Source organism: Tachypleus tridentatus, chromosome 6 (genome assembly GCF_004210375.1).
Source record: "Tachypleus tridentatus isolate NWPU-2018 chromosome 6, ASM421037v1, whole genome shotgun sequence".
Taxonomy (NCBI): domain Eukaryota; kingdom Metazoa; phylum Arthropoda; class Merostomata; order Xiphosura; family Limulidae; genus Tachypleus; species Tachypleus tridentatus.
Window position 1 is genome coordinate 58,667,926 of NC_134830.1, and position 110,912 is coordinate 58,778,837.

At 33.1% G+C, this 110,912-nt stretch overlaps 2 protein-coding genes across 7 annotated transcripts; both read right to left on the minus strand.

Annotated features, from left to right (window-relative positions):
* Positions 1-5,113: 5,113 nt before the first annotated feature.
* Positions 5,114-44,478, minus strand: LOC143252612 (aromatic-L-amino-acid decarboxylase-like). 3 transcript variants are annotated; one of them, XM_076505009.1, is made up of 13 exons: positions 43,657-43,904; positions 39,140-39,354; positions 34,379-34,492; positions 34,088-34,207; positions 31,755-31,889; positions 30,504-30,647; positions 27,771-27,837; positions 22,961-23,055; positions 15,468-15,535; positions 14,218-14,308; positions 12,328-12,426; positions 9,111-9,212; positions 5,116-6,891 (listed from the first exon to the last, which is right to left on the minus strand). In XM_076505009.1, the coding sequence occupies exons 1-13, from the start codon at positions 43,673-43,675 to the stop codon at positions 6,670-6,672; spliced, it is 1,491 nt and encodes a 496-aa protein (XP_076361124.1). In that variant the 5' UTR covers positions 43,676-43,904; the 3' UTR covers positions 5,116-6,669. The 3 variants fall into 3 exon arrangements, with proteins under 3 accessions (XP_076361126.1, XP_076361124.1, XP_076361125.1); XM_076505010.1 differs by lacking the exon at positions 43,657-43,904 and adding an exon at positions 44,052-44,473 and having other exon boundaries at positions 5,117-6,891; XM_076505011.1 differs by lacking the exons at positions 39,140-39,354; positions 43,657-43,904 and adding an exon at positions 44,052-44,478 and having other exon boundaries at positions 5,114-6,891.
* Positions 44,479-49,308: 4,830 nt separating this feature from the next.
* Positions 49,309-100,974, minus strand: LOC143252613 (integrin beta-PS-like). Of its 4 annotated transcripts, XM_076505015.1 has the most exons (22): positions 100,852-100,933; positions 95,940-96,046; positions 91,640-91,720; positions 90,508-90,602; positions 86,559-86,666; positions 84,889-84,973; positions 82,608-82,836; positions 81,339-81,510; positions 80,411-80,494; positions 78,681-78,944; positions 77,917-77,996; positions 76,113-76,164; positions 75,499-75,654; positions 74,107-74,249; positions 72,653-72,725; positions 72,259-72,340; positions 69,603-69,715; positions 67,935-68,033; positions 60,413-60,539; positions 58,842-58,958; positions 56,664-56,830; positions 49,309-52,246 (listed from the first exon to the last, which is right to left on the minus strand). In XM_076505015.1, exons 3-22 carry the CDS (start codon positions 91,701-91,703, stop codon positions 52,178-52,180), a joined length of 2,379 nt encoding a protein of 792 aa, XP_076361130.1. In that variant the 5' UTR covers positions 91,704-91,720; positions 95,940-96,046; positions 100,852-100,933; the 3' UTR covers positions 49,309-52,177. The 4 variants fall into 4 exon arrangements, with proteins under 4 accessions (XP_076361130.1, XP_076361128.1, XP_076361129.1 ...); XM_076505013.1 differs by lacking the exon at positions 95,940-96,046 and having other exon boundaries at positions 100,852-100,974; XM_076505014.1 differs by lacking the exon at positions 95,940-96,046 and having other exon boundaries at positions 100,819-100,873.
* Between the last annotated feature and the right edge of the window lie 9,938 nt (positions 100,975-110,912).

Sequence of the window (110,912 nt, forward strand, 5' to 3'; positions counted from 1 at the left end):
CTCTGTTCCCTTTGCTTTGAAACAGAGAGCACTGGCGGGCTTAGAAAATGGCTTTCTCTTCACCCCGCACTTGAATTGGGAATGTGATGGTGCAACTTGAAGAAAACAAACAAACAGAAAAAGCCGCGAAATAGCCGATGGCCGGCACCCGATAGCGGTTATGAATGACGTACACTAGATTACAAAATCAACGATTGATATTGGACTTAGGGTCCATCAGGGCGGATGTGATCTATAAATCCGATGCCACATTTTAATAATAATTCTATTTTTATATGATAGAATGTAATAACGAATATATTCCTACTTTCAATCATATTTAAGGTATCATCTGCCACATGATGATATTCAACGGGATTCTCTGCAGTTTACATCTGTTGCATGAGTAATTACGCCATCATTTGTTTACCTTCTGCAAAAATGGTTATAGAGTTGCATTTTATCTGACATATTCATCACTATTACCCATTAGAAAATCACAAACAATAGCGAAACATCTAAATCATTAATAGTTTATTTTAACAGCTTATTTTAAAAAGCAATATTCTCTAATGAAAAAGGCTTGTGGTCTTAACTCAGTCTCTCAACATTTATTTCTATTTGGAGGTTGACTAAAAAGTACGTACTTCCGCTTCGATAAATAGATAGATGACCTTTCTTAAAATAATCTCCGTGAAAAAAAATAAAAAAATCGTAGTTTAATTGATGGAAGACTTCTTGTGGTTTTACTTATATGACACACTGATTTACAATATAATAACATAAAGTTCAATGGTATAGGACATCGTTTTCAAACTATGCTCCCCGAGTCCTTGGACTCCGCCATAATTATCTTGGACTCCGCGAGGAAATTTTAGAATGTTAATATTTTTTTCCTAAAACTATAAAACTGAATCAGAGTACGCTGTACAAAAAAAGTAAAATACATCTTTAATGTAACACGTTTATCGCGTATTGGGCCTTTTAGTATTTTATTCTGCATAACGCCGGACGATTGTATTTAGCTTAGGGTAAGTTCTCGCGGTGAAAATGTTAATATAATCTCAATTAACTTCGACAGTGGAACCACTGGATGCTGGTAGATATGGCACCGTTTCAAGATCGCATGCGTCATTGGAGATGCAAGATGACGAAGTAATTTTCCTATGAAATTCGGTCAACCACGAGTAATGGTGCCAACTGTCTAAAAGCCAGATCTGGATTAGCGGCTAAATCTCGAAGAAAATGAAACAAAATGAAACATGATGTTATAGCTGAAACTTGTTCGAGTTTGAAACATTGGACATTTAGATGCAGTATCAATTTCAAAGTATAATTATATGAAGTATAATTATATTTATCACAATTATAATTGGTAATTGTTAGCTTAGGTTAGATTCTTTGTAGTTTAATTAGACAAACGTAGCACCAATGATATCTATGTTTTATTTCATTTCGTTCGAGATTTAGACGCACGTCAAATCTGGCTCAATATTTTGTTATTTGGCTTAAACATTTCTGTTCAAAAAAAAAAAAAAAATTGTAAAAATAATAGGGCACCCTTTTCCTTTAGAAAAATATATTATTCTAGCAGCCTAGCCTTTTTTCCACAAATCTTTATTTCTGACTTTGTTATGGCAACACTGATCTCAGGTTACATGTCATTGTATGATGTTAAGACTAAAGTGCCTGAACGAGTTTTCATTGAGAAGCTATTTTGTGTCCGTGAAAACACTTTTGAAGTGCCAAAGATATAAGAATGCGTTTTTAGACAAATTAATAATTAGTTGTCACCGTTATAATGAATAAGTGGCTGAATACCAGTAATAAATGTGAAACGAGTAAAAATTTTCTTAGGTCTAGCCCTAATACGAATTCATCAGTGTTGTCGTGTGCAATTACTTCAACTCAGGATAACACAAGAAGTACCGAAAGAAAGAAAATAAAGCATGATGAAAGTTTCATTGAATGTGGTTTTACGTGGACAGATAATGAAGATGGACCAAGTGGGTTCTGTGTTCAATGTAGAACAGTGTTGAGTAATTGTAGTTTGCATCCAGTAAAGTTAAAACGGCATCTAGAAACTAAACACTCCCAATTAAAAAATCCAACTTCCGAGTGGTTCAAAAGAAAGTGTTTGCAATTTAATGTAAGGAAAGAAACATTTCGTTCGTTTCTCCATCAGGAAAACAAAGGTGCTCTTATTGCTTCTTATTGAGTTACTTACCGTAATTCAGAAGATTTGATAAAACCATGCGCAAAAGATTTTATAGAGTGCACGAATGATGAGAAATTTCTTAAAAACATTAACTTTTCGCCCCTCTCTGACAACTCGGTTTCTCGAAGATTCAACATTATCGCTTCAGAGGGATGAATCAACAGATGTCGCAGGTTATGCGATGTTGCTTGTGTTTTTTTTGCTGTATTCATGAAGCTAGTTTTAAAGAAGGCATGCTAATTTTCAAACCTTTGCTTACTCAAACAATAGGCGAAGAAGTATTTAAACTGATCGATTTCTTTATAGAATAATATGTGATCCAATGACAACTTTGCTCAAGTATTTGCACTAATGGGGCTGCAGCTATGATTGGAAAGTTTTTAGGCTCAGTGGCATGCATAAAAAAGAAAAACCCGTACATCGGGAGTATCCACCACTATTTTCATCGTCATGCACTTGCAATGAAACGAATGCCAGAAGACTTAAAAGAGGTATTGGTTGATGTCAGAAAAATGGTTAATTTTATAAAATCAAGACCACTCAGTGTGAGGATTTTCAGTTTACTCTGTGAGGATATCGAAAGTTTGTATAAATATTTCTGCTTCATAATGAAGTCCGATGACTTTCTTGGGGAAAAGTGCTTGCTTGGTCTTACGAACTACGTGAGGAGATAGGTTTCTTTTTATCTGAATGCCATTTTGAACTTACATACAAATTAAGGAACAAATGCTGGATACAGAAAGTGCCTTACCTTTCGGACGTATTTGCCTATCTAAATGAAGTGAATGCTACAATACATTGTACCAGGGTAATGGACCTCAAAGCTCAGAGTAAAATCGAAGCGCTTCGATGTAAGCTCAAACTTTTGGGTGAATGTATATTCATGGAAGAACTTGATTGCTTCGAAAATCTCAGTGGCTTTTTTACTTATAAATGAAATTTCGTTTAGTGAAGGTTCAAAGTTTCATTCTTGTAGCAAATATTTGAGTTGTATACAACTACTATGGACTACTTCTCTCCTCATTTAGAAAAATAGTTGTGGATTCAAAGTCCTTTTAACTCTACAAATACCAACGATTTGCCTTTGAAAGAAAAAGAACAGCTAATAGAGATATCAGCTGATTACATCCTAAAAACAAAACTTCAGCAGGAAGAAATTACACAATTTTGGATTCAAATGACCACGGAATACTCTGAAATAAGTAACAGAGTTTTGAAACATTTTATGCGTTTTCCAACAACATATTTTTGTGAGCAAACATTTTCACTGTGTATAGCTACAAAGACCAACCTTAGAAACAGGCCAAATATTGAAGATGATTTGCGCTTACAGGTAACAACCATAACTCAAATATATTGAACTATCAGGTCATTCCTTAAGTAATGTTCGATTTTAGGTTCAGAAAAAGAGAAAGGATTTCAAGCGCTTTTAACGTTATTTAATCAATAATGTGTGTTCCATTATTATTAGTTACTCCATGCCAACGATTCACAAGCTTCTGAATGTCACTTCTATAAAATTCTTGAGGTTTGGAGGAAGAAAAGGAAGAGAGGGTAGTTTTGACATCTTCGTGTTCCAAGGTCTTTTCTATCAATATAGTTCGTAAACTTCGGAATAGATGATAACCAGAGGGGGCAAGATCTGGAGAATAAGGAGGACATGGAAGTTTTTCCCAGTCTAGCTTTTCAATCTTTGCAGATGTGATCCTTGCTGTATGGGACCATGCATTATAATGTCACCTTTACGATTGATCAAAGCAGACCTCTTTTCTTTCAGTGCAATATTCAAGTGCTCTAACTGTTGACAATAGAAGTCTGATGTAATCATTACATTGAGTGGCAGCAACTCAAAATTGATCACACCAACAATATCCCACTAAACACTTAACAAGACTTTCTTACGGTAGAGGTCCATTTTGGGCTGTGCTTTAGCCAGTTTACCTGCACTGAGCCATTGTCTGTGGCACTTAACATTTTTATAAAATATACATTTTTCATCTGCAGTTACTAACCTGTCAAAACGGCGAATTACATTCACGAGAGTGCAAATATCCACTCTTGCTTTAAGGTTGGCTTCTCTCAAATCATGGGGATCCATTTTCCAAGTTCTGACACCTTTCCAAGTTGTTTCAGATGACAGTGAACTGTTGAATGGGTTGAATTAAGCTTCTGTGCTAGTTTTTCAACTGTTACAGCACAATCTTCATCACGTAGAGCCAGTAGCAAGTCATCATTAAACTAAAAAGAACGACATTAACGTGGCACATCACTTTAGCTGTAGTCACCTGATATGAACTTTTCAAACCACCTTTAACATTTTCATTCATTTTGAGACTCCGTACCATAAACACTTTGAATGTTTCGTGTGGTTTCGGCTGCACTACTGCCTTTTTTTAAACTCATAAAGCATTACATACCTAATGTGCTCTTCAGACACATTCATCTTCATAAGTTTAATTGATTAATGATGTGAAAAAGTGGGGTTGGGTTAGTTTCTTTTATTTGTCTGAATATTTTTATACAAATCCTGCTACATATTTTAGCCATTAAAGCCTTTTACAAAGACAGAAATGATGATGCACTTTCTGTATTAAATTTTCGGACATTACTTATGGGATGACATGATACTTTGTGAACAAAAGCAAGCTCATCCGAGGAACTGATGGACAAATAACTACACTGGATTTATATCAGTATATTATTTTACTGATATAAATTTTCCAAGCAGAAATTTTTGAACAAGTAAGTAGAAGTAAAAAAATGTCTTTAAATGTATTAAAAATATCAATATTTAAAGACCCTGATTTAGGATAAGGATGACCTAAGAAATATTATTTGTTGTCTTGTTTTATCACAAGGTGACGCTACTGTAAGATAATTGTTCCTTTACTATGAATTCTTTACATCTGGTTTCTATCACACGGACTTTTTAATCGCGAGAATATTTTACTTCTGACAGAGTTACAATATATGAAATTGAAAATAACTAAATAAATGTACTGGCAACTTTATTATGACTGATTCCACCCTACACACCATTTGATTAGAAGTCCATATATTTTTATATCTACATATATATATAATGCTGGTGCATACTGTCTTTTCATGTAATTACTCCGTAGGGTGTGGATGGATCTTCACCAAAATTGATATGGAAGTTCTTTAGGCCCATGTGGGGGTACATACAAATATTTAATGTTGCATTTTGCTGTTTAAGGGGGGGGGGTTTGTGTTTTATACCACTATTTCGTCCTCTGTCACTGGACTTTCTCCAAATTTGACACGAATGTTTGTTTGGTCCATGCGGAGATACAAGCAAACTTGCGGTTTCACATTTTGTGTTTTGCAGTTTTTATTGGCGTGTTGTACAATTACATACAAGGAAAACGACTTTTCATGTCCCAAGATAAACATTTTATTAATCATAAATTTATTTAACTTCCGTCCAGGGTACTAGTATTTCCAGCTAGAATAAAATATTGTTCTTGAACTGTTGAGCACTACAAAAACCAGAAAGTTAATCATGTTACGGTTAGCTTGCAAGTAATTCATTTGCCATCAGTTGGTGACAGACGGGAAGAAAAAAACGCTTGGACAGGCTTGTAAATGCAAAAGGACGTGGCCAACTGATCAATTCCCTCAAGAGAAATCAGGATTGGATTGTCTATAATCGTAGAATGGCTACTTTTTGAATGAAACAAACTACACAACTTATCCAGATGTTCGTATGGCAGAAAGAAAGTCAAACTTTACAATATATTTTTAAATTTAATTCAGAAACATGATCGTGACTAACATTCTTCATGACTAGTTCACATCTGTGTTATATCTCTCAACAAACATTAGTGAAGTGTTTGTTTCTGAGTGCTTCCATAACAAATGGTTTTCACAGCATGTTAACAAAGAGCACAGATACTTACCTAGATTACTGATACACAAGTTCTCAAAATAGCCCGTGTATGTTCGGTGTCGAAAAAAAACGTGATATAAGCACCTAGGCTTTGACAACATACGAAAACAATCATGGACTGGAGATATATGTTTGAAGACGTATCGATACAGAACAACAAACTGAAAAAAACACTACAGTAACTTCTACGTCACACTCATACAATTCTACCAAACCCCACCAATACCATTCATCCAATTAAGATAGTTATTGAAACATTATAGTTACATTAGAATACTTTGAATTAGACGATCATATCGTACTCTTTTAATCAGATCTCAAAACACTGGCCCTATAGGAGGTTCATGATTGCGTACGTATTTGATCATTTTAGTTACAGAGGTTTTCGATTGGTTGATGATTAAAAGTGAATTCTACATTAACACAGGAAATAATTTTTTTCTATTACGAACCTTTTGAAATATTTACCAAAATTTAAATAAATCAGAGAATGCTTAATCTAAAAACTATAACAAAAAATGCTTAAGGGCACTTTTAAAAAAAGTTAGTTCTAAAAGTAATACTAAAATTGTTCGCGCATGTCTGTTTCATTTGTTGAATTTAGAATTTTGTTGGCAGCCAGACAGATTTCTCTCCAAGAAAACAGTATATCTTCACTTTCCGTATCTTTGCCACATACGACAAATCTGATAACGCACAGACCACGTATTCTTGAAGACTTCAGAGCTATCTTTCTTCTTTCTCTTATAATACGTAACATCTCTTCATTCTGTGTATCAGAACCCTGAAAAATAACCCAGACATTTGTAAGTCAGATTTGGTGATTGCAGGAAAACATATACAACTAACCGAGATTTAATTTCAGTCAATCCAACAATTTTTTGTGCATTATTGAACGACACCTCGTCCAAAAAACACTGACTTCGAATAAACTGTATTTAATGGAAAAGGTGAGTTATAATTCATACTTCATTTTATATTTTGAATACATTTAAACAGAGGAAACAGTTTATTAGAAACTAAACATTTGCATGTGATTTTTCTTGCGACAGTTCCCACTAACCAAGTTCGTGAATAACAATAATTAAACTTAATAAGAAAAATAGTTGTAGGATAGTTAGTTTAATTAATCTTCAAATTAGGAATAAAGTGATAAAACATTAGGATTTGTAAATTTTAAATAAAATCAGTTATGGTGGTTGACAATAGTTATCAAAACCATTTACTCATTTGTAACGCCATTCTTAAAAAAATTCAGCAAGCGTAACAGTGAGTTTAAAACGAAACTACTACCCATAGCAACAGCTACACAGCGCATTTTTATTACATAAAATATTATAAACACAGAATTTTGCTGGGTAAAGTTTAAGTATTTACAAAAGAATTGTAGAAATAGAGCAATTATGTGAGGTTATATCATCCCAAGAGATGGCATACTATGAGAAAACAAATAAGAGATTGCCTGTTATAAAACTCGTTTTTGTGCTCTTTATGGCAAGAGCATTTCAGGTGTATTTAAGAAATTGTAACATTTGATCAGAAAATAGATCGACTATTTTTATATAAATAAGTGATCACTTGTGAGTAATGACTAATGAGAGAGTTTGGTTTGATTTTTGCGCAAAGCTACTCGAGGGCTATCTGCGCTAGCCGTCCCTAATTTAGCAGTGTAAGACTAGACGGAAGGCAGCTAGTCATCACCACCAACATCCAACACTTGGGCTACTCTTTTACCAACGAATAGTGGGACTGACCGTCATATTATAATGCTCCCACGGTTGAAAGAGCGAGCATGTTTGGTGTGGCAGGGATTCGAACCAGCGACCCTCGGATTACGAGTCAAGTGCCTTAACCACCTGGCCGTGCCGGGTCTACTAAGAGACATATGGTCAATTATGAAAACTGAATATTTAATCAAAATAAAAAAACAAAAACAACACTTAGTCAGTTGTGAGTACATAAACAAATACATTATCACTTGTGATTTCTAACTGTACTTAGTAAAAGTTTCATGAAAAAGAGACTTAACCACTCGTAAATACTGAGGGAAATTTTTCGTCAAAAACACACGTATTCAGCTGTTTCCATTGTGTGGGTGTTTTATCAAAGAATGTCATACTGAACCGTACGAACATAACGAGTTTTATAAAAACTTCGTTATTACTTGTTAATTATGACTCCATTAAGTAAATGTTCATCTGAAAGAAAAACAGTCGATCAGCTGCCAGCGATGAGTGAGTGTTCTGCCAAAAATAAATGTATTCAGTTGTGAGTACTATTTAAGTGTTTAATCAAAAGAATAACTCGTCAGTTGAGAGTATTAACCAAGTATTTAATCAAGAGGATACTTGGCCAGTTGAGAGTACCAACTGAGTAAGTGTTTAATCAAAAGGATATTTGGTCATTTGAGAGTTGCAGTGGGATGTTAGGTTATTAATTAGTATAGGTATAAAGGTGTTCCTTTATATTGGTTTTAGTTGTTATGTAAGTAGGGTTTCTTTGATTTTGCGTTTGTTTATATTTTTTCTCTACTTAGTATATGGGTGTTTTCTATGGTTACTTTGTGTTTATTTGATTTGCAGTGTTCAAAAACGTGTGAAGGTGTTTTTTTGTGTTCTTTGAATCTTATTTCTATTTTTCTGCTTTTTTCTCCAATATAGAAGTCGTGGCAATTGCATTGTTATCTCATATTCGATTCTATAGTTGACGTTGTGAATAATCACTAAATGCAGTAAGTGCTTGAACCACTATCTATCTGTCTATTCACCGTCACATTTTATCGAATTCCGTACTATTTCAATATTTATTTTATGTATATGAGAAGAACCTGAAGTTAGATTAGTTTAAGCAGCTGCTAGAGAGATGAAATGGCAAGTAATGTCGTTTTTGAGCTTTTAATTTTCAAACATCAATTTACGTTTATCAGAAGATAAATATGCAGAAAAAAATATGTAAAAAAGTTACGATGATTACAATTTCAAGATAAAATGAACATTTTCTCACCTTCAGCCTGAAGCAAACAACTCCCAAAACCAGAGGAAGTACAATTTCAAACCTTTGGTCGTTTCTTATTAGGTTTTCAAACTCGTGAATAAGTCTAACATGCTGTTGAAGGATATATTATTTGGATTAGTTATCACACTGGTGGGCCAAGTTATTAAAATACACACACACATGAAAAATTACGATAAAATTAACGTAAGATAAATGATTCGATCTAGTATATCACAAATCAATAATATTATGATCGTTTACAATGATAGCATTACTATACTTTGTTTGTTTTGTACGGAATTGAACCCAGGATTTTTACATTGGGAGTCCGTAAATTTACCGCTGACTCACCGGAGGACAGTGATAGTGTTAGCAAAAGTTAAAACTATAGTCTGAATATTTTGGTATCGCACGTACTGTTATTAATAAGTTATTTGTTTTAATACTGAATTAAATAAAGGACTATGATTATGGTGGTATTCCAGTATTTGATTACCCGAATTTAACTTCCAGAAATCCATACAACTTACATATAAATGCAATTATATACGTACAGTTTTGGAAATAAAGGGTGTTCCAAATTGAATACGTCAAAAAGGAAGTACCGTTTGAGAGAACAACAATATTGAAAACTTCTAAGTTTCAGTTTTGTTTGTTTTGAATTTCGCGCAAAGTTACACAAAGTTAGAGAGAAGGCAACTAGTCATCACCACCCACCGCCAACTCTTGGGCTACTCTTTTATGAACGAATAATGGGATTGACTGTAACATTATAGCGCCACCACGGCTGAAAGGGCGAGCATGTTTGGTGTGACGGGGATTCGAACCCGCGGTCCTCACATTACGAGTCGAACGCCTTAACCCACCTGGCAATGCCGGGCATCATAAATAATAATGATAAACGATGTGAATAAAAATAGTAATAAATGACTTAATAAAACTTACTAGTCTTCAAAAGATTTTTGTTTTGAAATTGTATTGTTATCTATAATAAAAAACTTCAACTTTCTTTCCGGTATATTTATTTTGGGACACCATGCAAGTATGAAAACGTACCAGTGATACAAATATACAGGTCACAAATATTGAGTTTTTACAACTGAATGTTTGTTACGTTATTACATCAAATATAAAAACAAAATTAAGTTGTACATCCCACTAATATTCTATATTTTTTATGCAAACAATACATTGTTTTACGCTCTCGTTATTTTATAAATATATGATTTTTTATTATTATTCCAATTTGTCCTATGTTACTCCCTACAATCAACCAAGTTGCTTAGTTACCATTTGACCTTCTCAGTTCATATAAGCCCACATAACTTTAATAATATTCAAATTGGAAGCTTGTGCGAGCAAACTTTGGTTACGACTATTCCATTTAACCTTTTGTTTTCAGATATCATTTCAACACATCTGCCAAAGGCTCAAGATCACAGTTTTTCTGAATGATGAATCCCTGCCTAACATGTCTTGTACCTGAGAAGGTTATATGATGGATATAAATTAATTCGTACCCATCAGCAGCCAGGGTGCCATCAAATTTGTGCAAATATCTTCAACATTATTGGTTGAAATGCAGACCTTACATGGTTTATTGTAGATGCTGTACGTTGGCAGCTATACTTATTTTCCTCTCTACTATATAGCAAACTATCATGGATGGTGCTAAACAAACTGAATTCTGGAAAATCACAGTTCTTCAGGTTTACTTATTTTATCGTTTGAAGTTAGTACCCAATTCAGCCTTTTGGATTAGTTAAACATCTATCGAGATCACTTAATACTAATATTCTATCTTAGGGATAACATCCATGCCTGTACTTACAGCTATGTCATAGACAAGGTATCTACTGTATTGTTATGTTATGTTATAAATTGTGTTACTTAACACTGCTTTTATAGAGTTGGGTCGTTTCACTTCGTTAAGTTTTATTATCAATAGTACTAGTTTCATGTATTTCCTGATTACAGAATTCCCATGTAGTCCCTATTGAAACGTGAAGTATCTCTCAAGTCTACCGCATGTTATAACTCTTACCAGTACAAACTTTTGTATAAATACAAATTTGTCACGTGAAATGTTTTGATTTATGAGGGCAATCACCATACTACTTTTGGAAAGAGCATGATGTCTGTATTATTATATATATTATGCTGGTGTGTGTTTGTTTGATTGGTTAGATGACAACCAATCACATTGTAAAACACCAACAAATGACTGTACCCATTTTAGATCATTTTCATGCAATACAACAATAGCAATATCATAATATTTCCTTTTTATATGTATTTCATTACTTGTTTCCATGATGAAAAGTACACAGTGTATTATTTACAAACCCGTATAGCAACAGGGATACAAATAAGTTTCGTCGAAAAAAATTAACACGTATTACTAATGGGAGATAAATAGACACTTATCTCATGAGGTTAGCATTCCAGGCTCGATAGTGAGTGTAAGAGTTTAATTTAGTTAAAAAGTTGGAAAAGAACTATAGACGTAAAAGATTCAAAACGAACCCCATGAATGTTTAAATTTTATAATAATATCATGGATCTTTGAATGCTACTCGCGTGATAAAAGTTTCTAATTGCATTCCCCTGTAGCGTGTATCATTTTTATTCTAGAATAGCCGTGTTTCGCTACTAGCTGCATAAAGTGAAAGATGGCATGGATGTGGGACATTGCACGCTTGAAAATCCTCGTTTGTTTGCTGACCTTTATTGTTTTATTATTATTTTGCAGTTTGTGAGGAAAGCGAAGACACTTAAGTCTAGTATACTGTGCACACTCAGCGCAGTGCGAGTCCAACCCCTTCAGATACCTTCTAAACCAGGATACATTTTATAAATTCCTACCATACAGCTTGTGCACTGGCGTTCTTTTTTTTAAATATATATATTTTTGCTTCAATTTTCTATTCTGTCTACAAAGAGAGTCTTACTCATTAAATTAGTATTTGTTTATTTTCAAATGCTTAGTCAGTTTATTTCTAATGCTTTCATCACTTTTGATGCAAAATTGTAATGAAGTGTATCCCCTTTTACATACATTTATTATCTTATATACATACAATCTAAAACTCTCAGTATTATAACTGAGTAACTCAACATTCATGTAAATAAAATGTTACATCACACATGGTAATCCACTAGAATGTTATGAGTAACTGTATTTCTTTAATTTCATTATCAATAGTATTTCAGAAGCAACCCGTACCTTTCTTATATACGTTTGTAAGCCACGTACACCGAACATTCGAAACACAAACCACATCTTCAAGGACCGGAATCTTCTGCCACAGGCAATTCCCCAGTGCTGAATTTACCAGAAAAGATTGTTGTATAAAATTGTTACATTTACTGAAACAACAACAACATATATAAAAGTGTTGATTCAGTTGGGGCCAGTAATTTGTATCCACTCGCTTCGGGAAACAGTTACTTCTTTCACAAAGTGTGACAAACTGTAACATGAACATAGTGGACACCATGTATGTCAGACAGTCACAAACGGTAACAAGAAAATAGTGGAAACTACGTACATGAAACGTTGTGTGACAATTTTAAATGAATCTCTGAAAGTAATAAAAAAGTTTTGGATATCAAGTATTCTAGTGACCTAAACGTTTGTTGTTTTTTTCTTAATTTCGCGCAAAGCTACACGAGGGCTATCTGCGCTAGCCGCCCCTAATTTAGCAGTGTAAGACTAGAGGGAAGGCAGCTAGTCATTACCACCCACCGCCAACTCTTGGGCTACACTTTTACCATCGTATAGTGAGAATGACCGTCACATTATAACGCCCCCACGGCTGAAAGGGCGAGCATATTTGGTGTGACGGGGATTCGAACCCGCGACCCTCATGTTACGAGTGTCTTAACCACCTGGCCATGTTGGGCCGTTAAACGAAGTGACTAGGTTTTTATAGTGTTGAATAAAGAAACATCAAAACATTATTAGTTGAGACAATAGGTATTTGAAGGTGAAGGGGCGAGTATATCTTATGTAATGTCAATATACCTGTCACAGCAGTTTTCTGTATATTTAGAAGATGGTGCCTAAACTCGAGCTACTTTAATTATAAGAGTTCAGTTTCAGTCATGTATTGAAAGCAGAATTTGTCAGTTTAGTAATTACAAATTTGTACTTTCAAAGACGTTTTCTCATACCAGAATCTATTCTCTGTTTGGAATCTTTAAAAAATTTCCACAACAATTTCGTGGATGTGAGAAAAACGTAAAATCTTAATGTTTCACGTGAATAATCTATTTTTAACCATTCGCACCACAACACAAAGTCTTGTCTGTCAGATACTCAGTAGTCACCAAAATGAAGTCACATAAGGAACTCTTAACGTTGTATTTAGTACTCTCCTTACGTCATTAAAACGTGCGCATGTCATGAATCACGAGAAGAATTATGTAATATGTAAACTACAACATGACATATGAACTTCAAAAGCAAGAAATAAAAAAATATTTTTACTCTTAATTCTGGCTTTATTATATCTTGAAACTCTTTCAGGAACCCTGCAGAAGTACATCAAGCAATGGGACTGAGATAGCTTGAGTAAATTATTAACAATTAAGCAAATTAGTAACATCCTAATGTGATAGAGAATTCTAAAAACACTTTACTTTTCGATGAATAGAAAAAACAATGACATTTCCTAGTTCCAGAGATAATTTAAAGTTGAGAGCATTGTTAAACGCAGCTTCCAGTTTTAAAGTTATGAAGATTAATTGTGTTCATGACTGTAACAGATTGACTAGTGTTACATAACCACCTCACGTTATTTTCAACATTCTCGATTTATTTGCACTTTACAAGTCCGAACGAACAAAGTTAGGCCCCCATGTAACACCCCTGTAAAAATAAAAATTTTGGAAACGTTATACGAAACTACAGTAAAACCTTTCAATTTTAATGTTTCAGTAAAAAAGTAATAAACTTAAGAGTGAGACGTAAACATTACATGAATACAAGGAAATAACATTTACCCTCGTGATGGCGATACACCCATCACTTGAAATAAAAATATATTCTCAAGATGGCTGGTATGGGTATTAGAACTTTAATTAAAATTGAGAATACATTTTTAACACTTACCCTGTAATCGACTGTTTGTTCGTGCAAGTCTTCCTTTAAGTATACAGGCGTGACACAGAAAGGCTTAACAATATATTCACGATCTTTTACCCTAAAGTAAACCACAAAATATGCATTCTTTAGTCTTGTTGTGATTACAGAAAGAGAAATTGTAATAATAGTATTTTTTTCCCTATAAAATTTCTAAGACACCTCTTCAAGAATGTGGGTATCCTCCAGGCTAATAATAATAATAACACATCTTCAGAGTTACCGTTTTTGGGAACTCCGGTTCAAGTTTTAGGTTTCCCAAAACTGGTCTCCCGTTGTGAGAGCCGCAATTACGAACTTTCAATGCTAAAATCCGGGATTCAATTTCCTGCAGTCAACACAGAAAATTGTCCATTATGGCTTTTGTATAAAAAGCAAATTCCAAAACTGTTTAGCCTGAAGTTCCTAAGACCTTAAACACCCTGACTGAGAACATACGCTTAATGAGGTAAAAATAATAAATATTAGGCACTTTGAGACACCTTACTTTAAAAATAATTTCTTTGAAAAATAAAAATATAATCCAAAGCATAAAAAACATCGCATAATAATATTTGTTGCAACAACTAAAATCCTCGCAGAAAATTTTTTTGTGTGCTAGAAAAGTCCTGAAAGCTTTTGGTGACCCAATAGTATTGTTGCCTGGCTGATTACTCAATAGTAGAGTTGTAAACTTGCAAGGACTGAAATCAGTGATGGAACATCTCGTACATTCGCAAGATTTTAATATTTTTGAGCCAACTAGTGGCTCAATGGTAAGTTTGAGTGCTTATAACAAACAATCAGGTATTGATACACACAGATACTTTATTACGTATTTCTGCATTTAATAACAAACAAACAAAACTGAGGCCTTTCGTATCCGAATCTCACTAGCAACACATGCACGTTTAGATCATAAGATGCGCGTGCATATTTTCAGGACAAACAAACTGTTATTATAATAGCCTATGTGAGCGTGTTACAAAGAATATTACATCATGTTTTAGATTGAAAGACAAATATTGTAAAGAATGTAGCAACTTTCGTTCATTTAATTAAAACATTTTAACAACCAGATTTAAGAATTTTATTAATTATTCTAAAATAATTAACTTATAACATGGACTGATTGTTTACAATTGTTACAATGAGTTATAATACTTTAATTACCATTTTGAAAACGAATATTTACATTATTTTCTACGAGTGCATGAAATAGAAGAAGTGACTTAACTCACCACATAGTACAACAATCGTAGTTGATAAGCATCCATTTCGTAGGAGACAATATGAAAGAATCCGCATACTGAAGTTAGAAAAATCACAAACTTACACTCATTTCTGAACTGTGATGATTTTGTTGTTTACAAACACAATTTTTATCTTATTGTTCGAATGCAGAACATTTCATAAAACGGTTTTGCAATAAGATATATATTATATATCAATATAAATGTTTAGAGTACTGATAAAGACAATACCATAGTTTCAGTATATATGCATCGTTGTAATATTTGAAATAATTATGGAATACACATAGCCACGAATAATAAGTTATTGTAAATAAGTTACATAATACATTAATTTTTGTATTAGCAGAGGCCAGCCAAACATTTGCAGTCACATTAGTACCTTTATTGCAACAGCAGTTCTTTAAATACAGGATTTCCAGAATGATACGAAACAATTATAATCGCAGACACGGAAATTTATAAGTTCACTTGTCACAGGCCTAACATCATTCAAGCCTTTATTTATATATAAAGAGATAACACTAAGTTGTGTGCGACGTTTGGTTTAGTTAGGGCTAAACTTTACCGTACTTAATACCAACAATAAATAAACTTACATTTTTATCCTACAACCTAATGCTAGACCTTTTCATAAACTTCAATACGCTTTTATTAACTTGTTGTACAAATGTTTTGGCCTCGCATGGCCAGGTTGATAAGGCACTCGACTCGTAATTTGAGGGTCGCGGGTTCGAATCCCCGTTATACCAAATATGCTCGCCTTATCAGCCGTGGGGGTATTTTAAAGTTACGGTCAATCCCACTATTCGTTGGTAAAAGAGTAGCCCAAGAATTGACGGTGGGTGGTGATGACTACCTGCCTTCCCTCTAGTCTTACACTGCAACATTAGGGACGGCTAGCACAGATAGCCCTCGTGTAGCTTTGCGCGAAATTAAAAAACAAACAAACATAATGGTCACAACTGTGGCTAATGAAAACAACGTTGGCCACACTATTAAAAAAAAAGAAAGATGTTAGTTTAATCAAAATAATTGTATTTCAACTAACCTTCATTGTGAATATTGATGGAGGTTTTCATCAAGTTTTGTGAAATTTGATTTAATATCTACGCACAATGGGCATCTTAGCTCTGCCTCTAAATTTATGTCAGTAAGCCGAGATCTGTATCTGGACTTGAGAAAATCTAGCGTAGAAAATACTGACTTACACACCCATGTGGATTCAAACATGGAAAATAATTTTAAATTTGCTATATTTAAATTTGGAAGACTCTCAATTATCAAAACAGTGAGCCACATCTCTCTGATAGAACATTTTTGTTTACCTTTTATATGTTCTACACTTTGCAGGGTAAGCATTTCCACACTTATCCAAAGCAAAAAGATGTAATTTCCTCACTGAAATTTCCTAAGTCAAATTGAAATGGATCGTGCAAAAATTAAATATCAGTTTCAAATTTTTTAAATTCGAAGAAACGTGATTTAAATTTTGAGATAGATTTTTGAACCAGTTTACATAGAAATAATCTTTAGCATGAGAGAAATCATAGTCCTTATTAGTTTGTAGAAAACTATTCAACTTTGCAAAATGTGTCAAATCATTCTCTTGTAATTGCTCCGCAAGGAGGTTTAGTTTTAATTGAAATTCATGAATAGACTGTGATTGCTCTCTTATTATTTCACCTCTTCCCTGAAGCTTCGTATTCAAATTATTCAAGTGAGCCATCATATCGCACAGAGAGTGCAAATCACATTGTCATGACAAAAATTTCAATTTCAGGGAAATTTTTAATCTCACCTTTTTCACAAGATACTCTTTTTATTTGAAGAAATGAGGAAGTAAATCGTTCCAAGACTTTTTCTCTACTTAACCATCTTACATTTGCAAAACCAGTAAGATCATTAAAAGTACAGTCACTGCTTTTCTTCAAAGACTCAACAAACTGTTGAAGGATGAGAGAGCTTCCACTTCTAATATAATTCACAATTTTTACAACAATGTCCATTAAAAGTTTCAATTAATCACTTTTAGACATGTGAGCACATAAGATTTCCTGATGCAAAATGCAATGGAAAGATAGCAGTGTGAACTTCACATTATTTTCATTTAAGTGCTGCTTCAAAAGACATACAAATCCTAATTTCACCCCAGTCATGGCGGGAGCACCGTCTGTTGTGACAGAAACCAGTTTTTTAAAATCCAGATTGATTTTTTTTTTATTTCAAGAAATTTTTCGAAGATAGCGCAGATAGCCTTCGTGTAGCTTTGTGCGAAATTCAAAATAACCCAAACAAACCAACAAAATGTTTTCTCTCTCTCTCGGGTTTGGGTATGATATGTACGTACCCTGGAGGGTCAGGTGCTCTTTGACCTCTTCCTCCTTCCTTTACTTGTGTGGTCATTCAGTGTTTGATAGTGTTAGTTACTGCTTTTTGGGTCAGAGTGAGCTGAATTACTACGACCCTCTTCAGGGGAATGTGCATGTATTGAAAAACATGTATAGATATTGTTTTTCCCTATCAGTAATATATCTAGTTTGTTGGTGGCACTTTTTTTCTTTATTACTTCTTATTTATATTTTTATTATTTTACATTTTTTTCACATATTTATTTTTTATTTTTATGTTTAAAATATATATTGATCGGGAGAGGTGTTTAGGACTAATTTCTTCATGTATGAGGTACCTGTTTAGTTCGCATAGTAATTCGTTTTTCATCCAATTTTTTATCAAAGTACGTTATTATACTATGTAGGAGTCTATCTGGTACGGTTGGTATGTTTGAATATTTTTGTATAAATTGAGATGATGTTGTTCTGTGAGCTCTATATGCTGTTGTGAGGAGTTTGTTTTCTATTGTTTGTAGTTTGGTTTTCATTGTTTTGTCACTTACAGTAATCCAAGCTGGAGCTTCAGAGTCAATTACTGGTCTAATGTATGTTTTGTAAATTTTCAGTATATTGTCTGTTGATGCTCCACTGTACTTGCCAGTTAGACTTCTAGCATAGTTGGTTCTTCGCCAGACTTTACTTTTAATTTCGTTTACATGGTTAATTCAAGTTAATTTTGAATCATAGATTAGACCAAGAAATTTTGCCGATGTGGCAGTCTGAAGTAGTGTTCCATTCATATATATTTCAGGCTGTAGTTTTTTGTATTTTGTCAATTTTGTAAAGACGACAAGTTGTATTATTACTGTGTTTATTTTTATTATGTATTTTTAACAGTATTCGCTTATTCTATTTAGTTGCGGTTGTATGTTTGTGGCCGCTACTGTTAGTGTTGTGGCACTTTTCCAGACTTCCACATCATTAGCGAACTGTGAGGAGAATCCATGATTAGAATCCTTCAATGGCATATTGTTTACGTATATGATGAAGAGTATACGGCTAACCACCCTTCCCTGAGGGACGCCAGCTTCTGGAGTAATGTACTCAGAAAAGGCACCCTCGACATTTACTCTACATTTTCTATTTTCCAAAAAGTTTGATAACCAGCGAATAATTCCACGCGGTAGTTCCATTTCATTCATACGGAACCGTATACTATTGTGCCGTACAGTGTCAAATGTTTTCTCAATGTCAAGAAATCAGGCGACAGTATATTGTTGTTTGTTAAAGCTATCTATTATTTATTCGGTTAGATCGACTAGGTGGTCAGTTGTTTGTTTACATTTCCTGAATCCATTTTGTTCTTCTGGTAATTTTCATGTTATCTCCAAAAATGTGGAGAGTCTATTACTGATTATTCTTTCAAGAATTTTACCTACACAGCTGGTCAGGCTGATTGGTCGGTAGCTATTAAGTTTATTTGCTGGCTTTCCTTCCTTATGGAACATTAATATATTAGCAAGCTACCAAGAAACTGGCATGTATCCTGAGGATAGTGATAAGTTAAAAAGTGCTTTTAGGTGGTCAAACAATTTCGGAGTGCCCTTTTTTAGAAGGATGGCTTGTATCTCATCTTCATCCGGAGATTTATTTTTTGTGTTTTTTATTGCTTCAAGAAGTTCATGTATTTCTTTCGTTAGGATCTTGTCTTCGTAGTTTGTGATGTGTCTTGTATTTGTTTCAGATATACTTGTTGGGAAAATTGGTTCAAATTGTTCTTTATTGTTTAGTATATAGTTTGTGGCTTTGTTGTAGAAATATGTATTAATATCTGGATCAGTATGTGTTTTAAATGTATTCTGTAGTTGGTCTTTGAAAGTTTCGGCTTTTTCTCTATTTGTGTGTGCTATTGGATATTTCTTTGCTGCTGAATTGTCGTTGGTAAGTCATTTAAGATGTGTCCAGAATTTTTCGGGTCACTTTTATCGTTTAGTTTTGAGCAGAAATTATCCTATTTATCTTGTTCTTGTAGTTTCATTTGTGCTCTGATGTGACTTCTTATATTGTTTATTTGCGTTTTAGTTTCTCTGTCTCTTGTTGTCATGAACTGTCTTCTTAATTGTCTTCGTTTTTTTATTAGGGTAATTATTTGGGTATTTGACTTCCATGTGTTAATTTGGTACTGTTTTATTGGCCGCTTTTTGAAGGCACTCCGTTATTGTTTGGCATAGTTATCCAATTTAGTATGTTTTTTTTGCTACTTTTATAAAGTTATTAGGTAATTGATTGTATAATTCCTGTTTATAGTTTTGCCAATTTGTTTTACTATAATCACATTTTTCTTTTCTGTAGGTTGTATTTTTATGGGGAGGCGAGATCGAAGACGCAATATATTGGTAAATGGTCACTATCAACATGTTTTCCCACCTGGAATTTTATGCGTTTTTGGCTCATATTATATGTGCTAAGACACAAGTCTAGTATGTCATTGGTGTTAGTGGCATACACTGTGTGTGTCGGGGTGGTATCATTTAATAAGGCTATATTATTATCATCTATAAACTATAAGATACTTTTTTTCCATTGTTGTTTGTGTACTTGCATCTAATGTTAACGTTTTCACTGTTTAGCTCTCCAATAACTAGAGTTATGGTTGTGGGAAAAGATGTTGTTGAGTAATGCTATGTCTAGTTGCTTATGTGGTGAACAGTATATTCCTGCTATTGTCACTTTTGTTTCAATTATTTGCAGCATATCCGCAGTTATCATGTTCGTTGTTACTGCTCAAACTGATTTCTGTAGCTGATAGATCTGTTTTGTATAGCATCATAATGTCTCTATTTTCATCATTTTTGTTTATTCTGTCTTTCTTTATTCTAAAGTACATTTTCAGGACAAACAGAAACTATTATTATAATAGAAGATTTGAGCGGTTTACAAAAAAATTTACATCATGTTTTAGGCTGAAAAGGTCAAAGTTCAGTGGTTAGCGTGTCAGACTATAGAGCTACTGTTCTATTGTTCACGTTTCACTACAGCAAAAAATAAAAATAAATAAACATCTCGCTTTGATGATCACATTCCACAATTAGGGCAGACAAGAGTAGCCCAAGGCTTCGATGGCGGACGCCGTGCTGTTGAATAGCTATAGCTAGCTGTCTTCTGTTTAGTTTATCAGTCTAAATATGTAATAGCTACCGCAAATAGTCTTTGAGTAGTTTTGAGAAAATATCTGAAGAAAACAAACAATCATGCTGGTATACAGTTTATTAACGTACGAGTATGGAATATTGTTCCAAGTATTCTGTATTACGCCCCCTAAATTCAGTGAATTAATTTAACTGTCGTCAAACATTCTCAGTTTTTTTATTAACGTCATATAGCCTTACCAGTGGAGTGTTTATGTTGGGACATTTTGCTGAACAAGCCATGGTTATGAGAGTTCCATCTGCCTCTTTAATCGTTTGTTCGTTTGTATTGAATTTCACTCAAAGGGCTACCCATCCCTAATCTAGCAGTGTAAGACTAAAGGGAAGGCAGCTAGTCATTACCACCCACCGCCAACTCTTGGGCTACTCTTTTAACGAATAGTGGGATTGACCATAACGATATACTGCCCCCACGACTGAAAGGGCGAGCATGCATAGTGGGACGGTAATTCGAACCCGCGACCTTCAGATTACAAATTCGAGTGCCTTAACCACCTGGACGTGCGAGGCCACCTCTTTAATATCACATTTACTGTATGCTTTAAGTAACTGTTTTACTGGAAAATGAACCCGAATTTTCTTGTACTTTTACTTTTAAGGAAGCCATCAAACTTGTATAGATTATCGACACCGTTGATTTCACTGCAGACGTTATAAATTGACAATTATGTTGTTCACTGCTGGAAGACTGTCGCTGATATTCTCAACAAATCGAAGTTTTATTCTGTTTAAAATGACACACATCTCCAGTTTTGCTTATTCCACTCACTTTGGCCTCGTGTTCATTTCAATCTTTTGGTTCGTCTATTTCTTGGCGATGGATTTTGAGCAGTTACACATCTACTGATACCACTTTTCGTGGTAACATTCACGTTCGTTTCACAAAGCCATTGGGAACATATTTAATCAACTGTCGTTTAACTCGTAAAGAACATACCATGAAATACTTAACATAGTTTTTGTAAAGTTTCAGTTCCTCATTTCAACAGCTTATAAAACAGTTCCAGTTCCATGTATTCTCTTCAGAGTCTTGTATACAATTTCCTATAAAATATGGTTTTGCTGTAGCTTGTTCTAGTCATAATTACCACGTGATATATCAGTATTGGAAACCACGACTGCATTTAGACAGTTACTACTGGGCATAGTATGTCAGTACGTACTTTTACTGGCTCTTTTTTATTGGTTTGATTTTTGAATTTTTTTCTGCATAGCTACTGTAGTACTATCTCCACTATCTGTTCCTAATCTTAATGTAATAGACCAGAGAGAGGTCAATTATTAAATCACACTATATTAACGGATAGGGGATTGGTCATAACGTTATAATGCTCGCATGGTTGTGAGGATTAGTACGTTCAGGAATGGATTTCGGCCCCGTAATCCGGACATTCGAAGTCGAGCGTCAAGATATGCCAGACCTTAAGCCCTCTTATTTCGCGAAACAACCTGAATTAGTTATGTGATAATAGGCATTTGTTTGTATAACAAATAATTTAAAGTATCACAGGTGTTATCTAACACGCATTCGATACGATCACTTATATAATTATATCTATTGCTACTCTTTATTTCTTATGTGAGACTGGCGAATGAAGGTTAAGACTGGTAGACAGTGTATCCCCAACGCAATGTGGGCCCTACGTTTTCAGTCACCTCTGAAACCTAGGATACATTTTATAATCTCACATTGTAACTTGTACCCTAGGTTCTTTTCAGTTGTAGCGTTTTTTTATTTAATTTGGTTTTGTTTCGGCTTGTTTTTGAGTTATAACAAACTAATACACACACACACATATAGAGAGAACGTGTTTTGTATGATATTTAAAAAATGAGGACAGTTGAGTACTGATTAAGTAATACACTTACATACACATATGGTTTCCCCTAGATTTACTAAATTTTGTTTTACACAGATTGATAAGTTCTGAATACTTACTTCAACTCCATTTAAAAGATATCGAAATTCAGGACAAATGCAAGCGGCACCAGCATAAGCAGCATCTATATGAAACCAGAGGTTTTCTTTCTTACCTAGAACAAAAGAAATAAAATGTAAGGCAAAAATCACTCTTCCACATTTAGGCATTCATTTGAAATGATTTATTTAACAGTTTTCCTCTCAGTATTGTTTTAAAGGAGAATTAGTTGGCAGTTGAACAACTATGAATTCAATGAATCTACACAGTCCAACAGTAGGGTGTTTTTTATTTACAGGGTTCAGCATGGCCAGGTGATTAGAACTCTCGACTCGTAATCTGAGGGTCGCAGGTTCGAATCCCCCTCGCACCAAACACGCTCGCCCTTTCAGTCGTGGGGGCGTTATAATGTTACGGTCAATCCCATTATTCGTTGATAAAAGAGTAACTCAAGAGTTGGCAGAAAGTTTTGACGACTAGCTGTCTTCCTTCTAGCCTTACACTGCTAAATTAGGGACGGTTATCACGGATAGCCCTTGTGTAGCTTTATGCGAAATTAAAAAAAACAATTTATTTACAGGTAAAACTTCAGGTTAAAATTGTAAAGGTCTTATCCCTGATTTAGTTCCAATTTGCACACACACACAAAATACGACAGCATTAATTATCAAACTTCATTCATTTTGGACCACATGTAGAAGTTGTTTAATAAGGTTGAAGTTCTAGACTGCATTGACTTGGTACCTCATGTATTAAGTGGTATTATGTGTTAAAAACATATTTATTATTTTTATAAATTACTCATTTAATGTATATTATTACCTAATTAGATGTCCAATAGCAAAATTACATAGTTATAATTATGTGGTTTTTATTCGATTTTAGTTTGTTTAATCACTTTTCTATTATTATTTATTGTTTTCTTTTTGCTGTTAGGGAAACATCTTTTACGATCTTGCACAAGTGGAATAAGGGATTATTTTTGTTTTTCTTTCTTTGTTATGATGGCACTGTACCCCTCAATAAATGTCGCACATATTTCAGCATTGTCGTTTGCCACATTTTAGTATTGAACCGTCTGTAGTGCCTTCCTTTGGTTGTCTGTAAGATCCCACGATTTAGAGTTATACACCTGAAACTAAGATGAAATTTTGAGGCATTTTAAGAAATCTGTGGAGAACTTAATTGTGATGTGACGAAATTTTCAATTGGCACGTTCTTAGTCTTCTCAATATTCAGCTGGATGTGCTTTCAAGGCTCAGCCGTGTCTTCTTACTCATTTAATGTCATTTTCACTCTGTAGTTGTAAATTCAGAGGAATCAAAGTTTTGATAGTCAGATTTTGAAATTTCCTTATACTTATCAGAATAAAGGAACCTAATATAACTGCGAGGAGAAATGTCATCAGAAGCAGTGAACCATGCCCTAAGATAGACTCGAACAACAAAGATACAGACGTCACGAACTTCTCTTTCTTCCAAACCAGTGAACTTTCTCGTGAATATCCAGAACTTGAGGGAATGTAATGATTTGGTAGTTCTCCAGGTGCTACACGTCACACTCTGCGAGGTGGGATGCTACCCACAAAGGTTATGGCTGATTCAAGAAGCTCACGATAGTAGTCTCTTGATAGATTGACCTGAAGTTGTCTTGTAGATATTCTAGAAACTACTATCATCCTATATATCAGGTCATCCCTTAAGTAATGTCCGATTCTAGGTTCAGAAAAAGAGAAAGGTCTTTAAACGCTTTTAATGTTATTTAATCAATAATGTATGCTCCATTATTATTAATTACTTTCTGCCAATGATTCACAAACTTCTGAATGCCACTTTTATAAAATTCTTGGGTTTTGGAGGAAAAGAATGTAGAGAGGGTACTTTTGATATCTTCATGTGTTCCAAGCTATTTTTCATCAAGATAGTTATGCAGACTTCGGAATAGATGATAACCAGATGGGGCAAGATCTGGAGAATAAGGAGGACATGGAAGTTTTTCCCAGTCTAGCTTTTCAATCTTTGCAGATGTGATCCTTGCTGTATGGGACCATGCATTATAACGTCACCTTTACGATTGATCAAAGCAGGCCTATTTTCTTTCAGTGCATACTCAAGAGCTCTAACTGTTGACAATAGACGTCTGATGTAATCATTACATTGAGTGGCAGCAACTCAAAGTAGATCACACCAACAATATCCCACCAAACACTTAACAAGACTTTCCTAGAGTGAAGGTTCATTTTGGGCTATGTTTTAGCCAGTTTACTCGCACTGAGCTATTGTCTGCGGCTCGTAACATTTTATAATATATCCATTTTTCATTTCCAGTCACTAACATGTCAAAAAAAGGTGAATTACGTTCACGAGAATGCAGAGAAGTGCAAATATCCGCTCTTGCTCTTAGGTTGGCTTCTGTCAAATCAGGGGGAATCCATTTTCCAAGTTCTGACTCCTTTCCAAGATGTTGCAGATGACGGTGAACTGTTGAATGGGTTGAATTAAGTTTCGGTGCTAGTTCTTCAACTGTTACAGTACAATCTTCATCAAGTACAGACAGCAGCAAGTCATCATTAAACTGAACAGGACGACTTTATGTGACACATCACATAAGCTGTAGTCACCTGATCTGAACTTCTTAAACCACCTTCAACATTTTCATTCATTGAGAGACTCCGCACCGTGAACACCTTGAACGTTTCGTGTAGTTTCTGCTGTATTATTTTCTTTGTTAAACTTATAAAGTATTATACCTAATGTGCTCCTCAGACACATCCATCTTCCTAAGAGTTTGTTTGATTAATGATCAGAAAAAAGTTGAGTTGGGTTAGTTTGTTTTATTTGTCTGAACATTTTTATATACGTCCTACTACATGTTTTAGTCATTAAAGCCTTCTACAAAGACAGAAATGATGATGCACTTTCTGTATTAAATTTTTGGACATTACTTATGGGATGATCTTATAGCATATTACGGAAGTAAAAAAGTGACAGTATAGATTATTTATTTATGGAATTTCTTGAACATTCTGAATAATGTGGAATACTGTGAAATATTCCAGAATATGCTAGAATATTCTATAATAATATGCTAAAACATTACAGAATGATATAGAATATTCTGGAATGTTCTAGAACATTTAGAATAAACAGGTATATTGTAAGCTACAAGATAAAATTTAAAATACCTTGAGCAACTTTAAATGTTGTTCAATATGGATAGAATGTGATGCGAATTAATTAATCATATATTTGAATAAAATGACTGGGTGAGAATGCTGTAAATCAAAATTTTAAAAGTAACGACCACTTTGATCTGACATACATCTAATTATTGTATTAAATTATTTATAAACTTTGCCTATACTACACAATTAACAAATAAACCACTCCATACCATTATGTCAGTGACTTACTTTAATAAATTTACATAATCCGTTTTATTAATATAATTAATTATTATATTATTAATATAATAGGCATGACCCAAACAGTGAATATGAGAATTTATGGTTCACATCCCGTTACTCTCCACACTGTGGGTACTCTATAAGAGCGAAGATCGAGCCCCACTATTCATTCAGTTCAAGAGTAGGCAGTGGGTGCTGTGACTAGCTAGCTGTCTTCTCTTTAGTCAATCAGTTCACAACTGGAGACAGTTACGTATATATAGACTTCTGTGTAACTATTCGAAAAAAAATCTGCTAAAACTACATATATACAAATTATATTAACACACAATTTTATAATTTGACCTATGCCATATCTTCAAACCCAAACATAGATTGAAACTGAAAAGTTATACTTATAGTAAATCTGATTGAAATCGCACAGTTGAAAATTAAGTGATTCAAAGTACGTTTCTAACACTTAGATTGATGATAAATTTATTTTTAGGACTCATGTGCATGTCTTCCGCCAGGGCAGCAGTAATAATGAATTAAACCGTAATTGTTAATGTTGTAAGGCCTCGACTATAATTGTCGCTGAGTAACCGGCAGACCGCAATGTAAGCATATGCAAACTTTATTTTTGAGCATATTTCTCTTTGTGAAATTGCTATATATTTAGGGAAATAGTTAGTTAGTTATCACCATTAGATTCCATCAAGGAACATAGGGCCGCAATCGCTTGCGGATTCTTCAACAGGTATTTAAGTGAGTAGGTTGTTAGCCTACTGCACCGAGCCGTCCCTAATTTAGTAGTGTAAGACTAGAGGGAAGGCAGCTAGTTATCACCACCCACCGCCAACTCTTGGGCTACTCTTCTACCAACGAATAGTGGGATTGACCGTCACATTATAACGCCCCCACGGCTGGGAGGGCGAGCATGTTTGGCGCGACGCGGGCGCGAACCCGCGACCCTCGGATTACGAGTCGCACGCCTTACGCGCTGGGCCATGTCAGGCCTATTTAGGGAAATAATGATATCTTGATTAATTCAAATGTATCCCTAATTTATGGATTAATATTATTTAGTCCTCTATTTTATATTATGAATATCATTTTGTATAATTGTGTTAACACAGTTTGTTAATTTATTCGTTTTTCTATGTCCAGTTTATTTACTGATATAGGCTTAAACAAACACACCATTTACTGATTATAGTAGGCTTAATAAGCATTTGATTACACTCTCTTCAATAATTTTAGATTAATTCCACGAATCTTTAGCCCTATTTTCAGTAAGATTGTACAGTTTCATTCGTATAAAGCTAAACACAAGTAAAATAGATAATTGTAAATTCAAGATATTTATAAGAAAAATAGATAATTTTTGGATTTATTAACTTATATCTGTTACTGTAGTAAGATAAAAAAATCTCAAGACTTACACACTTCTCCTAATCTCTCGATGTTGTCAAATGCACACGAGTTGGTTGATCCCAGAGTTCCTACTACCTGCAATATCATAACTCGGAACATTACTGTTGAACTAAAAACTAAGAGTAATATCGTACTATATATATACCGCTTATTAATCTATATCTGTAAGCGTTTTGTTATAATAAATAAATAATGTACTTACATCATTGTACAAAAAAGTAGGCTTAACGTTTAATCGGCGACCGACACCAAAAGATGAAGAGTCAAACCTAAGTCCCAAATTTGTAATCTTTAAAGTATATTTCTTTCTTATATTTAATCACGAGAAACCCAGATTAAATAAAAATGTATCTTAGAACTGCTGGTATGGGTATTAACACTTTTGTTGATGTTTGTTTGTTTTTTGAATGTCGCACAAAGCTACACGAGGGCTATCTGCGCTAGCCGTCCCTAATTTAGCAGTGTAAGACTAGAGGGAAGGCAGCTAGTTATCACCACCTACCACCAAGTCTTGAGCTACTCTTTTACCAACGAATAGTGGTAATGACCGTCACATTATAACGCCCAGACAGCTGAAAGGGCGAGCATGTTTGGTGCGACGTGGATTCGAACCCGCGACCCTCAGATTACGAGTCGAACGCCTTAACCCACCTGGCCATGCCGGGCCTAACTTTTGTTGATAAGAAGAGAACAATGTTTCGACCTACCTAGGTCATCTTCAGGTTACGAAACAGAGAGATTGCAAGTGACCGTTGCCGGACACATGTCTTAGCAATGTTACTTTTTTAAAAACCAATATTCCTTCCTTTTATTGATTTATGATCGAATGGCCATGTTCTTCCCCACTCCACCTACTACTAAATCTTTTTGAATCTGAGCCCCTTCCATCCAGATGGTTTCTGTAAGGTCTTATAATTAAAGTGTTGGAAAACAATCTGCTACCTCCCTTAAGTAAGTAACCAATCTCTTATTTTAATGAAAAAATCCTCATAATACTATAAATTTATAATCTTGGTGAATTGTTTGCTTATTTTTAATTTTCGCGCAAAGTTACAAGAAGGCTATCTGCTCTAGCCGTCCCTAATTTAAGAGTGTAAGACTAGAGGAAAGGCAGCTAGTCATCACCACCCACCGTCAACTCTTGGGCTACTCTTTTACCAACGAATAGTGGAATTGACCGTCACATTATAATGGTCCCACGGCTGAAAGGGTTAGCATGTTTGGTGTGGTAGGGATTCGAACCAGCGACCCTCAGATTACGAGTCGAGCGCCTTACTTAATTATGCAAAAAATTGTGTTTTACACGAAAATCATATACGACCGGTGTAGTTCAAAAATGTGCAGATTAAAGCATGAAAATCGTGTTTACATTTGATATGATATACTTAACTGAAGATAACATCAGAAAATATGACGAGTTATGAAATTACAAATTATATAAGCATCTATATCCAAATCAAGTTGCAAGTTTTAAATAGGTCAGCTTTATGGATATATACTTAAATAATTAGAAACAAATGAGACGTGTCAATTTTCTATTACTATTTAATTAGTCTAGGGTTTTCTAACCTACATACCATAATAATGTCCGATATCTCCTGCAACCATCTATACATCTTACTCTCCCACCTATATATCTAAATTTTCATTTTCCCATTACTGAACGCTTCAATGCAGTACATAATGGGCCTTTTTCAACTGGTTAAGGAACTTGACTCGTAATCCGAGAGTCGCGGGTTCGAATCCCTGCCACACCAAACATGCTAACCCTTTCAGCCGTGGGACCATTATTATGTGACGGTCAATTCCACTATTCGTTGGTAAAAAAGTAGCCCAAGAGTTGGCGGTGGGTGGTGATGATTAGCTGCCCTCCCTCTAGTCTCATACTGCTAAATTAAGGACGGCTAGCGCAGATAGCCCTCGTGTAGTTTTGCGCGAAATTCAAAACAAATCAAACAAACCAAAGCAATTGCGGCCGCATGCGCACATGCCCCTCAATAACAAAGAACATTGACTGCCCAGTTTAATGTTATTTGTGGTTTTGTACTTGTTAGGACTCCCATAAGAGAAGTTGAAAACACCGATTTCAAGATAACTAAATAAAACTGTAAAACAGCAGAGAATAAAAACCGGAAAACAGAAGCCAAAAACATAATATAGTACAAAGCTTATTTCAAAGTAAAGTTATATGATTTATAATGAAAAGCTTGTCTTTATTATGTCCAAGGTGAGCTCCACCATAATGCTTTAGATTTCATGCAAATATTTTTTTAGTATGACGTTTTTTTTAAAAAACGTTTTGTGGCTACAGAAACATTAATCATGAATGTTTTGTTCTCACAGTACAATTTCTGCTATTTTGATTAAACTAGTTTAAGGAGACACGTTAATCTACTTTATAAAACTAAGGAAAAAGACAGCTTCATGATAACTTGAAAATAATATTTGAAAGTCGGAGCTCCATAATAATGCTTCACCTCAGGTCCAATATTCATATTTAAACCTAATGTTCTAAAAAACCGGAAGGTAGAGCGACAGTGATGAAGTAACTACGTATTATTTATCATGAGTTTTCACACTAACTGTATTTCGAAATAGATGTATTAAAAATATTTATATACAGTCATTTTAATAATTGTAAGTGCGTGATAAAGCTAATAGATGTACAGAAATATCTGAAGCTGTAAATTATGTTTACTTATTACATTGTTAACATAAAAAAGAAACAATAAAAACCGTACAAAAAACGGGATGTTTCCTTGGGCTTGATCTTTGTCTATAGCAGCCTGGAGGACACTCCCTTGAAGGCTTAGAGCGTCGTCTGTTGAAAGTAAACGACATGTCACCCCACTGAGCAATCCAGCTTTTTCCACAGAATAATGAGCCTGTACAGAAACATAATATTATATAAAGCTTGTACTTTGTATTTTACTTTTTTTAAAATCATAATCACAGTTTATTGGAAACGATATGAAATACGAACAAGTTAATAAATGAGGAATTATTATTACCATGAAATCAGCTTTGACCAAAATCTACAAGTTTCAAAAGCTTGTTCTGTGAAAGCATGACGTGGTTTAGAGCTGACATAATTTAGATTCGGCAGCAAAGCAATAACGTTTTGTTTTCAGTTTACACAACAATATGTGTATATGAAGCGTAGAGCCATACAATGAGCTGTATCCACCGCAGGGTAACCAACGCTGGATATTGTAGTTATATGATATTGACGTTATCACAGAGCTACAGGAAAACTGTAATTTATAATCTGTGAAGTGTTTCATTTTGACAGCCGAAGCTGATGCAGTTTTTTAACAAGTATATAAATATATTTGACACAAGAAAACTGTTGCATTTATTTCATATGGAACATGATGTAGTGTTTTCAAAAGCCTAAGCTAGCGAAACAATCGGCTCTCCTGGGTTTGACGTAAATGAATAAGTCAAGGTAGACTGCAGATGTTGTTGTTTTTTCTCCATTATATTCTGATTCGAACCCCAAAGTCCTCCAATGGCTCGGTGATATGTCTGCAAACGTATACTGTTAGAAACTGAATTTCGATACCCGTGGTGGGCAGAGCATAAATAGCCTTTGTATAGCTGTTTGTTTAATAATACACAAGAACAGCGAAACCCATAAGGAAGTATTTATAAGTTTGACTTGTTTTGAATTTCGTCTAAAGCTACGCAAGGGTTATCTGCTTTAGTCTTTTCCAGAAGGAAGACAGTTAATAAACACTATACGCCGCCAACTCTTGGGATACTCTTTTACTAACGAATAGTGGGATTGACTGATCCATTATATGGAAACATAAGAAAACGTGTTGTGATTTATACTGTTTTCAGAAAGAGGTTCACTCAAAGCATTTATGGACGTATTTGAGATTAGGACACACAAATGACCAGAAATACCAACATTTACAACATGCGTACAACAGCATTGCTGACTACCGTGTAAACAAAACTGAAACCTTGAGATAAATGAAACATACCTCTTCTGAAGCATAGTACACCAGTTTTTCCGTGATCGCGCTCCGGCTCCAGCTCTTGTCAGTAGCTTGGATAGAAGAAATGGCCTTTTCTTTAGCACACGTCAAAGCCAGTAGTGTACTTTCACTGGCATTACTCTAGAATAAATCCAGTTATATACAGAAAAATTAGATTATGTGAAAGTTTCTAACTTTTGAGGCATCAGAAGTCATATTGTGATTCGTTATTCCAAATCATCATTGTTTAAACCTAAGTTTATTTTTATAAGGGGACATTGACACATTTGCCTTTCATAAATGACTAATGAAAAAAAAAAGTTTCAATTCTGTGAAGTTTGATTATACGGATATAACAGTGAGTTTCTGATGGAAAAGTGTAACAATGTCACTTAACAAAAATGCACTTTATTATTATTCTATATTCGTATGAACTAGTTTAAATCAAGGAATGTCACAGAAAGTTGCAGGTCATGTTTAAGTCTCTTATTTTGCTTTATTCTTAGTGTAGAAATAATAGAAAATATTGTATATTTTCTTCAACGTCGATTTATACAACTTCATGTTACTAGGTGAACAAGTTTTATCAACATTGAACTTATTATTGGTTTGGTTTGTTTTGAATTTCGCGCAAAGCTACACGAGGGCTATCTGCGCTATCCGTCCCTTCTTTGGCAGTGTAAGACTACAGGGAAGGCAACTAGTCATCACCACCCACTCCCAACTCTTAGGCTACTATTTTACCAACGAATAGTAGGATTGATCGTCACAACGATCAATATAACGCCCTCACGGCTGAAAAGGCGAGCATGTTTGGTGTGACGGGGATTCGAACCCGCGACCCTCAGATTACATGTTGAGGAAAATGTCTCACAAAACATAATAATAATTATGTCGCATAATATTATGCAGCGAGAATGAGGGACAGCACACAGATACACTGGATACATAAGATATATGGATGGGTAGGGACTTACGGGCTACCCTGTATAATAAAACTGCAACACTCTCATGCAATATATACATATGTCTGAGACAACACTCCACTTCTCATATTACATAGGGTTGAGCACATTATATTAAAGCTATTTTGATTATGCAACTCAGCGGGTCGTTTGATAACCACAGTTGATATAAAGTTGTGATGAGACTGAAAGTACCAGAACTACGTTTTGATATCGTTTGACTTTTCGTAGGTAGGTGTAAAGCCACTGAAGTTGATAGGTTTCGGGGAGGGTGCGTAACAAAAACGCTTCCTGAAAACGAAAATTAATACACTCAGATGATACAGACACTTTTAAATTGGGGATTTAGAATTTCCAAGACGGGGATGTTCCTTCTACTTAAGAGCATTGGAAAACAAAGGAATGTGGATAAACTTGGAGAACCAGGACCATCTAGGAATAGATCTGCAACAAGACGTACCTTAGCCTAAATAAGTGAAACATGGAGTCTTGTAACAGATGAAAATCCACAATTACAAAGATCAGTGACAAAAGCCATCCACGTTTCCAATACAAAAGTACATAACTAAATTAAGGGCCTGGCATGGCCTAGCGCGTAAGGCGTGCGACTCGTAATCCGAGGGTCGCGGGTTCGCGCCCGCGTCGCGCCAAACATGCTCGCCCTCCCAGCCGTTGGGGCGTTATAATGTTACGGTCAATCCCACTATTCGTTGGCAAAAGAGTAGCCCAAGAGTTGGCGGTGGGTGGTGATGATTAGCTGCATTCCCTCTAGTCTTACACTGCTAAATTAGGGACGGCTCGATGCAGTGGGCTAACAACCTACTCACTTAAATACTTGTTGAAGATGGAATCTAATGGTGATAACTAACTAACTAAACTAACTAAATTAAGAATGATTTCCACCCGAAAAAGTGACAAAACTCATATGGACACAAGTTTCTTTCACGAAATAGCAGATGAATGGTCGCAAGCTTCAAGTAACTGAAGAATGAAATGGGTATTTATGCTAGTTTCTACGAATACATTTTGGCCAGAGTGCCGAACACAGAGCTTATGGATTTCTGTACAAGTAAACTGTTGAAACGGGTGCTGGAAAACGGTAGTCTTCATATACTAGGTGGATTATGGAAATCCCATGGTGAAAAGTGGTATGTTACAGACATGATGGTTTTACACGATGGAGTCTTTTGCAATGGAAATTACACTGCATGATTATTGTCAAGATGCATAGTCGTCAGACAGAGCATGACTGGTCGGACTTAGCTATACGGATCGTAAGTCATGGCAGGGCTTCAAAATGATTTTAACATAACGTACCCAACCTCTTTATAATAGTAATGAACAATGCCAGTTTATTTTATGTATAGAACCTACCTGAATCACTCCTCCTCCTGGTCCATTTGAAGAAAACAGAAAATCCTCAGGCAACTGGAGCATCTTCCCTAGCCAGTCTAACATGGCCATCTCCAAGTCAGTTGATACTGGACAAGCAGACTTTATATGGAAGAGTTTCACAAGAGTGATATATCATCGTTAATGTTAATTTCAACAATACGTTATGAAAATAAAATATTTTTCTTAGAAAAATAATGATTTGTTTTTGCAAGGCCTTAATCTACAACGATTGAAAAATAATTTATTTAGTTCACAGTACATTTTTCTCACCCATGAAAATCCAATAATTCCGAACGCTCCACTTAGCATGTCGGCACAGATGGTGGGAAAGGAACTTCCAGCAGGAAAGTAAGAATGGAATCTTGGAGAATTCCAATGGACCATCTATAAATTTCAATGTAGCTTTAATATTCATAATACATTCTGTGCATATATATTGCTTTGGAGATAAATATTCATATATATTTTTATGTTTTCAAAACCATTATACTGCATAATTTGATGTCAATGAATATTGTCTTGACATCAAAGACTATTTTGATTGATCCAAAGGAAGATAAACTTACTTTAGGTAAAAAGTACAGAATGAAGACAAAAAAGTAGAAAAAATTGTACAAACATGGAAGTCATTACAAGTCCGTAGGATATTGAGTTATATGCTTCAAGACGAGTGTGTGTGATTTTCTTAGAGTAAAGCTACATCGGGCTATTTGTTTTTAACATCGAGGGAATCGAACTCCTGATTTTAGCATTGTAAATTTGAAGCTTTATCGCTGTCCCACTGGGTGAACAACACAAGACGCATAAGGAAAAGGACAATAAATTGCTGACGTCTGACATTTTTGAAAGGTTTAGTCGAAACTACAGATAAAATGAGCCAGAAACACAAGACATTACAATTCAATAGTAACAACTGTCCAGGTTAAAATTAGGTACAGAAAATGGTAAAACAAAATATCACCAATTTCTGATAAAAATTTAGAACACTAGTGTTTGAGAAAAAAACCTTCTCAATGAAAAAAAATATAATCCATGTTACCCTATTTTTGTTACGATGATAACTGTAAAATTATAGTAAAATAAATTTAATAGCGTTAGAAACCGCGAACGTTACTACCTTGCTTACGTCTTCTTCCAGGTTTAAATTTGTGTGGTTGCATAATTGTGTACATCACATTCAATAAGTAATTAGTGTGTGACAACCACGGTACAAAAAGCTGCTCAGCATCGATAGTGCAAATAATTTTATTCAGTAAAGCAACAGAGAGTTGTGGAATTGCTGATGTGTGTGAATAATTGAGTACTAAGGTCTTAAAAATTGCTTGAACATCTGTGGTACTAATTGGAAAGAATAAAGTTTAATGGGGATTTCAGACAACTATATGGAATTTTTATAGAGAACAATGGCGAATGTTTAACCGAATGACATAATGTGTTTATCACGTGCAGTTTTAAACAACATTCAGACACAAGTGCAGTAAGTACCATCGGAGCTGATAGTCTTCCATTTGGGGAATTATGCTCTTGAACACTGTGAGAAGTGCCTCGGTCGGTGATAAATACGTGTGGAAAAGTTCTTGCTCCAATGAATTTTGGGTCCGGCATGGCCTAGCGCGTTAAGGCGTGCACTTCGTAATCTGAGGGTCGCGGGTTCGCGCCCGAGTCGCGCCAAACATGCTCGCCCTCCCAGCCGTGTGGGCGTTATAATGTGACGGTCAATCCCACTATTCGTTGGTAAAAGAGTAGCCCAAGAGTTGGCGGTGGGTGGTGATGACTAGCTGCCTTCCCTCTAGTCTTACACTACTAAATTAGGGACGGCTAGCACAGATAGCCCTCGAGTAGCTTTATGCGAAATTCCAAAAAACAAACCAATGAATTTTATTTGAGCTTTTTTTTTTTGGTAATGGCAACTGTAGCGTCTTTTTCCGCCCAAAGGTGGCAGCACTATAATAAATAACGTAACTATGAATGTTTGTAGTTGATCATAATAATAAATATTTTACTCTTGTATCGTGTTTGTCGTAGACAGGTGTCTACCTGAATAATAATTCTTAATGTAGTTCATAATATAATGACTGAAAAAATAATTAATTTCGTGCATGAGCACTTTTATTTTCACGAGAATGTCCATGTAAGTTAAAGACAGACTAACCTCCTGTACAAACATGTAACATGCTTCTCAAAAAAACAATCCTTTTTGTTTCTAAACCGTTTACTATGACATAATACTCGTTACCAAATAAAGAGTTTTGGTGTTTCAAGCAACACCTGTGTACTATTCTTTTCTCTCACTGCCTGCGCGCAGTCTATTTTCGTTTAATAGTTCTGAACCTATGTTTCCAGTGTACCATTCCAATTTTGAAGACAAAGTGAAACAACAGATTCACCATCTTTTAAATTGCTTTCCGTCAATTAAAAGTCAGTTTGACGATTTGACGTCATTATACAGATGTGAGAGAAAGAGTAACTGGGAGAATAAAAGAGAAGGTTTAATGATGATCTGCAGTGTTAAAATGGTTCGTAAAACGTTTCAACAATCGCGGAAAGGAACCAATAGTAACGTGTATAGATCCAACGATGGTTCGCAGTGACAAATAAAATATAGGTGGTCCGTAAACTAGAAAGTTTGAAAACCATTTAAGGACACTACATTGCCACATCTCCCAGAGAAAGAGGAACTACATATGCGAATTTAAAAAAAGTAGAATTTTAATAAGCTTAATTGGAGATGGGTAGAAAAAAACTCTTAGTTTTGTTGTTGTTGTTTTTTATGAAAGAGATGAAAAGATTTTCTAAGAGGAAAAGGCATTAATATGAATATAAAACGTCCAAAAAACAAACCATATACGATTTCAGAAATTATTCCTAAGAAAATCAAGGTGTGATGAAAACATTATTAGTTAAGGGGAATAATCTTAATTTTGTTATTAAGCACAAAAAATACACAATGGACTATCTGTGTTCTGCTCACCATGGATACCAAAAACCTTTAACTTACCACTGAGCCACTATGTAGCTTAAAGGAATAATAATATCAATATGAGTATTACTTACAACACATTTGGAAAGAATGCAAATATATTAATTTCAAAAAAGGACAGCATTTCTGGATTTATCTTGACGTCAGAAGATGTTGGTCTTTTTTGAAATTGAGGATTGAATATAATTGCTTTCGCTACAGGCATATTTTTCTATGCATGCCACAAGGTTTTAGTGTGTTACATTCAAAATTTATTTAAACTACCTTTTAATATGGTATACGAATGAATATAGTACCAAAACGTAGCTAATAACAAAAAAAAATTCAGTTGTATACAAGTTTTAAGTTCTTAATTTTATAAGGTGATACTTATAAAATTAAAATTCTGAATTGTGACAGTTTATCTCTTGGCTTCTACTTTTCTCTAATTTATTTACCTCCATACCAATAAGTATTAAATTCAGCGCAATTTGGTCATTATAACGTTTTAATCGTTCAGGCAAAGTATAATGTTAATAGCCTTCAATTTTAGTAAGTTCCAAAGCATTAAAATAAAAGAATCAGACATCGTATCTTTCAGAAATTGCCGGTAGTTCTCTTTGACGTTAAATATTTAAAATCTACAATGTACTGAATACAATATTCTGGTTACATTTTAAGGCTGAATTTGTTAAACAACTGAAAAGAAACTTCCAAAAAATAAAAACGCAAAAATAACTAACGACTTTTATTATTCTCAGTATAAAATTAAACTTCTGTACATAATAGGCCCGGCATGGCCAAGTGGTTAAGACACTCGATCGCGTGTTCGAATCCTAGTCACACCAAACATGCTCGCCCTTTCAGCCGTGGGGGCCTTATAATGTGATGGTCAATCCCACTATTCATTGGTAAAAGAATAGCCCAAGAGTTGGCGATGGGTGGTGATGACTAGCTGCCTTCCCTGTAGTCTTACACTGCTAAATAAGGGACGGCTAGCGCAGATAGCCCTAGTGTAGCGAAATCTAAAAAACAAAACAAATCCGTACATCATAACTGTGGTGTTCGTAACCACGCAACAGAAAACACCATATGCGACCTTATTATTCACTTCTGGCTCTTTCAACTATAGTCTTTGGCACTTAAACCACAAATAACATGCTCAGGATTTTCTTCTTTAATGTCATAAATACACTAGACCGTCAAAACACCAAAAGCTTTAAGGACTAGCTTTAATTTCGTGTCACTAAAGCTCCCACAAAAAAAAAAAAACACATTTAATTTTAGACTCGACCTCTACATCAGTGATTACAATTCGTTAATTCATATCCATAGCGTTTGTTTGTTTGTTTTTTTTCAAATTTCCCTCTTGGAATTTATTACATCAAATCCAACTTCGTGATCAACAAACAAATATTTCTTCAAATAGATGGTTTAAAGTGGAATATACCCTTTACATAGTGTCATCTAGGTTTCGGCCTTTTTATCAGAAAAGAACAAAACATAAACATGTTTGTATATGTGCTTTTGTATTAAATATACTGAAATAGGTATGTTGGTTTGTTTTTTGAAATTCGCACAAAGCTACTCGAGGGCTATCTGTGATAGCCGTTCCTAATTTAGCAGTGTAAGACTAGAGGGAAGGTCGCTAGTCATCACCACCCACCGCCAACTCTTGGGCTATTCTTTTACCAACGAAATAGTGGGATTGACCGTAACATTATAACGCCCACACTACTGGGAGGGCGAGCATGTTTGGTGGGATGGGGATGCGAACCCGCAACCCTCAGATTAGGAGTCGCACGCCTTAACACGCTTGGCCATGCCAAGCCACTGAAATAGATACAAAGACATATTGTTTTACCAAAACTTAGGACGACTGTGTTACTAAAACTTGTGAACCCTCTCATCAATATACATCATGCCTAGAGCTTACACTAAGAAAACTTGTCATTATTAGGTGTTACTATTTACTAAGAGTACAACAAAGTTGTGACATTTCTATATAGAACTATTATACATTTATTATGATATATATATCGATACTCTTTTCAATCACAAGGATAACTTACACCTGGAAGTATTACACGCTCGATGTCTTTAAACACATCTTCCCAACTTTCGCCTTCTACAGGCGCCTCATCAGGAATAAGGCTACGGATGTAACCTGGTTGGACCTGAGGAAGCACTCGATAATCTCGGATGTTACAGATGTAGTCTGCCACGAAGTCTACTATCTGCTTACCGTATATACGAAACTCTTCAGCTTCCATCTTTATCTTCAATACTTCATAACACAGAAAAACAACAAACTTTTCAACATAAACTTTTGAAATTGCCGTAGGCCTAATACGTTCATAACGTTTTCGTAGAACTTTATTTGATATCTGACTAATTTGCTGATTTTCTTTACTCGATTAATCTCTTTTCAATCAATAACTCACCCACTAGGCACTTAAGTGATTTCTCAATCAATATTTAATTACTTCTCAATAAAATCTCATTAAATAACTGAAAGAACTCGTACTCTCGTATTTTCTTCTAATGTACCAATCTGGATATAATTTTGAATTTTTTTGTCTTAGCGTCGCGCTCTCTCTAAATAACATCTAAATTAAAATATTGTTGTAAAGTTGTTCGTTTGTTGGGCTCGAGCTTTGAAAATATTTGATGAAAAGAATTATATGTCCAGTCCAATTAATGTAAAAGTGAGTTTATTTTTTCTTTAATAAGTTTGTACACAGTTTGACTTGTTGGCTTACGTTTACAAATGATGTTCAAAACGGAAATACTACGCAAACTGTACTTAGTTTAACATAAAAATCAACTTGTGTGTGCAATTTCTCAGCTGATCGACCAAGTAATTGAATATACATGGTAACTAATACTTATCCAAATATTTCATTGAAACTGGAACACTACCAACAGAAAGAAAATGGTATGGTTTTCTGTTACTTTAGCTAACTGGCTGTTACTCAGGAATTTATATCTCATGTTTTACGTATAAATATTCGTCTAAATTACTAGATTTTCATAACGACATATTTTGAACTTTCTCTCGGGTCTACCTTTATGAGCTTTTATATCATGCATTCTCTAGTTCATATTTCGATAACAACATTAAAAATATAGTTTACAACAATCAATATACTTTTCTTCTGCAACTTGTTCTATAACGTATATCTTAATTTATCTACTTGTTTAGGCACTTGAAAAAATCAGTTTAACAACACGTATAAAGTTGAAACGACAGTCAATAATATTTTAATCAAATAGCACATTAGCAGCATAGAACAAAAATTACTGGGCCCGGCATGGCTGGGTGGTTAAGGCACTGGACTCGTAATCCGCGGGTTCGAATCCCCGTCGCACGAAACATGCTCGCCCTTTCAACCGGGAGGGGGCGCGTTATAATGTTACGGTCAATCCCACTATTCGTTGGTAAAAGAGTAGCCCAAGAGTTGGCGGTGGGTGGTGATGACTAGCTGTTTTCCATCTAGTCTTGCACTGCTAAATTAGGGTCGGCTAATACAGATAGCCCTAGTGTAGTTTGCGCGAAATTCTAAAACACACCAAAAATGATTAAAATTTAAAACATTAGCTGATTTCTATACAAAATACACATGTGAGCATGTTTTTGCAAAAATTCTTTAATATTGAGCTATAAGATGTACTAAAAACAAAATAAGTTGAATAATTTAGAAAAAAGAAAAGTAATATGCGATTAGATGAATCTATAGTTTTCTTGGTGTGCATTCATTTAAATATTTCTTAACCTGAAAATATGTTAATTATGTTGCACTGTATTACTGTAAGCTCAATTTTAATGTTATAATTTATGTTAGCCAAAGGAAGCTGCGTGTTATAATAGTGATCCAGAGAACAGTGATTTGTGCTAACAATAACGCTTATCTGCAAGTAATTTGATTTTAAGTTAGTTTTAGGATTGTTACAGTTCTGAACATCATTTGAAACGTTCTTCTACAACAATTTGAGACAGTGCACAAGGACGTACTCTTGTACGAATGTTAAAGGAAACAAATAAATTAATAAACTTGACAATGAAATATTTTCACCAACTAGCTTTAACAATCCGCCCATGAAAATACAACGTAACCTCATTGGTTTCAAGAATGAGTCTATCTTGGTGACAACAAAATATAACTTTGACTAAATTTTTAAATTTCATTTAAAATTACCACGAGGGCATAAAGTGATATTTAAAACCTGTTAGGCATGACAGAACAATGAAAAAAAAAACAGCAAAAGGATACAGAGCATTTAAAAAATAACAAAGAACATAAATAAATAATAAATATACAGAAAATTAAAATAAAGTGGTGAGAAAGTAAGACACAAAAGCAATCTACACAAATTTACAGTTAGAGGGAACAGAGTGTTATAATAATGATCTGATGATCCAGATATCAGGCATAGTATCTAGAACAAGAGTTAGTTATAAGTGTCAGTGTTAAGAGTTGGGTGCTTGAAAATGATTGAATTGACATACTTATTTAAAAAAATAATTATTCGGTGGTATGGAAGTGTTAAGACAAGAGTCATTCATTCCATTGCATGGAGATATTTCTTCCATGTCATTACAGTATATAAATTTTAACCCTATAGTAATGCTTCACTGATCCTTGTTAATAATTAAATGAGCCAGAGTGAGAGAATACTTATCATTCTTTAGAATTCTCATATACATGTACAAATGTCATGTCATAAGGGATCTGCTTCAATGAATATACTGATCAAATTTAAGGTCTGAAATAAGTTTAATGGTACGCCAGGCAGAGTGTTAACAATATAGAAAGAAGCTACCATATGGTATCGGTATATGTTACAATAAATCAATTTAGTAGCACTCCACAAATAAACCTTGATCAAAACAGTGTTTTAACACTATATATTAAGTTCTATTGTCATTGTATGGCCTAAAAAACGAATATAATTATCAGAAGTGCAGAGAGTTCACATAAAATCTTTACGTGATGCTGGTTGGACTGTCAAACAAATTGCTACAAACTTGAAATACTCTCCAAACATTGTCAAGTAGACCCTAGATCGTGAGACCAAGACAGTTAGATTTGAAAATAACAAAGGAAGAGGCAGAACACCTAAACTCATTGATACTAATGTTAAATATATTTGTTTACGCAGCAATTGGAACAGAAGGAAGACTGCCACTGATCTCAAGCATGAGATAAACAACTATGTATCAAATAACAGAAAAGAAGACTCAATGATAATGTAACATTTGGTCATGTAGCAGTTAAAAAAAATAATCTTTACTTCGATCTCCAAATATTGTCAAGAGACTGAAATTTGCTAAAAAGTACAAAAAGTGGACTGCTGATTATTGGAAAAGGGTGTTATGGACGGATGAGTCCAAATTTGAAATATTTGGTTCACAGTGTATGTTGTATTTCCGGCAGAAAAAAAAGGTGAACGATAATTACGTCATTGCATAGCACCAACCATGAAGTATGGAGAAGGGAATGCGATGGCTTGTGGGTGTTTTTGAGTTGAGATGACACGAGATATTTGTAAAATAAATGGAATAATGGACTAGTTCAAATATCATCAGATACTGATCCGTCATGGTATATCCAGTGATTTAAGTATTATTGGTAAAGGATTCTACTACCAAGAAGATAATGACCCCCAAACACTCATCCAACTTATGTAGAAATTACTTAGTTAAGAAAGAAGCTGCAGACTCATTCAACTAATGTAATGACCCCCACAGAGCCCCGATCTCGACCCAATTTAGAGTAGTGGTAAGTACATGACCAACTACCCTGGAAGAACTCCCTCAGTGAGGGGACAGTGAAAACAAAAGATAAGATGTCATACTATTCAGTTACCATAGGACTTGAAAAAAAAGGGCCAAAATGTCTTGATGAATGGACAAATTAGTGTTTTCTTTATTTGTATTGAGGCTGTTCAAGAGATTTCACAATTTATGAAGAGGGTAATGTTGTAAGCCATATCTTTATTGCTATAGTTGGTTTGATAGATAGAGAAAGATGCAGGTTATAATGATTTAGAAAACTGGGGAAGTGTTTAAAATTAGGGTTAGTTACAAATAAGAGTAGCAAATAATGAATAAGAAGAGAGAAAGTAGTTTCTAGCCACTAAAGTGAATCAATCAGTGTATTTGGATTTGTATAAGCTTTCGCACTTATTTAGTTTCTTTGTGCAAGTAAGTTGTTGTTTCGTTAGTCCTAGTATTATAAAAAAGCTTTAAAAGTCATTTGTAACGTATGCTCACACCAATATACAGGTGTTCAAACTTGTAAAAAAGGTTAAAGTAGGAAGTAAAGCAATTTGTGATTGATACGCGGATTAAACGTTGAATTATTTTCACCAGACAATTTAAACAGAATCCATTCAGGAAGGAACAACGTTACTGCTGTATGTATATAAGGCTTCATCGTCATCACAATAGACGTTTGAAGACCTGAGGCGTTTGTAAATTGAGGAATGCTCCTTTTTATATAAATTTTGACTAAACGTTTTCATTTTGCATTTAGGGTTATCGTTGAAAATGTATTCCTATATCTTAATTTATAACCCAACTTACCTTCGTCAGCCGTGTACATTTGGCTATTGTTTGTTTGTTTAGAATTAAGCACACAGCTACACAATGGGCTATCTGTGCTTTGCCCACCACGGGTATCAAAACCAGACGTTTAGCGATGTGGCTCTGTAGACATGCCGCTATGGCACTAAGGAGAACTTTTAGTGAAAGGTTATCACATATACCAAAATATTTATAAAATCAGGATATATGGTAATATAACATTTAATTAACGTATCAATTAATGTACACATCGAATAAGTTGCGTTTTTTTCTAATACCGTGTTGATAACTAAAAATTTGAGGTTTAAGTTTCGACTTTTTAAAACAAAACATTCCAACTATACAGAGTAATACAGACAAATATAGAAATTGGTAAGATGAAAATGTAATCTCACCTTTGTTTACTATCACTTCTGCTTTCCAACTGCCTGAAACTTTCAAATTTGTAACCAAAACAACGAACAACACATTTATATTCTGCAGCACAAGAAGCTCTGAATGGTGCCAGCAAGTGTACGTGTTCACGTACACGTCAACAGTTCAACAAGGTCAGCATTTTCTAATATCGAAACTTGTTACTAAGAAGACAGGTGTGGCCTAATTATTAACGTATCCAAACAATGAGGCAGAGTTTTAATAGTTTGTAACGCATTGCCTCATAAATGCACTCCGCACTTGACCTAATGAGAGTAGCCGAAGGGTTAGCAACATAAGCAGTTGAGTAACTTCTTTCCCTCTAACCCCTTCAGTGACTCACCGATAAACTGAAAGCTTGTAACTCTAAACATCTTGTTTCGATACCCTTTATGAGCAGAGCAAAGATAGCCCATTATGTAGCTTTGCGCTTATCAACAAACAAACCTTCCCTATAGTCTAAAATCGGGAACAGCTATGCGAAGGTGGCTGTATTAGTGGCTTTGACGAAACTGTAAAAGAAACAAATAGTTGCTCATAGATAAAACTAACAAAACAGGAATCAGAATTTTTTTATTAAAGTAGTATGCCTGAATTCGGTGGTAGAAGTCAGAATTATTTCTAGTGTGAGCTGAACATGTTGTTAAGTATATAATAATAATATAAAAACAATAACGGTGAAAGATGAATTCCATAATTTCTGTGAACTAGCAACTTAAATATTGTTACGTTAGATAGAAAGTTTAAATTTTAGTAAACAAAGAATCTCTTAAATCCAACTTTTTTCTCTCTTTTATTTAAACTCCATGCCAGTTATGAAACCAAGTATTCGTTTGTATAAGCATACTCTTATGTATCATCCAAAAGATTATCTCAAATAAACCGCATTCTGCAGAATGCATCTGTTTTCGTGCTCTGGATAAACGAATTCTTAGAGTAGATGTAGTTACATCAAAAGGTTAGTCAAATGACTTTTATTTCGACCTTTACGGTAGCTTTGTGATACTGAAGGGAAAATGTTTATGAATAGATACATATTATATATGTAAAAAGGGCTGGTATGAAGTGAGAAATGTTATGTAGAGAAGGGAACAACCTTTCAACCTTCTATGGTGAACCTGACGATGACCGAAGAATGTCGAAACGTTGTTCGTTCCTCTACATAAAATTTTCTCAATCCATACCAGCTGTTTTTACATGTATATTTTTCTCTACAAGTGGGTTTTCTCGTCATCACGGATTACTAGGTACATATTGTTTTAACATATCTATGTAACCAATAAGTGATAAGAATCTAACAAGCTACTAAATATGTTGACCAGTCCTTACGTTTTTTCTTTAAGTTTGTGTATTTAAAATTAAGCACAAAGCTACACAAGGGTAGTACCCACAACCAGGGGCGTAGATTTTTTACACCCGATGGGGGAGGATGATTTTTGCAACCACTTATGTGGACAGTTAAATTTGCAAATTGGTAATCTCTGATCACGTGAACCTGAAAGCTGTAAACGTGCAGTCACAGAGTAATCTTGTTGCCACAATACTTGCATGTATACTTAGGCCTACTGGTTGATACTTACGAACTATCGCTTAGATCGAAAAGCTTTAGAAGCACACCTATATAAAACATGTACATTTCGGCTACTGAAAAAGCCTACATCTAGGCCTAATTATGTAATTCAATTGGTAAGAACACGAGAATCACAAGAACAAACACGCAGTTTGCAGGCCTGTGATGCAATAAAACAATTCAACAGACCAAACTGTAGGGGGGATGATTGTATGCATCATATCCCCCACCTAAAATGAAGGGGGATGTATACCCCCCCCCAAAGAATCTACGCCCCTGCCCACAACAGCTTTCGAAACCCGGTTTCTAGCGGTATGAGTTCTCAAGCATACCGTTGAGCTGCTGGGAGGTCCTTCTTCATCTACGCTGGTAACTATTATTTATTCTGCGAAGTCCACTAAAATTTAGAATGCACCTCAGTTTAGTATCGTCTCTAATAACTTCGCCATGATGTTTTTAATTACTTACAATTTAATGACATTAAAAACAGTATAAATCACATATATAGCTATAGTTTTAGAGTTTAGAGACGAAAGCAAAAGACTATTACATATTGTTCAACTCAGGTATTTTCTCTGCTTTTGATAAACTTTAGTACCACTTGTTATGCTGTATGATTGTTTAAAGGCAGTTGCGTAGTTAAGGAAGATGCCGCAATGCCTCCTTCCAGTGTTCTATTTTCTATCTTTTGTTTTTTTAAGGGGAAGATATTGAAATAAAAATAATTTCTTTTTGTGATAACTTTTTAGATAAACAACGATAATTCAGAGAACTATGCAGCAAATTACCGGTAAAAAAGAACTTTCTGATTGGAACATTTAAATATTCTATGTAATAAAGCCTTAAAAAAAAAAAAAAAACGTATCCAATTACACTTGTCAACGCCCATTTTGTTGACAGAAGTCCATCATACGTCTCTCTCCTGTTCGTAGACCATTTTACGAAAAACTAAACCGACTAAAGGAAAGATAAAGCTACTAATCTATTACATTACATTACCTCCACCACTAAAGGAGGCCCAACATGGAAAGGTGATTAGGGCGCTGGACTCGTTACCTGAGGATCGCGGGTTCGAATCTCCATATCACCAAACATGCTCGCCCTTTCAGCCGTGGGCTCATTATAACGTGAAGATCAATTCCGCTATTCGTTAGTAAAAAAGAGTAGCCTAAGAGTTGGCGGTAGGTGGTGCGAACTACCTGTCTTCCCTCTAGTCTTACATTGCTAAATTAGGAACAGTTAGTGCAGATAATCCTTGTGTAACTTTTCGCGAAATTCAGACAAAAGACAAGAAAACATATAAAATAAACCGCCACTGAAGATAACACCTAGGTGTATATTCTCAGACTTAGAAAGGCCCGGCATGGCCAGATGGGTTAAGGCGTTCGACTCGTAATCTGAAGGTCGCGGGTTGGAATCCCCCGTCGCACCAAACATGCTCGCCCTTTCAGCTGTGGGGGCGTTATAATGTAACGGTCAATCCCACTATTCGTTGGAAAAAAAGAGTAGCCCAAGAATTGACGGTGGGTGGTGATGACTAGTTGCCTTCCCTCTAGTCTTACACTGCTAAATTAAGGATGGCTAGCGCAAACAGCAACAACTAAGACAGAGTAGTCACATGGTTGTTGTTTCTGAATTAAGCAATAAACTATACAATGGGCTATCAGTGCTCTGCCCACCACGGGTATCGAAACCCGGGTTTTAGCTTTGTAAGTCCACAGACATACCACTAGGGGGCGTAGTCTATTTGTTTGTTTTGAATTTCGCGCAAAGCTACTCGAGGATTATCTGTCCCTAATTTAGCAGTGTAAGACTGGAGGGAAGACAACTAGTCATCACCATCCACCGCTAATTCTTGGGCTTGGGCTATTCTTTTACCAACGAATAGTGGGATTGACCGTAACAATATAACGTCCCCACGGCTGAAAGGGCGAACATGTTTGGCGCGACCGGGATTCGAACCCGCGACCTTCGGATTAGGAGTCGAACGCCTTAACACGCTTGGCCATGCCGGGCCAGATGCATAGTCATATGGCATAGAAGCTTCCTTTTGTAATTACTCACAAATAAAATTATTTATTGCTAATTGCAATTGTTTAGTAAGCTCTTGTAGTACGAGTTATTACATAATAATAGCTTTTCTAGGAACTTTTTTTTATTGATGGATACAGACAACTACTTACTATTAGAGTTCACACATAACCTCATATAGCCAGAACAAAGAAATCTCCAGATAACTTATGCTCATTTGTTCTTCAGAACGTGATTTCTAAAGAAATGAAACCAACGACCCATTCTTAAACTGATTTATATATACACATCTAATTTGTATATGTACTGCTGTTTTAATGTTATTTCAATTTATGAGGGTTCGAATCTCCGTCTCTCCAAACATGCTTGCCCTTTCAGTCATGGGGGCATTTTAGTATTACAGTCAATCCTACTATTCGTTGCTAATAGAGTACCCCAAGAGTTAGGGGTGGGTGATGATAATTAGCTGCCTTCCCTTTTGTCTTAAACTGCTAAATTAGGGACGGCTAGCTCAGATAGCCCTAGTGTAGCTTTGCGCGAAATTCAAGAACAAACCTATTGTGAAGCTTAATGCTCAACAACAACCAAATAAAACGTACCATTTTTTTAAAATCGATACATTAAGGCTATCACAATGAGAGTTTTTCTACCCAAAAGAAAGCAAAAAATATTTGCATACTAAAATGTTCAAATATTCATTTGATGTCGCAATTAAGTGTAGTTATAATTCTTGAATGAAAGTCATTCCAGCAGTTTACTATGAAAAAACGCGTGTCCTACGTCACTGAAAGATGTTAGTGATACAGTCCCTCGTTGAATGTAGCGTTTGATGAAGAATCCTTGAACAAAAATTATTAAACTGCTTTCTCTAAACAGGTGGTTGGGGTGCTCGACTCGTAATCTGAGGGTCGAGGGAACGAATCCCCCATCACATCAAACACGCTCGTTCTTTCAGCCGTGAAGACGTAATAATGTGATGGTCAATCCCACTATTCGTTGGTAAAAACAGTAGCCCAAGAGTTGGTAGTAGGTGGTGACAACTAGCTACTTTCCCTTCAACTCTTACACTGCTAAATTAGGAACGGCTAGCGAAACAGCAACAACACTCAACTGATGACTGAACTCAGACAGTGATCATACGGTTATAGAAGTTTCCTTTTGTAATTACTCACAAATAAAACTATTTATTGCTAATTGCAATTGTTTAGTAAGCTCTTGTAGTAGGAGTTATTACATAATAACAGCTTTTCTAGGTACTTTTTTTATTGGTGGGTATAGACAACTACTTACTATTGGAATTCACACAGAACCTCACATAGCCAGAACAAAAATCTGCAGATGATTTACGTTCACTTGTTCTTCAGAACGTGATTTCTAAAGAAATGAAACCAACTACCCATTCTTAAACTGATTTATATATACAGATCTAATTTGTAGATGTACTACTGTTTTAATGTTATTTCAATTTGTGAGCAGCTGATTTGTTTATACAAATTGTGCGATTTCTAATGGCAAATGCTAAGTAATATACACTCTGCTGTATCTTACTAGAATTAATACTCATATAAAAAATTTCCTGTCAAAACATACAAGGACATTATTATACCTCTGCTAAAGAATACCACACTTACAACAAGTTAGTGAAATACTTTATTGAAACACCTCAATGTTCTTAATTAACAACAGAACTGTTTTGTTTTCTCAAAACTGATACACAACAAACTGTAGTATTCCAATTTATTTCTATAGATAATATGACAAGCTCCCTGATATTAAATCTTCTGTTTTTATTAAGGTTAAAATAAAAAAAGGTGAAATTATACAGTCTCACAAAACAATAATTTACACTGATTTCTATCTAATTATCAATGGTACAGAATGTTAAAATGAAAAGATATTCAATATTATTTTTAAACCAGATTAATAACAAATATCTGACATTTTAGAAAAACATGACCTACTGTTGTGTTCCTAGTATATTACATTCACATGGTTTCTTAAATGATTCTCAACAAACTGTGAGGTAAAGAACTAGTACAAATAAAAATGATTGAACTAGTTGATTGCTTCACACAAAATTAAAGATTTTCCTATTTGAAACCACTGAAAATTTTCAGTCATTTGTCTTTAAGGTAATAACATAAACACATGACTGTCAACATGTAATATCGAAACAGGCAAACCAACAGGAGTCTGTTCAGTGAGTGAAAAATACAGTAAATATTTTAAAGATGACCAGAACAAGCATTTGTCTGGCCTCATACAAAACCATATAATAACAACCATTATAAAAGTACGGTGTGTTTAAGTGTTACACAAAACTAGAACCACAGTTTAGGTTTATTTACACATATTCATGTAATCAAAAATACTAAACAGAAAATTCTACCTTTAACAAATTATCAAATAAACGTTCTTAGATTAGTGGAAATGTGAGAGCAACAAGTAAACGTTTACAGGATATCTCCTACCATTAGGAACATTAAGACATACCATAAACAAAAACTATTGTGAAAAAATAAAAATATAAAGTACAGTTTTTATGGAAATTCCAATAAACTTTGAGAATGACACTCATTATATATAATCTATGTATAAAAAAATCCCATGGACACTGATGTAATAAACATAAAAAATCCACAAAACTTGAGGACTGACAATATCACAGCTCAAGTGATTTTTTTCACATGTTAATACATAATTAACCTATCCACTAGTGTATCAATGTTTACAAGATTTTATTTGTTAACTTAGAAAACTTACTGATTCTAAAATATCTACCAGAAAAGAATTAGTGTGTACTATTTATAAGATTTCTGTATATGACTAAAAAAAAGTACCCTACAAGTACATTAAAAACATACAAATACTTAAATGAAAATACAAATATTATCAAAACTAGTTCCTTATAAATATGAGAAAGTATAAAAGGTATTAAAATAATATGAACAAAAGGAAATCCTTCCATAAAACAAACATTCTTAGGCTCCAGATATAAAAGATCCAAATATAACTCCATATATTTAAGTACAAATGAAAAATAGTTTGAAAATTTCGGGCTTCATTAAATGTCTTATAAAAACACAAAATCAACAGAAAACACAGAATGCATGTTCACTTTATGACCATCACAATTATTGAAATTCACAAATCAATCATAGTTAAACTTTTTTAAAAACAACAACATGAAATTTGTTGTTTGACTGGAATTTATGTTAGCAAAAGCAAGTATTTGAAGCTAATATAAAAATGGACACTATTATTCAATCAGGAATGCTGTAGGTTATCTAACAATACTAATATATGCTAGTAATAAACAATCATTACATGCAAGTAGAGTGGTTTTTACAAATGAGATATGTAATTAGTGAAAGCAGGTTTCAACACTTCTCACTGAAAACATTAGGTTCCTTAACAAATATTAGCTAAAATATAAGGTCTCTTTGAACATATAAAAATAATTTGTGAGATATGTATTGATTCAAATACATTAACTAATGGTTTTTTGAGCAATTACTGTATTATTAATGCAATACAATAACACCTCCTCTTGGTCTCAATAAAACAATCTTCTTCACAATGCTATTAAATGGCTGACATAACATTTGCTAATTTATTAAAACAATGAGCTAGTAGTTAGTTTCTTCAGAAAATTCAAGAATTTTAAGTTCTATAAATCAAAAATTATTCATTAAGAATGAAATTTCTTTTGTTAGGCACGTTACAGTATTTGGTGATACAGTATAATAATCACAGAATCCATTTCACACTTCACAGAACACACCTAGTTTTTCCTTACAAATATTGTTTGATAAATCAATGGAACTGAAGAATTTTCTAATGAAATGTTGATGACGTAACTTGGATGCTTCATATTTAATGCATCAACAAGACAAATGTAATGAAACATTACTTAAATAAAATAAAACTTACATAATGCAAACAGCTGAGATTCTTAATACTCATTACCTATTTCAGGAAACATTCTACAAACAATAGCACAAGTACTTTTAAGTACATAAATATCCTGAAAAACTAGAGTACAATGTTCAAGATTGCTTAGATCTCTTTTTTTACAAGTTGATGATGAGTAATGGTGGTGTGCAACATCCAGTCAAATCAAAGAAACAAAGAAAAGGGTCAATTTAACTTAACTTTTCCTACTTATATTTATCTCATAACCAAATCATTTTTACCTTTCAATACCTAGCGCCTTTCATTACTACTGGCTATTTTCTAATTTTAGCAGAATATTTTAGACAATATAATTTTTAAAACCTTCATATAAAATGCAAATATTTTGTGGAAAATATTCAATGTGTACAGAATCTGTTAGTAAGTATTATTTGTTCAAGTATTCATACCAATGCACGTAGAAGTATATCTGTTTTAAAGGTGTGCGACACATACATACTACAGACATGGAAGACAACTTTACAGTAAAAATATCAAAATGGAAGTATACATTAGAAAGCACTGGTTTATCTTAGTTAGCTAGGATAATTTTTAAAGTCTTCCTCCATATGTTGGGTTCTTGAAGGTTGTTGTAGCTTGTTTGTAGATAGGGTTTTCTCCCTAGATGTAAAGAACAAATAAGTGATAGTTATGAAAGAACAAAGCAAGTTTAATATCATTGGAAACTGACATTAGAGATTTGTGCTACACATATACTGAATTAACTATTTTTTTGAGGCCACAAAATAAAATACTATAATATAGATGTCTCTAATTCCATAGATTAGCACTTTGGTTAGAACTGAAAGATTGGGGCTAGCTTCTAATTTTATTAGCTGGTTAATCAATTACAATTAAAGTGGATGTCCTGTTGCTCCCCATCCTTCCAAAAAAAAAAAAAAAAAGAGAGAGAAAAATAGGGTGTGTGTATTATTGTATTATGATATTAATATTTTTTAAAAAAGCTACTTTATATTTTGCTAAAACATTTCTTTAAAGATAATATTGATTTTTTTACTAGGCAAATGAATGAGTTAACCAAATGTTACCATACATATATTATGTTTGTTTTTAATACATGTAATAATCGAATGCTGATAATCTGATAGTTAACAATGCAAACATGTTTTGCTATCACCAGCAAGAATAGTAAAGTTTTTATTTAAATCATATCAAGGTTACAATTATAAATAAGTAGCCAGTTAGCAAATTTTTTATGTACATTGTTAGAACAAGATATACAAAAAAATAATACTCAATAAAAATTTCAAGTCACCAGAATATCTTACAGTCACCTACTTAATAATAAATAGTGACCTGAACTAAACTTACTTAATTTAATAATGATTTCATAATATTTATAAACACTGAAACTCAATAAAACCATAGTATATTAATGTTATTAAAAAAAATCTAATTTTAAATAAAGAACCAAAAATTAACAAGATATCTCAATCATGCCTTAACCAAACCGTTGTATGCAACTTTTGTAATATGCTTGTATATATACATCTGTGTCTAGATAAACTACCTATACCTAATGATGACAAAACCTTCATCACCAAACAGCTGTTGGCATTAAGCTTGTAGTATTAAACAGGCCTGCAGTTGTTTTACTTTTCTGAACTTTTTACGTGTACTACAGTAATTGCTTTAGGCTGAATCCAAAAAAGGCCATTTTTCTTCATCACAGCTTTTTTTTTAAAAAAAACAAAAAACATTACAAAACTTGTGAAAAAAGTGTATTATGTATATTTTGGAATAAAATTTGGGGACCAAGAAAAATCATAGACTCCACACAAAGTTTGCAACTTTTATTTTAAAGAGTAGAGACAATTTACTGAATACAAGAAAAACTCTTTGCCTTTTGGAAATCTCATGGTCTGGAATAAGTTTAGAAAATTTGGAGATGACTTTTGATTTTTGTTCATATAATGTGCAAGGCTACAACATCTGAAGTAAAAAGGAAATTTCTTATCAGAACCTCCAATCTACTATAAGACCTGATGTACCTGTACCTGCTCAACCGGACTTTTGGTAGAGTTTCATCTGATTCTGAAGTCAACAGAAATGAAGGTAGGGACTGTTTTCAACCTTAAACACCTGGCAAACCATAAATATTCACACAGGATGAAACTAATGATTTGGTGAAAGATCTGGGTTTTTCAAAGAACTCTTCAGAGATATGGGGGACCAGACTTTGGGATAAGAACTTAATTTCTCAAGGAACATAATTTCACCGGTAGAGAAATTGTGAGAAAGAACTTGTTTATTGCAACAATATTATTGAATTAATATTAATGTTTGAAATTGCAGTTTATGAACCAAGTGAGTGGCATTTGCTCTTGCAAAAGAAGTTGAAAATGTGTTCTTCATCAAACTGGTAATATATTTGTTATGCATTTGGTTCATGTGAAGGAAAAGCACCAAAATCTTGAGCTTCTTAATTAAGTCAATTACAAACAAAAATGATTGAGTACCTCACAAAGACTTAAGTCCTTAAAATGTTGTTGGATCAACAATTCAGTTATACAAAACTTCCATGTATTTTGGTGTGTATGGGACAGTAGAGCATGAATTCAGCAGTAGATAAAGAAGTAATGGCTATGAAGAGCAGCCTGCCTGATACCAGGATAAAAAAGTGAAAGTTTGGTTGATACAAAGAAAGTATTTTTGACTCCATATCACATAAAACGAAGCTTAAAGATGAGTTTATAAAGGCCTTAGACAAAGATAATGACTGTTTTAAGCATCTTATGTGGGCAATTCAATTTATGTGGCTCTTTCAGAAGTGAAGCTTAAAGAAGAAATTTTTGTTGGGCCTCAGGTTTGTAAATTGACTTCAGATGAACAGTTTGATAGGAAACTGAAAATCTCTTAAATCTTTATGTTTACTCTGATATTAAATGCCAGTTTAATTCTTGCTCTATCCAGTCATAACTAGACTTTCTTTACAGTTGTTTCAAAATCATGTTTCAACCAAGTTCTATTAAAAAATTAAGGAAAATGGTTGAAAATAAAGAAATGGATTAATATATTCTCAAGAAGTGTGTTCTTAACAAAATTAAAGTTATTGTTTGGGATGGGCAGAGAAATTATTAAAATGAATCAAGAGGGTTGTTTTATTTACAGGAAAAGCTTTGCAGCTATGCAGAAATAACAATATGTATTTTTTTCATCATTAATTACATTAAATAAGTATGAAAGTATAAGATGGTAACTAATTCAAAAATATTTTTGAGCTATATTTTTGGCATATAATTTGAATTAATACATAAGATTGACTTTTACAATTTGTGTCTCAAAAATTTTATCAAGCAGAAAAAAGGCAGAGGAAATTTTGCTTTCAGACTTGAAATAATTTAGAAATTAATCATTTTTAATCCTAAACCTTGTTCTCGAAAATGTATTGTTCTATGCTGTAGAAGCATATAATGAGTTAGTTTTGTACAATTCCCCTATGGGCCTCTACCCTTCCTTCATCAGAGTATTTAAAGTATGCAATCAAATGGTTTAACATTAGGTCACAAAATACCATAATAAGCTTATTTATTAATACTACAGTACTGAGAATAGTAAAGAGTAACTCTAACTAGACTAAAAAATATACATAACTTACAGGAGTAATTTCTCTTTGAGTACAAGTTGCATTAAACAAAGGTTTAACTCATGTTAGGCCTCAGACAAGTGGACCTGTAGATTTTCATGTCTGAGATAAGAATTATTTTAAAAGGTAATAGTGCTTATATATCAGCTAGATACTTGGTATTTGCTTGCTTTCTGTTAAGATGACATCATTCTTATGATATGTTTACCTTATAAACAATTACAAATCACTTCTCTCTCACTCACTCACACACAAAAAGCATTAATGGTAATTAACAGCCCAATCATGTAAAAACTCTGACATCTTTTTCACACTGCATGGTAGTGTATGGATGTTTGGATTTTTTTTTAATAGATTTGTGAAAACTTAGATAGAGGGGGAGTTGGACATCTAAGTAACACAATTATTAAAAAAGAGTGAAGGGGATTACCCTCTTTCCCTTTTTTGATATCTTTGCCTGCTTACACAACATTAAGAATGAGATTGAGAGTCCAGACCTCCTGGATCTTTTCCCTAGATCTAAGTTTACTTATATAACGTTAAAAAAAAGTAGAATTATAAATGGGAAACATAACACAATGTTTAAAAAAAGTACACTTACACTATTTTACACTTAAGCAGACAGAGCTCAAAGTTAGTGCCAATGACAAACAGTCTTAGTAGCTTTACAACAACAATAACATCATGCATGTTAAGTGGCAATGAGAATCAAACTTGTGATGTCACATTAACTGTGACAAAAATATTTCATTGTACATTTTTGCTGTTTTTAATTTTTGAAGTGTGTGGAATACTTCAATATTTAAACATAATGGTAATACTGTGATTTTTGAGAAATCAGAAAAAAATAAATTCATGGAAACCCTAATTTCAATAAGTTGATTACGTTCATGATAACTGATGTAATTTCGATCAGTCAGTTGTTTCAATAAACAGAAACACTAACTCTGATTAGTGGATTATTTTTGTGGTATTAATCAATTAATTTACTAAACATATGTAACTGATTATATCAATTAAATCACTCAGTTCTAACTTTGGTTCTGCCGAGTGCATGGACAAGTTTACGTTACAGAAACTGAATGATTAGCTTAGACTGCTTTATAATAAAACAAATAACTGAAGAATTCTTTCATGTACATTTGTAACAAATATGTGATCTGACATCATTAAATGTATGAAGTTCATAGAATACATTATAAAATGAATTCAAGATTGCTGTGATATCAAAACAATCCTATTATAACATCAAAATTTATGACAATGTTATACATTATTTAGTAAAAATTATCTTTATTTTACACTATTTATCAGCTGAAAAGTACAGAAAAATATATATCAAATGCAATTTCAATTCCTTAACACACACACATTAAAACTTTAGATTTATAGTAACATGGATGGAAGAAACAATAAAAGGTAACCACTCACGGTATCCCACTTTGCCATCTGTCTTTCCTTTTCAAACTTAGCAAACTCTCTTCGATCATGAATGGTAGTGAGCAATTTCCAGATGAGCAAGAGTGCTAATCCAACCAGAACAATCCCACCAATAACTCCAAGCACAATTGCTAAAATACTGATTGGCTCTGGACAATCTAATAATTGAAAACAGAATATAAAAGAATTTAAAACTTTTTTTTTCACGGCAATTAAACATTAATTTTCTAGCATTGAACAAATACGTCATTCACATTTATATTCTACATATGTAGTGTGGTTGAGAATAGTTTTTAAAAATTTTTTGATAAGCATCAGCATTATGGTCAAACAAAGTAGCTTAAATTCAAAACATTATCAATGTTCTCCACTTTCTAACATAGAGGTAGCAAACCCATGGCATACCAAAAACTTGTGCTTTGGTTATCTTTCAGGGAATATGTTGTGATACAAATACAAATGTTATTTGGAATCTTTGCATATATCTATGGACATTACTAAAATACAAGTCATATTATTAATTATTTCATTTAAATGTGTAATGCCTTTTAATTTGACCACTTGGACTACTCAATTCCTGCTGGCTTTTATTTGGGGCCTAAAATTGACATCAATTCTAAACATGTTGCCACATGTGGTCTAATTCAAAATGCTTGTTTCTATAATGGTTAGTCACTCTTGACAAACATGTCAATGAAAATACAGCACTTCAATACACTTCCTACAATACCAATAAACCCATATACTGGCTTCTTTAACCTATGAAATATTCTCGTTAATTTACTTTTGAAATTAAATTATGTTTCCTACTAGAAAAAACCAATGACTAAGTTATGCAATAGTTGCAGATCTAATAACAATCCCCAGTGGACAGAGGTATGTATGTGGACTTACAATGTTAAAAACTGGAGTTTGATATATATGGTAGGCAAAAAACCGATAGCCCATTGAATAGCTTTGTGTTTAAACACAGACACAGATGTAACAGGAAAAAAACAGGAGTTAACATAGTATCTACATTGCAAGAGGCTTAACATTTACATTTGCAATTACAATAATTTTAGATATTAATAGAAACATTTGCAGCAGTAAATAACAGGAAACAAGAAGATGGGAAAGTACAGCTTATGTAACATATTCCCAGCATGTACTGCAGGTTATGTGAAAGTGTGGAGACTTATAGGTAAGTGAGGTATGCTCTGTAATACGTAAATATTCAAAAGGGAAAACAGTACTTCAGAGATAAGACTACAAGATCTGAATATATAACTATATGTAAGATACACCAAAAACATTCTGTAGAATCAAACAGATATGAGACTAATTCAGAGCAGATGCATAATATAAATTTCTCAAAGAACATAGAAACTAGGTTATTACATATGTCTGAAAACAGATGCAGTAACATAAAACTGAACTACTATACTGCTCAGTTAATAAAAATAATACTTTATGAAAAACCCTTTTACAAATATATGAAGGCTAAAGAAATATGATGGGACATGAAGTGTGAATAATGATGCACTTTTTTGGAAATTTATATCAAACACTGTCAATGACAGGAAATGAAATGTAAATAGTGATTGGCTTTTCTTTTTGGATTTTCATATAAAATGCTACTAAAAAGGGTGAATAACAATTTTTTAAGACTTCCATTTAACACTCTGATAAATGGATGTGAAGGGTGAAAATGATCCATTTTCTTAGACTTCCATCTAAAATGTTACCAGTGAATGAATATGATGAAGAGTTAATAATAACCCATTTTCTTGGATTTCTCTGTAAAATGCTGAAAATGAAGAGATATAGTGAAGGATGAAACTTTGTAGAATGGACAGCAACTGCCTGTTGTTGAGACACCAGTGTAGAGGACGACGTTCAGAAAGTCTTCAAGACGAAAGGCGGAAAACTTTCAAACATCATCCTCTACACTGGTGTCTCCACAACAGGCAGTTGCTGTCCATTCTACAAAGTTTCATCATGAATACTCTGCCTAAACAATCTGTCAAAGAATAGTAAAGGATGGATAATCCCTTTTCTTGTACTTCCATATAAAATACTGTTAAAAATGGAACATGAAGAATGAATAATAATAATTTTTTTACCCATAAATAATACTGACAAGGTTGTTTTATCATCTTGCTTTTACTGTAACACTTTTCTCCTTACCTTTCGTTCTTTCAGCCCAGACCAAAGGATTGTTATTCTCATCCAGTGTGTAAACAAACTTAAACTTGCAGTCGTCATCATCTCTGAAGATGCACAACCTTTGTTCTGGTTCTTTCACTACAGCACAGACATTTATCTTAAGCTACATCCACACAATAGCCAGTTAAAAACATACAAATTAAAAGCAGTTACATTTGCCCTTAAAATTTTGTCAAACATCTGTTACAAAATCATGCACAGTACTTAATGCTGATTTTCTATTTTGTTCAGGTCAAATACTAAGTCACAACACACTATTTTTCTTCAATAATTTAACTGAATTTCCTTTAAACAACCATATAAAAACTAATGCCAATAACTCTCTGATCACAAAGTCTGAAATATTTCCATGTGCTATACATACATACTAAACCATAATGTTTTTGCCACTCAGTTAATTTCTAGTTCTTACAGTAAACATGTGGTGAGAGTGATGTCTTCCTTAACTACAACTCAATATGACCAAACGAATTTATACATCTTTTTCTTTTAGTTAGTTTATAGTAAATAACAATTCCAATAGTCCTCTAAATCTGACATTATTATGATTGACATTACTTCACTAAGATATCTAGTCCAGGTACCTTTAATTTATTAACTCCATATATTTCTCAAAACGTTTCCAACGAATAAAATCTTTCTTCTTGCTAAAATATGGTAGTTGCAGAGATTACCATAAGTCTTAGTGATGGTAATGTGCAAGTTATGTATGCACAAATTTAGGCCTAACATTTATCCTGTTTCAATAATCTACTGACTTTCTAACTATTTCTAACACTATTTGAAAGTAGTAATATTAATAATTTGTGCATGATTCTACCATCAAATTAATGAAAGTTCTAAAAGAATACAATAACTCATAATTTTAAAGAAATAATACAGTTTTTACACTTAGTTTATCTTAATAGACATAACAGTTTATATTATTGCTATGGTTTTGCTTGTACAAGGTATTAAGTAACCACAAATAACAGCATGGATAAATATCAATACAAGAGATATTGATGCTATTACAGTAAAGCCACCGTTAGATAATTGTATATTTTATAGTGTTTAGAAAATTTCTACATTGCTCTGAGTATGACATAAAACATTCCAAGCAGAGAATAGTTCCAATGTATAAATCAAATAGTAATGTATATAATTATTAATTATGTATTTAAGGAAATACAAATTAGAAATGGTAATGATTCAATCAGTATAAACAGTACATTAGTTTTATAGAAGTAGCAATTACCAAATTAATTTTTGTATTTAAAATAAAAACACTCTTAATGACTTGCTATTCTTAATAACTTAAGTTTCAGAAGACTATAAAGAGAAACTATTTTATGGTAAAAAATACAAATCTCTGTAATCTGAGAACCTTTAAAAGGTGGACCTTTCTTCATCAAGGGAAAAACTGATGAAGAGAGGTCAATCCTGTGGAGGTGCTCGAGTTACAGGTTTTGTATCTTTGCTTTACTTTCCCAACATCGTAAAAGAAAGTACTTTCTGGTATTAAAGTTGCTAGGACTAGTTGGTACAACTACCTTCTGCTTCACTAACTTCTTCTGGAATAAAAGAACAGTTTTTGCATTCCTCATCAGACAGTGGACCAGATTCAAACATTAAACACTGAACACACTCTTTTAGGTCTTCACAGAGGCCAGGACATGTCTATATTGTTGAAGAAAAGTTAGAATACTTTAATTTTTTATCAGTTCCCTATTGGTTTATTTTGGACATCTGCGCATATCTACACAAGGATTGTCTGTTCTAGCTATCTTCAATTTTTAACTGATAGATTAGAGAGAAGGCAACTGCTAAACAACAAACACCTTTAATTCTTTGGCTAATAAAATTTTAGGACTTAGCCATCAATCTCATAGTGTCAATGATCCCAAAGCACACAGTTTCATTTTTTTTGTAATAACGGGATGCTGATCATGGACCTGCAAATCCATAGTCCAGCAAGCTAACCATTTGGTTCTCGGTTTACTCATTTTATATTTTACTTGTTACTGATTGAACTGTGCAGCCAAGATTAAAAAGAATTATTTTATACATATAAAAATAGATTCACAATTTACAGTTTTGTACAAAACAGTTCTACTAATACTACACAGAACATTAAAAACATAATTTTAGGTTAATATATTAGTTATCACAGTTATCGGTCATTTAGTTTTATAACAAGCTATATCTGTGTTGTATTTTAAACAATTTATCTGTTGAATAATTAATGAGAAGTTTCAATTAGATGCATCAATGTTGAATACTCCTTTAATCCTTATAACTATTGATTTAATGTAGTGAACAAAAAACAAATAGCAACACTATGTACATCATGCACGTTTTCATAAATTTTAACAAGAAATATTGTAATAAAAACGTAGCTATGCTATGACAAATGTTATTTTAGTTTATATATTTTCTGTTCTCTAAAAGAGTAATATTTTTTTTATTGCAACAACTTATCTTCCCAAGGAATATTTGTGTTCCTATCAGGGAGGAAAATGAATTTAAATAATAAACAATAATTTCTATAGTGTTTTGGTGTACAGAAAGACATTAACACTAGCAATAAACAACCTTATACTTCGAAGTTTCATACTGTTAGTTTCAATTTGAGTTTTAATGAACGTTCCTAAACAAGCTTTAAAGCGAAACGTTAGTGATTAATTACACAAAAATAACATTCTGGTGTTATATGGTCATTTATTACAAGTATTAATAAATGTATTTCTCAGGTATATTATTTTTATTGTTTTAGAATCTATATGGTACACCCGTAAACAAACTTTCTGCAAGATTGGAAGAAAGATTTCAGGTAAATCTTGTTCACATTAACTCAATAACTATACTTTATAGTGAAGTGGAATTTTCAAACAACTCAGTAATAATATTTTATTAATAATAATAATAATAATAAAATAATAATAATAAAGATTTCAGGTAAATCTTGTTCACATTAACTCAATAACTATACTTTATAGTGAAGTGGAATTTTCAAACAACTCAGTAATAATATTTTATAGTAAAGTTGAAACAGTAACTCAACAACATTATTTTATAGTAAAGTGGAGTTTATATGTAACTTGATAATATTTTAAAGTTTGCATATAATCAGTGCTTGAAGTGAAATGGTTTGACAAACTTTTGAAGATGATGTTGCATTTCTTGTTTTCATAAGTATTCTTTAATTGTTACTCTAAAACTAGCCAAAATGTAAAAATAAAAAAAAATATTTGGTTTCATTACATCAGATTAGGTAAGATAATAAAAAAATCTTAATAAAATATACTCTGAAGCAGCTCTTGTCATGTAATTTGATATGGTAACATGAGCTGCATGTAAACTGGTTTGGTTTCATTTGAATTTCATGCAAAGCTACACAAGGGCTTATCTGCATTTGCTGTCCCTAATTTAGCAGTGTAAGACTAGAGGGAAGGCAGCTAGTCATCATCACCCACCATCAGCTCTTGAGCTACTCTTTTACCAATGAATAGTGGGTTTGACCATCACATTATAATGCCCCCAAAGCTGAAAGGGCAAGCATGTTTGGTGCGACAGGGATTCGAACCCATGACACTCGGATTACGAGTCAAGTGCCTTAATCACTTGGCCATACTGGGCCCACATGTAAACTGAGTGATCTGTAGCATGTGTGGCAGGATCATGCTGACTTACAAATTTAAATTTAATAAAAGTTGTTTTGGCTTTAATAACTGATTTTACATAATACGACTATACAGACTTTGAAAATATTAATTTTTTTCTGTTGTGTAAGGATTTTTTTACAAGCTGGAAAAAATATTTGGATCAAATCATTATTTCAATTACCACAATGAATATTTTTTATTATTATGTTTGTTAACAGAAATATAAACAAACTGAAGAAAAGGGAAGAACAATGATGTCAAACAAATATCCATTCTTTCATCCCTATTTCATTTGTGAAATCTACATCTCTTAGTCTCAAAACTATGTGCTGCAGTTGCACTTTTATTTATTGAATCTGGAATATCTTGTTTCAATGACCAGCAGTAACTAGCCATAATGCTCTTGTTCCATCTTCCCAGACACTTTCTCTCCATTTCACTGATGTCTTGATGAAACCTTTCCAGATGTTTCAAGTTGATAATAATCCCTATCATCATATCTATTGATATAATATTCAGAATCAGATGAAACTGTACCAAGAATCTGGCAGGGTAGATAAAGGTACATCAAGACCATGAGCAACAGGTCTTGATTGCTTGGTTGTTTAGTGTTTATTGGCACAAAGTAACTGAACCAAACAACCAGTAAAAAATTAAAAATAAAAGTAAAATTATTAAAATATTAAAATAGGAATTATGTTAAAACAAAACAAAGACAAATTTTCAAATTAAAAACTTAAATAATTCTGGAATTAAAAAAGGCCAATGGCCCTTAAAGATTTTAAAAACACAACTGAGGTGGACAGCATCACCATCAGAGGTAAACCCATGGTAAAAACATGTCTAAAATGGTGCCATTACTCATGGTCGTAATGACGGTATGACAGTAAAATGTGGGCTATTGTGACTTGTCACACAGACCACACATTGGTGCATCAGATCCAGTTAAAAATAACCAGAAGAATGGCAAGAGAGGCAGGAGGGAGATGGTGCAGCATCTTGTAGTGAATAGCATCAGGTCAGACTGATGTATTGCTAGACCAATAAAGAGCAAAATCGAGTTTCACCTCCTTAACCATGAAGACTCATGCAGAGCAGTTGCCTCTTTCCTTTCAAGTTAATTATCTCTAAGACTATAATCACCCCTTTACTCTGGTGAAACTTTGGCTAGTTACATGAGGAAAGCGATTGTCGAGAGATTTAACAATGCTCTGGGCATCAACAACTTTTAGCCATTGGAAAGCAAGTTCGAGGGGGGGCAGAAGTATACTGCCTACTGGCCTTCTGAATCTTGTCCCATATGACTTTGGATCTGGTGGTAGAAAAGATGCTAGTTGTGAACTTAATCCAAGGTTCCTTCTGGCTTTGATATCTAACCTGCCAAGCATGTGCATGGGCCTGCTAAATAGTGTTGCAGTTTCAAAGTGTGGGACATCTATCAAAGGTATCCCAAGCCTGTTTTTGAGCCTTTCACGCCATGTGGCAGGCATGATTCCACCACAGACGAGGATAGTGAGATAAATGTGTCAAGGTTTTAGGAATAGATAAAGCAGCTGCTTGGACAATACTGCTGTCACATAGTCATCTATTGATGGCTCACAGATGATAGCAGGATCAAGTCCTGAGAGAACAGTGAAAGAGGGTCAGTTGGCCTTGCCCAGCTTCTGCTGAAGCATATGGGCCAGGTGGCATCAACCAAAGCTTGTCCATCTCAAAACATAGAGAAATGATCACTGCCCACAAAAAGTAAGAGAAAAGTGAAGGAAAGCAGACAGAGAGATCAACAGCAACAAAAGACTGACCCCTTTCATCAATATCAGCACCTCCCCAGAGAGGTTAGATCCATTAAAGTCCCCCAGCATTAAAGAGAGATGGAAACTGTTCAATGAGAGCATCAAGGTCTGATTGATCATAGGTCTCTCCAGAAGACGGGTGGAGAGAACAGAGTGATGGTACGATCCAAGGAAACATGGATGGTTATGGCATCTAAGGGTGTATCTAGTGGCAAAGAGAGGGTGGTCACTTGCTGATCAACAGCCAGCAGTGTCACGCCTCCATGCACTTGGCCATCACACAACCTGTCATTTCTGTACAAAGAAAACTGCCAAAAGGTGACTGTATCAGCAAATTTCTGAAATGCTTCCAGTAAGGAAAGACATACAGGATGATAAAAATCAATCAGCACTTTGATGGCATACAAATAGGAACACAAACCTTGATAGTTACACTGTATCAAAGTGGCAATATGAAAAAGAATTGGGCAAAGAGCCCTTCTGTTTTCAATTATGTTGTTTCTCTTTATTAGAAGGTCTATTGACCTCCATGGATCCTGTCCTGGGTCAAGTTTGCAGGTCTCTGTTGGAAGATGAAGATTCCAGTGACTGAAGGCATGAACATATAAACATTCTGCATCTTGGTAGCCAAATAAGAAGATAGACCCAAAGAAATGCCAGAAGATGGAGCCAAAGGAAGTGGATCCTGTTAGCTACTGAAAGGAATGGTGACAGAGACAGATATTGACTCTTCAACTTTCTTAACCATGGAGAGCTAAAGATTCTTCACATGGTTTGAAAATGACTCTGTCAAAGGCACGGAGAGATCTGTCTGCATTCCCACTGTAGCAGTAGAATGGAGTGCAGCAGCATATGTTCTAGATGAAGTGGTGGACAGTAATTTTTGAGCCTTGGGGTAAGAAATGTCGTGAAACATTTTCAAATGCTGTACCTCTTTTTCCTCCACCCACCTAGGGCAAGAATTAAAGTAAGATGGGTGAGAGCCATTACAATTGAGACAATGAGGGTCCATTTTGCACTCACTGGCATCATGGTCCTTGCCACTGCAATGAGCACACATCAAGAAACCATGACATCTTCAAGTGACCAAACTGCTGACATTGGAAACATCTGAGAGTGTTTGGAATATATGGCCATACCTTGCAAATTAGGTAACCTGCTTTGCTAACTGCAGCTGGGTGTGGTGACGTAAACATCAAAATTAGGATGCTGGTTGGCAGTTAATTTAATGTTTGCAATTGGAAATATGTCTCACTGCAGAAACTCCTTGGGTGGAGAAACCAGGAAGGACCTCTGATTTGGGTATGTTCTTCAAAACCCTCTCAACAATAACTCCACGTAACAAATTCAAAGTAGCATAGGGAGTAACGTTAAAGATTATATTTCCAATGGCCCTCAAATGCAAGTTCACTGTGTTTTGGAGTGGATGTTTCCACCAAGATGTCCCCAGAATGTAGCTTTTTGACTGACTTAAGAGTGCTAGCAAGCCCCTCTATTCTCTTCTTAATAAAAAAGGGAGACATTTACCCAAAAGATTTGTTTGATAAAGAATGTAATATCATTACCCAAAAGATTTGTTTGATAAAGAATGTAATATCAGAAAATTAGGTACAGGTATTGAAAAAGTTAAATATTGTGTTCAAAATGTACAAGACATGGTCATTTACCTATGGACTGTTTATTATTATTTTGGGGATTCATAATTAAGGAAGAATATTTCAGTGCCCACTCATCCCACCCACCATGGAGCCATACGAGGGAATGCACTACAATGTCAAACAAGGACACTGCAACAATGCCAGGGTTTCATGAGCACTAATCCAAACACCAGCATCAAACACAATGTCCACAATACCCGCTGAGAACATCTACAGGAATTCAAGACCATAGTGGTATGTTAGAGTTGGATGTCTCAACCACCAGAATCCTCTCCTCCTCTTTGTAGATTGCTACACGTGGCAAACATGTGGGTCGATGTTTAGATACCGGAGAAGATTAACTGAAAGTAAGGAACCTTCTCCGGGAGATCCCCTCACCAAGTACAAAAATCCACCTTTAGGGGCAACAGATTTTATAGCAGACTGAAGGTTTAGATAAGAAATTTCATTTAAGTGTTGTGATCTTCTACATTACATGAGAAAAAACAGCAGTCATTTCTATGATTTATAGGTTCGTGCCATCCCAATGGAATTCCAATTTTTTCCTACATTTAGTCCATTTTCTTGAATCTTTGACACAAAAGGTCTATACTTTGTGTGGAGCCCATGATTTGCCTTGGTCCCCAAGTTTTATTCAAAAACATACATAATACATTTGTTTAACATATTTTGTAATGTTTTACCTTTGTTTATTTACAATAAATTTACCAAAAATTTAAACGACCATGTTTGTGTCATTTGCACAACCTCTTGTTGTCATAGCAATGAATAAATATTATTGAAAGGAAAAAATCCCATCAAAGTGCATGCAATAACAAGTACTACTCATAAATGATATGTCATGCAGTCTATTAACTGTTTATATACAAGTGGTTTGCTTCTTGTGGGTTTTAGAATGACCAATAAGACTCGTACATGTGATTGATATGGAGAATCTATAGCTAGTGGTTGTTAACATTTTAAGAATAACAAAATGTGATCTGATCTTAAAGAAAATGTTTCACTTGTGTAAAAGTATATAAAATATTTTGCGAAAAATCTGTACGTGACGGACAAAAATGGATTTCATTTTTCTGATTCAATGTTCAGGAATTCATGTAGAACAAGTAAAAATTTCAAGACAATAAAACCAAAGGTCTGTGTTATTAGTTAGAAATTATTGAAAGTGCAATTAAAAAAAGTATAAATATCTGTATACTGTCATGTGTTACAGTATGGAAGCTTTGGTGATTACTTTGTGATTATACTTTGTCACGTACAGTTCGCGTGCAACTCGGTAACGAAACATTATTGTCACGTACAGTTCGCATGCAACTCGGTAACAAAACATTATTGTCACGCATACAGTTCCCGCAACAACTCGGTAAGAATACTTTATTGTCACGTACAGTTCCGTGCAACTCGGTAAGAATACTTTATTGTCACGTACAGTTCCCGTGCAACTCGGTAAGAATACTTTATTGTCACGTACAGTTCCCGTGCAACTCGGTAAGAATACTTTATTGTCACGTACAGTTCCCGTGCAACTCGGTAAGAATACTTTATTGTCACGTACAGTTCCCGTGCAACTCGGTAAGAATACTTTATTGTCACGTACAGTTCCGCGGCAGCTCAGAAGAATACTTTATTGTCACGTACAGTTCCCGTGCAACTCGGTAAGAATACTTTATTGTCACGTACAGTTCCCGTGCAGCTCAGAACAATACTTTATTGTCACGTACAGTTCCGTGCAGCTCAGAACAATACTTTATTGTCACGTACAGTTCCGTGCAGCTCAGAACAATACTTTATTGTCACGTACAGTTCACGTGTAATTCAGTATCAATACTTTATTATTGTGTACAGTTCGTGAGTAATTTAGTAACAATACTTTACAGTAAAATTTAGAATGCTTCTTCACAATAGATTTTCATTTTAACCTAACTCAGTAAATAAATATACGTAGATCTCTGTACTCACGGGACACTCTTCACAGTAGCGTCCACTGTATCGTTGATCTTCTGATTCAAAGCACTCACAGACACCACATTTGCAATCACCGTGACCGCTACAAGTTTGCTATTTTAAAAAACAAAACAAAAAAGAAATTAATACACTTTTACCTACCTATAACTAAGCATCTGATTTGGTTAACATCCCCATACTAATATTTCTCCTCTTTTACCTAACTATAACTAAACAACTGATCTGGTTAACACCCTCATACTAATATTTCTCCTTTTTACCTAACTATAACTAAACAACTGATCTGGTTAACACCCTCATACTAATATTTCTCCTTTTTACCTAACTATAACTAAACAACTGATCTGGTTAACACCCTCATACTAATATTTCTCCTTTTTTACCTAACTATAACTAAACAACTGATCTGGTTAACACCCATACTATATTTCTCCTTTTTTACCTAACTATAACTAAACAACTAATCTGGTTAACATCCACATACTCATACCTCTCCTATTTTACCTACCTATAACTAAACAACTGATCTGGTTAACACCCTCATACTAATATTTCTCCTTTTTACCTAACTATAACTAAACAACTGATCTGGTTAACACCCTCATACTAATATTTCTCCTTTTTTACCTAACTATAACTAAACAACTAATCTGGTTAACATCCACATACTCATACCTCTCCTATTTTACCTACCTATAGCTAAACAACTAATGTGGTTAGCATCCACATACTAATATTTCTCCATTACACACAGTTTCTGTGCATCAATATCAACATTATCTCCAAAATTTTCTATATCAGTTTAACAATATTCATATATAATTGTTGACAATTAACACGTATTCTCAAGGTAATTACAGAGGACAGGAGATTTGACATATTTCTGATGACAAGCACATGTTGTCTTGACTGTATCAGGAGTTTCATAACAAGGGCTTCAGGTATTTCTTATTACTAAACTAGCCAAATGAAAATTCTTAAAATATTGCATACTAACACATGTGCAATATCTAATGCTCAATTTTGTCTTCATAATTTGCTTAATATTTCCAAGATTTAATATGAAATCATTTTGAGCTTAAATTATTGTTTTTGTCTATCAAGCAACAAAAAATGCTACACTTACTAATCCTTCAAGTCTTTGTCAATAAATTATTTCAACAGAGAAAAAAAACAAAAAAACTTTGCTTAGCATACGTTTTTACAATAGAAAATTCCTTTTAGCCATAAGTTCCCAACACTGCTGACAATGCACATACCTGTGTATTCTCTCTATTAAAAAATAATTTATAACAACTCAAACAATATTCTTCTTGAAACTTTGTAGAATGAACAGCAACTACCTGTTGTGGAGACAAGTGTAGAGGACGACATTTTGAAAGGTAGAAAACTTTTGAAATGTACTCTACACTTGTGTCTCCACAACAGGCAGTTGCTGTCCATTCTACAAAGTTCCATCATGAATACTCTGCCTAAATAATTAATTGAAGAATGTTCTTATTGTTGTTTGTTATTATGCACAAAGTTACTCAAAGAGCTGTTCTAGTGGTACATGTTTGCATACATTCTGCTGTGAAACCGGGAAGGGTAGGGGGAACAAACATCTTCATTACACTTATCACAATAACAGTCCTTGAAAGTTTTATTCCTATAAGTACTTACATCACCATCAGGCGCAATGCAACTGTCAACACTGTCCTTGCACTCGCACGCACTACCTTTCCAACCAGGTAAACAATCACATTCTCCACACTCACACTTCCCATGGCTGGGTCCTGTGAAAGACAAAAAAAATAAATAAGTGATATTGATCACACTAAGGTAAATTGCCTGAATTTTATCCATTCACTTCCCATACAAATGAGTTTTTGATTGTATATATTCGTATCTAACTTATGCCTTTTCAAATGTTAGAAGTCTTAATAGCAAAATACTTAAAAGATATGTCTGTCCCATAACAGCAGAAGTACGTATAAATATTACATGCCACTCTTATAAACCAGCATAGATGATATATAAGAAATTCTACATATTAGCTACATTTCATGTTGCTTCAGATTCAATTATTTCTAAGTAAAGAATCAATTATCTGCAATACATGATATTATGCATCTGATGCCAGAGTTACCAGTTATTCAGTTTACCTTACATTCTTCATTTGGTGACAGCTCATATTAGAGAGTAAACAGTAGATCTAAGGTTCTGAAAGTCATGCAAATTGCAGAATGGACAAAAAGTGTTTTTATTCTTCACATGAACACCACCTTGCTCTCTGATTTATCAGAGTCCGAGTCAGACTGACATTATCAGTTCACAGACATACTTTGAGTATAAACACTTTCTGTAACACACTTGAGCTTTTGTGTACAAAGAGTTGTACATTTTACTAAAAGCTTGCCACATATGTAGATACACACAGTAAAGTTGGAATTATAGATAACATTCCTTTTCCAACACAGAATCAGTCTAACGTGCTGAGCTCATGCATATTTCATTAAGTATGTGCGAGTTTCACTGAACATTCATTATAACAAGTAACTTTTGTCTAAAATCCAATTTTATGAAAGTCATCAACTAATTACACACAGAAAACAACTAAACAAAAGTTTAGAAAAATTTACCTAAATACAGTTTTATCTGATATATTCACGGAAGGGAAAAATATGATAGTCCTTTCATATACAACTTACATATTGATGCAAGAGCATTTTGTAAACCTTCTTTAATGCAAAAACATTTTCTTATAAAATAGAAACAGAACAGAAGACATGATACATACACACGTCAATCATACACTGTAAGACCAGTTATAAAACTGCAACATTTTTGCTAGTGTTATATCATTCACTTGAAAAATTCTGAATGATAACAGGTCCACCTGAATCACTAAACAACTTCTATTCTAGGGTTTTCATAAATTTAGCAACATTTTTGTATTACATCATATATAAAATTATCAAAAATATGCCAATTATTTTTTTTTATGATCTAAACTTCAAAAGTAAGAATAGCAAATACACATCCAGAGAAATATCAAAAAGTGTACCTTTACCTCTAAACTAGAGCCTACATAATTGTTGTGCACCAATCAACATTTAACGTGTACATGCATGTGTGTATATTTATGCTTACCTACAATTTTAATGATTATGTGTTTAGCAACATAACAATTAGAATTAATTTTTGCATCATATATACACTTTAAAATATATATAATCAAACATGACAGTAAATATCTATAGTAATTTTCTATCAATGCTCCAGTGTGAACTGTTAAGTGCTAAATAACTTTATCATTACTAGCATATATGACAAATTTTGGAAGTCAGATGGTAGAGAGGTTACGAAAAAACCTATTTTTTTTTCTCTAAATAATCAGAGAAACAAGAAGTGGAGAAATAAGTATTGTACTGAATAAGTAGATATTCTAGATTTTATTATTCATTATTAAGATAATAATGAATTTACTACTTTCGAAATTAAGACTAAAGAAAAAAAAAATTGTGTTTGTGAAAATATTCCATCAAAAACTTAATATTCAAATGACAATGAAAGTTGGAATAAACTAGACAAATTTTTTTGTTTATAAAATAAAATCTATTTACACGAATGATAGGAGTTTGATAAGCCATAACAAAAACCTGCCAATTCCAATAGAAACTTAGGGTTATATGTGCAGGATCCAGGAATTAAGGAACATGAACAAATGTAACAAGAATTGCATTGTACATTCTGACACACCATATATTTTTGTGATTGATAATAACTTTGTGAATCTGTAGATAAATCTTAAAACTTCAATGGTTAATAAAACTTAAAAAAAAAGTGGAATAACAATCAATTTTAAATATTAAGTTGTAAATGTATGAATTTACATCTAGTCTATTTCATGCTTTCTAAAATGTAGTAGTACCACATAAAACAAATTAACATTTTTTACAAAGTTATAATTGTACGTTTTCTTAACCCTAAAACAGCAGGAATGTTGTAGGTAGCAGCATCAACTGATAATGGCCACTGTTTAAAAGATAGCATGAGATGTATTACTCAGAGAAAACAAACAAAACATCATACTCCACTTTTCCCTTATACTTCCCCATCATGCAAGTTATTTATTTCTAGCAAAAATAAAAATTATTTTATAATAGTTTTCTCATTGCAATTATTAAGCTGTAAGATAAAAGTTGTAGTTCAAATATTTTGACTGACTGTAAGGCAGACTTAATTTTATCATTATAATACTTTATTTTTGGAAATATTAAAATACAAAATAGGGTTAGGCATTTGTATAAAAAACATGAAATGCTACACTACTTACCACTACAAATTTCACCTTCATAACGATCACAGGAAAAATTGTCACACTCACAAAATCTTCCAGTCACTGTTTCTTCTGGATTCTATGGTAAAAGATTGATATATAATGAACAGAGTTACTGAAAACATGATTAATAACATATTCTATTGAAAACATTTTTGTACAAGGAAAAGAGAAAAAGAAATATCTAGTTAATATTATGTATCTACAAAAGAAAACTGATTAAATTTCCTATAAATACAACAGTTTATACCTCAAGTAGACTATGTTTTGTTGCTTCATTTACTACAATAGTGGTGAATGTATGAGTTGAACATATTTTCACATAAATTTTATACATTTTTAGACTTTACAGTTGGCTGCAATAAATTAACAGAGTTTAAAACTAGCTTACTTGTCTTTGAAAACATTCACAAACTCCACAATGACAAATTCCTCTTCCAGTACAGGGTTTGGTATCGTTACCACTGAAAACAAACAAATGAAAGTGGATTACAGATGACCACATGCCTATATATGTAATTATATTATTGTACACGTACAATGCGCTTCATATCATATTAGCATCTTTTACATCAATACATGTTTTGAAATATATGAAGTTGTTTCATAACTTTTGTATGATTCTACACAATGTCCTATCTACACATAGTCATCTTTAATTTTGAAATCTCTAATAATAAAAGGTCATATCTGTGGCTCTATGACTGCCATAGTTCAAAGAGAAAAAAAAACCCTAGAAACCTGACATGTATATAAAGGTGTCTATTACAGGGTGAGAATGCCATTTTTATTGGACAAGTTTCACAATATCACTTATATTGATGTGTTTATAGTAGTAACTTGCTTTTATTCTTTTTCCACTTGGATCAAAAAAAAATTAATTGTAGTATTAAATGTAGGACATTGCAGGCTTGCATCTATACCTGCACATAATTCATAAGTTTTTTTCTTTATTTCATGTGTGGTTTGTAAACAGATTAAATTTAACCCTATTCACACAGATAGTGGGTCAAAGTGCATATGATATGACCTTTTGCACAATGTCATTCAACATGGAGTTATGCTTTTTATATCAGTTATCTATTTATTTTATTGTATTAGATACAATACACATAGATACTGAAAGAAACTAGATAGGAATTTTGCAGGTTCTAGAGGTTATGCAAATGCAATATGCAAACCGAATTATGGATAAAGACATTTTCATTATTCACATGAAGATCACCTTTGTGTATAACATACTTTCTTCTCCAATATGGGTTGATCCAATGGACCAGCACCATGCATTTTTGGTAAATAGACTGTTTATCTTGCCTCAAGTAGTTTCTAGTCTGACAAATCTCTCTTCCTCTTACTTAGTATCTTAGTTTTACTTGTCTGTTCTGCTTTTCTAAATATAAATATGTTTATTCGTTTTGAGTTTTTATTTTGAATTTTTTAAAGGATGGACCAGTTATAATGCTGTAAAATCATTAAGACTAGTGCATTTCATCATTAATGTGACTGATTTTTTAAATACCTTAAAATTACAGAATAGATACAGAACAAATTAGTCTCTTGAAACAAGAATTCTATGATTTATATTATAATTTAGAAATAAATTATCACAAATATCTACTTAAATAAAGTCTGTATATTTACAAGATACATTTTGCCTTCTACTTAGATAATTTCTAATTAATTATGCACAAAATATACCTTAGCTTTATATAATACATGCACCTTATTTTACACTTAAATAATCTCAGGACATGTATGAAATACACCTTGATTTCCCTTTGAATATTGTCTAGATATGTATAAAATATACTAAGACTTGTACTCGCATAATGTTTGGATACTTACAAGATACATTGTGCTTCATCTGTTGTAAGATCAATGTCTTTGGAATCACATTCACATTTCTTTCCTGATCGCCCTTCATTGCAAACACACATTCCACATGAGTAGGTTCCATTACCATTTGTACACTTGTCACTGTTTTTCTCCTGTAACAAAAATAAAATACATATAACTCCGAAAGTCTTTTTATATATGTATTATATGTTAATTGAACTTTCTGAATTTTTCTTATTGCCTTAAGTGACTATAATTATATCATAATGTCTCATAGTACATAAGTTCTAGGCTTCAGTTGGGCAAGAAATGCAGGTGACCAAATTAGTGCAAGTAAGTTACAGTGAAGTTAAACTCTGTGTGTGAGTTTAGTCACAATGGGTGATTTCTTAGGCAATAAAAGAAATGAGATATATGAGAATGATTTATTGTTTCAAAGGGAGTTTTAAAGTATTTGAACCTACCTATGTAGACTTTGACAAAGTATAAGATAGTTATTTAAAGCTCTGGATAGAACTGTGGTAGCCAAAAGTTATAATGGTGATTTTGAAGTGAGTATCACAGCTTTGTATTGTTATAGCAGAGTAGGGCAGAATAAGTTATCTTGTCAAAGGGTGTTCTAACTAATTGAAATTGCCTGTATGAACTTTGAGGAAAAAGTTAATTATTTAAAGATTTCGATACAACTGTGATAACAAAGTGTAAAAAAACAACAACTTTTGTACATGAATTTAACTTTGTTTGAACCTATTATTTTAAAACAATGGACTGTGTGCAGTTTATTGTTAAAATCTATTGTCAACAACTCACAGACACCTACTGTAAGGAATCCTGTCCATACACATACCTAAAAACCATACTGTTCTTTCAAAAGATTATGGTCTTTAACCAAAGATAATTGTTTACCCACATGACTGAAATCACACAAGTTGTTCTAATTCTTACCCTATTTTGTAATATTAATTCTGAAGAGTTAAATAAGTTCACACTAAGCAATTTTAGAGCCTATTATTTTGAAGGCTAAAGAATATTCTGCATTCAGTCTGCAGCTTTGGAAAAACTCTAATTTAGCTAGCACCTAAGTCAAAAGTAGTGATTTGATGAATGAATGAAAAGACTAGTTTTATTAAAAAAGTAATTAGAAGAATTTCAGTAATTATTGCTTGTAAAGATGGTACTTTAATATGACCTAGAATAAAAATATTTGGTATTTACATTAAATTTTCCAAGTCAAACAAATACTTGAATAACTAGTAAGATTTTCAGACCGAATTAACCAATTTACTAGGTAGTAACTACACTAGACCACATAAGCCAATTTAGTAACAACTGGACAAGGTTTTTCTGTTTCTTTTGTTTAAGCGTGTAGGTAAGTCACAATATGGTAAACACATTATTTACCTCATTCCATGATTTCTCACACATACACTCACAGATAACATGCAACTCAACAGTCAAAGCTTCATTTAGACCAACAGGATAAATCTGAATTGTTTGATTCCAGGCAGTGTGGTTTTCAGGACACTTCTTGACTTCAATTCTTGCTTCAAATGTCACCTGATCAATAGAGAGCAAACAAAGTAATACAAAATTTTTAGGTTTTGTTTGCAAGATATATAAATCTGCTGGAGAAATGCTTTGTTTGTTATGATTTGAATCATGCATGTTGCCACACGTGCTTTTTAATATTTTCGTAACTAACAAATATTTAATTTTTTTCTTTGATACAAAAATTTTTAAATGATAAAAGTTAACATAGATGTTTAGGATGAAGGGGTAAACTAATAGGTATTTATTTCAAAATCCCTCATCTTGAAGAAAGGGAAAATCAACAACTAATGACAATTTTATGTGAACAATTATCTGAAGATACACATTATTTATTATAAACTTTATATAAATATAGCTGGTTGGTTTTATAAAACCTAGTCTGTTCATTTAAATGTACTTATACATTTTACCATATTATCAATACTACAAATTAAAACCATTCTAACAAAAATAGATGTACTTACATTGTCACCAACTTTCAAACCCTTACATTCATTGGTATTTTCTCTTTTGCCTCTGGCAGAGAAGAAAACAAATTTAAATTTTTAGCTGAAAATACTAGCTTAATACAAATGTTCTAGCATATTTGACATATTAACTGTGGAAATTAAAGTAACACTTTCTTAAATCAAGCAAAATGCTACAGGAAAAGAAATAATAAAAAAGACCAAACTTTTAACTGAAAAATTAAGTACAATAAAATTTATATATCCAATATTTTTTCTCTTTGGCTATAAAATTCAGACTGGACCAGATGACATAATTAACAATCTTGTTTCAATGCCTTCCTTACAATTTATCAATTTAGTTATGTTTTTCAATTGATTCCTTCACTTAGAAGAGTCATTTGAAAAACATTTTGTAAAGCTTAAAAAATACAAATATCCCGATGACATTAGAATACAAACTTGCAGTTTTGCAAGATGTTCCACGTGAATATTCTTTTAGTTAAACAGCTAAAATGAAAAAAAAATTTGACTTGTAGTAAATACTTTAAACTTTTTTGAAAATATTTGTTTGATATTAGTGTTTAGACAAAATTATGAAAAATAAAAATTACAGAACTAAAGCACAATTTCATAAATATAGAAAATCTGCATAATCCATTTTTTGTTCTAAAAACCTGAAACAGGTAAAATATCATGTACATAATAATGGGGAAATTAAACTTCTATAAATATCAATAAAATCTAGAAAATACACTACTTACAATGTCAGTCAGTAATTAAATATGGTGACACACACCTCTGAAAATTTTAGAAGTTACTGGAAAAAACACCCTCACTTGTTCAAAATGATTAAATTATTGAAAGAGCATTTCACTTTAAGTATATTTTAATACAGTGGAATTTCATGAAATAAAATATCCTGGCATGATTGCTGTAGTTAATGTGACTAGAAAGAATTGAGGCTCAAGTGAATATTAAATTATTTAATGTGGCATAAGTACTGCATATATTTTACTGGTTATAAAGAAGTTAAAAAATGCAAAGACGTAAACAAGTAATGCACTCTATGAACAATTTAATTCGTTTTTGTTTTTGTTTTTTTTACAAACTATTACTTTCTCAATAAAATTATCTTTCATTTGACTGAGTCCTAATGAAGGATCTCTTAGGTATTCTTACTATACAAAACAAAGCTATTCAATGTTGTTAAGGTAAATAGTCTTAAGTACACACATTGTACAGTGTAAAGATTTATTGCAATCAAAATAAACCAGTCAGCACTAAAAACATGAAAGTTGAGATACATGGGCTTTTTCTTGTGCTTACAGTTTCATATGCGTAAAGTGTTTAATAAAAACACAGTATAAAGTGAGTTTTGTTCAAGCAATGTTTTGCTAAGAACAAAGAATGCTTTACCTATATCTTAAGGACTATATTCTTAACTGTTACTGTTCCCATTAAGATACATCCACTCATAAAACAAAGTATACACAGGATACTTGAGAATGAAATATATCCTGATTGAAATACTTAAGGAATCATCCTCCCCCACACCAGAGAAACACTTATAACAAACAAATTAACATGTACATTAAACATAAACCAAACACACCATGATACAACTAAATTATTTTGTGTTAAAACATAATTCTTGTATCATAAGTAGCTTACTATATTGTTTCTGATTTCACACAAACACAAAATCTTCACAACTAACTCTTCTTATGGACATAAGTGATACTTTTTGTTCATTATCTGTTTTTAAGCAGTACACATTCTATTTCATTTTATTCCAATTTGAACTAACATGTTTACTTACCCCAAACATGAGGAGAAATACTTTATTTCAATGAAATCATTGTTAACATTATCTTGCAGCTTAACACTTGATGTAATTCTCTGTGAAAGAAAAGAAATAAAAGATTCATTTTGGAAAGACTGCACTTGTATGTGAGAGTATTAAAACTTATAGGAACCGATGGTTAAAGGCAAATGAAAATATGTTAATTACATTACATCTACTGTATCCAGTACTGATAAAGCTTTCTGTCCTATACAGTTTGGGACATGACAGTTTATATTGTTGTTAAGCTCAAAACTACAAAAAAGGGATATTTGTGCAGTGCTTACTATGAATATTAAAATTCAATTTTCTTGAAAAGTTTCCAGAAGTACTGGAAACTTACCTTCGAGTCACTGGAAAACTGGGATACAACATGTATATATACAGTACTGTGCAAAAATGTTAAAAAAAAAGTAAAAAATTAGATTTCAGGCTACTTTTAAAGAACAGTTGAAGGTAAATCACAGGTAAAACATCAATATATGATTAATATTCATATTTAGTACGACAAAAATGCAGTGGAAATGCTTCAGTGCAGCAAACATTCAATATTTTGTGTCCCTCTTTTGCTTTTGGAAGAGCAGACAATCATTCAGGCATTGTTACAACATATTTGATCAAAGTGTCCTTTGGAATTTTACTCCAAAGATTTGCTAGTCTTTACATTACTAAAACACAACAACCACAATTCAAAATTAGATCCTTACTAAAAGAAAAAGGTAGAGCCATGTGTTACTTACATTATACTGATCTTTCACTAGCTCTACCACATTAGATGAATCTTTTTCCAATTTTCCTGCAGTAGAGCCTTCCAGGTGTCCACTGAGACGTTTATAGATTGACAACTGATCACTAGTGACAGCAAAAATGACATTTACTTTATGTTTTTTGACTTCTGCATTAATCTGACTAAGAGATGGATAGTCCTGATAGATGCTCATGATGTAATTTCCTTGCTCATCAAGGTGACACTGGCCATCATTGGGTTTTATAATTCCTCCCAACTATAAGCACAAGACATACAGTTGAAAACAATGTTTAATGTCGAAATAATCATATGTCATTTCTACTTACAAATCACACATAAAATGAAAACATTTTGCTCATGCTATTTTGAACTTTTTTTTTTTAATTCTGTGTGATAATTAATTGCTCACAAATTAAAGCAAGTGATATCTCTTCCAAATATTCTAAGACATTTTCCTCACATCATATACTGACACAATCAATCTTTTGTTTTCACCTTAAGGTAAATATTTTATACAAAACTATATAATTTACTTATTGGTTAAAAACAGGCAATATGTCTTATGAAAACCTCACAACTTGATCTTATGAAACAAAAAATCTTAAATATCCCTGATGCCTATGAAAGATATATTAAATGAGTTTTAAGATTTTGAATATGTTATTAAGATGATTGTTCAAGAGTATATTAATCCTAAAATTTCATACTATTCTGTAAGATCTTACACATTAACGAGCAATACCAATAAGTTTATTACTTTTGTAAATCAAGTCACCAATAAGTCTTCTTTCAATCTAGATATTACATTTGTTTTTTTTACATGAACTATTTTTTGTTAAATCTGCTTTAATTCTTAGAAAATTGTTGGTTCTAATACATTACTCAATATACTTATTTTAGATTTTATTTGAGTTTTAATACTTACATTGCATTACTAGAAAATAACTTTCTCTGTATCATTGGCATGTTTTTATAACTTTATAGAATGTCATTTTTAAGTATATTTTAAAATTAACATAAAATTAAATTTTTAGATTAGTTTTTATGATCTGATTATTCATGCGACCACAGATAGGAAAACTGGTTACATTATTAACCAAAATTACATATCACATATAAAGAAACCTGGTTCCCAAACTCATTAAGTAAAAGGCTGTTTATTACAAGTAAAATGATAATCAAGTTGTAAAAATTAATTTATAATTTTAAAAGACAAAACTATACATTTCTTAAAAAAGAAACAATTCTATAACTTAATTCAAGATCATCAAAATGATGGACAGAATGTCACCTAATAACTACCAGGCTAAACTGCATTAGTACAAAATGAGGAAATAAAGGTTAAACTTGAAAATGGGCATGCTTAAGATGTCAGTACATACATGTCAAACCAACAGAAGATTACAGTCTGGTACTTAAAGTTGCACAATTTTTTATTTATTTTTTAATAAATAACTACTTTTCAGCCCCTGAAATAGTGCTCATAATCCAATGTGAACCACCACTACCATAAAGTTAGACAACCCTGATCTGGGTTGAAAATGAAATTGATATAGACATGTACACAATGTGAACAATTAACAATAAACCTAGTACTTATAATAAGTTTTTATATAACAAAAGGAAGCATTTGTATTTGTAAGATTTCAATTAAAAAGTGCATGATTTTAATAGCTATATGACTTTGAGCAATATATTTGTGTGTAAACATGTTAATTTGACCTTTCCATCTCCAGCATAATGAAATCCACTGTCTGTTGAAAATACCAGCATCTTTCTGGACTTTCTTCTCCACTCAATAGCTTCCTGTTAATACATAACAAGAAGAAATTTCAGGCATCCATTAATTCTTGCTAAACACTCCTCTCACATTTGAAAAACTACAATACCAAGGATACTCCATTTGAAATTATTTTCAACTAACACAAACAACCTACCAGCTGTTCATAACACTAAAGTACCAGACACAGGTTATATCTTCTCTCTATCCAAAAATATTTCATTACAAAATTATAATTTTATGCACATAAGTATTGAGCTATATACATATCAGTACAACATTGCAAGTTGCTCAAGTTTAGAAATGGAAATTCTGTTACTAACAGTGAAATTCATAAAGATAGTGCAAAATGTCTACAATCTCAAAAGTGTTACTGAATTAAAAATATACAAAACAAAAATATTTAGAAAATACATTTTGTAAGATACAAAATATGTTGTCAATAAATGACAAACTTGTTTGTTTTTGAATTTCATGCAAAGCTACATGAGGGCTATCTGCACTAGCCATCCCTAATTTAGTAGTGTAAGACTAGAGGGAAGGCAGACAGTCATCACCATCCACCACCAACCCTTGGGCTACTCTTTTACCAACAAATAGTGTGACTGACTGTCACATTATAATGCCTCCATGGCTGAAAGGGCGAGCATGTTTGGTGCGACAGGGATTTGAACCCGCAACCTTCAGATGATGAGTCAAACCCCTTAAACCACCTGCCCATGGCGGGCCCAAAAATGACAAAATAAATAATTAAGAAAATGACCCTTAAATATCACTTTTGTGAGTAGGGTCAACAGTATGTAGATTTCTATCTAGACTAAAACAGTTCATAATGTTTTCTGGATTATCAATTATGCATTAATTACTTACATGACACACTATGGCTTGCATCATAGCATCAAAACCACCTTCTGGGGCATCTAAGTTGCCTGAGACTCTAGCAGCTTTCACCTGCTTTTCAAACTCATGAGTATTGAGACTGAGCGGCATGTGGTTCTTGAAACCATATGGAGGAGCACATCCACGGCAAGGCTCTTTTAACCTTTAAAATAATTTCAATAAAAACCAACCTAAATTAATTAAATACAACTGTTCTTAGACTCTTACTTATAAAGGTTAGAAATGATTATTTCATCCGTTGGATATCCACAATGTTTATAAAGTGTTACTTGTAGCCATAATCCTAACAGCACCTCAAAACTTCAGCTAGTTTAAAATATTTAGGTTAGACCCAAACCTACATACTATGTTTACAGTATAAAAAATTAACACATCCTGACCAAGACTGTTAACAAAAGTAACATTAAAAAGTACAGAGTATACTTTATACAACACAAACAATGGCTTTGTGTTTATAATTTTATAACACTCAAGAAGAATTTATCACCTTAATTGTCCTTGCCATAAATACTCAATCACAACATAGCTCAGCCTTTTAGAATGAAACTTATATTTTTATCCATTTCCAATACACTTAGAAATGTTTTATGGGGGAATAAAATATACTTGGTAATTCAAGTTACTACAACATTCAAAAATTAAAATAAAGGGAATAATAAAACCAGTTTACAAAAGTTTATTTTAATGAAGTAAGCAATGCATATGTTTTAATATTAATGATAAACATTTTCTTTGATAGCAGATTTTAAATTATTTTAGTTTTCCACTGTGAATTTCAAATTACATCTGTCTAAAAACAACATTTCATATTTATTTTTGTTTCCCCATAGTCACTGCCTTTTTGTTCAATATCAGAATATGTCAGCTGAGCTAAATGTTTATCTGAAATATGCTGTTCACAATATACTTGAAGCATTTCAGTTGAAGTGGTTTAAAGACACAGCAAGATCATTACACTCATTATACTTACCACTGGCATCATGCCATCAGTCAACATGCATACTTTAATCTCAATTTTTCATTTCCAAATTATTGTATTTTATTTTATTTAAAAAAACAGAAAACATTAAATAAAAGACTCCTGACAGAGTTTATTTTATATATTTTCAAGGACAATTACACCAAAGTTTTCATGATTTGAGTTACCTGTGTTATTCTAACATAGCATCTTAAATTAAAAATGATTTAAAGCAATAAAATGTTAAGTTGGAATTAGCAAGATTTAGTGTCATTGCATACTTTTGAGGTACAGTGCTGACATATGGCATCACCACTTTATCAACAAAAGAGCCAAAACCCAGACGAAAGTTGCTAGTGATGTTTTCCATAGTGGTTGCCAACAAATTTCCCAGATCTGCCAGTTTATCTTTGTCATCTTCCATGGACTTAGATAAATCCATTAAATAATACAAGTCCACTGGATAGTCCACTGCTTGTCGAAACTCCACATTCAAAGTAAATAGACTTTCTAGAGAGAAAAATACACATAAATGTACATATAATATTTATATATACCAATAAATAGCAACATTTTTTGTAGTTTGTCCAGTTATAATTACATGATGTAAACACCAACAAAGTTGCTTAGTATTACTCATTAAATGCAAAAATTAGGAAAATATTTCTGATATACAATAAGTGCAACACTCCTTCCAGCTGTATCACAGACCACTTTCAGACTATGAACAACTTCCAATGCTACTTTGTAGTCAAATTCAGACTCCACAATTTATGATTCACACATCAAAGAAATTTGTTAAAAGTTCCAGGCATCTAAGCAAACTGAGGATCACAAAATACGGTATGGACTTTGATGAACTGTGTTGGTGTTAATTTAAATCCGCTTTGGTGGATTTTGGGTGCCTTTGTGAAGTTCATGTTCATTCATTGCTCTTATCATGGCTCTCGTGTCTTTGATATATTTGGGTAAAAAAAAAACCTCCTTGAAGCTGATTTGGTTATGACTGGGTTGATTTATTCATACTTCTTTAGACTGAAGAAATGTCAGACTGCTTTGAGGAGCAGTGAACTAAGCCCTAACATAAAGTTGGATAAAGAATATATAGCTGTCACACATTTCTCTGCTTTCATGCCCAGTCAGTTTGAACTGATCAAGGAACATGTAAATTTAAGCACAGAGAAAACTCTGGCCATCCATCGAGCTTGAAGTATAGCACCTGGTGACGTAAAACGAACATCCTGAGCAGGAGTTTTATCAACAAGTATAATAACAAGTTCCAGGAACTCTCTTTATTCACCTCTAGGTTGAAACTCAAGCTGTTTTGTGGCAAAATCCACAACTTCATCTTTGATGTTTGCAATAGCATTTTCTAGATGTACAATGTTCTCTGCTGTTTGGTAACTTGAACAATAAATGAATTCCCAGTACTACTGGAACACCTTAAAGACTGCAAAATCTGGTCCTGACATTTATCCCCATAGAGAAAATGAACACCCATGAAAGAACCAGTTCAAGTATGTAATGTTGACATGCAAAGTACAGTAGATTTCTATGCAATTTTGTTTCACTGAATGCACATGCACCATATTTTTTGTACTAGTATTCATGGATGTTTTATACAAAACACACTGCTTTACTTGGATTCTGTGCTCCCCAGTCTTCTAGTAGCCTGAACCTTGTTGGTCCCAGAAACAGACTTAGGTACTACCAGGAGTTGATTACTTCTTGGTGCAGACACAATACCTGGTAAGCTGTCTACTTGTTCTTTTCCTGAAAGGTTGCTAGGACGTTTTACATCCTAATACGTACGTATGTACATAGGTAAGTAAGTAAGGTGTGTGTGCGAAACATTCATAATTTTTTATAATTTGGAATTATGTTTAGGTAATGTGCTAACATTTATTATAAGTTTTGTCACAGATAAAAAGTCTCATACTTTATTACAGAATAATATAAAGCTACACACATTTATTGGAGCTCTGATTACACTATGTAACACAAATTTTGTTCCTGGATAGTATGTGTTATTTCTTAATTGGTTTTGTTGTAAAAGTACAGAAAATGGCCTTTATTCCCTTCAAACTTTGCTTTTGTGACCTGGATAATGAAATTTAGAAATTAACCTATTTTCTAAGTAAGAATGGGAAAATTTGCACATTTTCATTTACATAAGGTCTGAATAAAACACATTATGAATCAAGATTTACATGCATTTATACTAAAGTTATACAAAAATGTTCAGAAGTGAGTAGTTTTTCAAGATTTGCAATTGTAATGTAAATCACTTTCATGTAACAGCCCCCAAATATAGTCTCCCATCATGTTTTTGTTATACACTCCCAGGTTACAAAAGCAAAGTAAAAATAGGTCTTTTCCATTTACTTTAGGCATAAGCAATTGGGAAATAACACTTTCTGCCTAGAAACAAGAAGTAAAAATTTTGTTACATAGTGTTATAAATACATACACACACACACACATTCTGCATTTTTCAACATTCATTTCTGGAGGTTTGGTAAAATTTATGATACAAATTGAAATAAAACTGCAGACACTTACTTGGTTTAAGTGTTAATTTAATTCTTTGTGGTTTAATTTGAACAGCGTCTTCTTCACTTGTTCCTTTGTCACTTAGTTGCTTATTCTAACAATTATAAATGTAATAAATTTAACTGCAGGTGTATAAAAAAGCTATTAAATTACATGATAACAAATTTCATGAGATTTATTCAAAACTTTACATCTTTAACAATATCCCATCATAACAAGATCTTGAAAAGTTGTATGCTTGTTACCATGTTAAATTTGCAATAAGAATTTTTTATTACCCATTCGTCATCAAACCTTGAAGATTTAACTTGTATTTCAGCCACATTTAGACAATTCTTTATCTATAAATGATAACTCAAATTATAATGTTTTTGTGTTGATGTTTATTGGCACTTTTGTTATCATAATAATTAAGGCTATATTTGATGAACTATAGAATGATACTACATGATTAATTTGTTGTTACACAAAAAGTTACATTACGAGTCATCTGTGGTTCGCCTATCAAAGATTCAGAACAAGTTTTAGCATCATAAGTTCTCTTATGCTTAACACTGAGCCAACAGTAGGCAACACTACAGGAATGAAAGTACACAGTGCAGCTATAGTAGTGGTAAAACAACTTTTTTTTTCAAACATTCATTGCACTAAAATGCTTCAATATAGTCATAATTACACATACACTATATGTTGCCACCCTTTTCAGATGATAGCCAACCCATAACTTCTTTATTATACACTTGTGCATGAGGTGATTTTAGCACTTGATGATTAATGGAATTTAATAATCAGTTATTCTTTGGATTCATTAATCAATTACGTTTAGCCAGTTGACCATTCTCATAACTTGGATAGTTGAAAAAAATCAAAACCAGCAATAATCAGGAACACTAATTTTGATTAGTTGAGTATTTTTTAGTGAGTTATGAGTTACTGACTTGTAATCTGAGGGTTGTGGGTTCAAATCCCCATCACACCAAACATGCTTGCCCTTTCAGCTGTGGGGATATTATAATGTTACAGTCAATCCCACTACTTGTTGGTAAAAGAGTATCCTAAGAATTGGCAGTGGGTGGTGAGGACTAGCTGCCTTTCCTATAGTCTTACAGTGCTAAATTAGGAACAGTTAGTGCAAATAGCCCGAGTACAGTTTTGTGCAAAATTAAAAAAACAAACAAACATAACAGTTATTGATTAAGCTAAACAACCTTAAATTACTTGACTATGATAAGCAATGATAATGGCAATATTCCTTACTGATATAACAGGAAACACTAATTTTGACTCTAATCAATAAGCCATGCCCGACTAAGAGTGTAAAGAGATAAACATGAATACACTACTACAAAAATAAATGCTAACTTAACTTGGAAAAGTAAACAAAATTTTGCAAATCTTTATATACATAGTATAAAGGTAAGTATGTTAAGAATATATCTTGATTTAAAAAACTGTCAAGTTTTTGTCAATCTATATGAATTGTCCCAGAACTTTATAAAACACCTACCAAAAAGCAAGCACACTAGTTCTAGAGAAACAATATACTGAAAGAAGAAATATATAAATTTATTTTCATTAAGAATACACTGCTTTTGGATTTCCTACCCATTTATACATATAAAAAAGTTACTGTTTTTTTATTAAAATATAAAAAGTATAGAGTTTAAATTATGACGTACCACTAATTTCTCCATCTTGTTATTTGGGTGTACAATTTTACTCTGAGAACATTTGGTAATCAAGCTTCCAATGGTGTCACATCTCCAACTTCCACCACTTTCAAAATCCTAAAATAACATACACTATTTCTTGTTATTCAGATAACTTTGAGTTACAAATACTTTACTGAGAATTATTTAAATGAAATTATTAATTGTTGGTATAAAAGTTCAATAAATTTATTACAAAGAAAACCAGAGAGAGTTTAATATTGTCATGTACAGTGGTAATAAATTAAGAACCAACAATGCATAAATTAGAAACATTCTGATTCATGATAATTGTTATTCAGAGAACCAGACATAACTTTCAGCAGACTGAAGTTATTTTATCCTAAAGTGCACTTTTTCAGAGCTAGTATTTCACTCTCAGTACTACCAAATATTCTCTATAGACATGCTGACCTTTTAAATTGCAAGAATAGTAGTTACAAGATTTAATAAATAGTGCAATGTCTATATTTTTGCTGCAAATAAAATAATTATAAGGTATAATGAAAACTGTTTGATAAAATGTCTTCAACTTTGTTTGTATTGAGTAAGTTATTGCTGGGAATTTTTATAATCACAATCTGCTCATTATTATTTATGCTTCAAGTAGTAGCAATGCAGACAGACATAAACCAAATTATTCTTAGTTTATACAAATATTTACATTATTTTCATGTTTTTTTAAAAGAAGAGTATTATTTATCAAAATAATACCAAATGTTTAATCAAAAGGCTCATGACGTGTGTGCCCATACAGCTAAATCCACCAAACAGATCATAAATGTTCACAAAGAAGAATGATTATTGGATGGTACAAGTGTCCAAGGTATTTCAGCTCACTTAAATGTTCAACATCCTACTGGAGATAATGTGCTAGAGAGATGGATGTGTTAAAATTAAACACCTACAAAGCTGTTGATTAAAATGTAATATTTCTTTTAAACCATGCCAGTGTGAAGTGTGTTGTGAAACTAAAGTGCACATCAAGCACTGTACCCAAGAGCCAAAACCTCACTGGTAGTATGGGACTGCAGACTGACATCCTATATATGCAAAGAATTTCATTTCAAAGAGGTTAGGGGATGCATAAAAGAAATTATTCATTGTGGCAATGAAAGCCATTATGTGAAGCAATAAATCCAACTATCATTCACTTTTGTCTAGGTTTACCAGAATCTGGGGAGTGCCTTTGATGAATGGGCCTGTGTTTGTTGTGAGCTTGGAGAATGCACTTTGGATGGCAATTGCTGTGTTTGACAACAGCCTGGAGAATACCTTAGTGGATGGGTCTGGGTTTGATAGCGATCTGGGATATGATTTGGATGGATGGGTCTAGATTTGACAGCAACCTAAAGAGTGTTTTCAAAGTGACTTTGTCTTACTAACTGTGAAGAAAGGAGGAGGTAATATCAAGGTGTGACTTGTCCTCTTAATAAAGTAATGTATGCCTTTTAGTGACATTATGGAAAATGATGCATTAATGGCATGCTCAAGATTCCTATGCTCAGCAGAAAAATATTCAAGAATAATTCTTAAAGGTTGGCAGAATACTTTTATGAATCTCAAAAATTATTTCAGTTTTTTCATGGAATTTTTATTGTAAAGTTGGCAGTCAATAACTATAGCATCGTCTTTCAGGTTAAAGGTCGTAAAAACTTTCTCAATCCATTGTTAATAATAAATGAATAGATATTAATCTGAATGAGACAAACACTGTAAACTAACAGGTATATTTTTGAAATTTTAGGTTCCTTATACTAGTATATCTGGGGAACCTTCTACCTCTATCAAAACAAACAAGATTTATACATCCATTATGCATTAATAATCACATCTATTTTTCATCATAAATTTAGCACTGTTTTGTCTATTAAAAAAACAACAACAATGATTTAACCACCCCAGCCATCACTTGTTTTAATATAGGTTATGGTGGGTATTGTTTACTGCTACTTTTACCACTTGTTCACCACAGAAATTAATTCCAGGAAAAGAAAAAAAAACAAATACATTTAAAACTTGCAAACATTTTACAACCAAATGATTTACAAAATTAAGTACTTGTACTGTCCAGCTAATGTCTTTGTTGCCAATTCAAGCAGAAGTTGCAAGTTTTTTTGGAACAGTGTTTCTACAGGTTGATTTGACTGCTTTCACGTGCTTGCATTGTGCAAAGTTCTACTTATAACTTTAACAACCATGAAAAAGAAAGTATTAAACATAAACACTACATATTAAAAGAAAAAGTATGAATGATATGCAAGGCAAAACTTGTAATAACTTTGTTTCTGGGTGTATTTATTTAATTTATGAAGCAGTCTCCAGATACACACACAATAGACATGTTTTACAACCTGCTTATCATAAAAAAAATGCCAAACTATCAAGACATCACTTTTAATTACAACTGGCACTACAACCACTTACATTCTAACACACCAAAAATAATAAGAATATTCTAAACACTTACTTCAGATATATTTAGATGAAGTTGGCATACTGCTACTGTGTAGCCAGTTTTGAACATGCACACAAATTTACTAACCTCTAATCGTGGCAAAGTCCACATTACATGACATTTTCTAACTTAATCATGCTGCATATTATTTGGCAATATATACTGGGCAATCTACCAAAGGTACAAAGTATTGTAATCTTAGCTAAACAATGCAAAGGTAGCCAATGCGTAAACAAAATAACCTTAGTGAGTACAGGAATGTAACAATGCAGATTCTTAGATTTACATACATTATATTTTTCTTAACCCTAGTATTTTTTCTTAATTTTTCAAAAATTACCTCATATTTTCAGACCAAAAAATTGTTAACTTATATTTCAAATATTTCCTCATGTGAAAAATATAACCCTGTATGCTATTAACAGAAGCCCACCTCATTCAAAATAACAATGTGCCCAGCCGTACCACACACAGTATCAAACACTGGCTCAATAACAGAGACCCTATGAGGTTGCATCTGAACTGCCTTAAGATGTTTTGGTATCATTCCAAAACCTTTTTAGGTTAGCTTTTAATCCTTCTGGTATTATTCCAAAACATCTGAACTGCCTTAAGATGTTTTGGAATAATATCAGAAGGATTAAAAGCTAATTAAAAAGGTTTTGGAATGATACCAGAAGGATTAAAAGCTGCTTTAAAAGGCTTTAGAAAGCTACCAGAAGGATTAAAAGAAAAATAGGACAAACCTTGAAATCTTAATATACTTTAGATGTTTGCAAGTCTTAGTGATAGAACTGCGATTAATTCTATATTGGAGGCCATCTTTTCTTAAAATGTGCCATTACAAAACATTTGATAATATAATTGTGTACATTGTGCAGTATAACAAAGAATGTATACTTATTTTATTGTTGGTAGAAAGCTACAAAATAATTGTACATGGCAATACATGCAACTTTTCAACATATACACCATCATAGTTGATACATAACAGTACCATCCTGTATGAAAACACAGACCAGATTATTACAAACAAAAGAATTTAATCTAGAGAGGGTAACACAGTAAAATATATCAAGGAGAAATTGTACACATTTTAATTCTTTTACAAGAAAGAAATATTGAAAGCCAGTGTCATGTACTTAATAAATGTTCCACAGAAAGTTTGTTTTTCATAACAGAATAGTGTTCAACTATTAGATGTTTGGGAAGGGAACAGCATATTTTTGATACAAGTTAATGTACTTAATGTTTTTAGCAAAAAAATGTCTTAAAGTAATTTGCTTGTTGTCTATATTTTAATACCTTCACAATAAATATAATCTAAATATTTAAAAAATATAAATCAAACCTTTTAACTGTTTGTTTAATGACTGTATATTTTCTTGCACCTTTCACTATCTTGATTACATAAAGGAATACAACAAAGATAAACATTTAATATCTGTAATAAAGTGTTACCTCTTCGGAACACCAAGCGCATTCAGGATGAGACGTGATGCACTCACCACAAGACTTTTTTGATATACAATGACTAGATGTTAGTTTCTGTGCCACTGTAATTAGATTAAAAAGAAAAATCATTAAAAACAAGGACAGATCTTAATTATACACATACTTTACTTGAAAGTAGTGTAGGAATTCATTATACCACCTCAACAACTTTCATTTTAGAAACTTTCAAAATAGTCCTTCACTTGCTATAGAAATTAACTAATAATTATTGCACATTAATCTTACAAGAAATGTTTACAAAATTAGTTCACAAATGATATATTTAAGTTTCTTCTTTAATGCATTTGAATATCCAATGTGGTCACCTCTGCCATCAATAAAAGTCAGGCATCTTTCTGATAGTGTGGTTGTGCATTTTGTCAAAGTGTATAGTATAATTTCATTTATCTTGAAACTATTCTCAGAAGATCTCTTTAGTACAGTTGATACTTTTGTCAACATGACATCATGAACTAATATAGTGTGGTATTTATACTGATATATGATTCCATCAGTTTTGTGAAGATGGCCATCAACATTTGTAAATAGTGTCTTCCAAACCATCAGAGAGCTTCCTACACACTTGAATGTTGGCACAATGTACTCCTTCTACAACCTCTCATTGACTCCTCAGCAAACATATATATTCCATGGATTAACTCAATTAATAACTTCTAAGATTTAACTTGTTTCAATGAACAAATAAAAATGGCCATAGAGCTATTTGTCTGAATATGTGATATTAAAGGAATACATAAATATGTTCATTTGCTATCCAAATTAATAATACTCAAATTTTTCCACTTTTATTTCTCCCTATTAATGCTTTTACGAGATTTGGGCAAATTTGTAAGCTACAACTCAATCCTTAGTTTAAACATACATTTTCCTCATTTATGATTTACAGAAATTAAGCCTAATTCCTGTCTTACTTGGTAAAACTTGTGATATAAGAACTAGAATGTTAACTCTCCTCAAAAACATTCAGTACAAAAAGTTCTAAACCTTACATATTTACTAAAAAAAGGGCTATTAAATATAAAATATTGGAACAAGTTCATTTAATGTTTTAACAATAAAATGACAAAAATGGCCATACCTTGACTGTGAACAACCACCACTACTGATGACAACCATACAACCAGATACATTTCTAATTTCATATTTATGCAAAAACAACCTAAAACAGTCACGAAAAACAAAACATTTTAACTATATTTTCTAAATGTATCTTACATATGTTTTAAAATATAAAACATAACAATATTGTAGACAACAAGGAATCTATTAGTCCATCTACACTATCCATAACATTAATTTAAACTACTAATAGAAAAAAACTCAGTCAGACCATATCACTAAAAACTTTATCAGACCTTCCTTCAAATTTACTGCTTCCATCACATTTAAAGACAACCTATTCCAAAAGTTACCCACCCTGTTAGAAAAAAGTTTTCTTACCTGTAGATGATTTCCTATGTACATTTTTTTTTGTTTCTTTGTCCAACCATTCTCACCATTAAGTATGAAACAAAAATGCATCAGCACTGTCAGTGCCTTTAAGAATTTTATATATTTCAATTAGACCCCCTGTAATCCTTCTTTTCAAGAAAAAACAATTTCATACGTTAATTTGTCATTGTATGACAACTTTTCCTTCCCTAAAACATTTCCAACATTCAATATTCTCTCTGAGGTATAAAGTCCAAGACTAAACACAATACTCCAAAGGTGACATAATGAACAACTCGTACAATGAAATTATAACTATTTAGGCTTGCATTCAATATTTCTGTAGATATACAACCTAAAATCATGTTTGTCCTACCATCGTTTGGATGGCTTTATAAACTGACCAACCAGAAAACCAAGATTGTTTTTCCTCTATAAAACTGTTAAGGCTGCTCCAATCAAAATTATACTTACAATCCAAAGTATGATAACCCACATGCAGTATTTTGCATTCATTATATTTAAAAGCCAGTTGTTATTCATTTGTCCCATTAATCAAATGATCTAAAATATTTTGTAAAGCAGTAGCACCCTCATCATAACAAGTAACCCCCCAAGACTTTAACATTGTAAGCAAACTTAGGTAATTTAACCTATATAACTGATATAAATCAAAAATGGCATAGATCTTAATACTGAGCCCTGAGATACTCCACTATAACATTAATCCTGTTTGGCAGATCTCCTATTATTGCAACTCTCTGCTTTCTTCCATGTAGCCACTTTTCTCTCCAGGGGGTCAAATTATCCTCCACATAACAAGAGACCATTTGATCCTTTAAAACTAATCTGACTCACCCACTTTTGAGAAGTAAAACAAAAATATAGATCCATTAATAAGTTTTTCAGGAAATCATCCATTACCTTTTTAATGTGCCAGTTAATATTAGGTAATTAATTCCATATATAAATCACCTCTTACAAAAACAAAACTATCTCAACTGTATCCAACTTGGCTTTTCCAAAGCTTAAATTTGTCTTCAGAATACAAATCAAATAAATTAAAGGATTTTGTGCTGTTAGTCTTCCATACAATCTTTTAAACTTCAATAAGATCAACACTTCTTTTCTCAAGAGACCTTATGCTGCTCCCATAAGATAACTCTTCCTTCCTAAAAATCACCCCATGAACTCCCTTTTTAACCCTTTCTAACAAGTCAAGATCTTTTCTTAAATAAGACCATAATTATACAACATTCTAAGTAAGGCCTAACTAGGGGTTTATATATATAATTATCCATTTGCTTTGTAATCAGTGTCCATACATAGATCTTAAAATTTTAATACAAGCACTGTCTTGATGGCTTGGGTGACTTACACATGATCAGTCACACAACTGAGTGGGTTTCTATCTCTATTAAACATGTAATCCAAATTATGATGACCACACTGTAATTGAAGGCCACTTGCCAATTATCTTACTCACCAACTGATTCAAATCATTCTGTCATACTACTTGAAAATAGTTACAAATATTTAAGAGCTTAATGTTATCATTAAACTACGAGATTAATTTACTAGATAACCAATAAACACTTCAAAAGTTACAAGTCATATGTCACGTGTTCAGTAATATATTGAGTGACAAACATGTTTTAAATTATGCATATTTTAGACTCCTTAAACATTCTCTTAGACTAACAACACCCAGAAATTAATTCTGATAAGACAAATTATAAACTAATGTTTTTAACTTATATGGTACATCTTTGTACTTTTACCCAAGAAAATATTAAATAAAAACATTTTCTTATTAATATGCACTTAAAAATAAGTCAAAATGATTTATCTGGTGATGAAAAAAGTGTTGAAAACCATACAAAAAGTTTTTTATGCAGATCTGAGCTGATACCATTCATGTGCTTTGTCACAAGTTTGGTTTTATTAAAAAACAAGTGTACTATACCACGTTGCTAAAAACAGAAATTAGTGTTATAAGCATGGAATTTATTATCGTATTTTTTAAAAAAAGAGAATCACTTTGGACATCATATGATTACCAAGAATTCTATTGATTATTTTGACCAAATAATAGGTAACTTTTTCTACAAACAATTTAAGAAGATTTTTCAAGTGTTTAGAGTAGACTTCAATTGTCACAGGAGCTTCACTCTAATAACTTTCATAATCTTTTCTGAAATTGTTTTCTAACAAGAAACTAATTTACCTTCTCCTCCATGGCTAACAAAGTTGATCAGACTAGTAATCACTTTTTATCCTTCACCAGTAAAGAAAGAAGCAAAGAAAGTTCACAAAGTTCTTATCAAAATTTCCTAACACTATTAGTACTATCCTCCACTCTTACTTAAGCAAGAAAATCCTCCATATAAAAGTAAATATTTAAACCAAAATAGATAAATGTTTCTATTTACCTTAAGCATTGATTTTAGGAATCATATGGATATTAACCTTCTGGTGGTAAGTAGGAAAACAGAGGTTAAAAATAGATAAAGTATTAACACATGAGAAAGTTTTCTACAGGGTTTTATAGAGTCCAACTCAAAGACCACATATAGAAGCCTCTCTAATTTTTGATAGATCATAATCAGAGTACACATGATTAAGGATTGAGGATTTGCTTATATTATTCTTATTATTAAAGGTGATAAGAGTTGCTCTGGAAAATACAGACTGGTTTGTCTTACTTCTGTAATGGGAAAAATCTAGTTTGATAAAAAATAAGCTTTACAAATATCATTTAGGGAAATATGGTATCCCAAGTAAATGCCAACATATACGATTTTTTTTCTGAAGACGTTACTTGTAATTTGGTTGATGGAAGAAATTTAAAAAAAACTTTTGATAAGGTGACATACAATAAGAAAACATTAGCTAAAGACATTCATGTCAGTAGGGGTTACGAAAAGATTAATTTACTGGACTGTAGGGTAGTTGGATAAGAAAAAGCAAAAGATCATTAATAGAGTCCCATCAAACTGGACCATTCTTACTAGAACTACACTTTACATCTTTGGGCATTTTTAGTTGTATTAAGGATCCTGATGTGCAACAAAATTACTTGCATCAACTGAAAAGTTGAACTAATATTTAGCAAATGACCTATAACTTTAATAAGTAACACATCTGGGTTATCATAATTTGATCCCACATTGAACATGCATGGGTTGGTTGTTTGGAGTCTTATAATGCAAAGTAACTAGGCAATCTGCACCAAACTTGCATGGGAGACCCACTAAGATAATTAACATAATGTTTTGGAACAACATGGGATCTACTGGTCTGTTTTAGTATTCCATCTTTTAAACTAAATTAAAATAATTAAAAAAATATATAAATGAAGAATCTTAAAGTGAGCCCTTATCATTCATATGCTTATCAAGCACTTTCTTAGAGTCACTTATATTTACTGCCTCTACAATATCTGAAGGCAACCCATCCAAATGCTAACCACCCTGTTAGAAAAATGAAACTTTCTCAGCTGAAAATGACTCCTACCTTGCCAAAATTTATATCTATGTCCCACAGTCCTACTATTCTTACTGTTAAATATGGAAAAAAATGATGCATCAACATTACCAATGATAACTGATCATTTAATTTAACAAACAAACCAAGAAATTATCTCTATACAAAAATTGCTTTTAGGCTGCATATGGAATACTCTGTACAGTTTTGGTCTGATTATATGATAAAGCATATTGACTCAGGGTTCAGAAGATGGCTACTAGGAAGGCAACAAGGATGTATAGGTTATTCTACAGGAATGGTTTAAGACCTCATTTATTTTTACTTAAGAAAAGATGGGTAAGAAGTGATCTCATTCAATTTTATATGATTATTTGGGAGACTGGAAATTTAAAAGACTCTGCTTTCGTTTTGCTACATTCTGAAGAAAACAGGTTGAAAAAGATGGGCTTATTATTTACCAAATGACAGCTTGAACTCCAGTTAAGACAATTTTATTTTTTCTAACTTATGGAATAAATTGCAGTCAGAAGTTGGAGAGGTCATCACTTGAAATAGTAGAGAGGAACTGATGAAGAAACAAAGGGTATATTTAAATATGTACTTTTCTGAAGATTGAATGCAAAAAGATAGCCTTGAAGGACCACATAGTTTATTTTCATCCATGTATTACATTTCTCTCTGCTTATTTAAATAATCCTTTAAATAATTTATTCATAGCATATTCTTGTAAGCTTTGAATGTTAAATTTATTGATAATTCTATTCCTCTATATACTTGTTCTGGATTGGTCATATGGTTGAAAAACAAGACGTTAGATACACTTCATTTCAGAAAATGTGATGAAATTATAAAATATTCATAATTCATTAAATTTTTCTCATTTTGACTGACTGCCATATTTTCCTTTCAAGCTTTTTTTTAGCTTTTAAAATTCTGCTTTCCTAGTCATAAATATGAATGTTACTAATCTCACATAGGTTTTATTAAATGTATTACATATAATACAGATATGACACTTACTAATATTACACAAATATATCATCATTAAACAGGTGGTCCACTGCATAATACAGAAAAACAAGTTTGATGCATTGCCATAATAATATTTAAGTTACTAAATGGTAAGTTAAAATGGACTTAAAAACTCCATAAATATATCATTATAGATGAGGATGTTACTATACTCAGGTATTTCACTTCTAATCACATCCTTCTCACTAAAAATAAGGTAAAACTTCATATTCTCCTCATGATCCTCAACATTATACAAATGTGTATACTTAATTCCTGATATACCATTCCTAATAATTAAGATAATTTATGTATATTTAATTTTTAGGAGTTGAGATTATACGTATATTTAATTCTTCAAAATTGAGATGGTATAAATATTTAATTCTTGAAAAGTGGACTTTAGTTTTTGTTGGATTGTTTAACTCAAATGAATGGACTGTTTGAGCTTTATCTTTACTTCCCCCAAACTAACAAATTCTTAATTTTTAAAATAAATTTGTCATCTGTGAATACTAGTTATACAGGTTCAAATGAAGAAGTGATATACTTATATAAAGTAGTGGTTGGCATTTTGCAATGACTAATAACTTGATTGTGAGGGCAGTTCTAAACCAGGTATAGAGAGTGGTGAGGGCCAGAATAAACAAAATTAAAAACTTTTGTACAGAGAAAAGGTTCATGTAGAAACAACACACAGAAACAGTTTTAAGTGAAGGCTAAAATATTACTATTATAATGCTAATAGTGTAAGACATAAAACAGATAACTTGAAAGCACTGATCAAAATGGTAGAAGTTTGATATAGTGGGAATAACTGAAATTTGGCTAGATACAGACAATTACAATGACAACTTTTTTAAATACAGGGTTGTAAGCTGTATCATATGAATAGAGTACGAAAAAAAAATGAGGGTAATGTGGCATTATGCAGAGAATGCAAATTGCATCTTCCTGAAGTTGGGAACATTTTGAATCTGTTTAGGTCACTGTTATTCAATATACAGGAGAAGGATTTTAGTTGGAATATGTTACAGTAAAACAGGTGAAATCAGGAGAAACTTTACAGTGAGATATAGATATAGAATTCAGCTGTAATGAGGTCATAATTATGGGGGTTTTAATTTCAGATGTACAGATTGGTAAATTTTAGTCAAACCATAAGGAAGACAGGATTTCTGAAACTGTTCAGGATGATTTTATTCTTCATCTAGTCAGAGAACTTACTAAAAAGAATGCATTTTAAAGTTATTGTTAATTTCTACTGTAGAAATAGTTGGAAGGTTGGTTAATGAAGAACATCTGTGTGCAAGTGATTATTGCATGATTAGGTTTGATATTTTACTACATATGAAAACCAGGAATAGTGAAATTTTGATTACATGTTTGCCAAAAAGCAAATTTGAAAGGGATATGACAAGAATTATCTATTGCGAGCTGAACAAATAAATTACTTTGAGATGCGATCAAAAATGTGAAATGTTTAAAAATAAATTTTAAATATTGAAGATGCATATTTTTTTAAAGAAAAAAAGGTGACTGCAAGTCGAAGATTATGTTGACTTGTAAGAGTTTAAGGGCTATGATTTAAGAAAAGCATTGTAATAAGTTTAAATTAACTCTACAATGAAGATTTTGAGGATAATGAATATAAAGAGATTTGGTCAAACACTACACAGTCCATAAGAGTATATGAAAAAAGTTATTTGGAAATATAAAAATTAACAGAAAGACTTCTCTACATTAAGAGTAAAGAAAACGTTAGGATGAAAGTAAGACCCCTGAGGGAAGGCTGATATTTGATGATTATAAAATGGCTGGGTTATCAAATTATGCTTTGTTTTCAGCTTTTATCAGTTTAGATTTAAACAATATTCCTCATCCTGAACATTTGCTAGATGTAAACAAGATGATCACATTATTCTGAGCTTCAAAGAAAACAATTGGAAAATTTAAAGATTGATAAATTTCCTGGACCAGATAATATTTTCCAGCAAAGGTTTCACAAACGGTTAAAGATCAGATAGGTGAGCCACTTACTAATAATTTTTTTGCAAGTCCTTGAATGATGGGTTGACGTCAGAAGATTAGAAGCTGGCCAATTTTACTCCTTTTTTAAAGGAAGGGGATCAAATCTTTTCAGGTATTTATGGACTTATCAGCCTTACCTCAATGGTGGGAAATGTTTTTGAAAATCTCATAAGAGATACTTTGCAAATTCATGTAACAAAACTTAAACTTTTATTGGATAGTCAACATAACTCAAATAGAGGAAAATCTTGCTCTACTAAATTCTTCTACATTCTTTAAAGAATGTTATTTCTCATGCGAATAAGGTTAATGGTGAATTTTTCAAAAAACATTTGTGGGGACTCCATGTAAAAGGCTAGTTAGAAAAATATTTCTACTGAAATGGAAGCTAATTTGATTTATTGGATTGTAAAATGGCTGATTTGAAGAAAACTAAGGGTTTTTATAAATGGAGTGCAGCCAAACAGGATTATGTTATAAGTGGGATGCTTCAGGGACTTTGCTTCTTTTGACTTACATCAATGTAATAGACGAAGAAATGGTCAATAAACTGCTTAAAGCTACTACTGATATCAGTGTTTTGGGTGTTTCTAGCTGTGAGGATGATGCTGCTATTTTATACAAAGAAAGTTATACTATTTGGTGAGTTTGGTAAATAAATAAATAAATATATATATATATATATTGCTAGAGCCTCAACCATCACTATGTCTATCATATTCAAACTTCTGAGATTATGTTAAAGGCCTCATCAACACTGGATATAGCAGTTATGGTGTAGACAATATATTACTATACATTGTACTTTTACTATCACTTGAAAGTTCTTACAACATGTAGTATTGAAGCCTGACTACACAGCTCACCAATACTGGCTTTGTCTTGCAACTTATTTAGTGTTAAGTCTTTGACATCTGGAATATACACATTTTCCAAAAGCTCATCTAAGAGTTTGTATTCAAATGGTGAATGTGTGTGTTTCAGCTTTCACATGCTCAATAACTGTATTATTTTTTATAACACTTAAATTAACATTAGTTTTATTTGTAATGATTTTCTAAGATACATATTTTTTTATTAAAAAATAAATAACAGTAACTGATTAGACTTAGGGCATTGTATGGACCATTAACTATGTCAAAACGGATATCAAATCACAACAATGTTACTGTTAGTACTTGTTTCTTTAAATAAAGTTTTTTCTTCTAAACATTTTATTAATTAATAATTTTAAAACAATTTAGAGTTTTGAAAGATTTATCTTTGGAAATAATTTTTCTAAGTATACAATGCATATTGAACCTCTGAAAGTATGAATGCTTTCATATCTTTGTTGAACAGATAAGCACAGCCAATCAGGTTATCTACTGTGTCCACCGAGGGAAATTGAGCCTCAGTTTAGCTTTGTTAGTCAGAAGACTTACTCCTGACACACTGGAGAATGTAGAACAGGTGAAGAGCAGAAAAAGGATGCAGTTACAATGAAATGGCTGATGTTTGGTTATTGTTTCACAGTATAAAATCTAAGCTTAATCAGGTCTTACTGATGAATAGTTTATTCTTATAAAATGGACTCAGTGCTTCCTGACACCTGAGCTATAATAATTAAAATGCCACATTTATTTTTAAGCATTTTAATTTATTGTTTTTTAATGCAGAATAAAAATATATGTAGTTAACACATTTAGCTTTAGAACAGTATATGGACAAAATTTTTTCCCAATACTTCTGTTTCTTAAACTTCTAGTGAAAAGTATACTTGAAAATACTGAATGTGCCACTATAAGACATTAACACGTTTAAATTATTAAATTAATGATTAACATTCCTTTTTCCTTTCCATTTATCTATCGTTGCAAACATCAGTAATATTAGTTCTATTAACGTTATTAATACTAGTATACTAGTGACAGTGTTGGCGTAATTAATATTACAATTGAAACTTCAATTAGAGTAAAATGGTCAATAAACTGTAGAAAGAAAGAAAAAAAGGTTTTTCAGTATACGTTATGTCCTGTTGACATAGTTCGTTTAGAAGTTTTGTAAGACAACCTCACTGTCGTCACATATATGCGATAGAAATATATTGCAACTGGAACTTCAGTAGAACAAAAACAATATTTAACATCTTTTTTACGTTCATTTCTGATCCCTATCACCATCATTCAATCCCAGTATCACTGCAATGAGTTTCACAATATCTGGCCTACATATATCTATCTCAATTTACATTTATCTTGAATAACGTTTTGATAAAAATTTCCAAAAGGTCAGAATAACATAAAAATCGTTTACCTAAATTAACAACTGAAAAATCTTCATGCTTACCTATTTCCGTTTAACTTACAACTGACTTCTGTCACTCCCTTCGTTACTAATACTACAGATAACATTCGTCATTCGCGAAAATAATAACAGCCTTGTATGGCATTGGTTTAGCAAATACGTAGGGATACGTAAATTACGTCAGACATCCTAATTTGGTATTTAAACCAATTCATAGAACAAGTACAGTGTTTAAACTAAAGATTAAACTTTTAAATTTTTAGCAAATGTGTACTTTCCCTTTGATGTTTGTTTAGATCTACAATAGAAATGGAAAATAAAGTTCACATAATTTAATAACTTTGTGAAACTGGTTATCATCATGATGACAGTACCAGCTGCACTTTCTAACGGATTTAGTAATGTATATTTATTTTAATAATGATGTTTATTTCAATTAAATATATATTTAGAAATGTATGTAACTTACATTGCTTAATGTGTATGGCATAAGTCCCGCCTGTTCTTTAAATCTGTAAAAGATCCTCGAGTGTAAGAATGAACAAAAGCACTTCCGTATTTTCCATTATTGTAGCCAAGAGAAGTTTCGAGAATTACGCCTAAAGATTATACATCGACGTGCTATGTGACAGTTTAAAATGTTGTTTGGTCGCTACAGTCAATATACAATAAACCTCGGAAGCTGTAATTATGACAAACACTTATTAATCGTAAAACTACAGGAATGCTCACAGGTTTGGAATATTACGTCAGTGAATTAACTTCGAACGTTAGTATTTTTACGAAAAACTAGATATATTCTGGGGGGGGGGGACTACGGTGTGAAGAATAGAGTTAGCTAGTATTCTCGTTAAGTGAAGTGTATCTGCGTATCAACATAAAAGTAATTTGCGCCTCGTGAATTGTTTTTTTTTTTATTTTGCACAAAGCTATACGAGGGCTATCTGCGCTAACCATCCCTACTTTAGCAGTATCAGATTAGAGGAAAGGCAGCTAGTCATCACCACCTACCGCCAACTCTTGGGCTACTCTTTTACCAACGAATAGTGGGATTGACCGTCACATTATATCGCCCCAAGGCTGTATGGGCGAGCATGTTTGGTGCGACGGGGATTTAAACCCGCTAATATCCTTGAAATAAGAGGAGCACTTCTCACCTTCCAACGGAATTTTTCACAATCAAATAATTGTGCTAACATTTTATTTTATTGTTTTATGTACATCTAAGTATACTGCCATATGTCTCTTGCATATACTGTTACCATTAGTTTTTATTGCGGTTATTTAAACATTACAGCTTCTTGTATAATTTATACGTATTTTAAAATCACATTAAAGAAAAATTACGCTGAGTTATAAAGTGTATTTCAAATGTAACTCTTAAACTGTTTGATATACACTGTTGACCAAAATCTCAAGACCAATGAACATAAAGAAAAAATATGCATTTTGCGTTGTAAGACTCAACCACTTATTGGAGTAGAGCTTCGACAGATGAAAATAATAAAAGGGAAAGTAAAAATAGAACTTTTTTACCATTTAATAGGGAAAATGTGAACACTATGAAATTAGCGTAAATACTAGCTGGTCAAAAGTTTAAGACCATACTGAAACGAAGCGTTAATCAGTAAACACGTCACGAAATTTAGACATTTGTGTTCAAGCAATAGCGTTGTCAACATCTCCCACTGATTTCTCCTGTGTTACATTGGGTAAAAACATGTCAAAGGCTAAAAATTTGACAGGGTTTGAACGTGGCAGAATTGTCGTGCTGCAAAAGCAAGATCTCTCTCAACGTGTCATCGCTGGTGAGACTGGGCGCAGTAAAAGTGCTGTTGCAAATTTCTTAAAAGACCCTGAGGGATACGGAACGAGAATTTCAAGTGGTCGGCCCAAAAAAATTTCGCCGGCGTTGAGTAGGAGGATTCAACGGGTTGTCCGGCAAGACACCAGCCGATCGTCGAACCAGATTATGGTCCTTACAAACGCAGAATGAAGCTCAAGAACAATAAGACCGCATTTACAAGAGAAAGGCTTTAAAAACCATAAACGTCTTCAAAGGCCACGCCTCCTTCCACATCGCGAAACAGCTCGGTTAAACTTTGCTAAGAAGCACCAAATATGGGACGTAGAAAAGTGGACGAAGGTTTTGTTCTCTGATGAGAAACATTTAACCTGGATGGTCCAGATGGCTTCCAACGGTACTAGTACGATAAGAATATCCCACCGGAGACATTTTCTACACGATACAGTGAAGGAGGTTCCATCATGATCTGGGGTGCTTTCTCCTTCCATGGAACAATGGAGCTTCAGGTTATACAGGGGCGTCAAACAGCAGCTGGCTACATTGGCATGTTGGAGAGAGGATCCTTATTGATTGAAGGCCCTCGCTTGTGTGAAAATGACTGGATCTTTCAACAGGACAACGCTGTAATCCACAATGCCCGCAGGACAAAGGACATTTTCATGGCGAATAACGTGATTCTTTTGGACCATCCAGCGTGTTCGTCCGAAGTGAACCCCATTGAAAATGTTTGGGGTGGATGGCAAGGGAAGTCTATAGAAATGGACGTCAATTCCAAACAGTGCATGATCTTCGTGAAGCCATTTTTACCACTTGGAATAACATTTCAGCCAGCTTTCTGCAAGCTTATATCAACCATGCCAAAGCGAATGTTTGAAGTTATTCGCAATGACGGCCGTGCAACTCAATGCTGAGACCTCTTGTTGGACATTTCCTACCCTGTTTAGGACTTCTTTTTAGTATAGTCTTAAACTTTTGATCCGATAGTATTTAGGCTAATTTCATAGTGTTCATATTTTTCATATTAAATGCGGAAAAAGTTTTTTATTTTTATTTTTCCCTTATTTTCTTATTCTCATCTTTCGAAGCTCTAATCAAATAAGAGGTTGAGCGTAACAACGCAAAATGCATATTTTTTCTTTATGTTCATTGGCCTTAAGATTTTGGCCAATTAAACTTTCTCTCTCTCTGTGACTTCTCAATGCATTTCCCTGTTATTCTCAGAACTGCGAGTTTTTAAGGTTGGCCCTTTAGCAATGTATGAAAAACATTTTTAATATCAAATACTTTAAATTATGATGTATATAATGCTTTAAGAACAGTTGCCAGACTCTAGTTTTGTGGAGTACTGTTTAAAAATAACTTATTTCGATATGAAATAAAGCGAATTAGTCAGCAAATGTAATTAACATTTTGAAAATAATAGCAACGATGGCAAAAATTATAAAATACGTGGGAAATTAATACAACACAAATGTTAAACACTTACAGTTAGGTTTAATTATATAATTATTCGGCCCCAAAGGGCCAAGCGTGTTAAGGCGTGTGACTCGTAATATGAGGGGTGCAGGTTCGCATCCCCATAGCGTCAAACATCTTCGTCTTTTCAGCCGTGTGGGTGTTATAATGTGATAGCCAATCCCACTATTCGTTGGTAAAATAGTAGCCCAAGGGTTGGCGGTGATCACTAGCTGCCTTCCCGCTTGTCTTACACTGCTAAATGAGGGACAATTATACTGTTTGTTTTTTGAATTTCGCGCAAAGCTGCTAGAGGGCTATCTGCGCTAGCCGTTCCTTGTGTAAGACAAGAGGGAAAGCAGCTAGTCATCACCGCCAACTCTTGGGATACTCTTTTACCAACAAATAGTGGGATTGACTATCACGTTATAACGCCTCTACGGCTGAAAGGGCGAGCATGTTTGGTGCGACTGGGATTCGAACCCGCGACCTTCGGATTATGTTTTTTGTGTTTTTTTTTTTTATAGCAAAGCCACATCGGGCTATCTGCTCAGCCCACCGATCGGATTATGAGTTGAACGCCTTAACACGCTTGGCCATGCTGGGCCTATAATTGTTTTACCTGTCAGCAGAGTACGTAATCGTGAGCTGATATCAGTAAAATATGCGGCAGCTTCGTTCGGTACCTTTTTCCAGTTACAAACTTAACTATTCATGTGGTATTGATCCTAATTTCAAAAATATATCTCATATTATCATACTGGATATTCATATAAAATTTGTAAAGTACTTAATTTTACCTGTGGGTTCATCAAAAATAACCAAATATGTAAAAAAACAACACCAACAAAAACAGAAAAGAAAGAAAGAAAAAGGAGTAATGCAATTCTTCCCAGACTTGGTCTAATGGTTAGGGCTAACTCATGATCTGAAGATCATGGGCTAGAATCCTGTTCCCGAACATTCTCGCCTTTACAGTCTTGGGGACATCGTAATATGGTAGCCAATGCAATTATTTCTAGGTAAACAGCAGTTGGAGGATAGATGTTGTTGAATAGCTGATTCCTTTTAACTTGTTGCTTCAGAATTTGGGACGGCTCGTACAAATAGCCCTTGAGTAGTTTCTCGAAAAATTAAAAAAAAAACTAGCAAACAATTTCCATTCTAATTGGTCTGCAGTAATAAGTATTTTTACTAATCTTGCTCAGTTATCACAGTTATTTAGTTTAGTACAAGCTGACCATCGAGTACGAGGATAGTTACTGATATAATGTTTGGTTTCGTACTTTTTATACCCATAAGGGTTTTTAGTTTTGAAATAACTGTATTTTAGCTATATTTACTGATAGAGTAGGAAACAGTTTTCTAGCCATCATCAACTCTATACTTAGAAGTGTAGTCTTGTAACAATGTCGCTACAATGCTTCACTAACGTTATCGTCTTATATTAGTGTTTTTGTTATGTTTCGCTAGAATTGGAAGTTAGCCGTAGTAAAATTTCCTTGTAACATGTATACTAGCTAACATGGCGGATAGCATTCAGAGTGACACCTTGTTAGCTTGTACAACTCACCTTATTGGCTCTTCCCAGATAAATAAGCTTCTCACAGCGCCTACTCTAGGCGGTATAATAAAACATCCTTTTAGAAACACGAGCACCTATTGATTTTAATTAACCACCATTACCATTACCATTGTGGTTTGTAAAATTACACAAACAACAACAACATTTGCTGCCATTACTTGCTCTGAGCATTTATGATTTGATGTGTTTTTGCTTTATTATGGAGAAAATCGCGTATCTGTAAATCCATGGACTTCTGAGCTACAGTGAGCGCCTCTGTATTATTCCATTTCTTTGTTTATAGTTTCTACTATTGTAAGAGGCCAATTCACATCTACTCAGATGGTGTCTGATGGTGACAATTCCTATCCAGCTGTTTTTCCACACATGACAAACCAATAGTCTAATTTTGTACTCAAATATTTCTCACATAAGCCCCATTTACTTTTGACAGAATGAGCTGATAATTAAACTACACATTTTAGGCCCTTCTTTCCATTAACACAAGTGTTACCACGACTTTGTAGCGATTTTGCATCTTCAGGACTGTGAATGGGTCGTTTTAAGCTCTTAATGGGGCCTTTTATTTTCGCAATTATATAAACTTGGGAGGGTATTTTAAATATCTAATGGACATCGCAGAATATTAAGTTTATCTAATTTTTTAATTTGTTTATTTTTCAAGGACGTTGGCGTACCTTTTATTTCTCATCGTATTTGCAATTGTACATTATGTAATTTAATCCACAGTTTCATTAGCTAAGTTGGGCCCGGCATAGCCAGGTGGGTTAAGGCGTTCGATTTGTAATCTGAGGGTCGCGAGTTCGCATCCCTGTTACATCAAACATGCTCGCCCTTTCAGCTGTGGGGACGTTATAATGTTTCAGCAAATCTCACTATTCGTTGGTAAAAGAGCATCCCAAGAGTTGGCGGTGTGTGGTGATAACTAGCTGCCTTCCCTCTAGTCTTACACTACTAAATTATGGATAGCTAGCCTACATAGCCCTCGTGCAGCTTTGTATGAAAATTCAAAACAAAATCAAATCCCTAATAAGATTTATGATAGCTTAATGGAGTAAATACTGTAACATACATTTTAGTCCTTCCATCCAGTTAATCATGTTTAATTACCAGTGGCATATGTTATGGTATGAACCTTTTTCTAAGCACGAAAAGTATGATTAAAATTAATTATAACTGTAATCCCACCAATAATGATGAGTTCTGTAAATCGCATCGTTTCAAAGGATATAATATATCGGATGTAGTGAGGGTCGAAATACTACTATAGCACTGTTTTCCTAAGGGACTGAGTAATGAATATAGTGTTTGAATTTTTTATAGGAACAGTAATAATATATTTTAACAAATATAATTAATACCAGTAACATTGTTGGCTTAAGAAAATATTTCAAAATATGTCGGAACTTTTCCCGATCTTAGATAAAGATTTGTTTGTTTGTTTTGGAATTTCGCACAAAGCTACTCGAGGGCTATCTGTGCTAGCCGTCCATAATTTAACAGTGTAAGACTAGAGGGAAGGCAGCTAGTCATCACCACCCACTGCCAACTCTTGGGCTACTCTTGTACCGACGAATAGTGGGATTGACCGTCACATTATACACCCCCACGGCTGGGAGGGCGAGCATGTTTAGCGCGACGCAGACGCGAACCCGCGACCCTCGGATTACGAGTCGCACGCCTTACGCGCTTGGCCATGCCAGGCCTTTTAGATAAAGAAAGAAGAATATTGATTTTGGGTTTCAAAATGAATTTAGAATAATAGTGTCAAATCGAACATTTATTTTTTCTATTTGTTTAAATCTCCAGAAAGTTAGTTTTCAGACGTAACCGTTGGACAGTAACCAAACTAAAACTTCGTACTGAAAGAGCTATAACCATATTCTTAACCCCAGTATCCTTTTCATCCAGTGAAATTATCGGTTGATTCTCTCAATAACGAAAAAAACCCAAGACAACAACCATTATTTAGGATTACAAACAAACTACTATGTTTACTGTTATTCGTTTTCATGTTTACGAAGATGAGAGAAACTGAAGGTTTTCCTTCAGTATTTTAACATCAGAACGATTACAAAACTGGTTTACTTAGTTGCTTAATGTACCCTATTTTATTTTAGGCTACTTCTCATAATGGATGACATCTCTTGTACTTAAACTTCAAAGATCATTGAAGTTTATTTTCATTTTGAATTTATAATTTTTCTAATTGAAAAACAAGTGACTTGTTACCGCAAACTATGTTTTTGTAAATATTTATTTAACGTATCCACCATATTATACAAAAACATTTATCTAAGAAAAATTTTATCTTTTTTTATGATCAATAAATCTCAGTCAGTTAAGTAAGTTGCGGTCATTAAACCTCATTAAATTACGTAAGTGATAATTACTAAATCTGAAAGTTAAGTAAGTGACGTTTATTGAACTGCCAATACAGTAATTTGTTTTGTTTTATCGATTCTCATTAACATTAAGTTGACAATATATGTTGTATATTTCAGCTCTGACAAATCTAGCAGTTAGTCTTGTTGTTGTCGGTTCGTAACGCGAATTGCTTTTCAGGCACACGCACAACCTGCAGATTATAATGATATGTTTATTCTGTCATATGAGGCATGTATTTCTTCACGAACTTTCATATTTGGTATGACGGGAATTCGAACTCGCGACCCTCAGATTACGAGTCGAACGCCTTAATCCATCTGGCCTAACGAGTGTATATTCCGTCTTCTTCTACACAAGTGTATATTCCGTCTTCTTTCACATCATATGTGCAGGTCTTCTTTATTCATGGCCCGGCATGGCCACGTGGTTAAGGCACTCGACTCGTAATCCGAGAGTCGCGGGTTCGAATTCCGTCACACCAAACATGCTCGCCCTTTCAGCCGTGGAGGCGTTATAATGTGACTGTCAATCCCACTATTCGTTGGTAAAAGAGTAGCCCAAGTGTTGGTGGTGATAACAAGCTGCCTTACCTCTTGTCTTACACTGCTAAATTAGGGACGGCTATTGCAGATAGCCCTCGGAACATAAACGTATACTTTTATAACAAAGTAAACAACTTTATAACGAATAACAGTTAATTATTTGAACCACTTTTCCCAGTCAACTTAAATAACTCTCAAATCAACAACACAATACAAATGAGTACTCAAACACAATTCCCGTACAAGAACTCAGAGAAGCAAAAACTATCACAAAAAATATTAATAAATCTCCAGGAGAAGATGGTACACAAGTCATTTTTCTTAAAAAAGGCACTCCGAAATTATTTGAACATCCCACAGCAATATTTAGTTTATCATTGTACTCTGGTTATATCCCGGTTTCTTGGAAGCATGCAAATGTACTAATGTTCCATGAAGAAGTAAAGCCAGCTAATAACCCAAACAGTTACCGACCATTCAGCCTGACCAGCTGTGTAGGTAAAATTCTTGAGAGAATAATCAGTAACAGACTCTCTACATTCCTAGAGATAACATCAAAATTACTAGAAGAACAAAATGGATTCAGGAAATTCAGACAAACTACAGACCATTTAGTAAGATTAACAGAAGCAATAGTTGATAGTTTTAATAAACGAGAATGCACTGTTGTTTGCTTTCTCGATATTAAAAAGGCTTTCGACACTGTATGGCATAACGGTCTCCGGTTCCGAATGCAAAAACTTGGAATACCGTGGGGAACTATTCGCTGGTTATCTAACTTTTTTAAAAAAATAGAAAATGTAGAAGGTACCTTTTCTGAGTACTTTACTCCAGTTCCTCAAGGTGTCCCTCAAGGAGGTGTGGTTAGCCCTATTCTATTCATCATGTACGTGAATAATATGCCTCTAAAAGATCCAAATAATGGATAATCCTCACAGTTCGTTGACGATGTGGCAGTCTGGAAAAGTGCACCAACACCAGCAATAGCAGCCACAAACATACAACCACAATTAAATAGAATAAGTGAATATTGTGAAAAATATAGAATCAAAATAAACACAACTAGTAGTATTCACAAAGTTAACTAAACATAAAAAACACAACCACAGATCTATATAAATGGAGAACTACTCCAGACTGCTACATCTGCAAAATATTTAGGATTAACATTTGACAGAAAACTAATATGGTAAACCATTTAAATAATATTAGAACAAAAATATGGCGAAGAACAAACTATGCTAGGAGTCTAACTTGTAAAAATAGTGGAGCAATGACATATAACATCGTAAAAATATATAAAACTTACATTAGATCAGTCATTGACTATGCAACACGTGCAAGGATAAATGTAAGTAAAAAACTACTGCAAACAATACAGAATACATTAGTCACAACATCTTATAAAGTACCCAGAACAACATCATTAGAATTCATGCATAAGTACGAACACATAAAAACAATAGCAGATGGACTCCTACATAGTACAATAAATTATTTTGATAAAAATTGGAGAAATAATGAACTAGTAAGCGAACTAGACAGGTACTGTATACATGATGAGGATAGTCCTAAACACTTTTCTCCAGTAAATATGTGTTTTTTTAAATAATAGAAAAAAAACCTCCTGTAAACTAGACTTCATATTAGTTTAGCGGCTAATTAATAAATATTGAAAAGTATTTATGTAAATGTTTTATAGTTAATACTTATCTAATGAAAGTGCAAATAATTATGAAACTATAGAGAGAAATGATTTATTTGCACCAAGTGTATTTGTAGATTGTGCATGGACATTGCCCTGATAGGGCATTGCCTGAGTAAGTGCGGGTTACTCTAGCAATCGTGTACAATGTATAAACACACTTGAAAGATGCTGAAACAAATTCAAAGGAAGAAAAAAGAGGTCGCTGAAACCTGACCCTCCTGGGTATATAAAGATCAATACCCAAGTAACTATGAGAGAGATAATACTGATATTGGTCTTGATTTATTCAACCAGTTACTTCAGTAATCAAATTTTACCACAAGTGTGTTTTACTTTTAATTTAATATGGTGCATTTAAACTGTGATTTTTTTTTTTTTTCAAATCAGTGTTAAACAATATTTTTCTAATTATATTGAAGTGTGATTCGGCTTTCGTGGTGAACTTCGTGTTCCAGTGCAGAGTCGGAAGAGTTTTATTGGCTCTGGTGAAGTATTTTCAATTATAAAATTACATAACAACTAAAAATTGGCTTCCACATAATAGAGGTTAAATTTACAATATGATCTTTTATTTAAAATAGACGAAAACGTATTTCGTTTTTCAATATTAGATCTCTG

What these genes read in the sequence shown, in the direction of transcription:
- LOC143252612 (XM_076505009.1), bottom strand. An exon ending in AGCGTGTAATACTTCCAGGT is followed by an intron (nt 34,493 to 39,139) that starts GTAAGTTATCCT and finishes TGAAATTTATAG; the next exon opens with ATGGTCCATTGGAATTCTCC. An exon ending in ATCTTTTAAATGGAGTTGAA is followed by an intron (nt 15,536 to 22,960) that starts GTAAGTATTCAG and finishes TTCTAACTTCAG; the next exon opens with TATGCGGATTCTTTCATATT.
- LOC143252613 (XM_076505013.1), bottom strand. Translation starts at nt 91,703, where the DNA reads ATGAAATTAGAAATGTATCTGGTTGTATGGTTGTCATCAGTAGTGGTG. An exon ending in TAAATTAACACTTAAACCAA is followed by an intron (nt 82,837 to 84,888) that starts GTAAGTGTCTGC and finishes TTTTCTCTCTAG; the next exon opens with AAAGTCTATTTACTTTGAAT. An exon ending in GTTTGAAAGTTGGTGACAAT is followed by an intron (nt 75,655 to 76,112) that starts GTAAGTACATCT and finishes TCTATTGATCAG; the next exon opens with GTGACATTTGAAGCAAGAAT.